At 41.4% G+C, this 144,179-nt stretch overlaps 1 protein-coding gene and 1 long non-coding RNA gene across 4 annotated transcripts; one reads left to right on the forward strand and one right to left on the reverse strand.

Moving 5' to 3' along the window:
• Window positions 1-35,418: 35,418 nt before the first annotated feature.
• ube2e3 (ubiquitin-conjugating enzyme E2E 3 (UBC4/5 homolog, yeast)) lies at window positions 35,419-109,643 on the reverse strand. Of its 3 annotated transcripts, none has more exons than XM_055637870.1 (6): window positions 109,516-109,643; window positions 108,598-108,787; window positions 108,088-108,138; window positions 43,624-43,756; window positions 41,376-41,523; window positions 35,419-36,052 (listed from the first exon to the last, which is right to left on the reverse strand). In XM_055637870.1, exons 2-6 carry the CDS (start codon window positions 108,780-108,782, stop codon window positions 35,955-35,957), a joined length of 615 nt encoding a protein of 204 aa, XP_055493845.1. In that variant the 5' UTR covers window positions 108,783-108,787; window positions 109,516-109,643; the 3' UTR covers window positions 35,419-35,954. The 3 variants fall into 3 exon arrangements, with proteins under 3 accessions (XP_055493845.1, XP_055493843.1, XP_055493844.1); XM_055637868.1 differs by lacking the exon at window positions 109,516-109,643 and adding an exon at window positions 109,254-109,356; XM_055637869.1 differs by lacking the exon at window positions 109,516-109,643 and adding an exon at window positions 109,015-109,185.
• A 42-nt stretch (window positions 109,644-109,685) lies between these two features.
• LOC129698693 (uncharacterized) lies at window positions 109,686-111,205 on the forward strand. Its single transcript, XR_008723702.1, has 2 exons — window positions 109,686-110,387; window positions 110,708-111,205. It is a non-coding gene; the product is annotated as an uncharacterized LOC129698693 (long non-coding RNA).
• The last annotated feature ends 32,974 nt before the right edge of the window (window positions 111,206-144,179 follow it).

Consider the following 144,179-nt stretch of genomic DNA (forward strand, 5'->3'; position numbering starts at 1 on the left):
GGGGGGGGGGGGGGAGGCGGCATGCAGCGTCACACATACTAAGTAATTCCCCCCCCCCCCCGCCGCACTCACACTAATTACCCCCCTTGATATTATTATTATTAATTTGCTCCTTTTACCCCATCACCACCCTATCTACTGACGCAAAGCCCCCAACTTGCAGTCACATATGGGGAGGGGGGGGAGGGGGGGGGTAGAGAGTGAGGGCAGAGGAGGGAAAGGGGGTAGGGGTGTGTGGAGCGGAGGGGGGTTTAGGGGAGGGACGGTGGGGGAGTGGATGGAGGGGAGGAGGGGGAGAAAAAGAGAGGGGAGAGAGAGAGGGGGGAGTGGAGAGGAGAGGAGGGGGTAGAGGAGGGGGGAGAGGAGAGGTGGGTAGAGGAGGGGAGAGGAAGAGGAGAGTGGGGGAGAGGAGAGGGGGGAGGAGAGGGGGGGGAGAGGAGAGGGCGGGAGAGGAGAGGGGGGGGAGAGGAGGGGGGGGGGAGGGGAGAGGGGGGAGGTGGAGGGGAAGAGGCGAGTGGGGTAATTGTGTGGAGGGTGGGGGGAGGGAGGGGGGGGTTGGCGAGGGTGGGGGAGGGGGGAGAGCAGTTCTGGTCACTCCATGACAGGAACCACATGGCTGGGTAGCACGCAGTTGTGAAAGTGTGGTGGTGGGGGGGAGCATAGTTGTTGGTCACCCTGCTGTGTAGTAGAGGGGAGAGGGGGAGAGGAGGAGGGGGGGGGGAGGAGAGGGGGGGAGGAGAGGGGGGGGGGAGAGGAGAAGGGAGGGAGAGGAGAAGGGGGGGGGGGGGGGAGAGGAGAGGGGGGGGAGAGGAGAAGGGGGGGAGAGCAAGTGCCTTTTTATTTCAACCTAAACCCCCCAAACAACCATTTGCAGGCAGTGCTTTTTTACTTTATCCATATTTTCATTTTCAAACCACATTAAGGGTATTTTCTCACAGTTGTGTGGACATGTGTTCAGTGTTATTCACAGCTCAGAGAAACGTGACCATCTGCTTTCCTCCAGCTTGCAGACTAATTGAGGCACACCACTTCCTGGTTTTACATTCCATCCCCCCTGCCGCCAATGGGGAATTTTGTAAAATCATTAATATCTCTGTCATTTTTCATCGACTGGAAAAATCCTCGGCACACATGCGGCGGAGGGGGGCTCTGAGCGAGGTGGCCAAAATGACGGCCGTAGGTGGCGGCATTCTCTCGGAAATCGCAGCACAGATTGCCAAAACCAGTCAAGAACAGACTTTTAGTAATATAGATGTCTACCAGTGGCGCAGCTGATAGAGCTACTGCCCCACAGCACCAGAGACACAAGCTCAATCCTGACCTTGGATGCTGTCCGTGTGTGTGGAATTTACATGGTCTCTCTGTGACTGTATGGATTTCCTTTGGGTGCTCCAGTTTCCTCGCACATCCCGAAGATGTGCGGAGTTGCAGAATGTGTAGGAAAGAACTGCAGATGCTGGTTTAAATCGAAGACAAATTGCTGGAGTAACTCAGTGAGACAGGCAGCATCCCTGGAGAGAAGGAATGGGTGATGTTTTGGATCGAGACCCTTCTTCAGGCTGATTGAGAAGGGTCTCGATCCTAAACGTCACCTGTGAGATATAGATGTGTGCACACAATCGCGACACTTTCAGAGACAAAGTCAGACAAAGAAGTTATTTTATTAAATTCAAATTCTGCAGAAATTGTGTGTCTCTCTCTATCGCCCCCTAGAGACACACCGAGGATGGGGATGCTCTCTACTTTTATTCATTTCAGTTTACAATTGTCACACCCTCATCCCTCCCCTTTGGGCTCCTTCCAATCAGAGCACTAAGGTTTACATTCCCACGAGAACATCTCGGAACGCCTCCCGACGTCAAAGTTCCCTCCCACAACATGCATCGCATGTGCATTTAAATGAAGCATCTTGTCATAGTGGGTGTGTTGTAATATTCATGTTATCTCATCAAGCTTGTGTATTTGAGCGTAACCTCGTGTCCTTCTCCCCTCTGTCCTAGTTTTTTTTAAAGCTTCTGCTGAAGTCTTTCTATCTGTTACTTTTTATCTAGAATTTCTCTCTGTTCTGTATATTGTTACTTTCTATTCTAGCAGCAGTCTGGTTTCATGCTGACAGCTTATTATTTCTTTCTAAGTTATATTTTCTATCCCTAGTCTAAATCAACTGTCTCTATTAACCCTTTCCTCACATCACCCATTCCTTCTCTCCAGAGATGCTGCCTGTCCTGCTGAGTTACTGCAGCATTTTGTGCCTATCTTCGAAGTAGTAGGATAATTGACCTCTGTAAATTGCCCTGATTGTGTGGGGAGTGGATGCGAAAGTGGGATAACGCAGAACTGATGTGAACGGGTGATCGACAGTTGGCGTGAACCGGATGGGCCGAAGGGCCTGTTTCCACGCTGTATCTTTGAAGTCGTCGAAAATCATTGCAGATGTTATCAAAAAGGATAAAAAATTTAACTACTTACTTTTTTCCCCCCTCAATCTCCAAACAAGAGATCAACTTTGATGATCTCCAAACAAAGGGGTCGATGGGCTTTCCAATCCAATATGGGTGTGATGAGCACAGAGACGGATAAACACCAGTAGTCCCAGCAGGACTCAGGTCTGGTGTTGTGCCTCACATGCAATGTCGTAATGGACATCAGTAACAGATATGGTGGCACAGACACAGTCAGCAGGATATGGGCCTCAGTGTACACAATACCCAGTAGGAAAGAACTGCAGACGCTGATTTAAATCGAAGATAGACACAAAATGCTGGAGTAACTCAGCAGGACAGGCAGCATCACTGGAGAGAAGGAATGGATGACGTTTCGGGTCAAGACCCTCCTTCAGACCATATTTCTTATTCAATTTTCATATTGTGAGTATATATCAATGGGAAACACATCGTACTCTCCAACTGTGATGCATCCATCTGTGATAAAGACACAACAAAATGTGCCATTGAATATCATTGATAATTGTTGCACAAGAACCATACGATCCCTTGGCCCAGGATAGGATATTTCCCCTGGCATGGGCTTGAAATCTGTTTTTTTTTAAATAAACAAAATCAGAAAAAGATCACTGCTTTAAAATTAAACGCATCCCTTTCAGAGCAGAGTCAATTTGACTGGCAATGCATGGCAAATCTGTATTATCTCAGTTGGTATTAAAATAAAAAGACAATGCTCTGCATGGTTTGTTCAGTGGGTACTTGCCCTCAGGTGGTATAACAGCTTGCACTACATCCCTGAAATGCTGTTTTCTACCACATGTACAGGGGGAGGCAGTGAATAGGATCTAATGTAAGCAAGCAGTTTCTACCTTTCCAGCTTACCATCTGGGATCTGTCTCTCTTTCATCATTAAGTTTGACTTGACTGCAAAGGGCAGTACATTCAAGATAGTGATTACAGTCACCTCCTTGATAACAATTCCAAACCAGGGAAGAACATTAAGAAATGATAATAAAAGGTGAAAAATAAAATCCTAAAATGCTGTAAATGCTCAGTAGGTCAGTACAAAGATGCATAATTATTGGTCCACGTTAATTATTTTTCTGAAATGACCTGAAATTTGACTTCTCTTTCCACAGTAGTTGCATTTCCAATACTGTGAACTTTTTGATACTTTATATTGCCAACATCTGGAGTATTTATTTGTAATCCAGTCAAGATATGTCCTATTTTATAAACGGCAAAACTCTGATATTCTGCTCTCTGATAATAATAATAATAATACAATACAATACCATTTATTTGTCATTTGAACCTCACATGAAGATCAAACAAAATTTGGTTTCTGCAGTCATACAACAAGAAAAGAACCAAGACACACACCAACATAATTTACACAAACATCCATCACAATGAATCTCCTCCTCACTGTGATGGAAGGCAAAGTCTTGTCTCTCCCCTGCTCTCCATTCTTCTCCCGATGTTAAAGTCAAAGTCAAAGCCCCCGGCGGGCGCTAGCAAGTCCGCGGCCATTTAAAGCCGCGCCGGGCGATGTAAGGCCCTGCTCCGGGTCTTGATGTTGGAGCCCCCGGCGAGCGCTAGCAAGTCCCGCGGCTGTTTAAGCCGTGCCGAGCGATGTAAGGCCCCGCTCCAGGTCACTTTCAACCCCACAATTCGGGCGGGAGAAGTTGTCGTTGCTCCGTAAAGCAGTCTCCCACCGGGGACCCGCGTGCCCCTGGTGTCACCATCCACCGAAGTTGGGTCGCAGCAGCGCGTTCAGCAGTTCATGAATCTGCCACACATGGCATTGGCTCATGTACCCCTTTAACACACCAAGTCAGGGGAAAGGGAGACGAGAGATATAGACGGCGAGAGAGAGAGAGATATAGAACAAATGAATGAAAGATATGCAAAAAAATAATGATGATAAAGGAAGCAGGCCATTGTTAGCTGTGGGCTCGGTGAGAACAAGTTACAGGCAATGAGACTCAACAAGACATCTTTGAAGTTAGCCAGTTAGATCTGGAGCTGCATAGTCCTGGCAAATTTCAAACTAAGCATTGGTGAGCAAGTTATTAGTCAGTAAGTGCTGATTGATAGCATTTGTGATGACCCTAACTATGAATTTGTTGATAATTGATACGTAGACTGTTTGAGCGTACCCGAGCCAGATTAGATTCATCCTGGTTTTTTTGTAAATAGGAGAAATCTGGGCAATTGTCCACATTGAGAAATTGACGTCTGTGTTGTAACAGTACTGGAACAACTTGGCTAGAGGTGTAGCTAGATCTGGACAGTAGGTCTCCAGTATTACAGCTGGGACGTTGCCTGGCCCCATAGACTCGGCTGTAGCCAGCCATTTACCCCTACCTTGAATGAATTGAATTGGCTAAGGTCCAGCATCTGAGAACGTTAATCAGTCTACCACCTGTGAGCAACTCAAATTTAAATGAATTTGGACAGACCTATTAACTAGTATTCTTGCCTAATTTCTTTGTAAACTAAGTAATAATTAATTTTCTTTAAACTTTTAAAATAATAGGTATAGGAATAGGAATACTTTATTGACTAAGCACAGTGAGATTCTTTGCTTGCATACACAATGTATACAAATAGCAGCCACCTACGGCGCTGACAAAATTACAAAGCACGCCGGCTCCCCCTTTTGTTCCTCACGGTTCCCCCATGCCGGGTCCCCCCACGCCAGGTCTCCATTGACCCCCCCACATTGTCCATTGTTCGCACCCCTCCCTCCTCAAGGTTGTCCCCCCACGCCGGGGCCATTGTTCTTCCCCTCCCCCCTCATGGTGGTCCTCCACGCTCATCGACCGCGGGCCGACCCACGAGGCATCGCCGCCGCGAGGCTTCAGCACCGCCGAGGCCCAATTGTCGCGCAGCTTCACCGCTGCCGCGCCCCATTTCACGCCTCCGTGGAGTCGACCCGGGCCCCACCCTGGCCTACCCGCGAGACCCCGACCCGAGCTTCTATGCGGCGATCTGTGAGGCATCTTGACCGCGGCGCCTCGATAAAGGCTTCCGGCCGCGTTCCCAGTCCACAGCCACCGCCCGTCGGGAAGCTCGGTGGTACATGGTCGGAGGGATATTTATGCTTAAATATATGTTTATTTGAAGAATTCCTTCCATGGGTATAATGAATAAGGACTTACTCTGGGGAAGAGAGGCTTAACCAGTGATGTAGGATGGATCAGGTTACAACTGCAAGACCAGCATAACTTGTGCAAACTATTCCCCTGCCTTTATGCCTTTTTTGAGATGGAAAAAATATTAATTTTCTACACATTACATTAAAAAAAATACACAAATATTTAACATTCCACTGCCACTTTTAAGCAAACACGGTTCCCAATTGTGAAATATAAACCACAAAATATATCCACATTTGCATGTTGGCATTGCTCAATCTGAACTAGAAAGGCTGAGTCCAGTTTACAAATTTGCATCTCAGCAATAGATGTAAAATTCAGAAACCAGTATTTACAATTAGCTCTGGGTTTTTTTTTTAAAGGAAAATAAAGTCTTTCTGCATTACATTAAGCTTTACTTGTACATTGATGTTTCATTTTAAATAACCAAGTACAAATTTCACACTCAAGTAACATGGACATTAAATTACAAGGTTACTATTATGAGGATCTGTCACTTTGGAATATATAGTCTAATTACCTGCAGCCTGTGAATGAAAGGATTAGAAATAAATTGCTCTTCAAAGGATAATTGATTTAGTATGATAGTCAATGCACTTGAACAGAATTTTTCAGTAACAAGCTTTCATACAATTCTGATTAGGCCATGGTGGCAGGAGCCCCTGGTGGAATTGTTAGATGAATAGCCCTGAAGTGTAGCATGATTGGTCACATTGCTCTGGTCTTGTTGCTTATACAACTAGTACTATTGCCGCTGCTTTGCCCTCAAAAAAATGCAATTGGCATATTCTAAAAATCTGACATTATGTGTGTCAAAAATATTTGACAATTAATTTATTGGATGACATTATTAAAAGAGTTTTCATGAAGATGAGTCCAGTTTGCATCCCGCTACAGATAGATGCTCGGCTAGCACTGAAGGAGCTATTTCCCCATGGTCAACAAACATCAGACAGTGTACCCCATTGTAGTCAGAGATTTCAATGAGGGTAGTCTGAGGAAATCACTTCCAAACTACCACCAGCATATTTGTTGCAGCATCAGAGGGTCAAATACTCTTGACTACCACTACTCCACCATCAAAGATACCTATCGCTCTATTCTTCATCCTCACTTTGGAAAATCGGATGTGCTCCTTCCTTTGCCCGATTATGATCTGGTTACCTAGTATTAGTTAAGTTTAGTTTAGAGATACAGCGTGGAAACAGGCTCTTTAACCCACAAGTCCGCACCGACCAAACTATCCTACACACACCAGGGACAATTTACACATACACCAAGTCAATTAACCTGCAAACCTATACCTCTTTGGGTGGGAGAAAGCCGAAGATCTTGGAGAAAAGTCAAGAGGTCACAGGAAGAACGTACAAACTCCGTACAAGCAGCACCCGTAGTCGGGATCGAACCTGGGTCTCCGATGCTGCAAGCGCTGTGAGGCAGCAACTCTACCACTGCGCCATTCATCTATTGTATTTGTTACATTTAATTGTGCGTTATTGTGTTAATGGGCCTGTGAAGCTGCAGCAAGTAAGAATTTCACTGTGGTGTTGCTGATGCATATGACAATTAAACACTCTTGTCTCTACCTTTCTGATAAAAGCAGGAAAAATATTAACTGCAAATAAAACAAAGACTTATGGAAGAAATTTAAAAATCATAGGATTTTTAAATCTCTTAAATCAATAGATTACTCCTTAATTTTTTTTTAAGTTTGCAGAAAACTGTTTTAATCATTTAGTGTTAAAGGTTGTGATAGTACCAGCTTCGATTACCTCCTCCAGCAGCTAATTCCATACACCCACCGCACTTTGTGTGGAAAAAGTTACCCCTCAGGTTCCTATTAAATCCCCCCTCCCCCCACCTTAAACCAATGTCCTCTGGTTCTCAAGGGACTTTTAACCATTAAGGTAATATCAATGTTCCAAGCATCGTGAAATAGTGAATAAAAATACAATCTTCTAACACTTTCTCTCATACGTCAATTCAAATAAATCTGATAATATCTTTAGAAAAATATATTTTTTAATCTTTTGATATCTCTACAGTAACCTGAGTGTAACAAGCCTTGACCACTGTGTTAATGATTAAAATTGAAGTGTTGAGACTTGATCTGCAGGTTAGAGGTGGGAAAGTACAAAACCCTCATTTTACACCACGTCATCTCATGCTGTATTGTACTGTCAGCAGTATGCACTAATCTTACTGATAAAGATGCACCATGAGAGGGCAGTAGAATGCACTGAGACACTGAGCAAGATTTCACACAACCACTGTGTAGCAATGAAATACAGTAAAATCATAGTTTATCACTATTTCAATACATGCCATTGATTTTTTATTCCGTCATCTGTGCTGCTTAGTATTGTTGGCTTCTTCCTTCTACACCGCAACTGAGACCTCAAATGGGTTTGTCATAAGATCCATATTTGATATTTTCAGTGATATTTGTATGTATATAAATTCATGCCATCATCTTAGATTGTCCAGCTCGCCACAAAAATAAACTGAACACATACAGGAAAATTAAATACCATCAATAACTGCTAATATTTCTTTACAGTAAGTGTCTCTCTTCTTCCATTGTCCAGAACTGCAAAAGTGCAGTCAGAGCATCAATTGAATAGATTCTGCCCTTTGTTGTGCACCCACATGTATCTATGCTTGGACCCCTTACATGGCTTTTATTAAAATGCTTATCTGAAAACTGAATACACTATCACAAAAAATGGTAAACATGGTAAACATCAGGATGTACTACAATTCCCGAGCATAACCTTTGAAGTAACATGACACGCAACAAAATCTTGCACTTCAAAATATCATTCACTTCTTATCTTATATGTAACTTTTAGGTTGTGCAATTTTTTCAGCTGTCAGGTTACTGTGTAATTGCCACCATGTCTATGACCTTGCTTAACATCTTCATTGTATATTCAGCATCAATCTCCCGCCAAGGAAAATGTCTCTTGTTCTCCATGGCTGTCAGTTCGTGCATGGCTGTATTATTAAAGCAAATTTTCATTTTCATTGCTGAGTTGTATTTTACAGCAGTGAATCCACAGATGCATTGGAGTAATGTGATGCTTTAAGATGCTTGCAAATCATGAGATTAATTATTACCAACGTATCATGATCACCTAATGAAATAACAACAGGACATCTGAAATATACCACTGGCTGAATAGAGGCAATTGTACAATTTTTATCAGACCAGGTACTTGGATGACAAATAAGCTCCTTGCAAAGCAGAACAGAAACAAAGTGACAGGAGCCAGAGGAAAAATGGAGATAGATGTCAAGTATCGGCTATTTCACAGACATGTTTGTTCTTCACATCAATGGAAGCAGCTAACTGGAGTTACTATTGATTAACTTGCCAACAAAAGTTCAATAAAATCCTGGGAATTGTTGGAAACTAAAATATTGATAGTATCAATTGTAGTTCAATTCATAGCTCTCTTGATACACCCAGAAGCCAGGTTCAGTATAAGAGTTGTGGTTTGGAACTGCTAACTTTATTTGTTGATAAATGCTGGCCTACTTCTTGTTTTCAGTATGTTCCTGCTGTGGTTGCACCTTTAGAAGTTAATCGATCATGGATTTCTCATGAGCATTATGCTTTTATCAGTGCTCCTAGCTTAGAAATAAACTGTCAACAAATATGGGAAAACTAACTTAAACAAATTCAGTTGATAGGGCAATGTAATTTTTACATCATAAACTTAATGGTTGATGTATTTGTTGATGTTGATGCAAAAATTTGTTGATGTAGATCAAAAATACATTGTAGTCCAAGGGGCGGGCGGTTGTATTTTGTTAAAGAAATATTGTAAGGTTGTGAAGGCTGGTTCAAGAACCTAGTTGTAGGAAAGTAGCTGTTCCTGAAACTAGTGGTATGGGACTTCAGGCTTCTGTACCTCCAGCAATGGCCTGGATTGTAGGGTCCTTGACACCAGATATCGCCATCTTGAGACAGCCTTTCATGTAGATGCTTTCGATGGAGAGGAAGGCTTTGACCATGATGGACTGGGCTGAGTCGACCACTCTCTGCAGACTCTTGCATTCCTGTGCATTGGAATTGCCATTGTCAGGCCATGGTACGCCTGTCAAGCGTCTGTCTGTGACTACAGCTCAGCTTGAAATCATCTTTTTGTGCTCTCCTTCAAGAATTGTTACCTGGACTTCTTGTATGATATTGAATTGTCACTCTTAAAAGCTACAGATCTAGCCCTCAGCAGATTATTAGCGTCCAGGGCTTCTGTTGGAGGAAAGCTCTGGATATTTTTGTAGTTTCACGCTTGCCCACGCATTCCTTTATGAAGTCAGCGACAGCATTAACTTATTCATTCAGGCCCACTTACATAACCTTGAACATGGCCCAGTCCGCCGATCTGAAGTGGCCCCTAACCGCTCGCCGCTTCCTGTTATTTTCCCAAATGCAGGCAAGGGATGAAGAAATAGGCGATCCTGATGTTGGTATAAAAATGGTCTGTGTGCTGGGTGCTCTGGTGTTGATAGCGATGTGTTGATGGGAGTTTGGCAGATACTTCTTCAAGCTAGCCTGGTTAATTCCTCAGTGCTGATGTGGAAGGCACCAGGATATCCTGTTTCTTGCTGGTACTACATACAGGAAACATACCTTTCATTCATTCTGCTTTCTTTCATCCAGGCTACTGCTCAGTATTGCAAGATAAAGCTCTGCTTCAAAAAAAGCTCGTTTTCTCAGCTAGATCAATGGTGTCTATATCCTGGCCCATAATCCTCAACAGCCTCTGTTTATACTAGTACAGATATAAATATAACTGGAGCTCTTCAAGATTATAATCGCAGGACAATCCAAGCTTTATTTCCCAGTAACTTAATATGGTGTATAAAATGAAGCATGTAAAAAAATATACATCTGAACATTAAGATGGATGTAAAACATTTCAAAGTAGTATTCAATAAGCAGCATGCCAATTCTTACCAGTTTACTAGTCAATATCTGTACCGCGAACACCATTAAAAATGCCATTATTATCGTCTATGCAAACTAATTACACATTTCCCTACATTACAACTAGCTTTTTTTCTAATCATGCCTTTTTTTGTGGTGAAATTGTGAGGTTACATAATAATTGGATGTCCCCAAAATCAAAGATGGGGTTTAAATAGGAATCATTCCTGTAAACAGGAGCGTATGATGTATTTATGTACAGATGTTCTCAGTTAAAACACCTATCAGTATTTTAAATGTTATGGGTACATCCAATCATTGAAACAGCCAAACACATTGTTTCTGTTTCTTGCCACTTGGCAGGACTAAGAGGAAAGTCATTGGACCAAATCTTGCTGACTGTTGGCGGCTTCGAATGGAACAGTTGACTGTCTGCTATTTGAGTTTCAACACATCCTGACCTTGTGTGTGTACACAGTAAAAGGTAGGAGTCCAATACAAGCTGGTGGTCAAACGCCAGAACGTCAAACTGTACTGTTTTGTTGCAGTATAACTGTGGAGCACTCACCTTGAGGAATGGTCCATGCACATGTGATCATGTGGAAAAATGTAGGTACATCACCCTGGTGTGCAACCATTTGCCTCACCCACCCCTCAGTCACCCTACTCCTTATCTCCCCTTCATACACTCAACTCCCATCATCGTATTCTCCCTTTTATGCCCCCTTTTCCCCTCCATCATTTCTTCCCAATCATATCGCTCCCTCCAGCATTACATTTCACTCCTCCGTCTGTCTCGTCTGACGGCCTTTTGTTCCCTTTTCATATCTAGCCTTTGTCACTTACAACACCCATTTGCCATTCAAAACCAAACTACCCATCTCTTACTACACTTTGCTCCATCCCCACCTCGCTTTTCCAGCTTTCTCTCTCTCCTCCCTCCTCACTCCCCCTCCCTCCTTCCTGTCCCGGCCCTAAACACCATCTGTCCATTCCCTCCACAAATGCTGCCTGACCCACTGAGTTCTGGTCGCACTTTGTATTTGATTTAATTATTTTCCTTTATTTTAATATTTTTAAAATCTGCGCTTTAATGTGCTTTTAATTTACATTTAAATATATTTGATATTTTTATCATTTAAAACTACTTAGAAAATGTTTTAAATTTCTCTAACAGTCCCTGTGACTAGTCGTTGTTCATAGCCTGCTTCGCTCGTAAAGTGTTTGCCAGATGCAGGAGGTCAACTTATTTAACCCTCTGCATCTGTGGATAGAGACTGTGAGTAGTGGGGCAGATTCAGCAGAATCGAGAACACTCTTTTTTCATCCTTTTTATCAGTATAAAACAGACAGAAATGAACTAAAAAGTGATATTGTTATAAAAATAAAGCCTAACCTAGAGTGCAAGTAACAAATTCAATCCAATTCCTGTAAATTAAATGTTAACAAACTGGAGTAATGTAATTTACAAATGTAATGTAAAATATATTTGAACTTAAATACTTGATATATATATACATATACATATACATCTCACTGGTGTCTTGTTTGCTGCACAGTTACACATATTCACAACTTCACCTTCTTTCAAAAATACACCAATTACCCTTCAACATCTTGGAACTGTAGCTTCATAATTCCATCTTCTGATCAGGCAACCATACAGATTGTCACATAAATGTGTTAGTAAGGATGTTTTTTCTTTGCAGTCCTCTCTTGGTAATGCCACCCAGTTTTCCCTGCCATGCTGAAACTGGCAAAAATGAACTGAAAATTAAGAAAATTAACTCTTCGTCCGCATCACTAAATGTGCCACCCAATACAAAAATGAAGGGTTTGTATTTATATGATGTTTTGCATTTAATAGCCAGTTATGTAATTTGATGAAAAGCCATTGGTGTGATGCAGGAAACATGGCAGCTAATGCTAAGAGAAGTATTTCCTATTGGTCGGGCCAATGGGGATAACCCTCTTGTGCGACTTTAAAATGGTCTTATACAACCAGCCATGAGTGGCAGAGAAGCCTTCGCTGAAGCACCAACGTTTTACATTGGAGTTTCAGCTTAGATTTTAGTGCTGGAGCCTCAGATCAAGGACTGTCACTATGAATAAATCATCATTTATTTTAATCCAGATTTTTTTTTTAAGTTCCTTTGTTTCATCTACATTGGTAATAATATCATACATCCCATCATGATATCAGCCACAGCCTTTATATCGTTATCAACTTGAAAGACAATTTGTTGCAGATTGAAAACAAGTTGATTCAATCCATCTTGAAAGAAATCCAATAAGCAAGGCTAATCTTCTAAGTATTTAAGCTTTATAACCGATTTCCATACACGGAGAGTTTTCAACAGAATGACAAAAGAAAACCTATTTCAACAATTTATTCATCTTAAGGAAACCTAATCTCTCCCTTGCTGATCACTCAGAGGTCTGAATAACTGCCAATTTAATATGGGTTTTTAATCCTTTATCTCAGTAATTGCGAAAAGAACCAGAGGAGAAATCGTTTTTTTTTTTGTTTCACACTGCAAGCTGCTATGATCTGGGATTCATTACATAAAAGTGTGTTTGAAGCAGAATTTAATAGTAAGTTTCGAAGGGAGTTAGATAATTATTTGAAGAGAGGTTAGCAGGGTCATTAGAATAGAGAGCTAATTTTCAGAGATAGTCATGTTCATGATACAATGGAACAAGTGGTCTGCTTCTATATTGTACTTTTCATCATTTCACTCCACCATCGATGATTTTTGCTTCCTTTACAACCTTTGGTCCCTTTGATGATATCCTGACAATTTGATTATAACCTTAAATACGTCTTGGTTAATATCATCCCATTTTTCCTGCTGAACTGAGGTTAGCCACATTAGATTATTTCTTTAATCAAAAGCATTTGGGATAGGTACATGGATATGAGATGTTTATAGACCGATAAGTCGAATGCAGGCAAATTCATTGGGCATAGATAGGCATCTTAGTCAGCATGGATGAATTGAGATAAACAGTCCATGTCCGTGAATTTAATTCCTCACAATGAACAGAATGTATATAGAAATAGTGTACAAATCTATCCTTTATAGATCATTATACTTCAAAGTCTCATTAATGTATAGGTTTGATGAGTCAAGGGCATCTTCAAAGATTATACGTAAAATATCCATTTGAGGTAACACGTGCATATCGAAAGATATGCAGTCTGTATAATTAAATGCTGAAGGCATTGGGCATAAATGAAAGGGAAAAAAAAAAATCAGGACAGAATCAAACTAGAATTTCAATAGATAAACCTAAGCCCAGAAAGGAAAGGAGTAAAACGACAGAAATATTTGAATGTGTGCTTGAAAAAGGGGGTAAGTTTGGAGATGCTTATGTTTGAGTTAGTCTTACGAAACAGGCCCAATCTTATGGACGTAAAATAGTTCACTATCCAGCATGCAACAAATGATCAATGAAGTCCAATACATGGTAGACACAAAATGCTGGAGTAACTCAGCGGGTCAGGCAGCATCTCTGGAGGAAAGGAATGGATGACGTTTCGGGTCGAGACTCTTCTTCAGACTGATGTCAGGAGAGGGGGGAGGGACATGACAATACATGACTGTTTTTTTAAGTGTTCAGAGGATACTTTACTGTATGCAAATTGAAACACTTTTCTATCCTTACAGATTCCTCGGTTGGTGGAAAAAGTACTTGGAATGGTTTGTGCAGATCAGGGAATCCACATTTTTAAAAGTGTGCCAAAAGATCTGGAAAAGGAAACAAGAATGACTAAAGCACTTATCCACCTAAGTTATGAAACCAAGCTCTGTTTCCATAATTGGATCTGCTGTTATAGCTTGAATAGTTGGCCACGAGGTGGCAGTATGATTTAAATATGACAAGGGGAAACTGGATTTTTAAGAGAAGGGGGTTTGCTTTGCTGGAAAAATAATGATGGGCTGCATTTTGAGATTTACATCAATGACTCAGTGTCAGTCGGAAATGTTGGGATGTTCATTATATGGCGCAAAGTGTGAATTCACGTAATTAAGACAAAGGTTCACAGAAAGGGGGTGGGTATATGGGATGACCTGCCAAGACAAGTACTACAGGTACTACAACTCCCAGTCAGGAGGACCTGTTGGGTCCCAGTCAGGAGGCCTGGTCCCCCAACGCAACCCTTTCCCCAACGCAATATTGCACCACTCACCCGTTCCCCCGACGCAATATTCCACCACTCACCCATAGCCACTAACTGCGCAGGCGCGGCTCATTTTCCCTCATCCCCGAGCACTACCTCCCCCTTCTCTTCATGTGTGGGAGGGGAGGAGGGGAGGGAGGGAAGTGGGGTGTGTGGCGGGGGTGTGTGACGTGGGAGGGGAGGGTGTGTGTGTGGACGGGGGGGGGGGGGGGGTGTGAGGGGGGGGGTGTGGCATGAGTGGGAGGGTGTATCTGAGTGGGAGGGGGGAGGAGGGATGTGGGGAGGGGGGTGCATGGGCGGGGTGTGTGTGTGTGTGTGTGTGGGGGGGGGGTGTTGTGGGGAGAGGGGTGTGCAGGCTGAGGGGTTGTGGGGGGAGGGGTGTGTGAGCAGGGGGGATGTTGTGAGGTAGTGGGGGTTGTGGGAGAGGGGGTGTGTGGGGGATGTGTGTGTGGGGGGGGGAGGGTGGGTGTGTGGAGGGAGGGGGGGGGTTTGTGTGGGTGGGCGCGGGGTGTGTGGGGGGTGAGCTCGGAGAAAAGACAGGGGAAGAGAGGGGGGCATCGCGGGGGAGGGGGGAGGTGCCAGCCAGGGGGATCAGAGAGGTAGTGGCTGAAATTGGCGGTGCGATAGGGACTCACAGCGGGCGCTGGTCGCTGGTCGTTCTCCTCCGTCGGGAGCAGAGTCTCCGCTTTCCGTTTGACGATATCTCCGACTCTGGGTTGGGTCTCCGGCGCTGGGCTGCTGCTTGGGGTGGGGCTGCTTCGGGTCCCTCCAAAAATCCGGTTGGAAACCTCCGCCGGCCATCCTCAGCTCCACTAAAGACGCGATGGTGCAGGAAGGGGTGGACCGACCCGATGAGTGACAGGGGAAGAGACTAATCCACACGGCGCTGACTGGCAGGAGAAGAGATTGATCTGCGCACGCAATTTTTAAGATTTTTAAACCTCACTATCTGTTATGACATTCAACCGAACAGAACAAAACTTGGTGCAATCGCAACATAGGAGAACGGTGAGTGAACTGGTAAAAGGTTGTAGTGCTATCATGAACCGTTTTTGTGCATAGAATCACCGCCAAACCGGAAGATAACGAGATCAGAGTTTTAGTTATGTATAGAAGATAGATCGATAGATAGAACATAGAATAGAATAAATAGAAGATAGATTTGGACAGGTACATGGATAGGAAAGATTTAGAGCGATATGGCACAAACGGGACCAACGGGACTAGGTGCAGCACCTTGGTCGGCATGGGAAAATTGGGCTGAAGGGCTTGTTTCTGCGCTGTATGATTAACTTTGAGACTTGAGAACCTCCAGAAGGGGGCACGATTTACCTGGTTCTGCCAGTGACTGCACAATTTCCTTTGAACTCACCAATATTTCTAAATAAATTGCTGATTTTGCACATTAACATACATTAAACACACTACGGAAAGTTAAGGCTAGCCATAAATAAAGTACCTGTTGACCAGCAAGTACTGCCAATCAACCTAACTATCTTCAAAATCTTGCAACCAATTTGAGGTATCTCATTTCATCAGATGGTAAAGTGTTTTGAAGAGATTTTTTTAAATAACAAATTTTGAAGCTTATCTTTAAAAAAACATTTCACTTTTAATTGTAATTGTAATTAATTTATTAGCCAAGTATGTCAAAACATACAAGGAATTTGATTTGCTTTACAGTCATACCAAAAATCAACAGAGCTACATAAAAATTAACATAAACTGTGGTAGAAGGCAATAACGTATTGTATTCTTCCTTCATTTTCTTCCGCAACCAGGGCGATCGAAGCTTCCGCAGCCAGCGATTGAAGCTCCCGCGATCGGGACAGTCAAAACTCCTGCGGTTGGAGCTCTCAAAGGCGATCCCTAACCAAGGGACCGCGAGCTCCACGATGTTAAGTCCGCAGGTTCTGTTGCAGCTTCGGAAGTTGATCCCTAGCAAAGGGACCGCCAGCTACACGATGTTAGGCTGCAGTGCGGACGGAGATACGTTATGGAAAAAGTCGCATCTCCGTCGAGGAAAGAGATTTTTTAAAGTTTCCCCCACCCCCCACATAATACCAAACCAAAGATACACTAGATACATTTAACAACTGACTAAAAACAACAAAAGAAGAAAAGGACGAGACAGACTGTTGGCGAGGCTGCCATCGCACGGCGCCGCACATCATGTTCCCAAAAATCAGACTTGGTAAATCACCCCTAGTATGCAGAGTGTGGATGCGCAATTGTGATAACATAGATCTAGCGTGATTGATGGTTGGCATGCACTCGGTGGGCCAAAGGGCCTGTTTCCATGTTGCATCTTTCAATTCAATTTTCCTGTAGTCCAGTGATCAAATTATCTACGTTCATCTACCTGAAGCTTTTTAAAATTTAGAACATACTTGTTCTTTTATCCAAGTCTTGATTAAGCTGTGATTAATTGATCAATCTAAATATTTCATATACATGTACCCATCCAAATGTCTTCCAAACGGTGTTATAGTTTCTGCCTCACCTACTTCCTCCAGCAGCTCATACCATATACTCACCACCTTCTGTGGGAAGAAGTTGCCCCTCAGGTTCCAATTAAATCTTTACCCTCTCACCTTAAACCTATGTCCTCTATTTTTTGATTCCCCTACTCTGGATAAAAGACTGTGCATCTACCCTATTTATCCCAGACTCTGTGCATCCACCTTATGTGTTCCTTGTTATTTACTCAAAAAAATGGAAATATCGAATTAATTAACTCAGAGTTAATTAAGTGGATTCTGCTGAGTTTAATGAGGTATTTATGAAGATTTTGACCTGCAAAATTAATTCTCACATATAGCCTAACTGGCAGCACATTTATAGTATTTTCCCTTTTTTGTTTTTGATTTCCAGTATTTGCAGTTTTGTTTCATTATTGCTTACATGGTAGAAACGTGAGATGTGATCCAACAATAATTTTTATTTAATATCATTGCAATCATAATATTTTGGCAGTGAGCCTATTCAATAAATTAAATAACTGTATCTCAGAAATTCATGACTATTTTCAAAGAAAGGGATTTTAAGCCATATTTTATCGAATAACATATTTACATATTGATTATTATATGTAATTGTAGAAAATCTGGTTCACAAATAGCCCTTGCACACATTTTTTAAAGAGGTGGGTGATAGGTAAATTATGCTTAAATACAATATTTGCATAGTGCATTAAAACTGATTAAAGCCATCACTGAAAATCTTTTCATGTTCAGGGGATTTTTTATGCAATAAATATAGATGGAGCTTGATATTAAATCACTTTTATACTATCCTTGCAATTAGAAGCCTGCCAAGAAGCCATACTAACATAAAATTCACAAGGCTAAATTGTTTATCCGGTTCCAAGCCATTTAAAAAAGATTTTTTACAAACACAAGAAACAGCCAAGAGAACTATTTTAAATAGATCATTCAGAAAGCTACACATTCCTTGCATGCACAGATTTATTGTTATTACATTACCGCATAAAAGTGCTGTAAAGTTGATGACATCTTTATGAGCAAAAACATAGAGAGTAAGCTCCATTAAAAGTAGATTCTGTTTTTTTTTTCAATTAACCGGGAAATCAACGTGATGAATATCATTGCAAATTGCATAATATAAATGTAAGAGAAAACAAGATCAATTTAATTAAATTTAGAATTTAAAATCCAAATAAACTTTTTGCCCCCAGGGTGGAAATGTCAAAGATGAGTGGCATAGCTTAAGTAAGAGGGCAAAGTTTTAATGAGATGTGCAGAACAAGTTTATTTTTACGCAGTGGTGGGTGCCTGAAACACACTGTCAGCAGCAATGATAGAGGCAGATACAATAGTAGTATTTAAGGATTTTAGATAGGCACATGGGGTATGCAGAGAATAGAGGGATACGGATTACGTACAAGCCGAAGAAGTTAGTTTCACTTGATATCATGTTCCATGTGAACTGTGGGCCGATGGGCCTGTTCCTATGCTGTATTGTTCTATGTTCGACAAAACAATTATCAAAGAAGGAAGTGTATTGTCAAGTTCGAATATCTCAGAGAAGAATATTGAAACACTGAACATAAGGTTTAATTTCAGCAGTGTGTATAAAGCAAGTCAATGGTCATATAATTTACAGTTAAAATTAGGCACTGAAGATCTGTTTATCAATCACTGCTTTGTAAGGAATTCACATTCAACTGTTGCCGAACTGGTTCTTTTCAGGTGGGAGTGCTGATTATTTTGGCATATCATATGTATCCAAACATTCACAAATATTACAAGGAAGCCTGGTTTATATCCTTGGCCCACAAATATTGACTGCAGATAATAGTTTTGTAGCATCTTTCCTTTTGGATATTTTATTGCTTTTCCTGAAAATCAAAAGAGAGTGTAAGGAATAACCACAAAATGAAGAACAATGGCTGTGCCAAGTGGAATAGTGGCTGCATCCCTAAGAACATAATTAGAAACAATGACAGCTGAAATACTGTAGACATATTACACAAACCTGCACCTTTGAAGCACATGCTGTCAAGGCCTTGGGGAATTTACATTACTGCCGCAACTGTGCCATCCACACCAAAGTGCTTATAAATGATTCATTGGAGGTCATGAAGAATGAAACACCTGTCACACATTTCAGTCCAGCCCATCAACATCCCATGTCGGGCTGTTCCCGAGCAAACATAACCCTCTATTATTTGGCCAAAAATAATGAAAATGTTGGACTACTGAAAAATTGAATGATTTACTGAAAACCACTCCAACAATGCAAATGTATATGGAAATCGCATTTGAATCTGTTGTGCATTCCTGAGGGTGTAACTGAGTTAACAGATGAGTGAATAAAGACATAATAGATTTCAAAATGAAGTTGTCAATGGTATTGTTCAAAACACACGTTAATATTTATTGTAAGGATAGACAACTCATTAAATATGACAAACAGATTACATAGAAATAAGACAATATGACCAACTGTCACCACACAAGACTCCAATCACCCCTTTTTGTCGAATCTCATCGTTGCACCTATTTTATTTAATTTCCTTCTATATTTATGCAGCTTCCCCTTAAAAGCATCCACAATGGGCAGGGACCATTCTTTTGATCTGTACTTTACATAAATTGGTGGACATTTTCAAGGCTAAGGTCTAAATGCCTTAAGTTTGTTTGCAAATACAAGGACAATACAGTAATAATACAACATATTATTCACAAAGGGCGGGGGGTTATTGGATAAAGGCCATAGATACAAATACAAAAAGTGTGAGATCAGGAGATAATAATCGAAGTGGCAACTAAATGTGAAACCAGAATATATGTGGAAGGGGAGGAGGTCGGGTGTAAGGGAGAAATGGGGCCCCCCTTCCACATTTTACCCCCTCTTCTCTGCACCCCACATTGATGCATACCCGTTTCTCTTTCCCCCTCTTCTCATCCAATTCCCCCAACCACAACCCCCCCCCCCCCCCCCAACCACTTTGTCTGCAGAATGGTTCTGACCCAAAACGTACCTATCCATGTTCTGCAGAGATGCTGCCTGCCCCACCGAGTCATCTTTTTCCCCAGTGCAGAGGATTCAGTGCATCATGCAAACCAACGTCCTTTTCATCTACACTTCACGCTGCCTCAACAAAGCCACCAGCATAATCAATGACCAGTCTCACCGTGTGCGGATGTAACGTCGAAGGATGAGAAGCCGAAGCAAAGAAGTGGAAGCCAAATAACCGAATGGAAGCGAAGCCGAAACGGCAACTAACCGAAAGAGTGGGACGCCTAAAAGCCCACTAACCTAAAGGCTGCGTCGCCTTAAAGCAAATTCACTGAAAGGCCACTCTGCCGAGACGCCAACTAATCGAAAGGCTACAAGCCAACTCACCGAATGGCCGTTCAGCCGAAAAGTCAAATAACGGACATGGCGTTGCCGGGGGGGGGCGGGACCTGTCAGCGATTGGTCCAGACCCCCGCGTCCATCACATCACTGGCCGGTGGAGACGGGAGGGTCTGGGTCATTTTCCCACACAAGCCATAGGTGACTGGGCACTCTGAACCCGAGCACCAAGTTGTAAGCGGCCGAAGGAGCACATCCTCAGGACTGCCAACCGCATCGCCATCAGACCCCACTGTGACCCCCACACCAGGGTGATTCACCCCACCCTGGCAGCAGGGACAGACGGCTCGGGGCATTGGCAGCCACAGTTAATCTCTTTTAAAACACGTGGTGGGGACAAAAAAACACAAGATGTTAAAGTCGCGCAGCAGACTTGTCATCAGCCCGCCAGGGAATTTGTGTCCCCCCATGTTTTAAAAGAGATTTACTGTGGCTGCCAATGCCCCGAGCCGTCTGTCCCCGCTGCCAGGGTGGGGTGAATCACCCTGGTGTGGGGGTTGGGGTCCGATGGCGGTGCATCGCGGTCAGTGACTGGGTGGGCGAAGGAACCAGCCGGTTCTGTGCTGACACACAGCCCGTCACAGTGCGGCTGCAAGGAGGAGACGAGGCGGAGGGCGGCCGTGGCCTTGGGAGAGTGGGGGCTGTCCCGAGGGATGCTCTCCTTCGGCCGCTTACAACTTGGTGCTCGGGTTCAGAGTGCCCAGTCACCTATGGCTTGTGTGGGAAAATGACCCCGACCCTCCCCTCTCCACTGGCCAGTGATGTGATGGACGCGGGGGTCTGGACCAATCGCTGACAAGGTCCCGCCCCCCGGCGACGTCATGTCTGTTATTTGGCTTTTCGGCAGAGAGGCCATTTGGTTAGTTGGTTTGTAGGCGACGCAACCTTTCGGTTAGTTGGCGTTTCGGCAGAGCAGCCTTTCGGTGAGTTTGCTTTTAGGCATCCCACCCTTTTGGTTAGTTGGCTTTTAGGCGTTGCGCCCTTTCCGTTAGTTTGGATTTAGGCGTCCTACCTTTTCGGCTAGTTGGCGTTTCGGCTTCGTACGCTTTCGGTTATTTGGCATTTCGGCTTCGTTTCCGTTCGATTATTTGGCTTCCACTTCTTTGCTTCGGCTTCTCGTCCTTTGACGCCACGTTGGGGCACCCCCCGGTCACCCTCTTCTTCCCTCTCCCATCTTGCCAGAGGTACAGAAGTTTGAAAACACACACCTCCAGATTCAGAGACAATTTCTTTTCAATTATTATCAGGCAACTGAACAGTCCTCGCACCAGCTAGAGTGCTGATCTCCCATCTACCTCAATGGAGATCTTTGAACTATCTTTAATTGGACTTTATCTTGCACTAAATGGCACACCCTTTTTATCCTTTATCTGTATAATGTGGGCAGCTTGATTGTATTCATGTATAGTCTTTTTTTTTAACTGGAGAGCATGCAACAAAAGTTTTTCACTTTACCCCTGCACATGTGACAATAATAAACTAAAATAAATTTAAAACTGGAGGGCATTGGCTGAACTTGAGAGGGGTGAGATTTAAGATGAATCTCAGGGGCAACATTTTTACTCAAAGGGTAGTTCATAACTGGAATGAGCAGTCAGAGAAAGTGACAGAGGAATGCAATTACAACTTTTAAAAGCCATTTGGACAGAAATATGGAAAGGAGGGGATCAGAGAGATATGGGCCAACTGCAGGTAAAAGGGACAAGCCTAATTTGGTCAACACTGACAAGGTGGACTGAAGGGCCTGTATTCATGCTGTACAGCTCTATGACTAACATTTATTGAAGATTGTGCAAAAAAACAAAACATTAGTGGAAAACATAATTAGAAAAAAAATATCCAGAGGTGGACCGTAGTGTTCTATTGCCAATTTAGGATTAGGTTTGCGTAGCTTGTTTCAAGAACCTGATAGCTGCATGTCAAAGGTGCTCGTCAAACCTAGTGGGACTTCCTTCCCGATGGTGGCAGTTATACGAGGGCTTGAAGGATGGTGGGGATCCTTAACAATAGATGGAACGTTCTTGCCACAGTGCCTCAATAGATGCTTTCCATGGAGGAAGAGAGCTGTGCCCGTTACGGGCTGGGCAGAGTCCTCCATTCTCTGCAGCCTCCTGTGCACTGTAAATGCCATATCAGATCATGATGCAACCAGTCAGGATATTTTCTAAAGGGCATTTGTAGAAGTTTGTTAGAATATTCAGAAACATACAGAAACTTGTTAAAAAGTTTTAAGAAAGTAGCTGGAGCGTATTCTTCACAATTAGAACAATGTGCGGGCCCAGAACAGGTCATCCGAAATGTTAATTTCCAGGAGTTTGAAGCTATTAACTCTCTCCACTACCAACCCACCAATGAAAACTGGCGCATGGCTTCCTGGATTCTCCTTTCTGAAGTCAACAATTGCTTTATTGGTCAATTTGGTAATTGAGTGAGAAGTTGCTGTTGTGGCACCACTCAACTAGGTGTCCAGTCTCTCCTCTGCATGCCAACTTGTCACCATTAATTCATGCAACCACAGTGGCATTGTCAGTAAATTTGTATATGGCTTTGGATACGTTCTTAGCCACACAATCATGAGTGTGAAGAGAGAAGAGCAGCTTTACACATGATGCCCTGGGGTCCACGCGTGTTAATGGTCCGTGCGGAGATGCCGTGACTGGTCCACATTTATTTCCACTTTGAAACATCACCCATGTGTTACCACTGCCAGTGAAAGCTTCTCATCAATTCCTTTGATAACCACAGGCTTGACTTTTTCAGCTGATTTTTTCAGATTCTACCTTGCCCAAAAGTAGGGGTGAAATATTAAATTGAAACCATGAATCTCTGAACCACCCCATTGATATGATCGCACCTCGTCCTTGTCAACCTTCCCATCCCATTCACACCAAATCAATGCATATACTTCAACTGTCCTGCCTTTTGATATCTATGAAACTTTATTTTTTTTAGAGGGAGATAAAACTGTTCTTTTAAAACTTAATGTTTTATTGACCTACGTGTAGAGAAACACATTTACAAGGAATTTGTATTCTGTCACACAAAATAAAAGCTTCAGAATGAGGTGCTGGGTATCACAATTCTTTAAAATTAAAGGCCCCCCAATTCAAACTGCAAGAAAAATAATTTATGTTTGACTTATGGTGATGTAAATGTAATGCTCTCACTCCTTTCATTCTCTTCAGAATATTTTGTCTTGTACACTCAGCAGGTGCTTGCTGGCCTCTTGTACCTCACTTGAATGTTTTTTCTGCATCTGAATAGTGTGAACAGGTTGCTTGAACAGTGACATGGGGATATTTAATTTTAAGATCAATCTTGACCTTTTAACAGTGACATTGCACCGTTACTGGATGATGATCAGAATCACATATTTTTGTACCACTCAACAATTGTGGAGTGAAGTGACTATTTTAGTCTCTGCTTAGAATAGTTAACACACAAGATATTGGAATTAGAACTTTGGACCTACCGATAGTTCACAGTATATTGAATAGTGCAGTAAGTTGACAGTACATTGAATAGTGCAGTAAGTAATGAAGTTACCTGAAAAGGTGACTCAACTCCAATGTAAAAATGCTTACTTATAGTAAAAGACCAACTTTAATAGGATGATAACAGGCTTATGTAAAATGGAATCAAAACTCCACAGGCAAACAAAATAGCGTAATAAAAAGACCCAAAGTGCTGAAGTAACTTAGCTGGTCAGGTGGCATCTCTGGAGAACATGGACAGGCGAAAGAGATGCTGCCTGACCTGCTGAGCGACTTCAACCAATTGTGTCTTTATTTTGTAAACCATTATCTGCAATTCCTTGTCTAAACATCATAAATAATTTAAGGTAGAACCACAGGTCTTGAAACATTCCAACGAGGGAGATAGATAAGAAAATTAAAGCCAGAACTTCATATATGACCAAAAAAGAGATTAATATAGAACTGAAGACAAAGAGACAGACAAGTAACACGGTTGATTCGTAAATTCAGAGGAAAAGGGAAAAAAGAGAAACACTGGCAGCATCTGGGAATCCGAAGTCTGAAGAACGGTCTCAACCCGAAACATCACCCATTCCTTCTCTCCAGAGATGCTGCCTGTCCCGCTGAGTTACTAGTTTTTGTGTCTATCTTCGGTTTAAAACAGTATATGCAGTTCCTTCTTACACAATACAAAGTACACTGTAAACATGTGAACACGAAGCAGATTGTAAAAGGAGAAATGGGCCAAATAAAGACCAAAGAAATTGTAAATGGAAAGGCTATTGTAGAGTTACTTAATCAGTACTTTGCATTGGTCTTCAGCAAGGATGAAATCGCTGCAAGAGCTTCAGTTACCGCATTCGATTCTGATGGACTAAAAATTGATAAAGGTAGGGTGCTTAGAAAAATTAGCTGCACTTAAGGTGAATAAATCATCTCGTTCACATCAAATATATCTTAGGTTGCTGTGGGATGGACGGGGGAGGAAATTACAGTCCTAGGCCATAATCTTTCAAATAGTTACAGATTTAGGAATAGAATACCCTAACCCAAGCACCTGAACATGGGAAAACAAAAGGTTGCAGGGATAAATCCTGTAACCAAATTTTAAACCTTGATATTGAGGAAAGTTGAAAGTATAATCAAAGGCTGAAATAGTGGTCACATATTAAAGTTGGACAAACTTCTTAAAGAACCAGGATGATCAACCCCTTTCTACTATTTATTTCCCAGTAACCTAATCTCACACATGCCTATTAACACTTCAGATTCTTCCAGCCACCCGCACCAGCTGCAACATAGTCACAGATTAACATATAACCTTTAGGATGTGCAAGGAAAACTGATGAACCAAGGGGAGTGGGGAGAAGGGCAAGTAGTCACAGGGTGAACAAGCAAACTCTGCAATGACACAGACTGGAGGTCAGAAATGAACCAGTCATTACAACTGTCTCACAGTTGCATGCCACTAGAAATCATTACTCAGTGTTGCAGAGTGCACCTCTCCACAGATAATACATGGTTGAAATACAAACCATTCAAAAAAAGCACTTTGATCATTTCAGAAATGAAAAAGTAGACCTATATGGAATAAGCAAAAAGCTGTTTGTTCAATACTAGCTCAAAATCAAAATTTAGTCTTTAAAACATTCAATGCGTCAAAAAGTTAATAAACATCAACCTACTTTGGCATGGATAGAGTAGGCAGTCTAAAGCTTTGTCCCAGGGCATGCTGGTAGATTGATTGGTCACTTTCAATTGTCACTTAGAGTAGGTGAATTGTAAAAGAGGAATTGATGGATATGTAATAGACAATATATTGTGGAGTTACAGGGAATTGGAGACTGGGGCTGATAACATAGATGGGAGCTGGCATCACCAGGATAGAAGGATGTAGTAGAACCAAGGAACTGCAGATGCTGGTTGACAAAACAGACATCTAGAGTAACTCAGCAGACCAGGCAGGATCTCTGGAGAACATGGTAGGTGATCTTTCTGTTGAGGGTCGAGGGAGAAAGTTGGAAGAGAGGAGAGACAGTTCAAAGCCTGGCAGGTAACAAGTTGATAGGCAGATGGTTGGACAAAGGCTAGAGATGAAAAGATGTGAAACAAAAGTATTCAAGGTCAAGGTCAGTTTATTGTCACATGCACCAATTAAGGTCCAGTGGAATTTGAGTTACCAACAGCCATACTAAGTGAAAAGCAACAACACACAACCACAAAGTTAACAAAAACATCCATCACAGTGGATTCCACATTCCTCACTGTGATGGAAGGCAATAAAGTTCTCCCAGTCGGGGCAGCCAAACCATCCGTAGTCGGGGCGATCAAAGCCCCCGCAGCCGACAATCGAAGCCCCTGTCGGGGTGATCGAAACTCCCGTGTCGGGGCGGTTGAAACTCTCTGTGGGATGGAGCTCCCAAGTCGGCCACTTCTTACCAGAGACCGCGGGCTTCACTATGTTAAAGTCCACAGGTCCCGTGGTTGGAGCTTCGATCCCCGGCAATGGGATCGCAAGCTCCACAATGTTAATGTCCTGCAGACTCCCGCGGCTTGGAGCGCTGGGTCGATCTCCAGGAAAGGCTGGCAATTCCACGATGTTAGGCCGCCGTGGGGACGGAGATACGATATGGGGAAAAAAAAAAAAAAAAAATCGCATCTCTATCAAGGTAAGAGATTGAAAAGAAGTTTTCCCCCAAACTCCCCCCCCCCCCCCCCCCCCCCCACATTCATAAAATAATCTACCTCTTTATTCCTACTACCAAAACACACTTTGCCACACTCTATTTCATCTGCCACTTCTCTGCTCACTCTCCCACTTGGGATCACACCGTCTGATTGGGAACCACTCTGTCTGATATCATCTGTTGCTGGCTTTGATTTGCTCTGGTCCTTTCCAGCTTCCAGTTCCTTTCCCCGTACAATCACTGAAGAAGAGTCCCAACCCTAAATATCATTTATTCATTTTCTCCAGAGATGCTGCCCGATCCGTTCCAGCATTTTGTGTTATCATTACAGCCAGATCTAGCAGGTTTTTGTGGGACGCAGCGTAAAACATTCGGCAAAATGGTCGCCTAGTCTATGTCTGTTCTTGCAGATGTAAAGGCCACATCAGGTAGGTATGTTACAAAACCTACCTGAATCGTGGCTGAGAATCTGCCCCAGCCCCGTGTGCGCGATTTTGGCGCTGTTTAGAGGGGGCGGGTTTAAAACGCGATTTTTACTAGGCTGTTGCAATCGAAAATGTTCAGCCTAGTAAATCATTAGCGGAAAATCGCTGAAAGACCCCGTCGCAAAAGGTATTATTAGTTTTTATGGCCTTGTATAATAGTTATAGTAGTTTAAAAACCACTCTCTAAACCCGCGACCTCTCGCAGCCCCAGGGTTTTATAAAGCAAACAATTAAAGGTATGTACCTTATTTTTACATTAAAAGGGGCTTCTTAAGAACCCTGTATATAAAGTTTTCTATAGCGAATAGTTCATTTTGGGCTCTTTATATCCCGCAATATTTTTCTGGGCATTTGAGGGCACAAATCCACTGCAATGTGAACGTTCTAAACCAGCGCGTTCACAGGATCCCACTAGAAAGCCGATTTAAATTGACTTTAATTTACAGCAATTGAACACTAAATTCCTTCCATTTGGCCTATAAATTGATGTAAATGAGATTTAAAAATCATGTTTTATTATGAATTATTTGTGAATATTATTTGGACACTTAGGCTATTTAAAAATGTTAATCATTTATTAAGAAATGGATAGGTTTAGATCTAGTAATTGAAGTATGAAATTAGCTACAATTGGGTAACTAACTAATTATATGCTTTAATTTCAGGTCCTCCAAGTAAGATTATTTTATATTTGTTTCGGAATGCTTCAATCTATGATAACTGAAAATTTCAATCAGTTCTCTTAATTTTTAAGAAGGTTATGGGCTTTTGACTGTCCTCGATCACAGCTTTTTGTTATGTCCATAGAAAATCAATAGGGAACAAGATGCTAATTTCCGAGTATGAAAATGGCCATAACTTTTTTATTACTTGAGATATGAAAGTGAATTAGGTGTCAAATTAAACTTATTGTTATGCTTTATCTGATGGGATAAATTGCAGACTTGATTTTTTAAATCTCAAAATTTTGTAACATTGCTACATCAGGAGCACCAAATGCAGTAGATGAGTTTATGAGTGCATGCAAACCTCTACCTCACCTGCAAGGGCTGCTTTGGTTCGTAGATGGATGTGAGGGAGGAGATACAGGGAAAGGTATTACATCTCAACAGGGCAAAGTACCTGGGGAGGGGCTGGTTAGGGTGGGAAGATATAAGTGAACCAAGAAACTGCAGAGGGAGCAGCCTTTGCAGAAAAGGGTGCAGATGGAAACACATGACTGGTGGTGGAATCACGTTGAAAGTGACAGCAACAGCTATCCATCTCCTCTAACCTCATCTACTGCATTTGGAGCTCCCGATGTGACCTCCTTCATTCCAGCAAGACCAAGCATAGACAGACTAGGCAACCGTTTCATCAAATGTTTCACACTAAGTCAGTCAAGGCTTGCTGGATCTCCCAGTTGTTAATCATTTTAAATCCCCATCCCATCACTCACTTTCCTGGATTTTTCTCTATAGCCAGAGTGAGGCCACGTGCAAACTAGAGGAACAGCACTTCATATTCACTTAGTTAGCTTATAACCCAATGAACACTGAATTCTCCAATTTTTTGATAATGTACCAATATCCCCTCCCCTTTCCCCCCACCTGAACGCATCCCCATTTCTCCCACCATCACACCTTTTCCCCCTCATCCCTTCCTCATTTTCTCCTTATCTCACAGCTTTTTGTCTTCTTCCCATCTCTGGCCTTTGTCAATCTGCTAATCAAAATCTCCCTCACCTGTATCCACCCATCACCTTGCCTGGTTTTGTCACACCCTCATCTCGCTTCGTTTTCTTCATCCCATCCCCACCCCCTACTGCAACAAGTCTGACCACGAAACATCGCCGATCTAAATTCTCTAGAGATGCTGCCTAACCCGGTGAGTTACTCAAGTACTTTGTGTCTTATATTGTAAATAGTATCTGCATTTCCTTGTCTGCATGAATCATTTGGTTTGTTTCAATGGTTATCAATAATTATTTTGATCATACAATGGACATTTGTCAAGTAGGATTCAATATTCCATTACAAGAGCAGAGATCTATAGTAGTGAGCCAATAGGAATATATGTGATTAGACTTTTATAACAGGAATATTTTGACTCATTCCTAAATTGGTTTCACCAATGGTGAATGTATTAACTATTTCAACTCTAATTTGGTTTACCCTTCAAAGCAATGGATCATTTTGAAGAGATCAAGATTAAAGCACTTATTTTTTAAATGTGGACCCAAATATTCTGTAACATTCTGATTAATTTCAGCGAACTTGAGCAATATTAGCAAAAATGCAAGATATATTTATACTGAGGAGTCAGGAGGTAGCCCCAGCATTCTCACTCTGCATCCCTCCCCCACCTGAGTCGTACTAGCTTCTGGTTTTCACCCTACAAACAGCTAACAATGGCCTGTTTTCTTTATCATTGTTACTTTTTTTGCATATCTTTTATTCATTGTTCTTTATCTCTCCACATCTTACAAAATTCTTAAGGGGTTGGACAGGCTAGATGCAGGAAGATTGTTCCCGATGTTAGGGAAGTCCAGGACAAGGGGTCACAGCTTAAGGATAAGGGGGAAATCCTTTAAAAGCGAGATGAGAAGAACTTTTTTCACACAGAGAGTGGTGAATCTCTGGAACTCTCTGCCACAGAGGGTAGTTGAGGCCAGTTCATTGGCTATATTTAAGAGGGAGTTAGATGTGGCCCTTGTGGCTAAGGGGATCTGGGGGTATGGAGAGAAGGCAGGTACGGGATACTGAGTTGGATGATCAGCCATGATCATATTGGATGGCGGTGCAGGCTCGAAGGGCCGAATGGCCTACTCCTGCACCTAATTTCTATGTTTCTATCATAGTCTATATCCCTCATTTCCTTTACCCCTAACCAGTCTCAAGGGTCTCGACCCGAAACGTCACCCATTCCTTCTCTCCGGATATGCTGCCTGTCCCGCTGAGTTACTCCTGCTTTTTGTGTCTAACTTCAGAGGATGTAATGGCTATAGAAAATGAACAGAAGAGATTCATTTGTACAAGGAATTAACAATTTCAGTTGTGGTATGAAACTGGAGAAGATGGGGATGTTCTTTGTATCCATAGCATGTGGAGTGATTTGGGAAGGGTATTTGATGTGTCAGAGATGATTTTCATTGCCACAAGGGTCAGTAACAGAGGGCACATATTCTAATCAGCAAAAGAGCTAGTAGTATCCCATGAGAAATAGAAATGGGGAACATTTATCATTCACTCCACGAGCATTTACAAAATAACACTTCAAAAAGAGAATTGGATAATACATCAAAGGGAAACATTTGTAGATCTACAAATGAACAGGACGTTGCAGTTTTAGACAGGCAGTATGGTGGTGATTCAAAACATATCTGCAGCATGAAAAAATCTCATTAGTTATACTGTACACATGCAAAAAGATACAATAAACATTGCAAACTTCATCTATTACCTGTGAAAAGTAAAAAGTACAAGAACCATGGAGAGATGGCCGATTAATCCCTCAACCCCGCATTGCCATTAATAGGATCGTGGCCGATTCAATCTTGGCATGAATACAATTTTCCTTTGTTCCCATACGCTCAACTCAGTTTCATTTGAAATATCTGCAGATCTATCTTGAATATTTTCAATCACTCCTCCCACAACTATCCCCACTCCACTTTCTTCCCAGGTCTCTGGGGTCTAGACGTTCTGCTGCTGTTTGTGATGTATATATATATATGATTTGGACATAAATGTATATCAATGGATATATTAATAAATTTGTAGATTACACAAAGGTTGCTGGGGTCCTGGATTGTGAGGAAGGCTTTCAAAGTATACAATAGATCAACTACAGAGGGCGGCACAGTGATGCAGTTGGTAGGGCGGTCACAGTGGCACAGCGGTAGAGTTGCTGCCTAACAGCGAATGCAGCGCTGGAGACCTGGGTTCGATCCGGACTACGGGTGCTGCCTGTATGGAGTTTGTACGTTCTCCCCGTGACCTGCATGGGTTTTCTCCGAGATCTTTGGTTTCCTCCCACACTTGAAAGACGTACAGGTTTGTAGGTTAATTGTCTTGGTAATCGTAAAAATTGTCCCGAATGGGTGTAGGATAGTGTTAATGTGTGCTGGGATCGCTGGTCGGCACGGACCTGGTGGGCTGAAGGGCCTGATTCCGCGCTGTATCTCTAAACTAAGAGCTAGGGTGAACGGGTGCTCTGTGGTCAGTGTGGACTACAACCTAAACTACATTTGGCAGGGAAACGGCACATAGGATTTTGGTTAAGCCGGATATGGAGTGTACAGTTCTGGTTACTCCATTGCAGGAAAGTTGTGGAGGCTTTGGAAAGGGTGCAGAGGATGTTTATTAGAACGATGCCTGGCTGAGAAAGCATTTGTTACAGGGGGAGTTTGGACAGATTTGTATTGACTTATATTGTTTTCTCTGGAATGCCAGAGGTTGCAGAGAAACCTGATAGAAGTGTATAAAGTTATGAGAGGCATAGATCGGGTAACAGCTTGAGATGTGTATAAATGACTTGACAGAATCTTTTCCCAAGATGGAAAAATCAAATGTTAAACGGCATGGCTTTTGGACGAGAGGGCCAAACTTTATAGATGTATAGGGCAAGTTTCCTTTTAGAGGTGATGAGTGCATGGAATGTGCTACTAGGGTTGATGATTGAAGCAAATACTTTAGTGCATTTAAGAAACATTGGACAGGCACAATATGCAGCTGCCAGCTCCACTCCAGAACTAAGGTCCATTAGCTTATCTCTGCTATTCTCTCCTCACAAATGTTGGGTATTTCCAGTGTACTCTCTTATTTTAGATATTCAGATATTGCAGTGCATTATAACTTTCATTTCCAGCATCTTTTCATTTCATATTTGTATTCTTCCAGATTAACTAGAACTAACAACATTTTACCACATTCTCCCAAACTGTACCAACACCAGCTACGTTGGTCAGTCTTTCTTCGTGGTCACTCCATCACTTCAATCTCTCTCCTACTGACTTACAAAGGGTTCCTTTATTTGGTTTCAACTTTATTATTGCAACCATTGGTTTTCCTTCCAACACAGTCCTTTTCATAATATTAAAAGATTCTATACATAGTTAACTATAAAGTTCATTTAAAATATCTGCCAACAATTATTTGTTTTTTGTTTCCATTGAAGTAATTTTAAGGTGTTGTATTAATCAGCATACGATGGTAAATTTTGCTTAAATCAAATGGAAAAAAATAGCACTTGAGATAAAAGTGAAGTAGCCGCTATGCCAGCATACGTAAAACATAGCTTCAGGTTTAATAAATACAGGTGCACAACCTTTTATCCGGTGTTCCGGAAACCGAAAAACTCCGAAAACCGGCCATTTTTTCCAGATGTCATCTGCGCACCAAAGCTCGCGTTTTGCGCCAAACTTGACCCGAAACGACCCACGGTCAACCCAGGTCTGTACTACTGTAGCGGCTGCCTCCTTCCCGGAGACCGGGAGACGCTTAAACATCTGTAAATCATTGCTTAAATGTTAGTCAGTTAGTTTGGAGGGCGTTTATGTGAAGGGGGGGGGGGGGGGGGGGGGGTGAAGGGGTAAACTTTAATTCTTAGTCCCCTACCTGGTCGGAGAGGCGGGGAGCGGTCAATGCCTTACCGGGTCGCCGTGCAGTAAGCTCCGCAGCGCTGTGGCCGGTGGGGCAGCGGGCGGCGCCGGTTGTAGCTCCGACCCCGGCAACTCTACCCCTGGCTGCGAGGCGCTCCAAATCCAGCGCGGCCCGCGGCCGGACGCCCCAGCTCCGCGAATGTCGGGAGTCGGCCGGCGTCGCAGCGCTGGGACACCAGCGGGGAGCGGTCAATGCCTTACCGGGTCGCCGTGCGGCAAGCTCCGGAGCGCTGTGGCCGCCGACCCAACATTCGCGGAGCGTCGCTGGATTTGGAGCCGCGCAGCCAGGGGTAGAGTTGCCGGGGTCGGAGCTCCAACCGGCGCCGCCCGCGGCCGGACGGAGCCCCCAGCTCCGCGAGGTTGGGAGTCGCCGACCAGGTAGGGGACTAAGAATTAAAGTTTCCCCCTTCACCCCTACTCCACCACCACATAAAATCCCTCCAAACTAACTGACTAACATTTATGCAATGATTCTCCCGGTCTCCGGATGGAGGCAGCTGCTCCAGACTTTTCAAGCCGCCCGCGCTACCTACCTAATCTACGCTAAAAATCTTCCATTCGGAAATCCGAAAATGTCCGAAATCCGACAAGTGGCTGGTCCCAAGGCTTTCGGATAAAAGGTTGCGCACCTGTATAAATATCTATTGGAGCAATGTCGCATACATTCTTATGTGATCTAAATCTGATCTTCTCTCCAACTTGGCTGTTTTACATAGCAAATTCATTGGTCCATCATTTTTGTAGTAGTGATTTGATGCTAAATTGTCAAACAACACCAAACCCTTGTTGGATGAACATGACTAAAGTTAGTGCCCAAAATACTTTAAGATGATCATTCAGCTTGATCGTTTGATTCAGGTTGCCTCTTGAGTGCTCCTCATCTAGACAATGCCCACACCTGCACAGCTCCCAACGTTGAGGTTTGGCTGTCGTGGCCATCCCATGTAAAGGAATGGATCCAAAGTGCTATCTCAGGTGGTAGGTCCCGGGGGTGATGGGATGGTCAGCCCTGGTGACCTTCAGATAGTGCGGCACTCAGAGAATCTTTAAACTGTTTCAAAACGTCTATGATCAGAGAAGTTTAAAAGCAGTGCAAATAGTTTTTAAATGAATTCTAAAAAGTTATTAACTAAAAACATCATATAATTTATAAAGTGAAATACAGAAAAATTGACTATTTCTACCAAAATACTTGCAAGGCTGTTATAAATTGGAGGTCCAAATCATGAAATGTATCCAGTTGTTCAGTAACCACCCTTGGTGCTGGTCCTGAGTGCAAGGGTGAAGCAAGAATTCAGGTATCGCAAAATCCAATCTCTAGCTCATTCACACATGCCACATGCAAACCAGCCTCCCCCTTCCCCACTGATTCTATCTATACGTCACACTGCCTAAGGACATATATTAGGCTTTTCTTCAAAGGACCTCTCATGTTAAGAGATTAGTCCCGATCTCCCAACATGTCTCATTGTGGCATGTAATTTCTCCATAGCTGTAATACTTTATTCCACTTGGTTATATTTCATACTATACTACCATACTACCTATTGTACCTGCATGTGGTTTGATTGCACTTATGTAATATATACCTTTGGACGGGTTAGTACACAAAACTTGACATTGTAGCTCAGTACATGTGATAATAATAAACCAATATTAATATGTCCATTGAAGTACAGAGCACGCTGACTCACAAAACCACTCCAGCAGTTCTCTTCTAAACCACTGCTAAAAAACAAGCACATTTAAGTCCCTTAAAAAATAATTTATATACAGGTAATTACATAAACTGAAATTATTTGTGACATTCTCCATTCCCATCTCGTCTTTATACATTCATATCCTTTAATATAAATGGGAGGTGCAAGGCATTTTTGACACTACTGTTGTACTGTTCTGAGAACCAGCAGCTGGCTTTTAAACACTTGAAAGGTATCTTAAACATTCCAAAAACCTGAATAAAACTAATCAAAAACATGTTCTATTCAAGTATTAAAATACAGAAAAATAACACCATTGAAATCAAACCAGTTGCAAGGTTGTCATAAACCGGAGGAATCAAGCACAAAATGTGTCTGCTTGCTCAGCTCAGGTTGATCAGTATCGTAGGTAGAAACATCTACTTCGTAATATTAAAATACCAACTCACAACAGCAATAGATTGGGAGATATTAAGCAAATTATACTGTCATTGTAAATCAATGTTTACCAAATTCTGCTCTTCTTCAGTAAGAAAGTGCCAAAGATAATTACACACTTATACAACTGCACCACAATTTGCATTGTCAACTTCATACAATGTGGAGTGTTGTTACTTAATATCCATATCCATCAATATATGCTTTGCTCTCCTCTACTCCAATACATGGTTATTTTCAAAGCATTCATTTCTACAGCATCCATACAAGTTATCCACCTATACGGAAATAGCAATCAATAGCAATTACATCCAAGCATCTACTTTAAGATATATTACAATGCCCACCAAATAATACACCAAATATAAAATAAATAAATAACCTCGGAAACAAGTTTATTGTGTTTTGAGATGATACATCAGATGCTCATTATTTAGAGCTACAAAGTTTTAAATGAAATCTCTTCATTACAAATTGACAAAAGGTAAAACGGATTCACAACAGCATGTACCACATGATCAGAAATGGAACTGAGTCTAATACGAATGCCAAAATTCTAATAATCTACAGCTATAATAGATTTCATACAGATAATGGATTAGGCTAAAATGCACCATAATATTTGGTTGACTTGAGGAACAGTTTCCTTATTACATCACAAAATACATTTTCATATCCCAAAGAAGCAGACTTGCAAGTAGGCATTTAAACATAACTAATCTACTGCTACAAAGATCTACTTCAATAGCATTTACCTTTTATAGGGTCTTGTCCCATTCTTCAAAAGATAAAAGCAGAGATTAGAATCAGTATAACATATACACAGAAGTCTGTATTGTAAAGGCTATAAAGAATTGTTGCACATTGTAAATAATGCCTCCTGCTCCTTTTCACAGCACAGGACGCGATGTAATTTATGTAGCATATCTCTTGGTCCACTGTCTGGCTATCCTGTCATGTTCTGCTCTGTTGGTCAAATATTGGGTTGCTATGCTCCCAACTAGAGGATCCGCTGTCAATGAAAAAAATGATTGAATAAGTCAAAGATTTAAACATTGAGAATGCTCAGAGCACTTTATCCCCTTTATTGTATTTACCACTTTCTTCTCTCCAAACACATGCATAAAATGGAATTCAATCAATGTCGTATTATATTATTATCTGCATTATTTTTTAAAGCAAAACAATAAGAATTTAATGTTATTAGAATCAATAGAAGTCCCAAAGTCAAATGTTCTAAATTAATAATGTATAAAAGTACATTCTTGTATGGTGGTATTTCTAAAGGCCGTTTTTGCTGGTCTTCACTGTTTCCATTGTATACAGCACCTGTCAACTTTATATGGAGGATATACTAATGTAAAATCATAAAACCTTTTTGTGTTTAGGCAAACCCCACGTTATGGCAGCTTGCCAATAGATATTCAGCCTTCTGAAATCCATAAATCAAAAATTTGTGACAAGGAATAAAATAAATTTACAGAATCGGTGGAAAATAACTAAATGCAAAAGAAAATACAAACGTTGCCAATTTTTATTTTTAATCGGTCAATACTTTGCATGAATTAAATTTGAATGTGACATCATTTGGTCGGCAGTCTCTAACAAGTCCCTCCTATGCCATGCACTCTCCTGCCAGAATACATGTGAACAGATGTTGCAGTGTGCAGTGCCGCCATGCTCATAATCGGAGAGGAATTTCCTCTGACGGGCTGCAGTGTGGAAAGCCGCAGTCGCCTTGGCCAGCTGCTTAAAGTAATCCCTCAGCCAAAAGCTCCACTTCCATTAGGTCACTATGCGTTAACTCATTACCAAGTTCTTCTACACCACCTTTATCTCAAGAACGCCAAAGCTCGAATTCCATCCCTTTCCCAGATATCCTCATCTACTAAACCCTTAAAGGGCCTGTCCCACTTTCACGACTTTTTTTACCGGTGGACATTTTTCATCATGCTAGAAAAACGCCCCGACCTACTTGATGCCACGAGTACCTACGACTAGCACCACGACCTCCTACGACCTCGTGACGAATATGCTGCGAGTACGAGTCAAAGGCAAACTCGGCAGAGGTCGTGAAAGTGGGACAGGCCCTTAACTAATCTACAAGCCTTGTCCAGTTCCCACCAAACCCTGCACCCTATAATCTAATGTTAGCCACAGCTGTTATATTAGGCAGTGAATCACTTTGCCTCGCCGATATAATGGATTAATAGGAGAAAAACATCTGCTTCCTTATTCTCCTCATGAGATTCAATATAACTCCTCTGCACATCAGAAATCGCTTGTACTTGCATAAGATAAGCAATCATAAAACTTAATTTTCCATAAAATGGCTCCCTTTTCACTGCCTCAAAGTTATGATGACCAGACATGGACTGTGTCAATTTAGTTCCTAAAGTTTGATTTAGCCTTTTCTCATCCTCAATGGTTAATTTAAAGAGCTCTGGTCTTTATTTCTACGGTACTGCAGTAAAAGACAATAGCACAGTTAAAGTAATCAATGGCCGTCTGGTTGTGGAACAACTCACCCTTCCAGTATGCCATTACATTTACTAATGTAAAATGACAATGAATGTAAAAGTTTACATTGAGCATGTGAATATAGAACTCGAATTTTTACTGCAGTGTATGGGATCTTGATGCACCTATAATCCTGTGCACAGCTTTGCTCCCCTTCACACATGATCAGGTGTTTGATTTGGAGGAACTGCAGCAAACGTTCACTGTAATGTTTCCAGTGATGACAGATTTGCCAAATATGGATGGGCTATATTTTCTAGAGCTAAGAATAAAAGATCTAATTGAAATTTACAAAATGCTTTCAGACTTTGACAGACTGAATGGTGAGATTACGTTTCCATATCTAAATAATCTAGAAACAAGGATCACAGAATAAGGGGTAAACAGTTTAGAAATGAGATGAGAAATTTATTTACTTTAAGTATCATGAATCTTTAGAATTCTATATTCCAGAGAGCTATGGAGGCTCAATTATTGAATTAATTGCAAAGAAATGGATAGATTTCTGAACATTAAGAGAATAAAACTTGTGGGGACAGTGTAGGATGATTAGGCTGAAGTAGAAAATCAGCCACAATCTTAACAAATGACAGAACTGCCACAAAGGGCCAGCTAATTTATACCTGCTCCTATTTCTTATAATTAGAACACTGAAGACGTATGTGAATGCATTGTCAGAACACTGGACTTGATGAAAAAGGAAAACAGGAACAATTAACAAGCCATCTAGAAGATGAGATTTTTGAGTCTGAAGAAGGGTCTCGACCCGAAACGTCACCCATTTCTTCTCTCCAGAGATGCTGCCTGTTACTTCAGCTTTTTGTTTCTATCTTGGGATATTTGAACTATATTTCCTAATGCATCATCACCAGGAATCTAGGACACAGTTCTCAGTCCTAATCATAGTGAATGGCAGCACAGTCTCAATGAGAAATGTTGCCGACCTGTTTTCACCCTTCCCTCCTAAAGTTGATACTACACAGATCATGTTGGAAAAGTATCATAGAACAGTGTAAATCAATGAGCATAAAGGGTGCAACACAAATGGAAATTGGATTTTAAAAAAAACAAGGATGCAAACAGCATGCATTCGATCCTATAAGGAGGGGAGAAATGTCTGGCCAATAGAATGTAACAACATGGGGAGGATTTTTAAGGAAGAAATACGTTGAACCAGAAACCGAATTGTACACTATTCGAGAGGAGGTTTTTTAATTAATTAATTCTTTTTCAGGGTTAGGGCATAACTGGCAAGGCCAACATTATTGCCAAGTTAAAATTGGCCTTGGGAAGATGAGGGCAAACAACCTTTCCTGTCAAGTAACTCCCAAATGCCATATGGAGGGGAGCTCGAGGATTCAGAACAAAGGAGACAAAGAGGGAATACCAATACAAATCAAAGTTAGTTTGGTGGAAGGCACAGCCAGGTTACGAACACGTTCCACTTTTATTGACACATGCAAATCAATTTTGTGTACATTCCAAAATAATTTCATACAGTAGTTATACCACTACCATATTGCTATGAGTGGTGCTGATGAGGTCAAAGAACATTTATTGTCTTCCCATATAGTTACAATGGTATGGAAACAGACCGTTCATGCCGTATAGTTGGTTTCAAAGGGCCTTAATATCAAAGGTTGTTACATAGTCTAATAGAGTTTCGTTCCACAAGTATCAATGGAAGTGGTTCCTTAATAATATCCAAAGCAACTTTCTCATGCAAAGGCTGGAATCATGGTTAGCCAACATTACCTTGAGCTCATTACTAATGAGGAAGAGGCCAAGCACTTTGTAAGTAGAAAAGCCATTGCCTAAGTACTGAATCTAAATCATGCTGAACAAGTCAAGGATTATTCATAGCTTCTAGGTAAGGGTTACAAACGACGCTAACTTGAAAAATCAGTTAAAAGTCAAACTAAAAAGTAGGAAAGAAGGTAGAAAATTAAAATGGCCGGTGAAACCAAGCTGATTGAAAAAAGACCTGAACAATGGCAGCCTGACAAGAAATTGCTAGAAGATCAAAAATTTAACTTCAAATATCATGTCAAAAATCCTGATTAGAAGGGTGTCCCTAGAAATCTTCTGTTAAGTTACCAATGACTTTTTCTCATTTTGTCATGCAAAATGTGATTCTAATTTACAATTGTACATTAAGAATGAAACATTCCACTGGTCAACATAGATTCTCTCAAACATACTTCAAATATTCTTCCTGAAAAAGTTGATCAATGCTCGTTATTAATTTACTGATTTATTGTCACCTTTTCAGCATGACTATCAAAATGACCTAATTGTGCTCTATGTAACATTATATGGTGACATAGTAATCAGATTTCCATTGTTTTCTTGTTAACTAATTTTACTTCCTTGTGACTTTAAAATATTTTGCTGCAATGGCAATCTTCTACACCTTAAAGGTAGCATACAATAATTACTCATCAAGTCCATTGAGTCATCCAACACAGAAATAGGCCTTTCAGCCCAGCTTGTCCATACTGACCAAGATGCCCCATTTAAGCTTATCCAATTCCACGATGGCAGAGACGAAAACTCAAGGAAATTCTTTAATTCCGTAGATTCAAATGTATGGATCAAGTCTGATCCCAACTCGCAATAAAATGCAAAAACTGCAACACTAGTATCTAGATATCAATCATATAAGATAAACCATATGCAACTAGTAAGTAAGTAAGTTTTATTTATATAGCACGTTTTAAGTCAACTTGCATTGACACCAAAGTGCTTTACATAAAATTAATAAGTTTCCATACAAACCATAGAAAGAGGTTAAGACTGCAACCTTGGCAGTGTCCCATGCTCCTCTTGGCATTTCTGCAAACAAATAACCAGCCTCCACCCTAAATGTTACTTGTAACTCTAGTTATGTTGTACATATTTGAGGTTTCCTGTTTGTTAGGAAGGGACTATTTTAGAAGCAAGTGTTTAAGCTGCAAAACCTCTTCTTTTGAAGCACAAATGGTACTGCAATTATATCTAGGAATATTCATTAACACCAGTAACTTAAACTAAAACTTCATGTTTTTTTTATTTTTTATTAATTTGGTCCTATGAAGCAAACAGAAACAGTCAATGGACTGTGCAAGATGATAACTGGACTATCAAGTAAAAAGGGAAAATTATTAGGCAACTAAAGAATGAGGTTAAGCAAATGAAAGAAGGGAAAACAGACAAAATAACTTATTGTGCAGCCGAATTTTAAACAGTGGGTTAATTTCACGGCATATTTTCATGCTTATGTGATGTGCAAATTTGGAGGAACTAACTTAAAATTAAATGCAAGTTGACAAAATAGCTGATAATATTTTACCAATGATCACATATGAACACCACTGCAACTATGTGACTTTTATATTGATGCCCACCTTTGTCAATGCAAGGCTATTTCCAGCTAATAGACTTAAAGCACATTCAGTAGTTACTGGATGTAACTTAGATAACCGAGAACTGCGAGTTGCTTAAAGCATTCGTAAAAGACATTCTGAAAGATAACATTTACATAACCTATACTTAAAATGACTTCCATTGTGTCAGTAGATAATATTGCATGACACTGTACACCAAAGACTACAAATGCTGAAAATATGCTTTCTGAAAGATATACACAACAGAGATTATCAAGTACCAGTTCATTTGAAGGCAAATGAACAAGGCTTTCAGGTCTAACAATCTAGAGAACAAACAGCAAGGCTTAATTTTGAAATAAATAACATACCCTGAACGCTAAATAATCTTGAAATAGATATGGTTTGAAGTTTCTTCTCTAAAGATTCTTTAGGTCATTATTTGCTTACCTGGGTTACAGTCTGTCAGAAGTGAGCAAATAGAAAGTAAAACTTTTGAAATGGTCAGAGCTGGACTCCAGTTGTCTTTCAGAATATCCAGACAGATTACTCCCTGACTATTGATATTGCAGTGATAGATTCTGGTCCGGAATGTTACCTAAAGATAACACGCAAAAACACTTTTTTATTAATTGGCCACAGTTGTCAATAGTGGTAAAAATCACATGTACATTATGCCAGAAACTCAAACTCATCGTAAGGGATGAAAAAGAATCAACAGGATAGGTAAAGGAAAGAAAAATAGGTTGAAGCAAAAGGAAAAGTTAAAAAAGCTAAGCAGAAAAATACAGTGACAGTAGTCTTAGATTCTAGAATATTTCAACCTGAAATTAGACGAATTAAGCCAACTATGGAACAAATTCTATACTTGCTTGGTTAAAAAAGCAATTTCAATATGTAAAATAGACTGCAGCATAAACACCATCCAATGAAAATAAAGAGAAACTAATAGCAACATGGAATATTTGTGAAGAAACTAGGCATGTTATGATGCTTTAAGTATCAGAATAAATGTGCAAGGAATTCTAGTGAGCAGAATATTTCTTGGATCAGGATCCGAGTCTCAACAAATTTCCATGATCGAAAGGCTGAATCCCTTCTGTTATCCTGGTATTTGGTGAATCATAAGAAAATACAGCAGTGTAAGAGAATATTTGACACAATAAATGCACACTGAATCCATGAAAGTGGCCTCATATCCACACAGGCCTACAATTGTGTCCTTTTGAGAAGGCAATCTAATCCAATCCCATTTGAATGCTACAAGTGCTGCTGGTTCCGCTATTACCCCTGGCAGAGACTTCCAGATCCCAAAGGCTGCGAAAAAGTTTTTCCTCATGGTACATTTAATTCTTGTGTCAATTATTCCCTTTCTAGGACCCCTGGAATGACTCTTCCGGCAATAGGAATGTCTCCCAATCAATTCATTCCCGACCTGTCATTATTCTAAATGTCTTATCACATCATTCAAGTATCACTGCATCTTCTCTCCAATCCAAAAACTCCCATTTCCTATTACTTGAAAAATATTTAATCCAGCTGTGACAGCCCTTTAATTCATTGACTGCAGCCCTGATGACATTACACAGCAATTCCTGGAAGTACACATAGATCACATCAACCACATTTCAATAAGAAACGGTCTCCTATTTGAATAAAACAAAAATTAAGTTAGTTAGCTATGTCTGGCTATGAACAAATTCATGTTGGTTTTATTTAATCAATTCATACTTATCCAAGTAATCACAGATTATGTCCTCATTTCTAGAATCTACCTATTTATCTTTAATAACTGATGAAACATTGATCTCTACTCATATCCACGTTCTTGCATTGATGCTTCTAGCTTTCTGTTTTTTTTTTTTGCCATAGCATCATAAATGGATACGAGGGTGAAGGGAGAAAGAAAAATGAAGTGAATCTGGCGAAGTGTATCAAGACGAGTATGGAAGCAACTTGCCTTTTGGAGGATCCTTTAACTTCAACAACATGGTGTGAATCTCAAAATAATTCTAAAGACTCAAGAAATTTATCTCATTTACAAAATAATAAAAATGAATATAGTATTTTTCTAATTGTTTTCTGACGGTTAAGAGCAGAGCTGTATAAATCACAGAAACACAAATAGTGAATAAACCAGAGTGTTTTAATAGCAAAATTGGTTCACACATTTAACAAAAATGCAGCTTTTAATTCCCTTAATTGTCTGCTTATTTTTTGGATAGTGGTTTAGTTCCAAATTGACTGTTTAATCTGTTGAGTTGTCATTATTAGTTTCAAAGATTAAATAGACTTCATTAAATCCAATTCTAAAATATGAAAAAGAGCATCCAGTTAAGCAGCAAATTTCAAGCATTATATAAATTAGAGAAACGATGTTTTGGAAGGCACCAATCCTTCAAAAATGTATACTTAAAAAAAAAAGAATAGGTTTATAACAAATGGAATAACCTCCTCGCATGCTCTATTTGATTGCATAGCAGAATGCACACCAAAGTCTTTTATAAATAAAAAAATAGAAATACCATCAATTGCAAAATATCAACAATGCTTAACTTTTCAAATTACTCCCTAAAAGATCAAGCTTGATAACATCATTTGAAAATTCAGACACCATTCAGAAAATCATCAGATCAGTGTATGGAAACCTGCTCAGCTATTTCAAAATGGGTACAGTTCATAAGACATCGCGCCTTACCTTTGGTGGTTTGAATGGATAATCAGATGAGAAAGTGATGTCCAGAAAAAAAACTCCTCCTTCATAAACTGAACCAGGAGGACCTAATATGGTAGATCGCCACTCATATATATTGTCGCCTTTCGGACCAGCACTGAAATAAATCCATTAAAATATGTTAAAACATATTATTTGCAATGTTTCATTAGCTAATTTGACAAAATATTTTTCAGGTCCCTTGCACATTTAACATTTGTATACATGTAACGCGATTTTTAATGCTTTTTTAGATATACACTGGTCACAGCTAAATAGATGCGACTGTAATTTTTATGCCAAGCAGAAATCGGAATGGGGATTTTACACGTACAAACAGGAGGACATTTATAAATACTCAATTGTCTGATGCTATGATCAACTGATATGTTGCATTACTCAAATTTCAAACACAATTTAGTCCCCTAATACAAAAACTATTTATTCTATTTCCACAATACCCCACCATACGTGTGCATTTCACGATAAATTTAATTTGACGTGACATTTTCCATTAGCTCGAATCACTTTGGAAAAAATTATTTTTCATCACTTGGTCCTCTTCAGATTCGAGCCACCTTCGGTTTCATGTTCATAGGTGATAGAAGCAGAATGATGCCATTTGTCCCATAAAGTCTACACTGCCATTCAATCATGGCAGATCTATTTTTTCCTCTCAACCCCATTCTTCAGCCTTCCCCCACAGCCCCTGACACTAGTACTAATCAAAAATCTATCAATTACTGCCGTAAAAATACCCATTGAATTGACCTCCTCAGCGACTGTGGTAATGAATTCCACAGATTTAACACTCTGACTAAAGAAATTCCTCCTCGTCTCCTTCCTAAAGGTATGTCTTTTTATTCTGAGGCTATGGACTCTGGTCCTGGACTCTTCAACTAGTTGAAACATCCTTTCCACATCTATTCTATCCAGGCCTTTCACTATTTGGTAAGTTTCAATGAGGTCCCCTCATCCTTCTAAACTCCAGCGAGTACAGGCCCAGCACCATCAAACGCTCATCATATCTTAACCCAATCATTCTCGGGATCATTCTCATAAACCTCCTCTGGACCCTCTCCAGCGACAGCACATCCTTCCTCAAATATAGTGCTCAGAATTGCACACAATACTTCAAATGCGGTCTGACCAATGACTTATAAAGCCTCAAGCCTCCTTGCTTTCCTTCCACCAACCAATCTTTGAGAAATTCAAAATTTTGCAAAATTTTATTGAAACCTGTTCAACTGCACCAATTCCCTTAGATTGTACCATCACTGATCAAATGTACCAGTCCGTAACCCTCTGGTTCTGCAGTACACTGATGTTGTAACAGTTTCCAACCTTTTAGATTGCAATTCAAAATATCACATCCCTTCATTTTCATTTGTGCAAAAAGATTGTCAATGGTTAAACAAGTGTTTAGCCCTTTTCCTATTTGCATGGAGAAACATGATATGACCAGCCTTCTTGAAGTGCTACAGTCCTTCTGGTGAAAATATGGTCATAGTTATGTCAGGTACAAAATTCATGGATTTTGATAAATGATGATGCAGAGCTTTTGCAGAGAGGGCCAGAAAAAGCTGCCTGCAGGGCACGTGTGAAATATTCACATTTTACAAAACCAGTGTATACATTTAAAAAAAAATTCAAGCTATTAATATTCACGGAGAGTCAAGAAATAGTCTGAGTTTGTTTATGAACATCACATTATTTATTTTAATATTGTTCCTATTTCACAAATAAAGCAAACTTAAGCTGGCATCTGTTCGCCGTCATTTAAAAAAAATCTTAATTATCTCTCCCTAACCCTGTTCAAACTGTTTTCACGTGAAGTCTGTGTTTATCCTTTAAGAAATAATTGCCTAACTCAACTTTAATTCTTAATCTTTTTTTTCACTGGAAAAACTTCCATGTCTGTAAAACTTTAGAGAAATATTCTTCTGCATGCTAACACTTACTTTCAGATCCAGTATGTTAGTTGTTTAAAGTTCAACAATTTCTAATTAAAAATGTATTCCTATTAATGTCCAACCTTGGTCGTTGCAAATGACAATTGATATTTGCATGGCTGACTTGCTATCTCAACCGCTTCTCAAAACCCATCGATTGTGCCAAGTTTTTGCCAATTTTTACAAAATCTCTCTACAAAATATGTTACAACCACATAGTTGTAACATAGGATTTTGTCATAATACTGGAGATTGATATTGATTGTTATAATAAACCAGTTCTGAAAAGTGCCTACGCTTTTAAATTTATTCATGGCGCATTATAACTAAATGATCATAAATTGCACAGGATGATAGCACAATGGGCTAAGAGTTCGGCTGGCAACCGGAAGGTAGCCGGTTCAAATCCCGCTTGGAGTGCATACTGTCGTTGTGTCCTTGGGCAAGACACTTCACCCACCTTTGCCTGTAATGGAATGTAATTACGGCGGCAGGCGCGGGCACACCGCGACGCCCTGTGTCTCCCTTTCAAGGGAGATGATAAAAATGCATTTCGTTGTCTCTGTACTGTACACTGACAATGACAATAAATTGAATCATTTCATTTCATTTCATGTTAAAAAGACGACTTTGAGCAATAAATATTTGGAGACGATTCCACATGCTTGTTTGTGGGCGTGAGTAATTTATATGCTTGTAATCAATTGTGGAAAAATAATGATGCACCAAATACATCTACGTTTCAGTACACATGTCACACAATTTATTCATTCCCAACCCTAGTACCTGAAGTCTGACATTTTGTAAACAATGTGACAATTCAGTTGAAAAATAGCAGCCGTTTATTAGATTTGTAGATTTTCCCAGGAATGGTATTCCAAGTCCATTGCAAACACCAACAAGAGTCAGAATTGATATGCTTTTGAATTATAGGATTCCAATGTAGGAATGCCAGGTAGTTCAGTATTCCCCAACCCCAAATGTTTGAAAGGGTGAAATCAATTTTCAGAGATTGTGTATTTGATTGTTTAGCTCTGTTTTTACCATAGAGAAAACCATGTAAAAGAGGAAGATAGACACAAAAGGCTGGAGTAGCTCAGAGGATACAATGTGTTGGGGATAGTCACATTTTAGTAAACGAGGTGTCTAAGTATTGAGTATAGAACTTGGGAGGTCATGTTGCAGTTGTACAAGACGTGGGTGAGACTGCATTTAAAATATTGTTATTAAAACATGGTTGGTATATCCTTTTTTGCGGAGTTTTGTGTTATAATAGAGCGATTGTTTTTCCTTTTTTTTCTTTTCTTTCTAGGATCTTTCTTTACTTCCTTCTCTAACTTCTTCCCTAAGGGGCTTTCTTTTCCCAACACTTTCCTGCACCTTCACGATTCTTGATCACTTTCCTTACTTCTTTTATTTCTACCTTTTTTAAAGCTCAAAAAACGAAGTGGTACAACAAACGTAATAAGATACATGTGATGTGTATTACTGTAATTCTAATAAAAATAAAATTAAAAAAAGAAATAAAAAATATTGTGTTCAGGCTGGGCACGTTATAGGAAAGATATTGTCAAGCTTGAAAGGGTTCAGAAAAGATTTACGAGGATGTTGCCAGGACTAGAGGCTGTGTGCTATAGGGAGAGGTTGAGTAGGCTGGGTCTCTATTCCACGGAGCGCAGGAGGATGAGGGGAGATATTATAGAGGTATACAAAATAATGATATTAATAGATTGGGAAGATGCAAAGAGTTCTTTGCCCAGAGTAAGGGAATTGAGGACCAGAGGACATAGGTTCAAGGTGAAGGGGAAAAGATTTAATAGGAAGCCGAGGGGTAGCTTTTTCAAACAAAGGGTGGTGGGTGCATGGAACATGCTGCCAGAGGAGGTAGTTGAGGCTGGAACTCTCCCATCGTTTAAGAAACAGTTAGACAGGTACATGGATAGGACAGGTTTGGAGGGATTTGGACCAAGTGCAGGCAAGTGGACTAGTGTAGCTGGGACATTGTTGGCCGGTGTGGGCCGGTTTCCACAATGTATCACTCTATGACTCCATAACCTTTGACACCTGCACGAATCAAGAATCTATCCCTGCCTTAAATATATCCACTGACTTGGCATCTACAGCCTTCTGTGGCAAAGAATTCCACAGTTTCACCACCCTCTGCCTAATAAAATTCCTCCTCATCTCCTTCCTAAAAGAACATCCTTTAATTCTGAAGCTATGACCTCTTGTCCTAAAGTCTCCCACTGGTGGAAACATCCTCTCCACATCCACTCTATCCAAGTCTTAAACTACTTTGTACGTTTCAATGAGGGCCCCCCCCCTCATTCTTCTAAACTCCAGCGAGTACAGGCCCAGGGCCGTCAAACGCTCAACATATGTTAACCCACTCATTCCTGGGATCATTCTTGTAAACCTCCTCTGGACCCTCTCCATAACCAGTATCCTTCCTCAGATATGGTGCTCACAATATTCCAAATGCAGCCTGAGCAGCACCTTAGAGCCTCAGCATTACATCCTTGTTTTTTTGTATACAACCCCTCTCGAAATAAATGCAAAGGTGGGTTGGGCAGTGAATGCGGCTTTTGGCATGCCTGCCATCATCCGTAAGGGCATTGAGTGTAGAAATTGTGACTTTATGTTGTAGTTGTACATGACAATAATGAGGCCACACTGAATAATATGTTCACTTTTGTCACCCTGCTGTCGGAAGGATGTCCTTAAGCTGGAAAGAATGTAGAGAAGATTGGAGAATGTTGCTAAAACTAAATACCATTTCATCTCAAAACTAGCGAAATTAGTAAACTGCTTGCGTCAAGGAAACATCATAAGCATCTCAGATCTCAGTGCATAATTGGAAACATCCCTTTCACAATCATGTCAACCTTACTTTCACAGACATGCAGCATTCCACATAAATCTTAGGAGTCTTTAGGAAAAACTAAGACATCAAGGAAAGATAATAAGTTTGACAGATACAACCTTTACTGCTGTCATGCAATTTTGTTCTGCAAATCATTAACATCCATGATCTGCAGCTTCTCAGATCACATCACTCTGCATTAACCTCCTTTATTTGTTTACGTTTATCAAATATCTATTTCACGCTAACTACCCATAAATTAATGGAACATGCATTGTATCCAATTCTTAATGAATGCAACAAACGTTTTATTATTAGTCAAGTCAGATATTCCATCCTGGGACACTTGTAATGGCTTCCACTTTCACCACAGGCAGCCTCTGCTTCACAGCCACTTGAACTACAGATATTCACCTGTACACAATTCAAAAATCACTAACCAAAACTATGAGACGATACTCTAAAATTTGCTGTGAAATTCCTGTATAATTTAATCATCAAAATATTTATCTGCGTGCGTTCTTCTTTCGGTTTTGAGCTGTGCTTGTCCTGGATGATCTTCCTGCATCTACTGTCCAACCCCTTACAGAATTTTTAAGTTTCTATAAGATCCCCTCTCAATCTCCTAAATTCTAGGTATAAACCAAATCCATATAAGACAGTCCTGACACAATATGGTGAACCGTCTCTGCACTCCCTCTATGGCAATAATGTCCTTCCTCAGATTTGGAGACCAAAACTGTACGCAATACTCCAGGTGTGGTCTCACCAAGACCTTGTACAACTGCAGTAGAACCTCTCTGCTCCTATACTCAAATCCTTTTGCAATGAAAGCTAACATACCATTCGCTTTCTTTACTGCCTGCTGCACCTGCATGCCTACCTTCAATGACTGGTGTACCATGACACCCATGCTTGCAGATGCTTGCAGATGATGCAACTTTACATTACTGGGAAAAATAAATCACAATATGGCACGCTTTCTTGAAACACAGCCCTTCTATAATTCAGTCAGTTGTTGCACTGACCCGAACTGTAACTTTAAGCACCAGCCATTAGATGGTGTTTTTACTCCTACTTGACAAAAATTATGACTAGAATGCATCAGGTTTTATCTAATTAGATAGTTCTGCCCGTGGTAGCGAATATTACCAGCTAATTATATAAAAGCATATCCTGGTCATTATTGGGAAATGCAAAGAAAACAAAGAAATTTTCTACATATACCACCAATAACATGTCCTTTAAACGCACAAGCCTACAATTTTCGCATGGTAATAGTAATCCATCAAAAATTGGACACTGAATTTTGCTTCCAGCAGTGTCATGGGCACATAAGACACATACAGCACACAAAAACACTAATTACACATATACTCTACAATGGAGTGAAAAGAAATACACTGCAAACATACGAGGCATTAAAAAACAAGTTCATGATAGTGCAAGCGATGATTTGATATGGTCCTTTGCTAAGGTAGTAGTCGAGTGGTGCAAGTTGGTTTAAGAATCTAATGGCTGTTGGGAAGTAGCTCTTCCTGAACTCAGTGGTGTGGGTTGGGCTTCTACACCTCCTGCCTGACAGTAGCAGCAAGAAAAGTTCAATAATTTCTTTATCACCATGTGTACCAAGGTAGTGAAACACTTTCTTTGCATACAAATCAGTAAGACTATCACCATACATGAGCACAATTCCTCAGTTAGCACAGAACTTACAGACTAGCCCATTAAGTCTATATGCAAGAGGCGATTACATTTTGGCATCATTTTACAGTCCAGGATGCAGCTGGCCATGAAGGCCAGTCACAGCAGTCGCCTCCGTTCTAGTCGTCCCACGAACAGTTGTCCATCTCGCACAGCCCTCTTCAGCTCTCGTTCCCCGGGGGCACCTCCCACAACCAACCTTGAAGGTAGGATACCACACTAACGCCCAGCGTCATCAAATGCTCATCATCCGTTAACCCAATCATCCCTGGATCATTCTCTGGACCCTCCATGCCACCCCATCCCTCCTCAGATATGGGGCCCAAAACGGCTTACAATACGCCAAATGTGATCTGACCAATGCCTTAGAAAGCCTCAGCATTACATCCCTGTTTTTACCACCAAAGTGCATGACAGCATACTTTGCTACGCTGCCATTTCTTTGCCCACTCTCCCAACCTATCCAAGGCCGCCTGCTGACTCCCTGCTTCATCTACACTACCTGCCCCTCTACCTATCTTTGTATCATCCGCATACTTGGCCAAAAAGCCAATTCTCTCATTCAAATCATTGATGTACAATGTGAAGTGTAGCGCCCCAACATTGACCCCTGCGTTACACCACAAACCACTGGCAGCCAACCCAAAAAAAGCCCCTTTCATTCCCAATCTTTGCCTTCTGCTATTCAGCCAATCTTCTATCCATGCTAGTAGCTTCCCTCTAATACCATGGTCGGACAGTCGGCGACTAAACCGTCTCCCCCACCTACTTTGCCAGGTGACGAGGGGGCTGTGGACCCCCAGCAGGACCAAAAACAAGACTGTCAAAGGGCAGATGAGCTCCTAGCGAGCCAACGGCCATCCACACCAGTAGAAGTTGCGATCACTGTCGTACATAACCCCATGCCCGATGTTTTCAACGATGATGATGATGTTGATAAATCTCCACTAATGAATCTACGCCGATGTTCCAGCTTCGCAGCAAGAGGGCCTGAAAACACCGGGTTGGCTGAGGAGGCCACATATAGACCCCGACCTCGGGTGGACTATGAGGAGGAGAACTGGATATTTTCAGTGCCTTCCCTCAGTTTCTTGTTGTTTCTATAGTGTACTGTTCTGTGTCTTTTTCCTTTTTTCTTTTTCTTTTTTTATTTTGTATGAATTTATTGACATTTAATCTATTCAATTAATTTGATCAATCTCTGTAAAGCACTTTGGTTCAAAGTGATTTTGTTTAAAAGTGCTATATAAATAAATATTATTATTATTATTAGACAATTTTCAAAATAGTAAAACAGCCCAAAATATTTCAGTAGACTGTTATCAAACACTGGTCGATATCAAGACAAAAGAGGAACAAGTTTAGTCAAGGTGGTGGGTTCAACATGTGCCGTAAAAGGCAGAGAAAGGAAAATGCCACAACAACGTTGACAGAAAATTCTAGTTCAGAGTTGCAGAATGGTCGATAAATGCAGAACGATCATCAATGACGCAACAAAAAGTGAGTTTTAGCACTGTAGAATGTTACTGAGGTAGACAGGGCCATGTCCATGTGGAATATGGAAAAAGGGTGAGAATATTAAAAAAAACTTTATGAAACAAGTACTATTGCAGATCAGGGTAAAATGTAAACAGGACATGGTGAGTATTCTGGAAATACTCCAAATTATTTGAAGATTGGAAGCCTCAGCAGCAGAGAACTGAATAGTAAAGTGTAGATATAGTAAATGCTTGATTAATAATTTTAGCAGCAAACCTATTGTACATTATCTGGCCAGCAGCACACCAGCCGGTTCTCAAAGGTCTCAATTCCAATGGTCATTCTAGCAAGACAATATGATAATGCACAACTGGATTACCAGTGAAAAAGTTTGAAATGCTTCTGCAAAGCAGTGTGGCAAGAACAAATATGGACAAATGCAGTCTTTCACAAATAGTGACTATCAAAATCAATCTTTATTTACCTCATTGACATTCTAAGATTTTGGTGGCATATTTAAAAATCAACACAGTTCTAAAATGGGGTATGACCAAATATAACGTTTGAAACAAATGAATCATGCAATAAATTGGTTTGCAACTAAATTACTTATGGTTCATTTTTATAAATATGTTCCTGAAGTTAGCAAGGAAGGATTAAATCTTAAAAGCTGTTGGAGGTATGTGACAAATAACATAACTAATACTGTGAGTATCTGGAAGAAATCAGTGAGGATCAATTTGAAACCGTCCAACATCAAATGGTTTTACCAGAGAAATATAAAAGAACCTGCATCTATAATTGGGTAACCACCCAACCAGACCCAACATTTGTAAATTGCAAACTGCTAGCTGAACCAATAAACAGAGACAAATTGTAAGTCAAATGGTTCAATTCTTGCACATAATGAAAATAATCTTATCAATGCTTTTCGACACGATTAAATGTTAAGTTGGATCTTCAGCCGGGTTTGTGAAATTGTAACAAACATACTTTCCAATAAATTGCATTGAGCTCATGCTATATTTAGACTCGGGACCAGACTTAAAAATGTTGGACAACATCAAAGGAAGGATAGCGAAATGTATCTGAGAAGAGTCTATTGAAATCTACCAGGATCACTGATTGAAAATTTGATCAAATTTGCTGATTTTAAAGAGCATCTTAAAATCAAAGAGGGAGGTGGAAAGGCAAAATATAAGAAATAAAATTAAATCAATTCCACACCATTTGGTTTTGACAGAAGAATCAATGAAATCATAATTAATTTTGAGGACAAGCAAAATTGAATGCTGATCGCAAAGCCTTCATGATATTGCAAAATAGGACGTGGCAATGCTATGGTGACATGCTTCACAGGATGAATACATGCCCACTTGCATAGTTTATGGGTAAAAATCAGCAACTCCTCAAAAAAGTTGGTGATAGGAATCACAGAATAGTCTTCACAATATTTAAATAGAAAACAATTCTGTCGTCCACAATAGAAGAAAATCTTAGAAAGACGCAGTGGGTCAGGCAACATCAATGGAGGGAGTATCCATTGAGAGAATTAATGTTTCAAGTCAATGATTTTTCATCACAATAAGAAAATGTTAAAAATTAAACAAATTTTGTTGAAAGAAAAATGAAGATAATACAGGGTATTGATGTGATAGAGCACAGAATGCCCGAGTGACTGTACACTGAATAAACAATGATGGTGTGGGGGGCTGAAAGAAAGAGAATGGCTGAAAGAAAGAGAATCAATATTTTTAATGTAGAATACAAAATCTTCCAAAATAAGGCAACACATTAGAAGCACTGACATATAAAGTTTTGCCACCAAAACAGATATGAAGGGGGCCAAAAACCTGGGAAAAATTGAAAGAAGCTCTTTCAGGTATCAGGGTGGGGGAAGTTGATAGCTGTGGGAGGCTTTGTGCTTCTGCTGGATATTGGTCGTCATCCTATCCTCCGAGTTGCAAAAATAGAAATCAAGATAAAAGAATTGGAAGGTCCATATTGAAGAGTAAGCCAAGTGAAAATGCAGCAAAGATGATAAATACTGTATGAGAGCACAAAGCAGTCATGATGCAGTAGAAAGAGGCTGTTCAGCCAAATTCTGCTTTGACAACATCTACAAGTTTGCAGGTGACGCCACTGTCCTGGGCTGGATCTCAAACAACTATGACAGAGAGTATAGGAAGGAGATAGACAGCTTCGTAACATGGTGTGAAAATTACTAACAATTTGTCATAGACCAATCAATTTAAAGCTACAGCCAAGAAAGCACACCTACACCCCCACGTCCTTCGAAGACGTGTTATTTTACAACCAGATTTCCAGCATGTGCAATATTCTCTTTTTGGTTAACTAGTTTATGCTAACTTGGCTGGTAACCTTGTCCAGTACCATAGAATTTCTCCATGATCAGTTCTCCTCTACTATCTTATCTCTGATTTAATTTTCTGCATGACACATTGCTCATACTTTTATCCCATTTCCTAGCACAGAACAATTTCCCCATGTCAAATGAAAACACAATTCATTGTATCTCCCCAAATTTATCTTTTCCAACCAATTGTATTCTATATTCTAATTTGTTTCCCTTTCAATTTGTTTTGGTCATCTATTGTTGGGTCTTGTAACTTCCCCATCCTCAGTTTTACAATTAGTCAGCAGCATTAACAGCCTATTTGTCAATTTACATGGCATAACAGGTCGGCCAGTTACTGGCTCACATATCCAGTGACCCGGATTAAATCCTGACATCCAGTGCTGTTTTTTGTGGTGTTTGTATATTCATCCTGTTCATGAGTGATCCCTCCCACATCTCAAAGGATTGGTATGTTAATTAGATATTGTGAATTGCTCCAGTGTGGAGCTAAGTAGTAAAGCCCCTGGAACAAGTTGATGAGAACGTGGGGAAAATAAAATGGGATTAGTGTAGGAGTAATTTAGTGGGAGCTTGATGGCCAGTACAGTTCCAAAGAGCCCATTTCAATGCTGTACAAATGTGACCGATTACTATCCTTAGCTTATGTCGAGTTTTTATTTCTCATTGCAATCAGATATATCTTTCAACATTTGTCATTGTTAATTTACTGAAAACTATTAAACTTATTTCTCCAATTACTCGAGTCAATTTTCTATACATATATGTTATTGACAAATATGTATGACGAGTTCAAGTCACTAGTTTCCAACTGAATTGTGTCAGTCTCAAACTGATGGTATAATTCTACCATACCACAATCATTTGGCACAAATGCACTGCAACCAGGATGGAAGTGAAAATCGCAGGGAAGGTATGGTGGCTATATTGTTTCCATCATGGTACCATGACGCAGCATCAAGTGGTCAATGTCGCTGCTTCTTTGCAACACAAAGAAACTTGCATTATATGGCTAAATCTGATGCAAGAAACTCAAAACTTATAACAATGTGTTCTCAATACCACTTGTTCAAAAGGACTTCCAGCAGATCACAACAGTTCACGAACAAGTCTCCTAAAGGTCAAAAGGATTTCTGTGATATTACTCCTGGATACAAATTTACCATCCCCTCAAAATAGTAATATTCCCACCGCTACCCTTGCCACTCTATCAGAGACCTCCCAGCTGTCCACCAGTCTTCTCAGACTCTTACAAGCTAGATCAAGATTTCAAGCCAGGCTCTCTTACCCTGGAAGTTTAAGAACGTTTTCCAAATAAATGATTTCTTCTCATATCAAAATCAGCAGTCATACTATAAACCAATGGTGAAGACTGTTGAAATTTCTTCCTTGGACTTGCACACACACACCATGGTTCCACAAATTGCCTCTGCAGATTACTGCAAAGCTCCTCCACAGTTGTCAAGCAACGGAAGCACTGCTTTCAGGTGTTAAGCATGTGCTCCATTATATTTCTATCAAAGATATCTCACACTATCAACCAATTGTATGCAAACATTTAAAACGTGAATCATGAGCCAGGCTCTAAGGGGATAATCTTCATTATCCATTAACTACTCTCTGGTTTGTCATGATCAAATGGCAAAAAGGAGATAACAGCTGCCTGGATAATCGGCATTTCCCTGCATGGTTGCACCAGTTTCTCATTGTGAAAATTAATGTTTTCTTAATTCATGAAAGACGATACAAAAAACAAAACATGTTTCTGATCACGGAATCCTCATTGGGAAAGTCTGAAGGTTATTCATTCCAATGCTCATTCCACCGGTTGTACCTGGTAAAAAGAGAATGAAATTAACTGCTCCGTATATGGAGCAACAGTAACACATGAAAGTGCACTGAAAAATACATTTTCTTAGATGTTCATCAGCAGCCTGTTAGAAAACACATGTCAAACCTTGAGAGATTAAGGCATGGGTTTCCTACTTCAAAGCTTCTTCTTCACAGCAGTAGCTGGCAGAATTCAGTCAACATCTCTGTGAATGAAAGATGTCCATGGTCTGGGCCTGGCTGAAGAAAGAATTGTTCTCCCAAATTCTGCAACTGACATGGCTACTTGCCAAGTAGCTTCTCCCCACTGCCCGGTTATCTTTCAAGAATCTAAACAGATTATTTTTCCTTATATGCATCAGACATGAACCTGAACAATCAATTTCTTACTTGCTGCAGCTTTATCGGCACATTAAGACAAATGGTGGGAAGGTGATGAACCAGGCAATGTCCACTATTTTCTGCACCTTTCTTCGCTCTTAAGGGCCTGTCCCACTGTACGAGGTAATTCAAGAGTTGTCCCGAGTTTTCCCCGATTCGAACTCGGAGAATGTCCGTAGCAGGACCGTAGGAGTTTGTGGATGTCTCGTAGCGGCTCGTACGAGTAAAAAGAAACCATTTTTTTCATCACGAGTATTTTTTTTACTCTTGGACATTTTTCAGTGTTGAAAAAATGTCACGAGTTTACCGGATTTCCCGAGTACCTACCGTTACTCGTATGAGCCGCTACAAGACATCCACGAACTCCCATCGACCTGCTACGGATATTCTCCAAGTTCGAATCCGGGGAAAACTCGGGAGAACTCTTGAATTACTTTGTACAGTGGGACAGGCCCTTTAAGCATTCAAATGACTGAACTAAGCTGTCATACAACTAGTCAGTATGTTCCCTCCTACACACCTGTGATGTTTGGTAGTGTATTTGTTGACATGCTGAATATCCTCAAACTACTGTGGAAGTGGAAGCATTGGTGAGATTTCTGTGATTGCATCAGTGTGCTAGATCCTAGATAGATCATTAGAGACGTTTACGGCTAAGAACTTAAAGCTGTTGATTCTCTCCACTGACATTGCGCCGATGAAGACAGGCGCACAATTCTTCAGCTTACAGTTCCTGAATTATCAGATCCTTGGTCTTGCTAACAGAGCACAATTTTGTTGTCATGGCACCACTCAACCAGATTATGATTTCCCTCCTGTACTCTAACTTGTCGTTACCCATTATGCTTCCAACGACTGCAGTATCGTCAGTCAATACTGAGCTATCGACAAACAATAGCCTGATGTATGTGTTCCTGTTGTTCAAGTAGCCCAGTGCAAAATGGAGAGCCAGTGAGATCGCAACAGATGTCGTGACGGTAAGCGAATTAAAGCGGGTCCATGTGAGTACCATTGAAGGGGTTGATGCATCATAACCAACCTCTCAACACACCTCATCACAATGGGTTTAAGTGCCGTCAGCCGATGAGCCTTGCTACCTTGTTTTTCTCGTGCTTGTATTATTCTTCTATTCTTGTATTATGGAAGTTCTTATAAAACCGTATTCGCAAGAGGTTGGAGATGTTCGTGAAAACTCCAGTTGGTCCACACCCAAATATTTCATCACGGACAAGGGCTTTACTGGGGTCCACTATAATTAAAGCTGTAGTAAACTCTAAATAGTCATTGGAATAAAAACTATAGATGGTAGAAACCTGTCAACAGAAATGAAATTCATGGAAAATATCAGGCAGGGCAAGCAGCATCCTTGGAGGGAAACAACCTTTCATCAAAAAAGGAAAGATGAGCAGGGGTGTTAACAGATGAGAGAACATAGGGAATGTCTTTGCATTTCAGTGCCAAAGAGAAATTTTCAGATAACTACTTTTTTGGCTCCTCCTGTACCTTGATTTAATTTTTTTGCTCTTTGAGTTCCAATTTCCACTTTAAAGTTTGCACTGTCTTGACAACTTTAATCTGCACCCTATCATAAACACCCTTTTGAAACATCAACCTGGTTTCTGGCCCCACTGATGTTGCTTGGCTGATAAGTGCCTCCAGCACATTGACTTTTTGTACATTGTTCATGATCGCCATCGGGTGGCACCGCCACAGTGGCTGCCTCGCCAGCAGCTCATAGCCCTTTCACCCTTTTTGTTATTTTTAGTGTGTCTAAATGTATGTTTTAATGTTTCTCAGTATGTCTTGTGTGGGGGGTGGTTCGAGTGTACGAGCTCCGGAGTGTTGGGCCTGCTGACTTTAACATCGGGGAGCTGTGGTTTGCGGAGCTTCTAGCTGCAGGCGCGATGCTGACTTTAACATCGCGGAGGCCTGGGATCTTTTGCCGAGGATCGCCAGCTCGGCCTGTGGACTTCAGAAGGTACGGTGTCTAGTAAGAAGCGGCCGATTCAGAAACTCCAAGCCGCAGAGTGTGTTCCTCCGTAACTACGCCAGAGTTTTGATCATATTGGCAAGAGAGCCTGTACATCGGGCTGTCCTTAGCGGAGACTACGGAGGGTTCAAAGGCCCCAACCACGGGTGAACAAAGAGGTAGATGATTGAACTTTATTACCTTCCATCAGTGTGAAACGTTGATTCCGCTGTGGTGGATGTTTATGTTAAACTCTATTATGTATTGTGTTCTTTTTATTCGTATAACTCAAATTTCACTGTACCAATTGGTGCATGTGATAATAAATGTAATCTTGAACTTAAATAACATGATACGTGAGCATTGGCATGATGAAGGAGATCCTAGAAGGGGTCTTTGAAGGCATCATGTAGTTTGAAAACAACAACATTAATGTCAGATAAGCAACAACAACAACTTTGTGATACAAGCTTCCTGTTGAACAATGCAGCAGTCCTTATTACTTATGAAACACTCAAGAACCTTAAAAAAATATCACAGCCTGAAGTTATGCAATAGGATTGCAAGAGACAAATGCTTAATGATATCCAGCAAAGTTCATTTTCCTGTTTATTGAAGCTGATTGAATCATCCTATCAGTAAAGTACATGCTTGGATTATTGTAATTTTGTGCAGGATTGTTATATATAAGAGTCGGTATCATATGGTCATCATTCAGGCCACCATATTCACACCGACCAGAGAGTAACCATCCACATTAATCCATAGCCTACTGCATCTCAATAATTAAAATGCTCCTTTCAACAGTCGAGAAAAAATGTCAGAGCTACGATCATTACTTGAGATCATGCAGTTCTATGCACAATTCCTTCCAGATTTAGCAACTGTGCTAAAGCAACTACATCATCTGCTACAAAAAGTTGTGAAATGGACGTGGGGAATGGAACAGCAACGTGCATATGACATCTGCAAGGTAAACTTGACAAGTGACAAACTCCTTGTTCACTACGATACGACACGCGAGGTGCAACTTGCTTGTGATGCTTCAAGTTATTGTGTAGGCGCAGTGATCTCCCACGTAATGAATGATGGACAGGAAAAGCCTATTGCTTTTGCATCCCGCACCCTATCACCAAGTGAACGCAAATATGCACAGATAGAAAAGGAAGCACTCAGCATCGTGTTCGGAAGCAAGAAATTCCATCAGCTTATTCTCGGCAGACCATTCACCCTAGTGACTGATCACAAGCCACTACTAGTGATACTTGGTCCCAGGTCAGCTATACCTTCCATGGCAGCATCAAGGATGCAGCGCTGGGCTTCAGCGTTGAGTACTGAAGCTCCGAGTGCAACACAGTTGCAGATGTATTGTCCCGGTTACCCCATGAGAACCCTGACGTGGGAAGTGAGAACTCAATCTACACACTGAAAGTTGTAGATGAAGACTTGCCAGTGACTGCAACAGAAATTGCAGCAGAAACAGAGAAAGACACTGTGCTGAAGAGGGTCTATGAACAGGCACTGAATGGTTGGACTGAAATCATAGTGGATTGAACAGAGTTGAAGCCTTTCCATAATCAACGCCATGAATTATCATGTGAGCAGGGATGCATTAAGCGGGGTTACAGAGTGGTTGCACCAGAGACTTTGAGAAACAAAATTATGAATTAACTTCATGCCGAACATCCTGCATAGTAAGCATGAAGTCAATTGCCAGAAGTTGGTGTATTGGCCTGGTATTGACAGTGACATTGAGTCACTGGTGTGCAAATGTAGTGTCTGCCAAAATTGCCAGAGCAAACCACCAAAAACACCTCTGCAACCCTGGTCAAGTAGACCTTTTCAGAAAGTTCATGTAGATTTTTGTGAAAAGGGTAATGATCACTTTCTGGTACTAGTAGATAGTCATTCCCAATTGTAGATTGGTTATTGTATGTGAACCAATCAGAGTAGTGTAGCATCATTAACTCCACCTTACTGTTATATTAACACTCATTTCCTACATTAGGTAGTCACGTTAGCAGTAGCAACGAACTAACAACCTACTGTACCGCTCTACTATACGTTATGATTAAAGATGATTTGAACTCCAGACCAGCGTCTGTTAAGTCATTTACACAAATGGATTGAGGTTAAGCATATGGGGTCAAGCACTACTACCGAGTGTACCATAGATGAGTTGAGATCAATTTTTGCATGCCATGGTTTACCGGGCATGATAACGGGCCTCAGTTTCGTTCAGAATGGTTCAAAGAGTTCATTCAGCATAATGGTGTAAAACACGCACTTGTTCCCCCTTACCATCCAGCCTCCAACAGGGCAGCGGAAAGGCCTGTTGGAGTTGTCAAAGATCCTCTCAAGAAACAGGTTTTGCAGGGTAGTTCAAAGCTCAGCATGAAACATCGTTTGCCTAGTTTCTTGCTGAAGTACAGAACCATACAACACACAACAGGTTACTCACTTGCAGATGAAGAGAAGGCTAAGCATACGCCCGAGTCTAGTTCAACTCAATTTGCCCTTGAGAGTTGAGCAAAATCAGTTAAGTCAAAAGTGCCATTTTGACTCCCACAAAAAGGAGAGGTACTTCAAGCCAGTTGAGCAGGTTTGTGTTCTCAGTCCTCCCAACAAGTCCAGTCGAGACAAATGGGAAAATAGTGGAAGTGTGTGGAACAAAAAGATACTGAGTTGAAGTTGGAGATAGGATCAAAAGTGTTCATGTGGATCAAATGATTCCAGCCAAAGATGAACCAATAACTGAGCATGAAGTCCTAATCCCCGAATTTGTATCTGAAAGCGAGTTGGAAGAGACCACTGTGATTGAAGCATAAAGTTCAGTTAGTACAGACAAAGAAACAGATTCCTCTGGTCAAAGTCAGGGTACTAAAACAGAGCCAAACAAGCAAACAGTTGAGTCAACACCAAAACCTGTCACTGGTAGACAATCAGGCAGGATCCGTAAACCAGTAGTCTCAGTTTGTAAGTAACTCACTGTATAAGTAAAACAAAAATGTTTAGGCATGTAAAATAAATATATTATGTTTATCATTTACGATTTCATAAATACTGGTTTAAAATCAAGTATCACATCAACAAAATTGTACCTGAGTACTTAGATTTAATACTTTAAAAAAAGGAAGAGTGTAATGTATTCATACATATTCATGTATATGTTAATGAGTTGGTGTTCAATATAAGCAGGGAACGTTGGGTAATAAAACTCTCTCTTGTGATCCAGGCAACCTGCGTGTAAGTTGTTATTCATTCTGCCGTCCGGAATATAACAAGTATCTTTTACGATCTTAACACGTCTAAAAGTAATTGTTTTTAGTGTGTGCAGTCATTCTTATGGTGTAGCAAACGGAGCAGCCTATTTGTGTACAACAAATCTCAAAACAAGAATATAACATTCATCAGGTCATCTATCAGGAATCCAGATTCAAAGATAAATAGTTACCAGGTTGCCAGGAAAGAAATCGCTTGCTGTTCAAACCAACACCATGGGATTTTAATTACCATACCAGGTGTCTGACAAAGTCTTGGTTTTGACATTTTATTTAAGTCAGTATCTAACAATACAGGATGCTTACTGTTCTGCGCTGATACATCACGCTGGATATCCAAGTTTAAGTCTTAAGTGGAATTAAGAACTTCAACCAGAATGACTCAAGCACCAATGTAGCGGATAAGCCACAATAGTTAAATGAATAACATTGTAGAAAGATCAACTAATTCTAGTTGATCCAAGTTACAAAATAAATGCCAAACAAATATGTATCAACATGTGGAATATCAAATACCTTTTTCAATAAAATGTAAATCAATCGTAGTTTCATTGTAAATCATAATTATACTTAAATGATGCTTAATGCAATATAATGTGTTTTAATTTCATACAATAAGTCAATACCTATTGTGTTAAATGGTTCAGATGAATGAGATGGTATGTTAGAAATTGAACATGCCTCAAATCAAATCGGCCCATAGCAATAGCCAAGTTAAACTCCTTTAGAAACTGTTAGTCTTGCTTCATTGTCAGAGGATTAATTTTAGTGCCATGTGTTTTTTCATAACATACAGAAGACTTTCATTGCATTGAATGTTTGGAACTGCAACTTCTCTTTTGTTTTAACATATAAAGCTATTCCACATGTAAAATGTCTCTAGATTAACATGAAATATTTTCTTACAAGTTTAGAAGCTTACATTTACCCCTGCTGCAGTTAAAGATGAACAAATGGCAGCCAGAACAAATTTAAAAAATCTGATTCAAGGAATAGCACACCCAAAAAATCAAAATGCTAAATTATAAATTATATTTAACCAGCACTAAGTAAATGAATGATTAATTTATCATTCTAGGGAGACACAAAATACTGGAGTAACTCAGCAGGACAGGCAGCATCTCTGGAGAGAAGGAATGGGTGACGTTTTGGGTCGAGAGCCTTCTTCAGTACTGTAATCGTACAGTGTCCTCCATAATGTTTGGGACAAAGACCCATCATTTATTTATTTGTTTCAGAAGGAACTGCAGATGCTTGAAAATCGAAGGTAGACAAAAATGCTGGAGCCTCTGTACTCCATAATTTGAGATTTGTAATAGAAAAAATCCCATGTGGTTAAAGTGCACAATCGGATTTATTAAATGATATTTTTATACATTTTGGTTTAAGAAGAAAGAGAGCACTGATAAACTTACTAATCGCAAAGAGACTGGCAGGCCAAGGAGGACCTCCACAGCTGATGACAGAAGAATTATCTCCATAATAAAGAAAAATCCCCAAACACCTGTCCGACAGATCAGAAACACTCTTCAGGAGTCAGGAGTGGATTAATCAATGACCACTGTCCTCAGCAGACTTCATGAACAGAAGCAAACCACTGATTAGCCAGAAATATAGGATGGCCAGGTTACAGTTTGCCAAGAAGTACTTAAAAGAGCAGCCACAGTTCAGGAAACGGGTCTTGTGGACAGATGAGACAAAGATTAACATATCAGAGTGACTGAAAAGCAAAGTATAGAGGAGCAAAGGAACTGCCCAAGATCCAAAACATAGCACCTCATCTGTGAAACACAGTGGTGGGGGTGTTATGGCCTGGGCATGTATGGCTGCTGAAGGTACTGGCTCACTTATCTTCATTGATGATACAACTGCTGATGGCAGTAGCATAATGAATTCTGAAGAGGAAAGACACATCCTACATGCACAAGTTCAAACAAATGCCTCAAAGCTCATCGGCCGGCAGTTCATTCTACAGCATGCCAACTATCCCAAATACACTGCTTAAGTAACAAATGAGTTTGTCAAAGCTAATAAATAGTAAATTCTGGAGTGGCCTAGTCAATCACCTGATCTGAACCCGATTGAGCATGCCTTTTATGTGCTGGAGAGAAAACTGAAGGGGACAAGTCCCCCATAACAAGCATAAGCTAAAGATGGCTGCAATACAGGCCTGGCAGAACATCACCAGAGAACACCCAGCAACTAGTGATGTCCATGAATCGTAGACTTCATGGACATTGCATGCAACGGATATGCAACAAAATACTTAACATGACTACTTTCATATACATGACATTGCTGTGTCCCAAACATTATGGTGCCCTGAAATGGGGGGGGCTATGTATACACACTGCTGTAATTTCTGCATGATGAAACCAAAATGTATAAAAATGGTCTTTATTAAAATCTGACAATGTGCACTTTAACCACATGTGATTTTTTTTCCTATTACAAATCTCAAATTGTGGAGTACAGAGGCAAATAAATAAATGACGGGTTTTTGTCCCAAACATTATGGAGGGCACTGTATTTGTAAAACATTTGAAATGACTGTTATTTATTGAAGCAGAAAATCACCAAACTATGTAACCATTTAATTTAAATAAACATTGAAAATGGTCATCAGATCTCAAAGGTGGGCCAACAGTTAAGATTAGTATAGGTGACCATTCGCTACAATTCAGATTTCCGGGAGGTAAAATTCAAAAATACTTTAATTAAAGACAACAGTAAATAATCAATTTGCTAACTAGTAGCACAAGTCCAATTCCACCATGTTGCAACTTGATAACCACATAAAAACAGTAGCTCGATTCCCAGAGCAAAACGAGCACCCCTTACAAGCACTTTTAAATCACTTTTTCTCTTTCAAGTTAACTAATGACCACTTCAAAATGGAAAATAGGGAATAAAACTAACATAAATGTCGAATTTAAATGCTCTAGTCTTGTGAGATTCAGTACACGTGTTAAATTAATGACATCAATATTATATTACCCAACTGCTTTCCATTAGCTCAGTGTTAAGAGTCCCAGGATCGATCCCGATGTTGGGCGCCTTCAATGTGGAGTTCGCACGTTCTCCTTGTGACCACATGGGTTTCATCTGGGTGTTCCACTTATTTCCCACATCCCAAAGACATGCAGATTTGTAGGCCTTATTGGCCTTTAAAATTGCACCAAATGTGTTGGGAGGGGATGAGAAAGTGGGGCAACTCGTATGAACAGGTGATCGATGGTCGGCATGGACTAGGTGCGCCAAAAGGCCTGTTTTAATGCCATAACTCTAAACTATAAAGCAAGTTATTTTGCTCGTGATTCCATTGCCAGTGTAATCAGTAAAATATCCTATTCGCACAAGCATTATAACAAAGAAATAAGCTTGTCATTAAAAATAGCTTTTCTTAATTGCAGTTCAGAAATATGCAAACAAAGCTTAGAATTAAGGCAAAATGTTGAACCCGGAACTTGAATCGGCTTTCTCAAAAGGATTCACTGCCGCAATGAGATGAAGCTCTTTGTTTTGACAAGAACTGCATTTAAACAAATGTTGGTTTTCAGGTTTTGCCACAAATTCTATACTAAATCTGATATGTTCTCTTACTTCTTCCAACCTCTTAGGCTTAATTGATGCTCACTGAAAATGTTGTATGTTTTTGTGCCTTGCAAAATATTTTGTCAATAAAGTGTTCATTGGTTTGAAAGTTTAAAATAATTAATCAATAATTGAATTAACCTTATCATAGTCACAAACTATTGTTACGTTAAGTAAATGAAGTAGACTTGCCGTTCATAAATAATTTGCAATATCAGTCTGTATTTTCCCAATAAAATTAAGTTACAGTCAAGCAGCTACTTTAGCTTGGCTTGCAGCCTTGAACCATTCTCAACAGCATCTGCAATCCCAAAGCCCTGAGCAACAGTAGAATGTGCTTATCTTTCTCGCTGTACTTCAAGAGAAGTGCCGTTTGAATAATGACATCAAAAATTGGCATCTGCAATCTTCAATCACAGAGCTAAAGCAACTTTAAACAAACTGCAGAAACATTTGCACAGACCAAATTAATTCACAGGCCAGTATTAGGAATTCCGTTTCAAAGAGATGAACATTGTTCTCTTGAAGCTGACAACAAAGCTGAAACCAAATTTTACGGTGCAAGAAAAAGCAGTTCTGCCCTCACTCACCCCCAGACATAACAGGGATATTCCCATGGTCCTTATCTTTCACCCCCACCAGCCTCCACACACAACACATCATTCTGCAATATTTCCACTAGCTTCAACATGACACCACCACCTGTTACACATTCCCCTCCTAACCCACTCCTACTCAATGCACAGTCTACTCTCTCCTTGGTTCCCTCATCCCTCCCCCACTCAGGAAAATAAAATAGCAAGATCCGATTAGGGATAGGCAAGGGCCGAGTAAAGATAGACAGCAAGAGTTTGAATGTGGGACATCATGTTTCTCCAATTTGATGAGTGTTTTTGGAAAAAGTGACAAAGAGGATTGGCGAGAGCTGGGTGATGGGCCATGATTATCTGGACTTCAGCACAGCTTTTGACAAGGTCCCACCTGGTAGGCTGGTCCGGAAGATTACATCACATAGGATCCAGGGTGAGTTAGTCAATATAATTTAAAATTGGCTCAGTGGAAGGAGTCAGAGGATGGCAGTGGGAAGTTGTTTATCTGACTGGTGGCCTGTGACCAGAGGTGTGCCACATGGATCCATGCTGGGTCCATGGTTGTTTGTCATCTTTATTAACAATTTGGATGACAATGCAATTAATGTAACTTGTAAATTTGCAGAGGACACCAGAATTGGTTCTATTCGTGGAAAGCTATCAATTTATACAAAAGAATCTGGCTCAATTTTGGAAGTGGGCCAAGTAATGGTACATAAAATAAAATTTTCAATAAAAGTGTGAAGTGATGCATATTGTTAAGTCAAATCACAAAGGACGCAGTGAGGTTGGTTGGATGATCGGGACTACAGCCGTACTTTATGAAAAATGTGTTCAGTATGCTGATAACGGGGATTTTGTTCCATGAAGCTAAAGAGACCAAGAGGTATTCGAGGTATACAAAGTCATGGGAGGAATATGGATAAGGTGAATAATCACAGTCTTTGCCACAGTTTAGAGTGCAGAACTAGAGAGCATTGGTTTAAGCTGAGAAAGGAAAGATTTAAAGGAGATCTGAGAGGCAATTTCTTCACAGAGTAGTTCTGTAATGGAATGAGCCGCTAGAGGAAGCTGTAGCGATTGGTATAATGAAGATGTTTAAAAGACATTTAGACATTCCATAGCCAGGAAAGATTCAGCGAGACATGGGCCAAACACAAACAAAATAGAACTATTTCAGCTACAAAACCTGTATGGCATGGACAGGTTGGGTAGAGAGCCTGTTTCCTGGCCATATTGATGCTATAATTGTATTATCTGTCTGCTGAGATGTACACAAGATATAGTTTGTACAGAAATTGGTTACAATTATCTACAGTAGTGCTATGTAATGTGCTGGATATGATATTTTGTTGTCCCTAGTTTATAAAAGGCACTATGTATTTAAGAAATTACACGGAATTTCCCAAAATCAACATAAAACTGAATTCTGCATGTATGTTTGCTTCATGAAACCCGGCTTTATAATAATGCGAGACCAAGTGGGTCCCTGTCATACGGGAGGCCTGGTCCCCCAATGCAACCCGTTCCCCCAACACAATATTCGACCACTCACCCATGGCCCCCACGGGAGGCCTTGCCCCAACACAACCCATTCCCCAATGCAATATTCCACCGCTCACCCGTTCCCCCAATGCAACCCGTTCCCCCAACGCAATATTCTAAAAACATCCAATTGCACTTGCTGCCAGGATTCAGTGTCTTGGGATATGCAACATTGTGGCAGGTAGGGCTACAATCCCATTGTGACGTCATAGCTGTAACTACCACTGCTAATTCAGGTCATTTTTCAGAAAGTGAGGTGTTGTAAGTTAAAAATATGAATAACTTGTAAAATATAACATCAATCTGAACAAAACTTGATAAAAAAAACACACGACAATTGTGAGTGAGGTGGTCCAAAAATTGTAGCGCTATCGTACACTGTTTTTGCGTAGTTCCTGGATCACACATGCACACAAAATAACAAACAAGATGAGAGTTTTAGTAATATACTAGATAGACCAAGTGGGACCCGTTCCCCCAATGCAATAATCCATCACTCACCCGTTCCCCCAACTCAACCCGTTTCCACCACTCAATCATTCTCCCAACACAATATTCCACCACTCACCCATAGCCCCCAACTGCGCAGGTGCGGCTCATTTCCCCTCATCCCACAGCACTCCCACCCTCCCTCTTCTTTCACGTCCTCCTCCCTTCCCCCACCCTCCATCACCTCTCCCTCACTCTCCTTTCCCCTACCCCCAGTCACTGCCTCCATAACCCTTCTCCTCTCCCTTTATCTGTTTAAATAACATTAAACAACAATCCTCTCCTCGTCATCTCCCCCACACCCTCACTCTCCTAACACTTTACTGCCCTCCATTAATCATAGTCATTATACAATCCTGTCACACTATACCAGTGGTGAAATGGTAGAAGTGGCTAAATTGAGCACTATTATAGATTACACAAGGCATAATCCCAAGGAAAAGCATGTCAACATGGTAACATTATTTTATACAATCTGCAATGTGACATTAAACAATTCTTGATCAGATCTCCATCGAAATGGCAAACTGAAACATGAATTAAATCATATCAAACGCAAAGCATCCAATAACAATTTGAATACATCTTTGTTTCATCACAGTAGAATTGTGATGCAAAATGTGGTCTATTTTGAACTTTTCAAACATTTCCAATGTACAAATATATTTCTAGAGAATAAGAGTATACGGAAACAATTTCCAACAGGCACACTTCCTAATGCCAAGTATCTTTGCCACAATCACTCATCCAGGGCATTTCACATGCAGAAAAAGGAAATTACATTGCAAGTGAAAAAAAAAGCAGTTTCTGTATATGTTGTGCTTGAAAAGTTAACAGATGGCAAAGATAACCAGGTACTGCACACAGTAACTGCACTTCATGTGTGCATCTCAGAAAAGCCACAATCATTTCTCTGTGCAGTTGTAAATTATTCAATGTCATAAATTGTCCTCAAATGCTGTACAATATTTGAAATACAATTTGGAAAATCCTGGGCAGACACAGAAAAATCTCTACATTTCTTAACTACATAACCAGGGATTGAAATTAACAGTCAGTGTGCAGTTTTTATAATTAAAAACTAGCTATTAACACCGCCAGCCTACCACATCACACAAAGCTCATGCTTTAGCCATTCTTCAAGTAACCCAACATTTAAAAAAAGATAATTCTTTAGTCAGTAGAAGTGGTTTCAATTTAATAACCCATCCAACAATGCATTGTTTCTTCACTCCAGTCCAGTGTTTACTTAAGTTTTATCATAAAAACCTTCCATCTCGGATACAACTGATCCAAGACGACAAGACTCAAAAATAGAGCATTATTTTTTGAAGTTACATACAATAAGTTACATACAATTGAAGTTACATACAATAAATACCAGTGGAGAACAATACCGCCAGTTACGATTTCAGGTGGTCCTGAAATCAGTTCTAATAGCATCAGACTATAATTAAATGGTCCACTATTCAGGAATTGAAAGAAACACGTAAAGCTATGCATTATTAACCTAGACTGGTAACCTAGGGAGTTTAAAGGAAAGCTTTGGTAACAGAACAAGTGCATGAATGTGGAACAAATACACATTCAAATCCACTCACTTCATTCAGGAAAGTATAGGAGCAAAGTAAACAATCCAATTTGACTTGAATACTATCAACCAAAAGGAGAGCCAAGTACAAGATGGTTTGCGTGATGTACTGGGCATGTCCACAACTTTCCGCAACTTCTTGTGATCTTGGGCAGAACATTTAACATAGCAAGCTGTGATGAATCCCGATAGGATTCTTTCTATGGTGCATTTACAGAAATTGGTAAAAGTCATTCAAGACACACCAATTTCTTTAGCCTTCTGAGGAAGAAGGATGCATCAGTGTGCTTTTTTGCCCATCAATGCAATTGAACCAGGACAAATTGTTGCTAATATTTATACTTAGATCCTTGAAGCACGACCATCTCCACTTCAGCACCATTCTTGTCAACTGGGGTATGTATATATACCACCTCATTTCCTGAAGTCAATAGCTAGCTACTTCATTTTGCTGACATTAAGGGAGAGGTTGCTGCCTAAACACCATGTTACTAAGCTCTCTATATCCTTGTCTCATCATTACTTGATATCTGGCCCACAACAGTGGCATCATCTGCAAACTTGTAAAATGAGTTAGAGCAGAATTCAGCAGTAAGAGTATCAGGAGTATAGTAAGGGGCTGAGAATGTAGCCTTGCAGGGCACTGGCGTCGAGAATTATCGTACAGAATCGCCCATCCTTACTAACTGCAGAATATGAGTCAGGAAATCAAGGATCCAGTTGCAGAGGACTGCGGAGATTTAGGTCAAGGAGTTTGGCTGGATTACGGATACTGAAGATGGAACTGCAGTCAATAAATAAAGTCTTGTTATCTAGATGTCTACAGATGAGTGCACGGCCAGGACGTGTCATGGACCTGCAGCGGCGATAGGCAAATTGCGTTGGATCAACATTGTCTGGGAGGCTGGAGGCATGACCAGTCTCTCATAGTTGGCGGATGTTATATCCATCGCAATGTAATCATTAAGGCATGCCACCCTCCTTTCTTTAGCACCTGGATGAAAGTGGCCTTCTTGAAGAAGGTGGGAACCTCACTGGCGTGAGGAAAGATTAAAGATGTTTGTGATAACTGCTGCCAGCTTTTCTGCAAGTGTTGCAAGTTCACATCCAGGAACTTCATCCAGACTAGTTACTTTTCATGGATTCACTGTCAGGAAGGATCGATCTGACCTCAACGACCATGACTACTGAGCTCGAAATTAACGGTTGCCCGGGTACCAATGGCCTGCAAAAGTCCCGCCGGACAACCTAAATGCCGTGTCATTTTGCCCAGCTTGGCCCCCCTCTCTACCTCTCTCTCTGCCACTCTCCGTCTCCGCCTGCCATCCGTGTCCGGGCCACCGAGTTTTCCCTCTCCGGCAGCTCCTCACCCGCCGGCATGGCCAGCCGCCTTGCACATGCGCACTGCCCCGGCCTGCACATCCTCCCCCTACAAATGCGCACAACCATGGCCAGCACATCATCCAGAGCCCCGACCGCAGGGGGGGGCAAATTCCACCTGCCAATCGGCTGCGGAAGTCTCGATGAGGTCGAGACCCGGCCTAGGTGCCACATTTTTTGGGGGGGGATTTACAGGTGGGATGTTAAGGGCACTCTCATAATTTTGGCCGGTTTACAGAAGGTGCCGGAAAATTTGTGGTGGCTCGGTATGATCAGCGACCGCCAAGCGCAACTCATGTGGATCATACATTGTAAGGTTTATATGTTGAATCAGTTGCATTGTTGATTGTACGAGATCAGCAATACGGATCCTGCATTCAGATGGAGCTGGCTCTGTTTGACATTCATTTATATCAATGATCTGCAGCTTTATTTATTTTATAAATGAGCACATGCTCAAGATTATCTATTAGTGTCTTGGTTCTAACATTTAAGCAATTTGTTGCAGCAGCCCATTTATTCAAATTGTCCAGTGTATGAAACTTGCTTCACTAAAATCAGTGGTGAAAATACTGCCATGGTGGGCTTTTGCAGTGTGATCTTTTTCATTTGTGGTCGTATCGTGGGTTTAATATTGGTCAGAATTAACTAGTTTTGTCTTTGGCTAAATTCAACGCTTTATAAAAATCACTGGCTATTAACTTGTAGGGAGGAACTGCAGATGCTGGTTTAAACCGAAGATAGACCCAAAAAGCTGGAGTAATTCAGCGCGAGCATCTCGGGAGAGAAGGAATGGGTAACTTTTTAGGTCAGGACCGCTTCTCAGACCAGTCTCGACCCAAAACTTCACCCATTCCTTCTCTTTCGAGATGCTGCCTGTCCTGCTGAATTACTCCAGCTTTTTGTGTCCAGCTTCTGGATATTAACCTGTTATTCTGGTATTATCCCAACATTCTGTGATAAGAATAAATCTTTAGCTTGGAGCCCAGCTCTCTACCGTTCATGAATCAGGGTAGATTTTAATTGATGGGTGTAACCGCAATTGGACTCTGTAGTCCAGTATCAGCTGTTGTGGAATTTAAAAATTAAATATTTAAACTGAGAAAATAATGGAAGAATAAGGATTTTGTGCATGGCAACAGTGGATTTTAATTACCACAGGATTTTGTGCATTATTTACTTATCCAATCCCTGACTTTCATCCTTGTCTACATGACTCGACCCGAAACGTCACATATTCCTTCGCTCCATAGATGCTGCCTCACCTGCTGAGTTTCTCCAGCATTTTTGTCTACCACAACAGATAATCCTCTGACATTTTCGCCACCTCCAATGGGATCCCACCACTGGCCACATCTTCCCATCTCCTCCCATTTCGGCTTTCCACAGAGACAGCTCCCTCCGTAACTCCCTGGTCAATTCATCCCTTCCCACCCAAACCACCCTGTCCCAGCATCACACGGGAGGGCTGGTCCCCCAACGCAATATTCCACCTCTCCACCATTTCCAATGTTGGTGGCCAGTGGAGGGGGGGGGGGGGCTTTCTGGAGCGCTAGTATGGGTGTTGTGGGCTGAAGGGACTGGACAGGACTCTTGGGCTGGCGGCTCAGTCACTCAAGCCTGTTGTGCTGGCAGCTCACTCACTCAAGCCTGTTGTGCTGGCAGCTCACTCACTCACAGCTGGTGGGCTGGCAGTTGACTCACGGCTATTCCTTGAAATTCCGTTTCAAGCAGGGTGCAAGGCTACCAAATTCAAGCGCAGTTTCATACCATTTCAAGCAGGGTGCAAGGCCACCAAAGACAGTGAATCATGACCTCTCCCTCCTCCATCTTGCAGAGACTGACCCACACCCACACTTCTGGGTTTTATAGACCCTACCCCCCTCCCACCAGAAGGGGCATGGCCTTCATGGCGTGTTTGAAACAGAGAGAATCTCAACATTTTTTAAACACTAATAACTCTTTATTTTTCATCGATGGGAAAAATCCTCGGCACCTGACGAGCGGAGGGAGACTCTGAGTAAGATGGCCAAAAATCACAGCAGTACGTGGTAGTGTTTTTTCTAAAATCAATATAAAGCGCAAACAGGAAGTGGTCAAAGTCAACTTTCATTTATATAGAAGGCAAGGCAACTTTAATTAAGCAAGGCAACTTTAATTAGGCAAGGCAACTTTAATTAGGCAACACAGCTTTAGCATTTCCAAACCAAAGGCAACACAGCTTTAGCATTCCCAAACCAAAGGCAACACAGCTTTAGCATTTCCAAACAATATTTTCAAACCACATTAAGGGCACTGACAGGTCAGTAAAACCACTCACAGTTTAGTAGACATGTGTTCAGTGTTATTCACAGCTCAGACTGAGAGACCTTACCCTCTCGCTCCCCCATCTTGCAGAGACCTATTTCCTTCACTCCATAGATGCTGCTGCACCCGCTGAGTTTCTCCAGCATTTTAGTGTACCTTATATATTTCTGTATATCTGTTGCAGGCAAGATAGTAGAATCATTATGATTAGATGAGTGTCTGCAGACAGGAAATATTGTAGTCAGTGGATTTTGGATAAGGCTGTGGTGACACGTGGAACAACCATGCACATTTTTGAAGTCTACAAAAGCATTGAGGTATGAGGAAAGCAAGATCTGAAGGAGTTAAATGATTGGAAAAGATGAAATTGATTTTGTCATAGAGTGATAAAGTGTGGAAACAGGCCTTTCAGCCCAACTTGCCCACACTGGCCCACATGTCCCAGCTACACTAGTCCCACCTGCCTACATTTGGTTCATATCCTTTCAAACCTGTCCTATCCATGTACCTGTCCAACTGCTTCTTAAACATTGGGATAGTCCCAGTCTCAACTACCTCTTCTGGCAGCTTGTTCAATACACCCACCACCTTTTGTGTGAAAAAGTTACCCATCCGATTCCTATTAAACCTTTTCCCCTTCACTTTAAGCCTATGTCCTATGGTCCTCGATTCACTTACTCCACGCAAGAGACTTCATTGGTATCCCATCCATCAAAGCAATCACTGTCTACCCCAATGGTGCACCAAAGCTGCAGAATGTACTATCAACAGAATGCATTGTAGTTACTTGGCTACTTTGACATGCAACCCAAACTCACCACCCATAAAGACAAGGGCACGAAACCCATGCCAACACACCCATGTGCAATTCCCCTTTAAGTCACGCACAGTTCTGTTAGATGCACTTCCATCCCTACTTGGTCTAAATCCTGGACATTACTCCCAAATAGAATTACGGGAGTACCTTCACCAGAAGGACTGGAGCAGTTCACCACCATTTTAAGAAGGGCAATTAGAGATGGGCAATATATTCTGGCCTTGCCAGTGATGCTCAGATCCTGATAAATGAACCAATTACAAAAAGCTTACAGTGATTGCTTTTTTATCACCTCCAACACAAACTTCTCAATCCACAATATTTTCTTGTGGCAATTTATTATCTCATTCTACCACTTACAACCTCAAACAGGAGCAATGTATTTGCATATCTTTCAGTTTAGCACACTTCATTCACAGGTCTCTAAACTAGAGAAAATACACTTTGTTGAATAATTCCATTATGTCTGCAAGTCCTATTCAGATCTATAGCATTTTCTATTTTGTCCGTTCTGTCCTTGGCTTCTTGCACTGCTTCAATGCAACACAATTGAAGCTTGAGGATGAACAGCTCATCTTTCAGTTACGTCCTATAACACCTCCTATACTTATCGCAGACTGCACCAATTTCAGATCCAAACCATTGGCCTAATTTCTTCATTGTTGGCTGCTGGTTATGATTCTGCTCCTCCCCTATTACAAAAGGTGCCATCTATACAAGGACTCCACGACATACCCACCCGTGCCTTAGCACCTGTAGTAGGTCATACCTGCTACATCTGTAAATCTTGTGATTCAGATAAAATACCAGACTATTAATTGCTTCTCTTTCCACAGAAAGTGCTTGGATTGCTGAGTGGATAATCTTTCCATTTCCATTGCAATCATTTCTGACATGGAGCAGCTGTGATGGACAATCTTAAATCTGAAGTGAATGTTTCCATTTGTTGTAAGGTACAAAATTGTGGCCACAAGTGTAACTATTGAATCTAATAGGACAATCATAAACAACTATATTCAGCGACAGGTTAAAAATAGGAACTTCCAACTACAGGAAGTGGTTGAGATAGGTAGCCAGACATTTCAGAAGGAAGCCAGACATTTGCATGAGAGAAGAGGAAATACAATGATATACTGCAAGTCTGTACTGAGGTAGATGCTCTGGGACATGGCTTGTGTGGAGCATAAACACAGTTAAGATTTGTGGGGCCAGTTGACCTGTCTGCGTTATGCATTCAATGTAAATGCTTGTGATCAAAGTCATAGAGCGCAGAAACAAGGTCCTTTGGCCCATTGAGTCTGCACTAAGAATCAACCATCTATTTATACTGATCTTGCATGAATCCTTTTTTAAATTCTCCCCATATTCATGTTCTTTTATTACAAAAACAACACATTTCCACTTTGAATGATTGACACATACTTTTACAGTTGAATCCAATAATGCTAAGCTATGTAAATTTTTAAGAACTGTAAAATTATACCCATTACATTGTTGTCATATAAATAAATGGAGTGGGTGGGGGGGAGGGGGGAGCAGAGGAGAGAAGAGAGCTAAATACTGCAGGATTTCCTTGTCTTCAAAGTATGCATATTTTTCACACCTGCAATGAAATGACATGCATCAAATAAGCTAAAATGAGCAGAAATCTGAACACATAGTGGTAAATATTCAAATTAATGAAGATGCATCAATAAGACCAGAGATGAGGTTAAAACCTCTCAGCAAATTTCATAAAATAATCAGCTGAATTGTTGCCTGCTATATTTATGAGTAAATATTAATAAAATCTGGTCTTATGTAATTATTACAAGACACACATGAAGCATCTGCTATGAAACCACCTTGTTTTATGATGCAACCTTGAAATGCAACCATTAAGAAGTGAGTTTTATAAAACTTTGAACGTGACCCAGGCTTGATTTACATTCCGAAATCTGCTGCCTGACTGCAAGTTTAAATCAAAAGTATATTTTGTACTAGACGAAGTGGGTCCCGTTGGGTCCCAGCATCACACAGGAGGGCTGGTCCCCCAACGCAATATTCCACCTCTCCACCAATTCCAATTTTGGTGGCCGGGGGGGGACGGGGGACGTTGCCCATTTCCTTCACTCCAGAGAGAGAAGGGGCAGAGACAGAGAGAGACACAGAGAGAGGGGCAAGAGGGAGAGGGGGGTGGAGAGGAGGGGCAAGAGGGAGGGTGGGGGAGGGGAGGAGAGAGGGTGAGAGTGAGGGGGTGCTGAGAGGGGGTGCTGAATACACACACCCACACACACAAACACACAAACACACTCCAAAGCCTGTGAGAAGATTTAATAACTGAAAGGTTTAAGAACCAAGTTCCTGCCAAGTAAATGGCATCAAGAGGAAAATTCAAGATGTGAAAGAACGAAACAAAATATTCTAGTTACGAAGCTATAGACATCTTTCCCCTAGCAAATTTGGCACCATGCTCATTTCAAGCATTTGCAACGAATCACTTTCCAGTCGAGTCGAGTTTATTGTCATTTGCACAACCACGATGGGGTGCTGGTACAATTAAAAATCTTGTTTCCTCACCTCCATTGCCAAATGTTTATCATGCAGAGCTTGCAGACCCAGGGGCACTGCATGCTCCTTACGAGCAAAAGCTACGTGTAGTATTGAAACCAGTATCCACATTGCCTTTTCAGGCAAATTTGATTTCAAAGGGAAACATGAATAAAAAAAACCTAATACTGCAGGACCACATGAGATAAATATAACAAATTGGTATCTGATAAAGATAAAATCTGAGTAAATGGAGTGCTCAGGTAACATATTTTGGAACAGATTATAAAGATAATACATTGTATATTTATAATTGCATGATCATAGTGTGGTCACAAATGCACATCAGAAATCAGCAAATATGGATTTTCTGCAAAGGTTCCTTTTGAAAGTAGTAAATAAATAGATTGATAAAGAAAAACAGGCTTTATCATCAGTTACAAGTCAGTCAGTAGGCATTCCAAAATTCTATTGTAGCCTCGTTCCGGCTTCAACTGTAAATGCCCAGGGCCAAGTTGTTGTGTTGTGGCACCTCAGCTCCATGGGTCGTCTGAGGGCAACTCGTTAACAATACAACACAATACCGTTTATTGTCATTTGAACCTCAAATGAAGTTCAAACGAAATTTGGTTTCTGCAGTCACACAAGAAAAGAACCAAGACGCACACCAACACAATTTACACAAACATCCATCACAGTGAATCTTCTCGTCATTGTGATGGAAGGCAAAGTCTTGTCTCTCCCCTGCACTACATTCTTCTCCCGATGTCAAAGCCCCCAGCGGGCGATGGTAAGTCGTGCGGCCATTAAAGCCGCGCTCCGGGTCTTGATGTTGGAACCCCCAGCGGGTGCTAGCAAGTCCCACGACCGTTTATGCCGCTCCGGGCGATGCAAGGCCCCGCTCCGGGTCGCCTTCAACCCCGCAATTCGGGCGGGAGAAGTTGCCATTGCGGGAGCTCCAAAAAGCGGTCTCCCACCAGGGACCCGCGAGCTCCCAATGTCACCGTCCACCGGCTGGAGCCTCCGAAGCTGGGCCGCAGCTCTCCATGCTCTGAAGCCTGCCAACTCCACGATGGTAGGCCCGCAAGCTCCGCAACCTGAGCCCCCAGGTCGTTCCGGTTGGAGGCCGCTCCATGATGCTAGGCCCCAACGACAACGGAGACCCCACAGGGAAAAGGTCGGGTCCCCCGTACAGGAAAGAGATTTACAAGTTGCCCCCTCCCCTCCCCCCTCCCCCCACACATACAGTTAAAAACAATTTTTAAAAAACACTACAAACTATACACTCAACGGGACAAAAAAAAAGACGGACTGCAGAGGCCGCTGCAACGTCGGTCGCGGCGCCCACTTAACTGGCGCCCAGACTGCCTATGCAATAAATGCATGTTTCACTATAAATTTAATTTATATTTAACATTTGATTTTTTTAAAGTTTCTAGCAGTCCATGGTGCTTTAGAGACACAGGAGGTGTATAATTAGTGGGTCAGAGGTGTATTGTATCATTATTACATGACCTCTGCTGGTCCAGCAAAAGGAATAATAAAGCAAGGGTCTTGAACCAAGGGCACCACAAAAATTGGTGGTCATGTATTCAATTTAAGACTAGTGAACAGCAGGAAGAACCAATCTTGGCTGACCAAGACCAGCTGTCATGTTCAGAGCAAATCAATTCACTTGTCATGAACCCAGGATTAAACATGGTATGGTGAAATCACTGGATATGACATATAACACAGAATACTGCCATTTAACCCATATGTGCCAACTCTTTAAAATTGCTCTCTAGCTAACCAGATTCTCACACAATACTCCATATTATGGAAAAATATCCCCTTCAAGTATTCATCCAATTCCTTTCTGCAAATCATTTCGGACTCCGTTACATATTTGAGGCAGTACATTACAAATCACAACAAACTGCTGTGCAGTTTTCTCCACTTAGTTTTACTTCTGTTATCAATTACCAACATCTGATCTTATTACAAATCTGCAGTAGAACATTCTGTCAATGAAAATATTTTTCTTCGTTTATCAAAGCTTCCAATGATTGTTGACACCAAGATCATTTATCTAAGACTCCATCCACTTCTCTAATCCCACTATGTAATTTATAATCTCTCAAAATAGAAACAGAAAATGCTGGAAAATACACAACAGATTAGGCGGCATCTTTGATGTAAGAGGTAGAGTAAATGGTTCAGATTGATGATGAACTCAGCAGAACTAGAAACATTTGTCCACATTTTAAAACATAGAACAGTACAGGCTCTTGGGCCACAATGTCTGTGCCTAACAATGCCAAAACCATCTCTTAGCTACCTGCACGTAATCCATATTCCTCCTGTAGGAGCCATTTATGTTTAGGCTTGCTACTGTTGGCATATTATATTATTTTGTCTCGATATTTCTAGCAGTATTCTTTTGAACACTTGGTGGTAGGCATTTGATGCATTGAAGGGCGTTACATATAGCATAGAGAGGAGGGAGTGACCAGACCAGATCAGGTACAGGAGGTGGAGAGTTAACAGTTCTCACCAGACTGAGAGAACAGTATTTACAACTTGTATTGTATGAGAATAAGGAAAACCTGATATGATCAAAAAAATCATAAAACAGCCTATACAAATGGAGTGAAAATGACTTTGATTTTGTTCACGTTATGTAAAAACAGATTTTAATGTTTCAAAACAGAGTCCTTTCTTAAAAGGAAGGCTTTCTTTTTTGCTACAATTCCTAAAAACATGTCTGCTTTTTGAAGTTATCTTTTTTCAATCTTCAGAATCATGAAACTAAATCCATCTGTTTGGTGGCTGGTTAAATTAGGTTTGTTTAATGTAGGCCAATCTATATATCAAAGCAGCATCAACTTGCTTCAGATTTCCTGTCACATTGAAACTTCGATAGTTGACAAATGATCAAATGCAAATTTAGTTTGGCATCTGGCTCGCTGGATGATGTTTCTTGTACTCCCTTGAAACTTATCAGGATCCTGTTTCTTGTGCTATCTTGAAACTCACCCGGTTCATTGGAAAAGCTTATTAATCTAGTATGCAATCTAGTATGCAATACCTTTAAAAAACGAATTAAAGTGTGTCAGGATATTAATAGGAACGATGTCCAACAGTGCAAAATATCTGCAAGTCCGGCACCAATTTCTTAAGCATGTCAGGTTAATATAGTTATGAACTTGTGAACATAGTTTTTCATGTATTATAGAAGTGTTTTTAAATTTAATTTTTTAAGGATAGCATTCTACACTATTTTGTTATTTGATTTGACCATGCTAGTTCCCTGCTTTTTTCCCCAATGTAACATTACATTGGAATAATGCAATACGGTGATACAGACCACTTTACAGAAGATTAGCCATATCAATATCAAGATTTTTTATGGATACCGAGAATTTTATATTGCATCTGGTTCAGAATAAACAATTACTTCTTTTGGTTCAATGGATCAGAAATGAAAATTCTACACGCAGTTGTGATGGTATTTACTGCTTGCACTTACAACCCATCCCGACCAACCCTTTCCACAATAGTGGTCTCAGCTGTTTCAGAAACTGTTTAAGGATCAGTCACTTTGCTTTAAGGCTGGTATCAGAGAAAGGTCATCTGGGTAAGTTTCTTTCCCGAAAGGTAGAATGATGAATCAGATATGGTTTTATACCAATGTAAAAAATATCATGGCCATCACAAATGGGAATACCTTTTATTTATTTTTATTCAATTAATATTTAGTTTAGTTTATTATTGTCACGTGTACTGAGGTAGTAAAAAGCTTTTTTGTTGCATGTTATCCAGTTAACGAGAAGATTAGAAATTTCTACAACCAGCCGTCCACAGTGTACAAATACAGGATACAGTGTATATTATTTAGTGCAAGTTAGTGATAGTCTGATTAAAGATAGTTCAAAGATTCTCAAATGAGGCAGATGATCAGAACCGCACTCTAGCTGGCGAGAGGACAGTTCAGTGCCTCATAACAGCTGGGAAGAAACCAACACTGAATCTGGAGGTGTGTGTTTTCAAACTTCTGTACCTCTTGCCTGATGAGAACGGGGAGTTGTACAATGTCCTGTGCCATGGTGGATTAATATTTCCACCCATCAGTCCAGGCTTTTAAATTTCTAGCCCTGTAGTATAGCCACTGACAAATCATAACAGTGTCACTTTTTAGATCACAGCAATAAAATCAGTAAGAACAAATTAGGCCCTGCACTGAACGATTTAATTTGCAAATTCTCAATTTCAGACATATCCTGAACAACAGAAAACAGTCACGTTTTCTCTCCACATCAATCTTTCCAATCTCCTGCAACAAACTAAAGAGTCATTGTTTTTACCATAAAGACTGAGAAATCATCCAACTGTGTGCAGCATTAAAATCTTTTCCTTCCCCAAGCCTGACCACTATGCTAGGTTCACACTCTACCAAAGACCCTTTTTTTTCTTGTCCCTTTACAAAAACACCCCATTTTGGCTCATCTAATTCTCATCTAATACCCACATCCTGGTCCTCTGATCCCATTCCAACTGAACTCACTACCCTACTTCCCTTCATCCCCATGGTGTTAGTTGTGCTTTTTCTTTGAGCTTTTAAAATATCTTTTTCTCACTATTTAAATAGCTATCATCATTCTTTTTCTAAAAATCCAACTTGGATTGCACCCCTCCTGTTAATAAAGCCTAACATCAAAATTTCCACTTCCTTTCAAAAACCTTGTACACATCGATGACTCCCAATAATGCCCATGTTTTCCTACATTCCCCTGATTTTCCCCCTTCCTTTTGTATTTCTATTCCTCCATTATCCAATTCCACAGGATTCCAGATTGATGCATGGAGCTCATAATCATTCATGGAGTATCTTAAGCAATTACTTATTTTCAAAACAAAACTCTGGAGTACCTCACTGTCATTGACTCAAGACAGTTTAGATGCTGCCCAGTAGTAAATAATACAAAAGGCATGGGATCAGCATTCTTTGCTTTCAGAACTCAAATGTCTGATTTTTAAACTCGATGATAATGCTCATCAGCTTTCCCCATACTTCCCCTCTTATTTCTCCACAATCTTAATTTTCTACTGCTACAAGGGGTGAACAGTGCTGATGTATCTTCATAAAACAGATGGATTGCACAAGTTGAAGCTTCAAACTCAAAATCAACTTGGACACATGGTGCTGCAGACATCATGCCAGCTACTCATCATTGGGAGGTCGAGATCACAGAAACCCATAAACAACAAATTTATCAATACTACCCTCTTCTTGTTCACCCCCCAAGAATTTTCTCAACCAGGAGGTACATTAGATTCACTAGCTAACTTGCTTCCTACTATTCTCTTCATCAGAAAATATACTTGGAGATAGCCAAGCTAAATAAGGAACTCACCATATCAGGGATATATAAATGCACGGAATACCAGGTTACCCCTGAAGAACTTTTACAATTCGGCATTAATGGAATGTTTCCAAACCTGTGACGATGAGAAATGCACAGAATGCCTTCACATTGTCAATGCATTCCAAGGCATAGAAAATCTGAAATGCCACGTGCAAAAACCGTGTAACAAAATGTCACATGCTAAAATTGATTTCTGTGCAACCAAGTTATGTTAAAAAGCCTTAAGATTAAACACCAATTACATGGTACTCACTTTTCAGTTGGTTTGCCAAATCTTCAAACTCCAACTTCAAACTGATAACAGGAAGATTTTATACGGCTTTCTTTTTGAAATGTTGACAATAATGGAATTATTTACATTAGAACACTATTGATTACACCACATGCAACCCGAAATACTAATTTCTTCATCCAATTTTTGCCTTTAACATATCTCAACACATCCAACAATGTTACGATCAATTGTCAGAGGAACATGACTGAAAAGAAGCAATGGAAACCAATCTATCATTTAATGAGAATGTGGGTTTTCTGTGAGCTTTCTGCACATAGCCAAACTTTCAAACTTCTCCCATCCTTTGCATGTTTCCAAACACTGACTTTTACATTGAGCCTCTAAGTCATTGACTCATAACCCATTGAGAACATTTCTACACGAGCCATTGTTAAAAGTGTTATTTTTAAAATCCCTGATGACATTTCACGTGAAGACGCTAAATTGATTGCAGTTTTAGTTTTCATGCCTGTGGAATGGGAATGATTAGACAATCAAAGCATTTGCAGTAGGTACTCAAAATGGCAGAATCCACAATATGGAAATTTAGGAAGAACCTAACTAATCTAATTTTCAGTTTAGACAACATTTAGTATTAAAATCAAAGGAAATAATCTATAGATTAGGCAACATTGGTGAAGAGAAAGAATTAATATTTCAAGTCTTCTACCCTTGATCAGAACTGGTAAAGAACAGCAAGCATACTATAAGTTACCACAAGGCAGAGAGGTGGAGAGAAGTTTGTGTTAGAATGGTGATCCAAGATCACCCCATTCATAATGGGTTTTTTATGCCAACTCCAAAAGGGACGAATAAGGGTGAATAATGTACACAGAAGAAAACAAAATAACATGTTGGAACTGTGAGATGCAGATCACTAAAAAAAAAAAAAAAAGTGTCAAAATCATGGAGCACAAAATAAAATCCTTCGACTCAACTCGTCCATGGTGATCAAGCAGCCTAGCTGAGCCGGTCCCATGTGTGCATCTGACCCATATTCCTCCAAACCTTTCTGCTTCATGTACCTGTCCAAGTGTCTTTTAAATGTTATAAATGCACTGCCTCCAACACCTCCTCGGCAGCTTGTTCCAGGTAGGCATTGCCCTTGGCGTGAAAATATGTCCTCTGGTCCCTTTTAAATCTTTTCCCTCTCATCATAAACTAATGACATTTTCAGATTCCCTGGACATGGGGTAAATATTCCAGCTATTCGCTTTATCCATGCGCCTCATGATTTGATAAAGCTCTATAAAACATCTTCTCTCTGCCTCCAATGCTCTAGAGAACAAAGACCCAGCCAATTCAGCCTGTTAATAATTCAAACCCATGTAACATGCTTGTAAATCTTTTTTACGCCCTTTCCAATTTAATTACATACTTCCTAGAATGGTACAGAGTACTCGAAATGTGGCCTTACTAACGTCTTGAATAGCTGTAACATGACATCCTACTCCTGCACTCAATACACTGACCGAACGTCATTTTCACCAGTCTACTTGCATTGCCACTTTCAGGAATTATGTACTTGTTCTCTCTCCCCAGGTCAAATTTGGCCCTGATTTGTCTTACCAAAATGCATCACCTTGCATGAATCAGAATTAAACTGTAACTACCATTCATCATACCATTGATAAAAACCATCCCAGCAACAGCTCGAGAGCAACCCCGAGCTAATACATACCTCATTGGAGACCGTACTTTACGGGGCTTTGTCTTGCATTAAATGCTATTCACATTATTCCCTTTATCATGTATCTGTACATGGTCGATGGCTTAATTGTAATCATGCATTGTCTTTCTGCTGCCTGGTTTGCACACAAAAGCTTTTACCTGTACCTCGGTATATGTGACAATAAACTAAACCTCACACCATAATCACAAATTCTTGTGCCACCTACAAACTTACTAACCATATTACCCACAATCATATCTAAACTATCAATATAAATAACATACAACACCCTTTGGCTCAGAATAAAGGCTCCAATAACTTAACAACCACTGATGTTGCTGGAAATCTGAAAAGAGAATGCTGGAAATACTCAATAGATCAAACTGGGAAACAGATGGATGACCTTACACCAGAATTAGCCCGTTATACATATCCTATCATGTGACAGGCACAGCTTGACCCACACAAATTCCAAAACTAACAATGATTTAAAAAGCTGAGAGCAGTTAAAAAATGTGCTCAATTTAAGAATTCAGACAAACGTGTGCTGGTGATGAGGCACTCGTTCAATCTGTTCTTTAAACAGTTAATGTGGCCCTCTGACCATCCTTCTGGCTATTTTCCGCTCTTTGTATTTTGGATTTTCAGCACCTGCAATTTGTTTTACTTTCAACATTTTTCCATGGACAGATGCTTCTTGAACCTTTAACGGCATTATCACATAGTGAATGGACATTTTTGTTAATCACATAATCATCCAAGATAAATCCTAATTTTGCTAAAATATAATAAAAGGTGTTATAAAGACTGAGAAACTTAATTGCATTTAATAACAGCCACCAAGGTGAAAACTGCATGCCTTAATTACACCAGAAGAGCCCAGAAATTAGGATTCTCTGCAGTGCTTTACAATGACAGTGCATCAAACCAGTCTTCCACAGTACATCTCACCAAATTTTTACATCAAGTGAAATAAATGTCTTTAGTTCATAAGGGGCAAGTCAGAGCCCATTGCAATAAAGCATGAAATTCACCACAAAGTCAACCAACCTTTATGCTAAAGATGCAAGGATAATTGTGAATATTTTCAAACATCTTTTATTGCTGCTATTGTACATTTGAGCAATATTAACTTATCAGCCCCAAGTGCAAAAACATTTCCTTTATAAAAACTTTGGAATGATATTAAAATTGCTTGATCATTTATGCATCCTGAGTAGATAACCTCAGTGTTCTGAAAATTATTCTGTAAAAGGATCTATTTAACTGAGCCTTTTATTAAACACACACACACCACAAAAGGCTGTCATTTCATAATGTAAAATAGCAAGCATTTCAAATGACAAGGACCATAACTTTTTCACAGCCTTGGAGCCAAATGTTTTTATTGCATGTTATTTTTTGTCAAGCAAGTCACAGCATTCCATTCCAAAATGCATTCCAAAGTAGTACGTCAAGTTATTTTAGTGTCAACATTTTGTATCAACAATATGCCCAACACCTCTCAGTACTTATGTGATAAGATATTTCATATCCCAAGTAACACTTCATACACTCCCAACTAAATAATCATTTTCTTCACAGTCACATAAAAAAAATCTTCATTTTCAACATAAATAATGTCACCAACTACTTGATTAGAAAGTTCCACTCAACAGCATCTGGCAGACCAGACAAGCCACAAGGCTACACATTCAGTAAAGATTATAATTTTAAACTCTTCATTAAACACATTTAATTTCATCTGGTACAGTCATCCACCTGTTTGCCTTCCCACAAAGCAAACAAAGATCCATTTAGTCATCATACAAAGGAGCTGTTTGGCCCCATTTTCAATCCCACTTACTGATTTTTCCATATATAATGGCATTCCCACCTTCACCCTTACATCTTTGAGCAGATGGCAACACCAATTCTTCTCATTCAAAAGGACACCATCAACTAACTGTATTTACTGAACATCTAGTGTAGAAATGCATCCAAGATGACTTTGAGTTGTAGAATCAGGAGTGAACCAAAACTTGGCCCAAGATGGTAGTTTCAAATAGAGCTCCAAATAAACATATGCTGAGAGGTTTAGATAGAAAACCTTACAGCTTAGTACCTAGATACTTCTGGTTAGCTGAAGGAAGGGAGGGAGAAATGTACAAGTTTCCATAATTCAAGGAACACCATTTAAAAAAAAATATTGTTTATAAAGAGTGAGGGCTTGCACCAGTTTACAAAGATAGTGAATACATGGTAATGAAAGAATTCACATGAGAATACAAGTGGTTAATTAGATTGTCCGTTGCAAGACACTGAAAGTAAGGTGAGAGTCATGCAAGTTAGCTTAGATATACAGTCTAAATTCTTTGATAAATATATATATATATGGAAGTTGTGTTTAATAGTCTGATGGCTGCGGGGAATAAGCTGTTCCTGAACCTGGATTACCAGATTTCAAGCTCCTGTACGTTCTACCCGATGGCAGCGGAGAGTTGAGTGTGTGGCCAGGTTTCATTTGTGATAACTATCCGTAAGCAGATTTCTCCCTGGTCAGAATCGTGCTTTCTCTACTGCCACTGTACTGTCCCTGTCATACCACTCTCCCTACACTTGGTATACGGGTGCACAACCTTTTATCCGAAAGCCTTGGGACCAGACACTTTTCGTAATTCAGAATTTTTCGGTTTTCGGAATGGAAGATTTTTAGCGTAGATTGTAACTCCAACTCCAGAGGAATCCGCTCCCCGATGGGCCGCTACGGCGACAAGTGGCAGTTCGCCCACAGCCCGAGCTGCGCCCCCTCATCTGCAACCCGGGTTCCTCTGGAGTTGGAACGGGGCTGGGCTAGAGTTGTTGCTGGCTGCGAGTCTCTGGGATCTCCATGCTTGCAGTGGGCCTGGGGGTCGGTGTCCCAATGAGGGGGCGCAGCTCGGGCTGTGGGCGAACTGCCACTTGTCGCTGTAGCGGCCCATCGGGGAGTGGCTTCTGGTGGTCCTGATGTCTCTCAGCTCCTGTCCAGGGGGATGGCCGGAGACGTCAGGACCAACAAGAACCCGCTCCCCGATGCGCCGCTACAGCGACAAGTGGCAGTTCGCCCACAGCCCGAGCTGCGCCCCCTCATCCGCAACCCGGGTTCCTCTGGAGTTGGAGCGGGGCTGGGCCAGAGTTGCTGCTGGCTGTGAGTCTCTGGGATCTCCGTGCTTGCAGTCGGTGTCCCGTTGGTCCTGACGTCTCCGGCCACCCCCCTGGAATGGAGCCGAGACTGGGAGCTGTACCGCCCTTGCCCTCTCCCTCTGGAACTGCAAACCCCACAGTTCCCAGTCTCAGCTCCTGTACAGGGGGGCGGCCGGAGACGTCACAGCCCGAGCTGCTCCCCCTCATCCGCAACCCCAAGACCAAGACGTACCTTGCACGCCATCAGCTTCTGTCTCTACGGGGAGCGTGTTCCTCTGGAGTTGGAACGGGGCTGGGCTGCTGCTGGCTGTGGGTCTCTGGGATCTCCGTGCTTGCAGTGGGCCTGGGGGCCGGTGTCCCGTTGGTCCTGACGTCTCCGGTGACTGGCACTGACCTGCTGGCAACTCCGACATGAAGACAGTGCAAAGCCCCCGCGCCGGTGCAATGGGCGGGGAGCTGGAGAGGGGAGGGAAGGGGGGGTCACACACATGGCCGGGAAGCAGAGGGGTGTAGGTGGGGTGAAACTGAAGGGAGCGACAATCTGCTGCTGCCTGCCCGCTGAGTTAAAAAGTTCCCACGCAAGACTCACGATACACTGTGTATCGTGAGACTACCGTGGGAACTTTTTAACTCAGTGGGCAGGCCGCAGCAGATTGTCAATTATTAACCCTCCCGCGCAATATACCCACACCTTCTCTTTTATGAATGGGGATTTAGTTCCTCTTTCTTCGAGGACCGACCGGAGGTTCCACTGTCACCTCTGCGGGCCGCCCTCGGTGAACGTCTTCAAGGACCTTTCTTCAAGGACCGAAAAAATGTCCGCTATTCGGAGCTTTTCGTTATTTGGAACTTCGGATAAAAGGTTGTGCACCTGTAATACTTTCATTTCATTGAAATTGGATTACTACTTCTAGTCTTAGTGGTATTCCAATGAATACCATGAAATATTTTATTATTCTTATTACTAGCTTGAAAAATACATAGGAATATTTGAGTAAAGTCAGTTTCCTATAAATTAAGTCATTAGTAATCAAAGGAGCCCCTGCAAGAGCAATGTCAATAGTCTTCATGATAAAACAATTGCAGGTTAAATGACAGAAATAATTGTAAATTCAATACAGCAAACAGCTTTAACCCTGAAGTATCAGATGTTAAGAACATGAAATCAGTGTCAAGACTAAGGACTTTGTGATGATCCCAAGATGCCTACATTAACTACAGGAAATTGAAGTTCAAGCAAGTTTCAACATTAGAACAAATATCCAATAAGTATGGACAGTGAGGCAGAGAATATATACTATGCTTTGAAAAATAAGCACAAACTTAAAATAACTGCAGCTGCAATGTAATATTGTATTAATACTTGAACATAAAATTAAATTGGAATAATTTAGAATAAGTATTAAATAGCAGAATTACATAAGAGGAGGCCACTCTGGCCGTCATGAAGCCAATAAATCCCATATCCCCATTCTTTCCCCATAATCCTGTAAATTATCTCTCCATCCACATTAATTCAATTATATTCCCAAATTAACCTGCATCAGGCAGTGAATTCCAGTCAGCGCACAACAACTGAGCTTGGAAGCCTTTCATTCAACAATCAACAAATCAGTTTTCTTTACTTGCTGCCCAGTGTAAAAGCGTGCCCTATTCATGAAATATAATTTTGAACCCCTCCCGGTAATTTTAACATAGTTAAGTTTAGAGATGCAGCATGAAAACTGGCCTTTCGGCCCACCCTGACCAAGGATTGATTACCCGTCCCCTAGCTCTATCCTACACAATAGGGACTATTTAAATAAGCCAATTAACCTTCAAACCCACATGTCTGGGATGTGGGAGGAAACTGGAACACCCAGAGGAAACCCATGCGTCACAGGGAGAATGTACAAACTCCATACTGACAGCACCCACAATCAGAAATGAACCCAGGTCCCTGACGCTGCAAAGTAGCAACTGTACCGCTGCACCACTGTGCGGTCATCTTAATTCGCAAAGCACCTTCAAGGATTTCAGCACGTATACTCTTTTCCTTCATCTACATTAAAATTGCAATGTACATACATCTACTGAGTTACTCCAGCACTTTGTGCCTTATTTCATTTGTTTCCTCCATTCAATATTGCAACACTTGCAATTCTGTTGAAACTTAACCTGCAATGTCTCTGTACTTTTGAAATCTATTGATATTATCCTCTCCGTTTACCATTTTTAAGTTTCATGTCATCAGGCCCAAGTCATTACAAATATTAAAAAAAGTCCCCAGCAATCCTGGATACCTCCCTCTAAGCACAAACTAAAAACAATGAGTAAAGTGATAGGAAAGAAAGTTCAGGCCAAATACATTGCAATCCAACTCTCCTTTCCATTAACTGCACTCTATCGTACTGCAACAGGACTAGACTTTGAACTTCTATGTTCATGTCGAAAAAACTGACCAATATTAAAGAATTGAAGACTGACCATAATTGTCATTACAAAGGCTATAATAATTTCACATATCATTCAATTCCCTCTCTCTTTAAAGGAGTGTGGTTGCAAAGTCTGGCAGCAGCTGTGGTTTGAAACATTATCCCTGCCAGAGATCGCCACAAATTGTTTATGCTTATCTTCATATTTTTTTAAACTTATGGTAAAGGAACTAGTATTGATTACAAGAAGTTGGTAAGGAACAAGCACAGCTCATCACCAAAACAATTTTGCCTGTAAAATCTTTCCTCAAAATTTAAATTCAACAGGACTAGCAAATTAGTCGAGGAGACGACAAAACACTTTTTCTCACAGAGAGTGTTGAGTCTGTGGAATTCTCTGCCTCAGAGGGCGGTGGAGGCAGGTTCTCTGGATGCTTTCAAGAGAGAGCTAGATAGGGCTCTTCAAAATAGCGGAGTCAGGGGATATTGACAAGCGAAAGGCAGCCAGACCGGATAACATACCGGGGCGTCTGCTTAGGGGATGTGCCGAACAGCTGGCCCTGGTTCTGACAGACATTTTTAACACCTCCCTGAACCAGGCGATTGTTCCATCATGTTTCAAGACAGCCACCATCATACCAGTTCCCAAAAAGTCCACAATAACCTGCCTGAATGATAACCGCCCCGTAGCACTCACACCAATAATAATGAAGTGCTTTGAGAGGCTTATTAAGCAGCACATGGTCTCTAAACTCCCCTCCAGTTTTGACCCGTTCCAGTTTGCTTATCGCCCGAACCGCTCCACAGAGGATGCTATCTCCTCTGCAGTCCACCCGAGCCTACAACACCTGGAGGAGAAGAACACCCACGTGCGGATGCTGTTTGTTGACTTCAGCTCAGCATTCAATACGATAATCCCCCAGCATCTGGTGAGCAAACTGGCACCCCTAGGATTCAATACCACACTATGCAACTGGATCCTGGATTTCCTTTCTGAAAGACCCCAGTCTGTGCGGGTGGGGAAGAACACCTCCTCGGTCATCACACTGAGCACCGGCTCCCCTCAGGGCTGTGTCCTGAGTCCGCTGCTCTTCACATTGATGACACATGACTGTGTCGCCAGGTCCATATCACTACTAACCATATCATCAAATATGCGGATGACACAACAGTAGTGGGCCTCATCCGCAATAATGACGACCAGGCATACAGAGGAGGTGGAGCAGCTGGTGAGCTGGTGCAGCAGGAACAACCTTCTCCTAAATGTGGACAAAACCAAGGAGATTGTCGTCAACTTCAGAAAGAAAAATCAGCCCAGTCACACTCCGCTGTGCATCAACAACTTAGCAGTGGAGCAGGTGAAAAGCATCAAGTTCCTGGGAGTGCATATAACGGACACCTTAACTTGGACTACAAACATCACATCTCTGGTAAAACGGGCACAGCAGCGGTTGTACTTCCTCCGTAGGATGAGAAGATCACACCTCCACCCTCCCATCCTCACCACATTCTACAGAAGCACCATTGAATCAGTCATGACCAGCTGCATCTCTATGTGGTGCGGCGGCTGTACAGCTGCGGACTGGAAGTGCCTTCAGAGAGTGGTGAGGACAGCGGAAAAAATCATTGGGACTTCTCTTCCTTCCATCATGAACATTGGTTACAAACGCTGTCTGACAAGAGCTAAGGGCATTACCAGAGCCCCCACACACCCACAATATGGACTGTTTACACTGCTGAACTCTGGGAGGAAGTACCGCAGCATGAAGAGCGGGACAACCAGGTTCTGCAACAGCTTTATCCCCCAGGCCACAAGACTATTGAACTCACAATCAACCCGATGCTAGAACTTTCTTATACATTGCCACTTTTAAAAACTTTCCTATATATCTATTTTACAGAACTATGCACATGAAGCACTTTTTATGGGCACACTAAGCACTTTTACTGATCGCCTGATATAAATGCTATATTCTGCTGCTACTTTGAAGAGTCAATGCAACGAAATTTCGTTCAATGTGCACTGTGTCTATGTGTATACCTGAATGACAATTAAAGTTATATTCAAAAAAGAAGAAGAAAAAAAGGGGCGAAGCCAGGGTCGGGGTAATGATTGGGGATGATCAGCCATGAACACATTGAATGGCAGTGCTGGCTCGAAGGGCCGAATGGCCTACTGCGCCCATTGTCTATTACTATAAATAGCACATAGATCAAAATTAGCATTTATGATTATAGCAAAACCAATATCACATTATTAAACCAGCAACTGATTCCACCTACACATGCAAAGTACACTGCAGAAATCATGAAAACTGCACACTTATGGTCAAACTACAGAAAAGCAAACTTATAGAGACTTAAAGTAGTTTATAATGATGCCATGATAATATTACTTAAGAGACCCAGATGGTGTTGTGAAAGTGAAATGTTTGTGGCTGCAGGAGTCAATGCTTTAGAAACTGTCTTAAGAAATCTTATGCAGACATTTATTTGCCGGATTAATGACTGAAAATGAAATCATCTTGGCCTTATCAAACATAAGGTTTAGCACTACACGCTACCAATCCAGCTGTGGAGACCAAGTTGTCTCAGACTGTGGAAATGAAAAAAAACATTGGTATATTGTCATTGTCAGTGTCTCGTTGTCCCTTGAAAGGAGGGCTGGTGTGCCCGCGCCTTTTTAAATGGGTTCAGTGTCTTACAACGACAGTATGCACTCCAAGCGGGATTTGAACCGGCTACCTTCCGGTCGCCAGCCAAACTCTTAGCCCATTGTGCTATCTGTCGTCTTAAACCATGTATTGTGCTTTTGTATGTAATTTATTGTGTTTTTGTAAGTAATTTACTGTGCTTTTGTAAATAATTTACTGTGCTTTTGTAAATAATTTACTGTGCTTTTGTATGCAATTTATTCTATGTAATGTCTTGTCTTTTACCTGGACTTGAATCTATAATAAAATGTATGCAAGTTATACATAGCTCTTCTACAGAGTCCCTCATTGTAGTTTTCATCAACAAATATAAAATTGCATAACTTCAATTTTAATAACTATTCGTGTTGTAAGAATAGTCAATCAGGATTTGCAATACATGCGGAATGATACTCCATTAAATGGATTACTAATTGTTTAACAACTTCTCTGGCCTTGAAAACAAATTTAATGAAATCAAGCATCCTTTGCTGCATTTTATGACAAATACAGGAATTTTAAATTTGCATTTGAGCAAATGCTATTTCAGCTTCTTGTATTCCACGTGTTAAGTCCCAGCCTCAATTTTGACCTCTAAAAATCCTTAAATATTTCAGATATTTTCTAAATCCTGACCTGCTGGGTTTAAAAAAAAAACTGAAATAACTAATGAAATTAAAATATGAACTTCCACATTCAAAATTATTGACTCCTCACAGCGTATGAGAATTAAATGCAACAAGACATATCAATAGGGTATTTGCAAATAATTCCTCATATGCACCTTCCATAAAAAATGAGTAGTATCTTGGAACCAATAATAGTCGTTAAGTCAATTGCACCAAATTCTGCATTATCTGTCTATTATTTGTCTGTTAAGTAAAGGGAATGGTCACTTGTGACCTTCAAATGAACCGCTAGATCAGCTACTCTTTTGTTCTAGCAATACAGCAGGTTTTACAAACACCTTTGAATTCCTTGCTAATGCATTTGTCAGTAAATTGTGCTGCGATAATGTAATACATTCAGCCTGCTTTCTAATACACACTGTGTCCCAAATTTTGCACTCCTTCTGGTGAAACTACCACACACTGGATATTTTCTGAAAGCTAAAACATAAACCCATTATAAGTGGCAAACTGAAATCTACCTTTAAAAAAGTTACAAATATTAATGCAAGTGCAGCATAAACTCCTTCTCCTCTACTCGGTTACTAGAGTACAAATTACACAGCTTAAAAGATAGTAATTTGTTTTGCGAACAGAAGGTACACAGATAGCTATAACGTCTCAAAGATTTAACAAAGAAACAGAAAATCGGAGCACAAGTAGGCCATTCGGCCCTTTTGAGCTAGCACTGCCATTCAATATGATCATGGCAGATCATCCAAAATCAGTACCCCGTTCCTGCTTTCTCCCCATATCCCTTGATTCCGTTAGGCATAAGAGCTAAATCTCTCTCTTAACGTTGATCAAAATGCTCAAACTAATCTCAGACAACAAGACTAACAGTCTTGCAATAAATTGCATTAAATGCAATCAGTATAGTCCAATTGTTCAGCTTCTTTCTCATCATGATAACATGATTTGAGAGAAGAGGCTCTTTTAATATTTCATAGCAATTTCTTATAACATAAGCTATTTTAGTTCTAGAAGCAAAATTCAAAAACAGCTTTTTCCTCAGGCCATCAGACTACTCAACACACTCAAGAAAATTCCATGAACATTTAACTTTAACTCAATGTCTGCAGTATGCTATTTGCACTTTTCTATATTGCACCTTTATTATTGCACCTCAATAACATACCTCAAAATTTTACTACAGTCTGGCACACTGTGAATATTTTAAATAATGTATATTGTCTATCTTATTGGTATATTGTCTGTCTGTGTTATAAATATTACTTGCACATTTGGAGTATGGGGAAAACACAATTTCAATCCAATTTATTTGAATTGACAATAAAGTTTACTTTGAACTTTGAAAATTAGGTCATTTGGTCCATCACGGCCACTCAACTATTCAAACATGGTGGACCTATCTTTCCCTCTCAACTCCATTCTCCTTACTTCTCCCCATAACCCCTGACACCCATAACATCTACCCTCATTGAAAAATGCTCAGGATCTTTTCTTTTATATTATCTTAAAAAGTAACCTATTTTGGTTAAATGTGCCAGTCCAAGTGTTTGGCCACGTCCAAATTAAAAACATGATTCAACTGAATGCAGTGAAACAGATCTGGTATTTCTTTAGACACAAAAAGCTGGAGTTACTCAGCGGGACAGGCAGCATCTCTGGAGAGAAGGAATGGGTGACTTTTCGGGTCGAGACCCTTCTTCAGACTGGTTAGGGATAAGGGAAACGAGAGATATAGGCGGTGATGTGGAGAGATAACGAACAATGAATGAAAGATATGCAAAAAAAGTAACGATGATAAAGGAAACAGGTTGTTGTTAGCTGTTTGTAGGGTGAAAATGAGAAGCTGGTGCGACTTGGGTGGAGGAGGGATAGAGAGAGAGAGAGAATGCCGGGGCTACCTGAAGTGAGAGAAATCAATATTCATACCACTGGACTGTAAGCTGTCCAAACGAAATATAAGATGCTGTTCCTCCAATTTGCGTTTAGCCTCATTCTGACAGTGGAGGAGACCAAGGACAGAAAGATCTATGTAGGAATGGTAAGGAGAATTAAAGTGTCCAGTAACCGGGAGATCAGGTAGCTTCACGCAGGCTGAGCAAAGGTGTTCCTCGAAACTATCACCCAGTCTGCTTTAGATCTCGCCGATGTGTACGAATCCACATCTTGAACAATGGATACAGTACATCCTCAGTTATCACCCATTTTATACTGATTCAATGTTGCCAGAATGTACCATTATCACCAAATTAATGTTATTATCTGATTAATATCGAGAGCAAGAGATCAGGCAATGAATAAGTGACTGTGTGCCTTTTCATTTTCAGCTGCCAGTTTTATCTGGCCAATTTAAATATTAATTTATTTTAAGTTCAATTGGCAAACACATCATCCATTGTGTGGATATATTAGAACAAATTGCCAACATACCAAGGAAGGCCATTTTCCCCAGATGGCTAGATATAAATTGAACCTTACTTCCATAGAGAAAAACAGATTAAACCCAACTGGTATAACTCCCTCCTGGGTCATAATTTGTAAATATTTGATTCCATCACCACAATAATCTTCAAGTTCAAATTCCCTCTCCCCTCCCTACCCCCAAGTTGGGCCTCGTTCCCCCAACGCAATATGGTGCGGCGTGAGGGGGAGGGATGAGTGCGGCTCCGGGCCTAGTCAGTGTCTGTGTCTTTGTCCAAGCACGCTCAGGGCCCTGGATTGTGGTTCGAGCCCTGGAGAGGCGGGATGGAGAGGGCAGCATGCTTTTATCGGGGACAGTTTTTTAAAATTGTAAAAGAGATCCCATTGTGATGTCACAGCTGTAACTCCCAGTGCAGATTGGAAGAAATCTTTCTCAAAATTTTAAGTGGCAGGACATATCATGGGATAATGGTCAAGATTATGTGGAGGTAAAGTTCATCTCCGGATTAATCAATCTGTCAAGAGGCAGAAATCATCAGCCTAAAGGATGGTCTCAACCCAAAACGTCACCTATCCATGCCTGAAACGTCCCCTATTCCTTTTCTCCAGGGATGCTGCCTGACCTGCTGAGTTATTCCAGCACTTTGTGTAATTTCGTACAAATAATCAGTGACTGCTTTCCAATATATTCAATGGAGCTAAAGAGGCTTTGGAAGAAGGTGGTGCAGCAACAATGTTCTGATCAGTAGCAGCATCGCACTTGACGCTAACCTTGTAAACTGCCCAGTAAAATAAAAGAAGGGTCTGAAGAAGGGTCTCGAACCGAAACATTGCCTACGAGTCTGAAGAAGGGCCTCAACCCGAAACATTGCCTATTTCCTTCGCTCCATAGATGCTGCCTCACCCGCTGAGTTTCTCCAGCATTTGTCTACCAGTAAAATAAAGAGATCACTTTGGCATAGATTTATCAATTAGGGGTATCATTTGATACCAAATCAGCAATAGGTCAGTCAGTCAAGTATTTATTATCATACACTAGTATGGTGAGGTACAAGCACAATGAAAATCGTGCCTGAAGCAGCATCGCAGGCAGGTAGACTTAGACAAGCACACAAAATCAAATTATACACAAATTATTCAAGAAAGCAAAAAGAAAAAGATTGTGCAAAAAAAAGACATTAGTACAAAAAAACACAAATAGAAAACAAGCTAGGGCAAAAGGTGGTCCGTAGTTGCTCAGGTAGGGTTAGGATTGTGAGGGTCAGTTCAAGAACCCGATGGTCATAAGAAAGTACTGTAACTATTCCCACACCTGGTGAGGAAGGAGTGCACACTTCCATATTTCCTGCACAATGGCAGCAGCAAGAAGAGAGCATGACAAAGATGGTGAGGATCCTTGATTCGTGAGGCAGCACTTCATGAAGGTGCTTTTGATGGTAGGGAGAGCTGGCCTCAGTCCACCAGTCTATGCAGCCTCTAGGGTTCCTGTGCATTGGAATTGCGATATCGGACCATGTGCAATGACTCAGGATGCTTTCCGCAGTGCATCTGTAGAAGTTTGAGTATTCGGTGACATACCGAGTCGATTCAAATTTCTACGAAAGTCGAGGCATTGGTGCACCTTCTTCGTGATTACATTTATATGTTGTGCTTAGGTCAGGTCATCGGAGATGTTAAGGCGCATAAAGTTGAAGCTGCTAACTCTCTTCACTGTCGACCTATCACTGAAAACTGGAAAGTAGTCTCCAGACTTGCCCTTTCTGAAGTCAATGACAATTTCTTCAATTTTGCCGACACTAAGCGACACCACTCAACCAGGTGTTGTCTCTCTCTCCCATATGTTGACTCATCATCACCCATGATTCGGCTAACAGTTGTGTTATATCAGATTTGTGGACAGAATCGGAGCTGTGCTGAGCATTACAGTCCTGAGTGCGAAGAGAGTAAAGCTGTGGAGGTTAAGCACATGTATTGATTGTCATAAAGGAGGAAAAGTTCCAGATCCTTGACTGAGGTCTGCCAATGAAGTCAAGGAGCCAGTGACATTGATTCTTTGAATTATAGAGGCCCAGGGCTTGCAACTTGACAAATGTGGAGAGTTTTATTGCACTGTATGCAAAGCTGCAGTCAGTGAACAGCAGCCGAATATACACGTTCATGTTATCCAGATGGTCCAGACCAAAGTGGAGAGCTAGTAAAATAGCACCTGCTTTTGACTTTTTGTGGCAATAGGCAAATTGAAGCGGGTGGGTGAGTTGATTCCTGCCATAATCAATGAAAGGCAGATCAACTATGATGATATATAGAATGGCAGATTTAATCAAACACAAGATTTAAAACATGAAACCAAACACGCCAAAAGACAAAAAGTAATTTGAATAGGAAATTTTAATTCCGAACGAATTCAATACCGAACACAAAAATTAATTTTACGTCAGCCAATGAGAATGTGAAGTAGTTGTGGCTTCGCATGCCAATAAAAACTCAATTGCATTTCATTCGAAGTGTAAAATCCTCAGGGCTTGTTTTTATCTAGATAGAACAGTTTATAAGTACTTCAGCAATTCTTCCAATTATATCCAAGCAAGCTGTGCCCTGTAGAAGATCGGAGAAACAAGAAATTGCGATTTTGAATGTATTTCTGTATATTCCAAAGGATGCTCTCAGATTTCCTCCACCATATCTATGAGAACTGTTAGCCTCATCGCCATCCACTTAGCAAATTCCATAAGAGCACAAGTAAAATTGCAAATTGTGTGTGCAATTCAACCAAACTATTGCAACCGGGGCATTGCTCTACAACATGTTCTCCAAAACACGGCTGCCCTTTGTATGTAAAATTTCCCCAGGAGGTGCTGATGACAACTGTTAAAGATTAAGTAAGCTGGTGTACATCAGTCACTACACAGGACCCAGTTCAGGTAAAAATACCATTCATCCTTCCTAAAAGACATCAATTAACATGATGAACTTTGACAACATCCCAGGTAATTATAACTGCATTGCTACATTTATTCCACATAGCATTTCATTTGCAGAATTTTTGACCCTCTAATGTAGTGTGCTCAACTGCCTTTCACGTTGCTGTGCTGAGAAATTCTGTGAAAACCCACTTTCCATCAGTGCTCCCCGCAACCCAGACCATGATTTGGTAGAATTCTTTATATTCCCGATCCATCCAGACTCACGACCTGACAAATGACATGCTTGCAGCGATTGTGGTGTTTGTGGGGGAGGCCGTAGGAGGTCCTCTGGCAATCTGGTGAGGGAGTGAATCGAGTGCAACCTGTGGCAGCTGTAAGGAGTGGTAGTGGAAGCAGCCAACATCATCGAGCTAGTGCAGGCTGACTGCTTCTTCAATAATCCAGTGCTGCCAGGATACCAGAACACTGCAAAAATGAGAAATTGCACATCTCCTTCAGCCAAGATAAGATTTTTCAGAGACTTGAAAGTGGCAAGATAACGCCAGAACATAGTGACGGTTTCTATTCCAGAGGAGGTTCACGCATATAGTAGGATTTGACAGGCTAGCATGCAGAACAAGCAATTCCCTGAAAACGCAATACTCCAGGTGTGGTCTCACCAAGACCCTACAACTGCAGTACTCCAACTACTTTTGCAATGAAAGCTAACATACCATTTGCTTCTTTTACTTGCCTGCACCTGCATGCCTACCTCACCAAGCTCTCCCCTTTCCCAATCGCCAACCCCCCCTTTTCCTGTGTACACAAGATAATAACTAAACTGATGTCCTGACAAATGAGACACCTTTGCACCTGCTGCTGCCTTAACTTTCAGGGTACCATTCATACCACTCCACAAGCCCATCATTCTAGACCGCATGGCTTTCAGAGGTACTCAAACATCTCCCTAAAAATTGTTTGCAGGGAGGGAGAGGAAAAGAAGAACAAAATAGCAAGAAAATGCAGCACAGTGGCAGAGTTGCTGCCTTACGGTGCTGGAGATCCTGCTTCAATCCTGACTACAGGTGCTGTCTGTACAGAGTTTGTATGTTCTCGCTGTGATAGCATGGGTTTTCTCTGGGTGCTCCGGTTTCTTCCCACACTCCAAAGACGTACATGTTTGTAGGTTTATTGGAGTTTGTAAGTTCTAAAATTGTCCCTAGTGTGTAGGAAAGTACTAGTATGCGGGGTGATCGCTGGTTGCCGCAGACCCGCCGGGCCGAAGTGCCCGTTTCCACGCTGTATCTGTAAAGTCTAAAGTAAAAGTCTAAAAACGGGGAAAGAAAAAGAGAACAGTGAATGTCACCATACTCTTTCCTTTTTCCACCTACCTCAGTTTAGGTGAAGAGAGGAGTGTCGACTCCCTACTTAACCATTTTGATTTGACACTGGGTCTCAGTTTGTTTGTTGCTTCAGTTAACCCTTTCCCCTTTTGAACATCCCAACCACTGCACCACCACCTCCACCTAAGCTTAATGTTTTTCCTTATATATTGTGAAAAAGTATTGGTTTTCCATTTTTGTTGAACAGTGTAATTAAAATAATACTGCCATAATTAATTACAAATACATAATTTAAGGCTTTACACTGCATAAAGTTTTCAACTTTTGTTGTAAATCAAGGTAAAATTGCTGCACCTTACACACAGCTACATTGCTTTACAAAGTGACCATTTTGGTGAAAGCACCCCATCTGCTGTAACCATAAATGTGCACTGCAGTACGTGTTTTGATTGTTACATGATTTATCATAAACTATTTTATAGGAACTTAATTGCATTGGATTGCCTAGATTCTAACAAATTACACCAAATACTTTTATAAATCCTCAGTAAATTGTCCAGTTACAAGATTCATAATATCCAACATGTGCTTAAATATAGGGGAAAAGCCTTGTAATAATAACCAAAGTTATACCAACAATCATATTATGATTTTATTTTAGCTTAACATGACATAACAGCTCTAATTCTCATGACCCTTCCCCAAGATCTGGGCAACTGAAGGAGTCTATCCAACATCTAATTGTCACCAATCTTCCAAAATGTCAGTCCCAATCAGATCAATGGAAACCTATATTTAATTAAATCAATAACTAAGGTTTCTATTTCTATCCTCTTTTATATAAAAGTGGTAGTAATTGCCTTCATCCGTGCATTAATATGCCTGCTGCTGAAATATTTTTGGTACAGATCTTAAGATTTGACAACTCCAGTGTTCTGTAATGCTGAAGATCGAACAAGATCTTTTGAATGAAGCAGGAAGAGGATTGAATAGCCCAAATCTTGTTTCTGTTTCTCATCACACTGCCTTTTAAAAATATATAATGTTCATCACCAATGTTTCTTCGACTCACTCTCCAATTTTACCCCATTAAACTAATTTTGCTATGCACAGCTCACAACAGCTGTTAACCATTCATATCAAATCACTTATACCATGACCAATTGTCATGCTATTTTCAAAAAGAAAAGTTTGACAACTTCTGATTTTTTTTTTTGGTGAAAACAGAACCAGTCAGAATCCACCCAGATTTCAGGTTCGAAAAAGTGAATTATGATGAAAAATAAATATAAAATAGAATGGTTGGGCAACAAATTTGAGGAAAAAATTACAAAAACAAAGATATACAAAGTTGTGTTTTGCAACCACAACTGAGTTCATGAAAGCAATGCCTATCTATGGAAAACAAAGAAATGAAGAATGAAGAATAAAAATTAAAATTATATCCACAATGCTACCTCCACCATCAACAAAACCACTGCTCCAAACAATCATGAGAAGAGTTATGGATGAAATATGCAAATAATCGAGCAGTTGTTTCACAAGTCTTAAGCGACATGGTAAAGATGAAGCATGGATGCAGAATGGAAGAAACAATACAATGTATCCGAGTGAACACAAACAACTAGAAGTGAATGGAAATGCTCACTGAAACAACATTTTAACAAAACAAATTCAATATAATCTGACAGTTCTTTTTGTCTTCCACCTTTCACCCAAATAATACACAGAAAGTAAACCACAAGAGAAATCTCACCATTGATCAAGAGGAAAGGAATTGAAATGAAGGAAATGTTAAAAGTGAGTGTATGAGAAGGCCTAGGATAAGGAACAAGATTATCAGCAAAGCAGCAAAAGAAGTGGAGATATAATTGCTAGAAATGCCAAGCACCCTATACCCAAAGTATTCAACTGCCAAAAACTGCATTGCAGATTTTGGGATTCAACAATATGCCACTGTTATTTTCTCCAAGGTTGCTTTCTTCAGGTCTGTGAGATCAGTGAAGGGAGAGGTATCAGCAATAGGATTGTTGATCAGACTGAGGACCAGTTTTTGGTTCATGGAGATAAGTTTCATAATCAGCAGCATGACTTACAGAGAAACAGGGATGTGGGCAGAGACCGCCACCAACTTTGGTTGGCGGGGGGGAGAGGGGGGGGGAAGAGAGGCAAAACTTAAGAGGCAACATTACTTGATGGTGGGAGAAGGGCTTAAATCTACAGCAGGTTCAGCAACAGGGTGGGGAGAAGTGGTGAGGTTTGGGAGGTTTCATTGTGCTCACCACGCTGAATTTAGCTACATGATTTACTTACTAGCATACCACTATATTCCCGTCTGCACAGCATAGAAACATAGAAAATAAATAGGTGCAGGAGTAGGCCATTCGGCCTTTCGAGCCTGCACCGCCATTCAATATGATCATGGCTGATCATCCAACTCAGTATCCTGTTCCTGCCTTCTCTCCACACCCCCCTGATCCCTTTAGCCACAAGGGCCACATCTAACTCCCTCTTAAATATAGCCAATGAACTGGCCTCAACTACCTTCTGTGGCAGAGAACTCCCGAGATTCACCACTCTCTGTGTGAAAAAAGTTTTCCTCATCTCGGTCCTAAAAGATTTCCCCCTTATCCTTAAACTGTGACCCCTTGTTCTGGACTTCCCCAACATCAGGAACAATCTTCCTGCATCTAGCCTGTCCAACCCCTTAAGAATTTTGTGAGTTTCTATAAGATACAAGTTCCCCTGCCCAAGAAATGATGCAAATCCCTGATGCCAAATGTGTACTATGGTCACATATGTAATTTGCATCCAGCAAAACAGGATCAAATTTCCATGTCGGCACAGTTTAATCCCAGGCATGTCCACAAACGTGATTTACTAAAGTTCCAATCTGTGCACCTAGAATTGGAGAATTTAAATGTGATGCAAACCAATTCAGATGCACATTTTCAGTACCAAACTGCAATTTCTGCAAACTCATCCTGATTTCCTGAGCATTGGTCCAGCCATCCACAAGTTTAAACTAAGCTTATTTAAATAAGAATGATTATATACAACTTATCAGGAGGAACCATTGTTTTTATTCAAACCAAAAGACATCTCCTCCATGTCCCAAGTTCTACCCTTTCCAGTTTGGTCAATGACATCATTGAAGGTAATTGACATCAAATGTTAACTTCATTCTCTCTTCCTACACCCTCCCCTATCAAATAGTACCTGAACTGTTGAGCATTATAACTGCAGTTATGTTGTTAATGCAGGAAATACCCTTTATTAGGAGCTATTATCCCCAATTACAATGGGAAAAAGCATACCAAACTTTGAAATTTTAAATCAAAATTAAATGTACACATGCTCATCGACACAGTAAGAGTCAATACAGGGGTAAATTTGGACTTCAGGATAAATCAATGCCAACAAGTAAAACCTGTAGAGTACCATCTCGCAGAGAATGATCCCAGCCTAACCCTCCCTATTCTCCCTATTCTGCAAGAAAAAACTACATTGAAGACTCAAACTGGCGATCGACGTAACTGCCGGCGATCGAGGCGACCGGAAATCGTAGGCGCAAGAACATTTAATGGTTAAATCTGTTCAAGCTTTGAGCAATAATTACAGTAGCTTGAAGAGAAACGATGTGAAAAATGTTTGTCCAAAAGGAACTTGCACAATTACTAAGGTTTCTATGGCCAGGTTGCAGTGGGTGAAGGTGGTGAAGCTCAAACATTGGCATAAGCACTTCATGGAATATGATTGCCCTTTCAAAAACATGTTAACTAGCAGCCAATTTGTACAACCAAGAGGCACAAGAACAATCTTAAACTTTTAGCTTAATGTGTTCAGCTGTGTTCTTCATTTATGATATCTTTTGATTCCTTGCAGGAAAGGTAGCAAGGGAACACAAGAAATTTAGGAGCCAAAATATTCTATTTTGCCATATTAGCTAGTTAGTGTAGGTACTACTTGCACTAGTTTTCATTTACGATTTTTGTACAATCTCACCAGGATCCTGAAGCTGTGGTGCAGTTCCTGGTAATTTTGCTGCTTGAGAAAAACAACATATGAAACTAGATAAATTGTCACACTAAAACGATGCGGGTGATAAGCCATGTTTACACCTGTGCATTTGGACAAGGAACACTTGAACAAGAGAAAAGGATTTATCATCCATTCATGCAAAAATCTCCTCTTTAGTGATGGCATTAGCGTAATTAGTAGAATTTGCACCTTTAATGGAATGACATATGTGAAGCCTAAATTACACAGGTTTGTTATGTGTTAAAGCTGATAAAATACAGATACAGGGGGAACTTTGAGACTTTGGTTCCAAATTCTACAGAGCATGAAGAGCTTGTTGGGCAATTACAGACAGATTAGTAAGTGTTAACATCTGACACACACGTCCAGGAAGAATGAATAACACTCCGTACAAAATTTCTGATGCTCAAGGAAAAGTACTTGGATCTGACGAGAACTACAAAATCTAATGGCTTTGTTTGATTATCTGGAAACTTGAATGACCAATTTTTTTTTTGTAAGGGTAACATCACACAGTTCACTCAAATTCCAATTGCATGCATTACAATTTTAAAAAATTAGAATCTGCAACTGGTTTAATTTACAAAATAATTTAATTTATTGGTAAGCTTTAAGAAACCAAATCACACCGATTCCAAAATACAACATTAAAAAAAAAAAAAATCAAGATTACTTTAATTTAATCCTGTATTTCACCATCATAACTTTTATTCCAAAGATAAAAGTATTTCAACTATTTTTGCAAAATTGGAAGTTGTAATATTTCTACTGTTCAGAAAATGCCTGTCCTTAAAAACATACATGCAGAATCTTAAAACCAAAATTCGCATCAATTTATTAATATTGGCCTATTGCATTACCAAGACTAACCAGATTCTAGTGATATCAAGGATTTATTAATATTACCAATTCCATTCAAATATTTGTACAGCAATTTTTTAGAAATAAAATCTCCATAACACCTATAACATATCAGCACTGACTTTTCAAATAGTTGAGGGAAAGATACGTAACTGTCACATACAAAATGTTCCTGCAGCACAAGAAATCCTTTTTGCATCTGCATGTTGTAATATTAAATATCTGTATGTAAAGTGTTTTAAGTGTGAGCCAAGTTTAAAAATATTTTACTCTATCATTTCATTTCACAAAACAAGACACACCTAAATTCAAGATATTTACAAGTTGTTCTTAAAGGTTCCAAGACAAGTTAAGCTTTACAAGTTTACTATAAGAGTGGTGCTTAATAGGGGAATAGTGTTCAAATTGTTGGTGTGGCTAAAATACAAGAGCTGGAGGAACGTAGTGCATTAGGCAGCATTTATGGAAAGAATGGACAACGATTCAAGTCCGGACCCTTCCTCAGACAGAACTTCAATTGGAGAAAAGCAGATCAATTCTGCCTTCTTTGAACTATACTTATGACTTAAAATAGAGCTGCATTTCACAATTAACATTCTAATAACAGCCACAAAATAGTGACAGACTTTGTCCAAGAATCTCTATGATGACAAGATATACAAAAATGTTTTTTTTTTTTTTTAAACAAACTTGTTATTATTCCATGGAGCAAAACTGTGTACCCAAAGCAAAATATAATAGTCATAAGAGTTATAGAGTTTTTTTACAAGATGGATGGGCCTTTCAGTCCAACTCACATTATGTTGCTGACTGTTTGGTAGACAATTCCCCTGGACCCATTTGCCTGCGTTTGGTCTATATCCCTCAAAACTACTCTTATCCACATACATGTCTAAATTCTTCTAAACATTTTTTTATTGTACCTGCCTTTATGACTTTCACCAGCTGTTTGTTTGACATAACCATCATCCTCAGGCTGATAAATTTGTCCCTCTGGACCGCTTCAAATCTTTGCCCTCTCACCTCAAGCCTACAACCTGCAATTTGAGAACTGGCCATTTACCTTATCTATGCCTCTCGTGATTTTATATTTCTGAAGTCACCTCTCTGCCTTCTAGTCCCCAAAGAAAAAGAGCCCCATGCCTACATAGCCTCTCCTTATAGTTCAAGCCTAGCAGTACTGCTAACATTAATCTGAATATTTTCTGCACCCTTTCCAGCAGAATGACATCCTTCCCACAAACCATAACTGTACACAACATTAACTGTACACAATACTCTACATGACATCCCGATGTTTTCACTCAATGCCCCGACCAAAGGAAACACCATCATCATCCGGTCTACTTGTGCCACCACTTTCAGGGAAGTATTCTATGAATCCATTGCTCGCTCATTTCTCCTCACACACCCCTCTGCCTCCTCCAGCATTTCCCCTGTAACCAGAGGTAAAACACTTGCTTTCTGTCAGTCTAGGGCGAGCTGGAGCTCCTGTTTACCAGTTTCCGTTTCAATTCCACTTCCCCAACCGACTTGTCTATCCTTGGTCTCTGCCACTGCCAGAGTGAGACCATTCGTAAAATAGATCACATATTCTGCTTGGATGTCCTACAACCCACAGCTTGAACACTCAATTCTTCAATGTCAGGTAAATCACTCACCCCGCCCCCAAACTCCACCCCCTCTCATCTGCCCAGCTAGCTCTACCACCCACTCCACTCAATCACACCTTTCATTCCACTCCACCCTCCCACCACCCAGTTCCTTTCCTCTTTACTGACTTATTACCCACCTGTCCTTACACCTGGTCCCCCATTTTTCTTCCCCAACACTCCCCTCTTCATACTACCCCATGCCCCCTACAGTTCAACATTTCACTCCCCACCTTTCTTCTTAGATTCTCCATTTGTACTATTTTGACTTCTCCACATCACTTCCAACCTTGGTTACTATTTCCACCCTTCTCTCCCACATCTGCCAGTCAATCCCTCTTTACCTGGATCCACATGTCACGGGCCTGCTCTTATCCACCTGCTCTTATCCCCTCGCTTTTCGCCAGCCATCTCTCCTCTGCTCCAATCTAAGTAACAATCCCACCTGAAACACTATCAGCATTTCCCTCCACAAATGCTGGCTGACCTGTTGAGTTGCTCCAGCAAAATATATTTTTCTCATGTACCTGTACCTTTAGGTCTGCCTGTTCTACACTCTGCAGGGCGTTGTCAGTTACTGGACAAGTCCTGTCCTGGTTTAACAAAATGTAAAAATACAGCATTTACAAATTTGAAAGACTAAACTAAACACCCCAATAAAGTTCTTCTTTCTCTCTGCAAAAGGAATACTTGAAACAAATGTTTTGCCTCCATAGATATTCCTTCCTCATTAGATATTTCTCTTCTGTGGATCTACAGGGAACCCACTTTAAAAATATATAAAGAATGCCTCAATAATATATTTTTATTTTTTAAAAACATAACCCAGTATGTTGTTTCTGCCTTTAGCCTATCTGTCCAACTCCACTCCCGAGAAGTGTCTTAGAACATTTTATAACATTAAAGTGATATACAAAAGTTATAAAAACTGCAAATTAGATTGAGGCACAATGGAAGAAATTAGTCCAATTTTCCCTTCAAAACCTCCTGCTAATTTTCAAAGAAACCGAGGATTTATTTTCCAAGATAAATGTAGGAAAGAATTGATACATCACATGTCAGAAAAATGTTTAAAATCTTCAAAAAATTAATTCACAATTAAATAATGACCTAATTTGTCATGCAAATGATATGGAATTTCAATTCGATTTTAAGATTTCACACTGAACTAAATTATAATTGTAGTCATTGAGCAGAAAAATGCATTTCTCACACGTCATTTATTATCTCAACTCAAGAAACAAACAGGACAATATTTTCATGAGTATGGGATGCTTTGATTTTGTTAAAGTCATATATAAACCAAATCCAATAAAATGCAGCTAAGGCGTACTTTCAATTACAAAACTCCACCAAACATCAAGATATCTAAACTATATTTGACACAAAAATGTGTTACTTTGTGTGATCTGATAAAATTACAGTCTTCGTGTGGTCTGATTAAATAAAACAATTTGAATAGACAGCCAACTAATAAGCACCAACACCTTTGAAAAAGTACTAATTGTATTGTGTAGTTCTAGCATACCAATATCACCAAATTTCAAATACTAACATACACAAGCAGCACAGAAACATGATTTTTGACACACCATTGATAAAAAAAACCCTTAAAGTTTACAATGCCTCCAAACTGTCCAAGACCAATAAACTAATAGCGATCCTACCCAGATTATGACTAATTTCTTCTGCAGAGTTCTGCAAGGTGAGCTTATTTCACTTTCACCCCAAAAATGTTTCAGGTAGAACTGAAACACCACTAATTTGACTACTGAGAGCAATTATTGTAACTAAAATAAGTTAATCAAACCAAGAGTAAAATTTGAAGTTGTGATGGTTCAATTCATAAGAATTTTAAATATTAACCAAGCAATGTTTCATATGAAAACAAAAATAACTATACTTCATCGTCACAAATCACACCAGCTAATTCTTTGCTGTCAACTTTCCCACCTCAAATGCAACTTATTTCAACAAAGTTATCAATGTCATTCACAACTGCTTAAAACGTACAGAATCACTCAAAAAAAAGTATTTATAAAATTTCATTGAGATATTGGCATGCTTTCAAGTTTACAAGCAAGTCCATTATTTACTGTCACAAACGCCAATAACCATTGCTCAATTTACGTTTTATCTCGTGCCCTTAAGATGCTAATTACATACAAATGCCTGCGTTTATCCGAGAAACATGTATCCACTCATATGACTGACATTCATTTAAATTACATCTCTGTAATGCAACCAAAATCACATATTGCAACCTGCTAATTGATCAACCTCACTTACCTGCAGTTCGGGGGCGGATCCAGTGTGATTTCAGCCAGTTCCTTTTGAATTCTGAAAATTGATGGAGATACTCAGTACAAAATACTGTGCTGCAGTTAGATGTAAAAGAACGATTACAGTGCCCTCTATCACCATCCTTTTCTCAGCAGCTCACCCAACCAAAGTGGAAAACATGGCTGCTTCCTCTTTGTTCTCAGCAGCGTTATACTCAAATCCCATAACAGGACAAGTTTTCATAAATTTCCACTATCTGTCGCTTGACAATGTATAAAATTTTGACTACAAATGGTAGAAGAGTACAGTAAATATTCAAATAAAGCAGATTAATCCCGGTAGACATCGGCTTTCCCCAAATTATTCTCTTTTCAAGTTTATATGCAAATGAGGAGAGGAGTGTTTATATTGACATATTCGATAAGGACTTTAAAGGAGTGCAACCAGAATTGGCAAAATGCCGGTACTCAAATGCTAAAACAGATTTTAAATAAAGGAAGAAATGGCCGGACTTACCTTTTAGCGCTGGTGGAGAGTTTTGCTGTTGTTTTGCTGGATACCTTGGGGTCTTTCTTTTTCGGCTGTTGCTGTGAGGATGGCTCTTTCCTCTCCTCCTGCGGGTTGTCACGCTGGTCGGCATCCGAGCTCCCACTGCTCGTACTCGGACTCTCGTCGTCAGACCTCTGTCTGTCGCTGGACATTTTACCTTAAGCGTCAAAAGAAGCCACTGCTATCAGCACACTTGCCAAAGGAGAAGGGATAAGTCGGCCGAATACTATTTAAAACTAACTCGCCGCATGGACATCAACAAGCAATGCTTGTGGCCACAGATCGGACGACCAGACAACAACGTTGCCTTTTTCCTCTTTCCCTCCCCGCCCCCCTTCCCTCCAAAGGATATAAAAACACACACTTTGCATTGGATTTACATACCATCGACGGAAATTAGAAGCATTATTTAAGAAATATAAAGTATATCCTTAGCACAAAAAAAACCAAGTTGTATTTGTATGGGGGAGGGAAGTGGAGAGAGAAATCTCTCTCCTGCACAACGAGGTTTTGTTGTGTAAGGTGGCACTGCTGGGGATTTTAACATTACAGGATCTTGACGGTCATTTAAACGAAAGGGGGGGGGGGGGGGGGGGTTGGCAGTGAAAAGTCAGGACTTATACTGAAGCAGTTAAGGGCATAAAGCCGAAAGCAGGTCAGGTTGGGAGATATGTGTCCGGCTTGGGTGACTATTTTTCTTTCAGGGTACATTTTAAAATAACGAGGGGCGCTCCAATCAGCGTGGTCTCAGCCACTGATGCGTGAACTCTGCTCACTCCACAACCGCTGGAACAATGAGGAGGAATTTATCAAGTTTCCCGACCGAATGCTCTACCTTTTGAGAGGAGGGGGAAACAAAAAACTGACGGCCAACTTCCTCCGTACCTTTTATGAGAGTGATCCGAGCCCGAGGCCTGTGGCCGAAATGACGGGTGGCCAGCCGATGTCCAAGGGAGGGCTTTTAAAACAAACAACTGCTTCTTTTAACAGAAAAATAAATGTGGGGGGGGGGGGGGGGGGGGGGGGGGGGGGGGGGTGGGGGGGAAGGAGGAGGAGGAGGGGGGGGGGGGGGGAGACGATCCAAGGAAGGGGGAGGCAGGGAGAAAGGAAATTAAGGGGGAAAAAAGTGTCAGGAGCCCGCGATGTGAATCATTTGATTCCGAAAACGAGCTCAAGTTCTCCTCGGCCACACACACACGCTCGGCTGTTTAATTCGCCTCCCGCCGCCGGCGCACCGATCGCGCCGAGTCAGCAGCACTGAGTGCGCGCCGCCGCCGCTCTGCACATGCACGAGGACGCGCGGCGAGGGCAGCAGCAGCGGGAGGTATGTGTGTGTGTGTGTGTGTCGCGCGCCCCCGCCCACCCGCCTGCCTCGTGCACGGGCGGAGGCGCGCGGGCGACCGTTAACGGCCGAACGGACACGTGAGGGACGGAGGTGGCGCCCGCCCGCCCGACGGCTGGTTCTTGCCGGCTCCTGCTGCTGCCGCATCCATCGTGGGATTACAACATTGATCTATTTATTGTTTCAATGCCTTTGACAAAGGACAGGACTTGTCCCCCAAACCCAAGTCCGAAAGGAAGTTATCAACTCATCTCAGAGGCTTTTGCACGTTCGGGACATTCGCACAGATCAGGAGTAGGTTTGCTGCCAGATCTAACAGTACACGGATTGTTACTATTGAACTATTTATCTCTTTGGAGTTGTCCGCTGACCAAACATACCTTGCTCTGTAGAGGATTCGAGACATAAAACAGAGGTGAGCCTTTTCTTAACCTTTCATCGTGTGTAATTAAATTAAAGTGTATTCTTTGCATTAAAATAATTATTTGAACCTATGGTCACTGGATGATCTACATATTTGAAGCGGGTGTGTGAAAAGAAAAATCGTGGTACTAAAGTTCGTGATCTTACTTACGGAGTGGATAACATTACCTCGTCTGCAGCCGATGACAAGGTGAGCTCGGAATGTGTGTTTCACCTTAACCTCGGGCAGGCGAGTAAACGCTCTTGTCCTAGGATCTTTGCTCTTGTCTACTGCAGACCTTCAGAAAATCTTGTTCCTTTTTTTCTTCTCAGCTTTTAGTGTACGGGATGAAATGCACAAATTTCAAATGGTCAGTCAATTGTCCTGCTGAAGAAGAACAGAACGTGTTGGAGATATTCATCTGGTCAGATAGCATCTGTGGAGAGAGTAATTGATGAGAAGGCCTTCCCTGTCACATCAATTACACACTGAGTTTCATCACTACACCAGCTGCTCTGGAGGCGTCTACGTCGCCGATGAGGCAGTCATCCATTTCTTTCGGGAACATGCATTTACTAAGAAGCTCTGGGGAAAAAAAGGCATTTGTATTTGTGGAGGTTCGTGCTGAACGGCCAAAGGTTACAGACTGGTACATTCCAACCTCTACAGATGGATCTACTGCAAGGATGTCATGATTAAGGGCCACAGTTTAAGGTCCTCTGACCATTGCACACTGAGAGGCTGGAGCCTTGGACTTTCACTTGTGAATGATAAAATTATGTTATCCTTTCGATTGTTATTGCACAAATAAAATGTCTTACTAACTTCAATCAAGTTGTCTTACTAACTTCATTAAGTTTTTTGGGCAGGTTATCAATGAAGGTGGGGCAGTAGATGTTGCCTATATGGATTTTAGTAAAGCATTTGATAAATTCACCCATAATTGGTTAATCCAGAAGTTTAAAATGCACAGGATTTACAGTGATTTGATTGTATGGATCCATAACTGGTTTACTGATAGAAGACACCGTTGTGATGGAAGGATAATATTCAGGCTGGAGATCTGTGACAAGTGGAGTTCTGCAGGGATCTGTCCTGGGACCTCTGCTGTTTGGGATATATATGCATGACTTGGATGTAAATATACATAGGGTTAGTAAATTTGCAGATGACACCAAGATTGCTAGATCGCAGACTGCGAGGAAGGCTGTTAAAGTACACAGTGGAATCCTGATCAGCTACAGAAATACGCGGACAAATGGCAATAGTGTTTAATCTGAGCAAATGTGAGGTGTTGCACTTAAGGTGGTCAAATATGAAGAGAAAAAATTCAATTAATCGCATTACTTTTAACATCATTGATGGACAAAGGATACTTGGGGTCCATGTCCATAACTCCCTGAAAGTGGCAACACAAGTGGAAAGGGTAATGTGGTAAAGAAGGTATATAGTACCATTGCTTTCATAAGTCTGGGCATTGAGTATAAGAGTCACAGTCAGCAGCTTTATCAGGCTTTGGATCGGCCACATTTGGAGTATTGCATGCAGTTTTGGTCGCCCCATTACAGGAATGATGGCTTGGAAAATATGCAGAGGTTTTCCAGAATAATGACTGGATTAGGGTGTATTAGCTGTAGGGAACAGTTGGACAGACTTAGATTGTTTTCTCTGGAATGCCAGAGGTTATGGGGGACACCTTTTTTAAAAAACTGTGTAAAATTATTAGAGGCATAGATGGGGGGAACCGTCAGAGAGTCAGAACCATTTTTCCTGGATGGAAAAATCAAATGTGTGAGGGTGTAGGTTTTAGGTGAGAGGGGAAAACTTTAAAGGAGATGTACAGCACAAGTATTTTTACACAGAGGCTGGTGAGTGCCTGGAGCGTGCCGGTGGTGGTTGAGGCAGATACAATAGTGGCATTTTAAATACTTTTGGGTAGGCATATGGATATACAGGAAATGGAGGGATATGGATTATATGCAGGTAGATAAGAGTTGGTCTTGGCATCATGTTCGGCACCATACTATTGTATTCTAAATCTAATGGCAATTTGTTTTTCTTTCTAATAATGTGAAAAGTGGAGTTCTATCTATTATAATTCCCAAATTTAAGGAATAAAATATTTTCTAAAAATCTGCTGAGTGATAAAAATGTTAACATATCTGCTCATTGTTGACCTCATTAGAAATTTGGAGATGAAATAAATTTTAAATTGCTGAAAGACAGGACTGGGGAAGAACGAATGAATGTAGCAGTCTATGAAAGGCAGAAAAGATTAAATTGCAAAAGCTGTTAGAAATGAAAGAGATATCGAAACGTGGGTCCAGTGGAGACATAACTGAGATTGTTACTTTTACACATATAGTCAAGCTTCATTGGAGCAAATAAGTGTAATGAAAAGTAGGAGTTGTATGTGGACTGAAAGCAGATGTTCCACCTAAACACTGCCAATCAATGTTTGCTCTCCTTATTGTAGAGGAAATAAAACACAGTGAAGGGGAATAAATATAGAATTCTCTCCTGGAAAGCGTGTTTCTGGACCCTCGATGCTGATAATGTGTAACAGAAGAGCAGGAATTGGGTCTTCTGTGATTGTGTGGAAGCTGTGTGGGATGCAAAGGGTGTTGCTAATGATTAACAATGTCATGACAGGAATAGTAGGTATGTTACAAAACTTACCTTCAGCGGCGCTGCAGTTCTGTCACTGCCTGTGTGCGCGACTTTGGCGCCTTTGAGAGGGGGGGCGGGATAAAAATGCCGTTTTTTGCCAGCCTGTTGAAATCGATTTTCGTCAGGCTGTTTATCTGTTGAAGAATAATCGCTCCGACGTCGGTTTTATTAAGTTTTCTTTTAAACTGCACTGGATATTTTAATAGCAGCAGTAATTTAAAAATCAACATCTAAAGCCGTCAACACCGACAACGGGGCCGGATTTCACGTACGGGACAGGTAAAGGAAAGCCGTTTATTTTACATATAAACGTGCTTCTTTGGATGCCTTTAATCAAAATTTTACGTTGTGAAAAGGTGGCTTAGGACCCATACGAACTGGCAGTATTTTTCCTGCCGATATGGGGTTTAAATTCACCGCAACCGCAACGTTCCAAATGATCGCGTTCCACAAAAACCCACTTGCAAGATGATTAAAATGGCCATTAATTTACGGGAATTAAACACTAAATTCCTTCCATTTGGCCTATAAATTCATGACAATGAGATTTAAAAATTATGTTATATTGTGAATTCTTGTGTGAATGTCGTTTGGACACAGGCTATTTAAAAATGTTAACCTTTTCTTAAGAAATTGATAGATGTTTAGATCTAGTAATTGAATTTTGTAATCAGCTACAATTAGGCAACTAACTAATTATGTGCTTTAATTTCAGGTCATCCAAGTAAGATTGTTTCATATTTGTTTCAGAATGCTTCAATCTATAATAACTGAAAATTTCATTCAGTTCTTTTAATTTTTAAGAAAGTTATGGGCTTTTGACTGTCCTTGATCACAGCTTTTGAGTTAAGTCAATGGAAAAGCAATGGGGAACAAGATGCTAATTTCCGAGTATGAAAATGGCCGTAACTTTTTTAATACTGAAGATATGAAAGTGAAATAGGTTTCAAATTAAACTTCTTTATATGCTTTATCTGATGGGATAAATTGTGGACTTGATTTTAAAAATCTCAAAATTTTGTAACATTGCTAGGAATAGTGTTCAGAATGCAGAAAAAAGAGAATAGGGTTAGAAAAATAGAAACATAGAAAATAGGTGCAGGAGTAGGCCATTCGAGCCATTCAATATGATTGTGGCTGATCAAGGGTTAGGTATGTGGATTCAGTGCTGGATCTGCAGGAAAAAGTGGAAGGTGATTAATTAAATATGGAAGTCGGCTGGGTAGAGATAATTACATTGGACACCCTATTGTGATTCTGGTTGCGCTTGGCATGAAAGTGGAAGTGTGACTATCGCAGCACTGGTGGAATCATAATTGAGTTGCACCATTGAGCTGCTGACTTTCAACTCTTGCAACCAATGTTCAGTTCTGGCCTTCAGTGGTGTCCGTCTGAAGTTTACACACTTCCCCGTGATTATGTGGGGTTTACTCCAGGGTACTGTTGATTCCTTCTGCATCTCAAAGATAAATGGGTTGACCACTATTTACCCCCTAGTGTGAGGGAGAATTAATAGGAATATGGGAAAAATAGATTGAATAGAAAATTATCAAAGAATGGGATTGCTGTACGAGCTGGTATAGATTCTGGGTCAAAATAGTCTATTTCTGTTTTGTGACGTCTTGAAATAGCAGATATGACAGCTTGGGGAAATGGAATAATACCCGTAATGGAAGCAAGGCAGAAGAAAATATAATATAAGGTATTGCGTGAGATGCTGGGCATATTATAGAAATTAGTTGTTGGCCTATCATCAAAAATAGAGGCCATGGTCAGCAAAAGCAAGAATTAGAAACAATTGTGTGATAGTGATTCCCACTTACTTGTTTGAACATTGCTTCCTAATGTCATGTGTGTAAATGCCAAGGCCAGTTACCCACAGCACCTTTGGAATTAATTTATTTAGCTCATGTTTGGACCAAACCTCTGAAGTTAAGGGGTCTTGACAAAACCCAAAGTGAGCATTGGTGTGAGGAAGGTAATGATAATTTCTACTTGATGAAAATGGCACCCTTCCTCACGTTAAGATTTGAAAATGGACTCATAGAAACATAGCAAATAAGTGCAGGAGGAGGTCATTCGGCCCTTCGAGCCAACACCGCCATTCATTGTGATCATGGCTGATCGTCCCCAATCAATAACCCGTGCCTGCCTTCTTCCCATATCCCTTGACTCGTGGGGCTATAAAAGACTCAAAGTGCTGGAATAACTCGGCGGGCCAGGCTGCATTTCTGGAGAACATAGATGAGTGATGTTTGAAGTCAGGACACTTGTCAAGGGGCAATAGGTAGCCAAACAAAATGTGTCCTGTTTGCTTGTGACAAGGCAGACAACTGTCCACATTGTCAGACAGATGGCACTGTGGTGTACTGAAACAGTGTAGCTATTTCTGCTGTACGTGTCTTCAAAATTGCAACTTACACAGCCACTAGTGTTTCTGGTCACATTATCTTTATTGCATGCAGTGATCAGTTTTCTTAATTTCACATGGAATTCAGCAAATTAGCTGAGATTGGCTTCAGTGCTGGCAGGGACTAGAAGGAAGATAAGATGTTTTGCTCTGCACTTCTGGTTGAAGATGGATGCAAATACTTAAACGATCCCTTTGGTTAATCACAGTTGAATGTCTTCATGCCCCAAAATGTTCTTGAATCCTTAACGCCGCAATAAATCACCACAATTCAGGCAAGGCTACTTAACAACTGTATACAGTCCTTTGTAGCCTTACCAGGTTGATAGCTCACATTTAGGTACACACTAGACCAAGTGGGACCCATTGGGTCCCTGTCATACGGGATGTCTGGTCCCCCAACACAACCCGTTCCCCCACCACAATATTCCACCACTCACCCGTTCCCCCAACGCAATATTCCACCACTCACCCATAGCCCCCAACTGTGCAGGGGCGGCTCATTTCTCCTTATCCCCCAGCACTACTCCTATTCATCTTCCCTCTTTTTAAACTTTTAAAAAAAATGCAAGCACTTGCTGTCAGGACTTAAAAAAAAATCCAATTCCACTTCCCCTGCCTCCCCAGCACCCTCCCCCTCCTGTTTAGCCTCCCTCTGCCAGGAATCAGTGTTCTGTGATTACAACATTGTTGCAAATGAGATCCCATTGTGACGTCGTCATAGCTGTAACTGCCACTGCTGTGTTCAAGTCATTCAAGTCAAAATATAACATCAATTTGAACGAAACTTGATGAAAACACACCACAAGACAATTGTGAGTAAGGTAGTGCAAAGATTATTGCGCCATCATGTACCGTTTTGGCAACATAATTTCAGGAACACACACACACACACACAGAAACAAACAAGATGAGAGTTTTAGTAATATATACGAGACCAAGTGGGACGTATTGGGCCCCGATCCCCCAATGCAATAACCCACCAATCGCCCATTCCTCCAACACAACACGTCTCCACCACTCATCCGTCCCCCCAACGTGACCTGTTCCCCCAACGCAATATTCCACCACTCACCCATAGCCCCTACGGGAGGCATGGTCCACCAACCCAACCCTCCCTCATTTTCAACTTTTAACAAAATGCAATTGCACTAAGATTTAATGTGATGTAGGTGCCACCGACAAGGCCATGTTTTGTTATCCAAATCTAATCATTAAACTTTGCTGTGCTGGGTTAGGCTGGCAGATTCTTTCCCTGAAGGACATTTGCTGTGAAAGACTCAGTGTTCTGGGATAACAACACTGTAGCCAGTAGGGCATTGTGACATTATAGCCAGTAACTGCCAAACTGCCAATGCAGATTTGAAGAAATCCTTCTCTAGACCAAGTGGGACCCATTGGGTCCCTGTCACACAGGAGGCCCGGTCCCCCAACGCAACCCATTCCCCCAACGCAATATTCGACCAGTCACCCATAGCCCCCACTGGAGGCCTGGTCCCCCAATGCAACCCGTTCCCCAATACAATATTCTACCACTTACCCGTTTTCCCAATGCAATATTCCACCACTCACCCGTAGCCCCCAACCGCACATGGGGCTACTCATTTTCCCTTATTCACCCTCCCTGTTTAAAAAAAAAAATTCAGTGCACTGTGACTTTAAGAAAAATGCAATTGCACCTGCTCGAGTTGTTGCGAGCAGGGCTACAATCCCATTGTGACATCATAGCTGTAAGAACAGGGAAGACATTTTTCTCAAATTGAGGTTTTGTAAATGTAAAAATGTCAATGTTGCGAAATATAACATCAATCTGAACAAAACTTGACACAAAACAACCACAGGACAATTGTGATTATGGTGGTGCTAATTTTTTTTAGCTATCATGTGCCATTTTGCACAGACAGACAGACAGACAGAGAAATTCTTTGTATTGGTTTATTACTGTCACATGTACTGAGATACAATGAAAATTTAGCTTCAGTACTCTTCATTGTTACCCTGGCTTGATAATAGTGATAGAGTGAGGTTATAAATTGCAGTGAAATACGATATTGTTGATTGCTCACTATTCTTCAAAGGTGTCTCGTTTGGAGGTGCTCCATCATCAATATTACTAAAAGTCTGACCTTGACCACTTCCTGTTGTTCTGTATATTGATTTTAGAAAAAACGCTGCCACTTACGGCTGTGATTTTTTGGCCATCTTACTCAGAGTCCCCCTCTGTTGCACAGGACAAGAGGATTTTTACAATCGATTAAAAATAAAAGAGTTATTAGTGTTTTAAAAATGTTGTGATTCGCTCTCCAGAAGGCAACTCCCCTTCCGGAGGGACTATAAAACCCAGAAGTGTTGAGTGCCTCAGTCAGTCTCTGCAAGATGGGGGGAGCGAGAGGGTCACGCCTCTCAGTCTGAGCTGTGAATAACACTGAACGCATGTCTATTAAACTGTGAGTAGTTTTACCGACCTGTCAGTGCCCTTAATGTGGTTTGAAAATATAGTTTGGAAATGCTAAAGCTGTGTTGCCTTTGGTTTGGAAATGCTAAAGCTGTGTTGCCTAATTAAAGTTGCCTTGCCTAATTAAAGTTGCCTTGATTAATTAAAGTTGCCTTGCCTAATTAAAGTTGCCTTGCCTTCTATATAATTAAAAGTCTAATCTTGACCACTTCCTGTTTGTGCTTTATATTGATTTTAGAAAAAAATGCTACCATGTACGGCTGTGATTTTTGGCCATCTCATTCAGTCCCCGTCCGCTCATCAGGTGCCGAAGATTTTTCCCATCGATGAAAAATTAAAGAGTTATTAGTGTTTAAAAAATGTTGAGATTCTCTCTCCTGTCAATCACACCATGAAGGCCATGCCCCTTCTGGTGGGAGGGGGGGAGGGACTATAAAACCCAGAAGTGTGGGCGTGGCTCAGTCTCTGCAAGATGGAGGAGGGAGAGGTCACGACTCGCTGGCTTTAATGGCCTTGCACCCTGCTTGAAATGGTATGAAACTGCACTTGAATTTGGTGGCCTTGCACCCTGCTTGAAGTGGTAAGAAACTGCACTTGAATTTGGTGGCCTTGCACCCTGCTTGAAATGGAATTTCAAGGAATAGCCGTGAGTCAACTGCCAGCCCACCAACCGTGAGTGAGTGACCTGCCAGCACAACAGGCTTGAGTGACTGAGCCGCTTAGCCCAATAATCCATTTGGCCCACAATGTCCATACTAGTCCTCTGGAAACAACGGGTCCCACTTAGTCTAGTAATTTCTATGTTTATCCCCATTTTGCATATTTCAGGGGGCAGCCAAGTACAGTGAAAACACTGAATAAGGGGAACAGATTTCCTTTCATGAAGTGTGTAAGTAAACCATTTTAGAAAAATAATTTGATAGTTTTGAAGTGCACCATTATGGAGGGTGTCTCAGGTGAGAATTTGTTGAAGGACAATGCAGTTTATTAAAGCCCAAAAAAAGATGATCATATCCAGCAGTTTGTTAAAGAATTGCTGTCATTGACAGATGCATGTACAATATGCTCATTGACAGTTAAGTTCCAGAATCTGTATCTCTTTTATTGATTTATTAACTACCCGATACAAACCTAGCCTGGCAGTCGCTTCCTTCTGGAGTCTGTAACTGCATTAGTCAGTGGTGGTGCTACCAAGTCATACTTTGTGATTAACTATGAAATATTCCATCTGTGGTATATTTTAACCCCATGCAACTCTGATTTATTTAAAGTTAAAAGCACTCTTTTATCATCTGAAGGTGATGATAGATTATAATCTGCAAATGTTCTTTCGACTTGACTTAATGCTGTGAGATCCGGTGGGCTGCAGGAATTTAGTTGATGACTGCACCGTATTGCCACCTTGGGTAGATCTGCCCTGTCAATTGAATAGCATATACCTGCAGATTCTGATAAAGAATAGTATGTATCCATAGATTTTGTTGGAGGAGACTAGAAATTAGCTGTAAATGATTTTTGTATGACTTGCATTGGGCTGTTGCTTGGGTCGTCTCTGGGGCAGCCCTTTCAACTTGGACACCAGGCCCTGTGCCTTTGTGAAGTGGTGACTTTTGTTGCCATATCTGAATGTCCATTTCTATTCTTGTTCTTCAATGGTATTTAATTCATTACATTTTGTAATGTTTAATTAATTCACTGAATTTCAAAAGAAAGTTGAGAGTTGCATGTTTGGAAAAGTCTGATTAAGGATGATATATTTCTTTTTTTTAGAAGAATAATTGTGAACCAATTTGAATATTTAAAAAAAAAAGCAGTTTAATTTCCTGAATTTCCCGTTGTTTCCAGTGAGCATAATGGAATTTGAACTCAAGCCCTCAAAATTGTAATTCAAGTAATTTAAGTGCAATATAAAATGTTCATTCTCCTTCATTTTCACAAAATCAACAAACCTTCACACATCCTCATTATGGAACAGCGACAGCGTTAAATTACTGTTGCTTTTGATTTTGTCATTTATTTGAGAACATAAAGTAGCTTAAAATCTTTTCTTATACCTATCCTGTAACAATGTATATATAAGCATGATATGTGATGAATTCATCAAATAGATGAAAATTTTAAGAAATTGGAATTTTGTTTTGGGATTTAACTTCTTGAATGAGACTGTAATGTTTCCCTTGCCTTTATCTCTCCATTAATTCAGGATTGATAACTTTTCAATTTTTATGTCAGTATGCCGTGTTGTACTCAAGATTCTGGAGTGAGGTTAGAATTCACAATCCAATGCCTCGCATATGAGTTCACGGAGCCACAATCTATTGTGAGACAGCAAGAGAAATGGATGTTCACCGAAAAAGTGTTTGGGACGGGAATATATTTGAGATGGTGGTGGATATGAGTGCTGTTTGATTAGCTGCCAGCTATACATAAAACCGGACACTAAATTGCATTAGTCAATGGAGGTAAATTTCAAATTCTATGCACTGCTCAATGTGTGCCAACAGGCAAGACACCGTTTTTTTTTAAATATTTAAGCTCAAAAGTGTTTAATTGTCATATGCACTAGGACTGCAACAATGAAATACTTACTTGTTGCAGCACTACGGGCATATAAAATGCAACAATACAATAAATGATCATTTATACAATAATGTTGTTCAGGGACTTGATGGATAATTGGAAGAAGCTGTTCTTGAACCTGGAGATATTAAGCACCCATCCCACCTTCCTGATGGTAGCAGCAAGATGAGAGTGTGGTCAGAATGATGTGGGATTGTGATATTAGCTACATCCTATCAATCCCTGTGGTAGGGAGGTTAATACCTGCAATAAACCAAACAATATCCACCACATTCTGTAGCCTCCTTCATTCTTGGATGTTTGGGTTATCAAACCAGACAGTAATGCAATCGGAGAAGATGTTCTGCAACATACAGCTGTAGAAATGTGATTGAATATTTGGCCAGGTGCAGATTCACCTCAAACTTATGAGAAAATAGAGGCATTGGTGAGCCACCTTCATAATTATGGCCACGTAGAGATTCAGAAGTTCTATGTGCTTTGGCCCATCAAGTCTACTCTGCCATTCAATCATTGCTGATCTATCTTTCCCTCTCAACCCCATTCTGCCTTCACTCCATAACCTCTGACATTCACTAATCAAGAATCTGTCAACCTTCGCCTTAAAAATATCTATTCACTTGGCCTCCACAGCCGTCTGTGGCAATGAATTTCACAGATTCACCACCCTCTGACTAAACCAATTCCTTTTCACTTTCTTTCTAAAGAGCTACAATACAAAAACGAATGTAATGCTGAGGCTTTATAAGGCACTGGTCAGACCGCATTGGAGTATTGTGAGCAGTTTTGGGCCCCATATCTCAGGAAGGATGCACTGGCATGACACTTTGCTACACTGTATTCCATTTGCCACTTCTCAGACCACTCTACACTACCTGCCCCATCCCCCTTTCTTTGTATAATCTGCAAAATTGGCCACAAAGCCTTCAATTCCATCATTCAAATCAGTTATATACACCGTGAAGAGTAGCGGCCCCAGCTCCAACCTCTTTAGTACACTGGCAGCCAACCAGAAAAAGCCCCCAGTATTGCCACTCTTCTGCCATCCAACCTGCTATCCATGCTAGTATCTTTTCTCTGAGCTCTCATCTTCTTTCACAGCCTCATGTGCAGCACTTTATCAAAGGCTTTCTGAAAATCCAAGTAAACCACATCCACGAACTATCCTTTGTCTATCCTGCTAGAATAGAATAGAATAGAATAGTTTCTTTATTGTCATTGTAACATGGGCCATGTACAACCAAATTTAAAATGTCAGCCAGTCAGTGCAGCATTCAAACATTTCTAAAGCTAACGAAACATCCACGGTAAAATAATAAAGATAAGCAAATAAATAAAAATCTATTTTTATTTACTTTCTCAAAGAATTCTAACGTTTGTCAGGCAAGTTCTTCCTTTCACAAAACCATGTTGACCTCGGACCTATTTTATCATATGCTGTTATGTACTCAGAAACCTTGTCTTTTATAATGGACACTAAAATCTTACCAACCACTGAAGTCAGGCTAACTGGCCTATAGTTTCCACTCTTCTTCCTTGCTCCCTTCCCTGCTCCGGCACATTGCTGGGGTTTTTCGCTGTGAAGACTGATGCAAAAATCGTATTCAATTCCTATGCCATTTCGTTATTCCCCATTATGACTTTTCCAGCCTCATTTTTCAGTGGTCCAACGTCCACTCTTGCTTCTTTCTTATTCTATATATCTGAAGAAACTTTTGTTATCCTCTTTTATATTATTAGCTGGCTTACTTACGGATTTCAACTTCGCTCCCGGTATTGCCTTTTTAGTTACTAATGTTTTTTAAATGCTTCCCAATCCTCCAGCTTCTCACTAATCTTTGCAATGATAAAGGCCTTCTCTTTTTGTTTTATGCTATCTTAGACTTCCCTTGTCAGCCACGGTTGCCTCGTTCTCCAGTTAGAATCTTTCTTCCTCTGAATGAAAAGATCCTGGATCTTCCAAATTGATCCCAGAAATTCCTGCCATTGCGATCCCACCATCATTCCCACCAGGGTCCCTTTCCAATGAACTTTGGCCAGCCCCTCCCTCATGCCTCTGTGGTAAAGTAACCCTTGATCAACAGAAATACAGATGTATCCAATTTCATCTTCTCCCTCTCAAATTGCAGGTTGAATTTTATCATATTATGGTCACTGCCTGCTGGTGGTTCCTTTCCCTTGAGTTCCCTTATCAAATCTGGTTCATTGCACAACACTAAATCCAGAATTGCCTTTTCCCCTGATAGGCTCAACTATAAGCTGTTCTAAGAAGCCATCTTGGAGGCACTCTACTAATTCCATCTCTTGGGGTCCAGTACCAATCTGATTTTCCCAGTCCACATGCATATTGAAATCCCTCATTACCATGTAACATTGCCTTTCTTAGATGCCGATTGCATCTCCTGCTGTAACCTGCACTCTACTTCCTCGCTACTGTTTGGAGGCCTGAAAATAACTCATCAGGGTCTTTTTAACCCTTGTAGTTTCTGAGCTCTGTCCACAAGGATTCTGCATCTTCTGATCCTCTGTCACCCCTTGCTAAGGACTGAATTTAATTCCTTAACAGAAGAGCTACCCCACCCCCTCCGCCCACCTCTGTCTTTTCGATAGGACGTGTAACCTTGGATATTCAACACCCAGTTTAGATCCGCCCTCAGCCATATCTCCGTAACGTCCACAACGTTGTACCTACCAATTTCTAACTGCCATAAGCTCATCAGGTTTGTGGGGTGAGGGTGAAGCAAAGGATAGTTTTGAGCAATGTTACATTATTATATGCAGGCAAATATGTTACCATAGAATATTTTTCATCTTCATTATTTTTAAAGGTAAATCTTCTAATGCAAGTTGTGAAAGTACATAATTAGATGGTCATGATATTTACAGATTGGGAGGAAATGAGGGCATCTGCAAGCCAAAAAATGAAAAAATTCTGTGACCAGGCTTGTTGTGCCAAATTTAACAGCAGGAAGTGATTATGATTTTTTTTTCCTGTGTAGCAGTCAGGCATGTGAAGAGACTGGCTGGCTGCCAGATGGGAAAGTCTAAATACGAAGGCAGCAGTTTAGATTGAGCCTCTGGAAATCAAAAATTTAGCCAGGACAGGGGATTCAGTCGGAGAGGAAAGTGGTGCATTCTATAGCCCTGCAGAATTATTCAGCAGAGAAAATGTGTAGGGAGGAACTGCAGATACTGACGGACACAAAAGGCCAGAGTAACTCAGTGCGTCAGGCAGCATCTCTGGAGAAAAGAAATGGGTGACATTTCGGGTCGAGACCCTTCTTCAGACTGCTTCAAGAAGGGTCTCGACCCGAAACGTCATCAATTCCTTTTCTCCAGAAATGCTGCCTGAGCAAATGAGTTACTCCAGCCTTTTGTGTCTGTATACAGCAGAGAAACAGGCCCTTCAACCTAATTCACCATGCTGATAAAGATGACTATCTAAGGTAATCCCATTTGCTTGTGTTTGCCCTGTAACCTTCTAAATCATTCTTGTCCATGTACCCATCATGAGAGCATGGGAAGCATCCTTAATGGGCCAGGACCATCATTTTCTGCTTCTGGCCAGTAAGATGAGCTTGTAAAGCATTTCCTGCTGATGTTGATAGTTCCAGAGTTCAACTGCCAGGTTGTTCACTGTGTGAATCCCATAGAAAAGTGATACTTATGTCCCCGTCACCAATTTTCCCTTCTTTCTCACACCTCACTCTTTTCTATCTGCATTGTATCACTAGCCTTCTACAGTTCACCAGTAAGATTGAAATCCAAGTTCTATTTTACAGATTACAGATGGTGTTTGACTTTTCAGAATGTAATCAATCTTCCTTCGCAGCGACATCTCTAAGAAACATACTCCATTGTAAACTGAGTACATGGAAAAATACGTTGCAAAAAGGTGCATCACAAAGAAGTGGTTGTCTTGCACAATTGTGAAATGTAAAATAATACAAAGCTGTCTTCATACATCTTGTGGTAGTATATACTAGGCAGTTGCACAAAAGCTTAAAGCTCAGTTGAAAATAAATGTTCAGGGTTCTTATTTAAGTAGGATTTGTATTAAATCTAGCAATCTGGATGATGTGAAAAAAAAAATGTAATTGAATGGAAGTTTGACATCCACCAGTTTTGAAACCCGAGTACAATCAGTGAAACAAAAGTTGGAACATTTGGATCATTGAGCTCTTCCGTGGATATCAGATGCCTTTGCCAAGACTCTGAAGGTCAGGTTGTGCTTACATTGTCAATTATTTGGAAATAGTAGTTTATCAAATCCACTTAGTCTTTAACTAATTATGTATCTCAAAGAAAAGATTGAGCTTTAGTCAACTGTTGAATGTCTTTATTTAATTAACAAGCTTAATCAAAAATCTGGAGGTCAAGTTGTTTTCTACAACCTGACAGCTTATTTCTACAACCTGACAGGCATAGAATATTTTCAACCCCAAGCAGTTTATTATGGGTTTATTTAGTTGAAATAAATAATTGACTGTGATTGACCAGTATCTTGTTTACCAGTCTCATGCTGCACTTTGGAATTTTAAATTCTTAAGGCTGCAAAGGTCCTTGTAGCTGTTCCTAGTTGAATATATTGTCGTTTTGTCATAACTCATTTCTGCCAGGTTTCCCATGATTTTTGGTGAAGGGATCAAGTTTTTACAAGGGAATTCCAGGTCCAAAGAAAGGTGCTGATCTGAAATGTCACATATCCATGTCCTCCAGAGATGCCGCCTGACCTGCGGAGTTTGTCCAGCATTTTATGTTTTGCTCGGGATTCCGGCACCTGCACTTCCTTGTTTCTCAAGGACAAGTCACAGCTTTGTGTTTCCTTCTATGATGTTGCATGATAAATATCACAGGTGTCCACTTGTGTGCAAGACAGCACATGCTGTGCTTACTGACCTTTAGTGAATTCCTCTCTCATGGCATGTCAATGTAAAATGTTTCATTTTTTCCCCCATTATATCTGATATCCCCCCCAATTAGCTCTACAATGTCCCTGATCGTGCATCTGTATTTTCTTCTGTGGCTTAATTTCAAATAATTTTGGAGAAAACCTCTTGGAACAGTGAAGTGCAACATGATTGTAAGTTGTTCTCCAAGCTTCTTTAATTGGGTTGGGAAACTGAGAGGAGAGGGCTGATTACTCAGATTACCTACTCAAGAGGTAAAAATTGTAGCAGGTGTTTCTTGCAGGATAATTTTCAGGCTCTGAACCACCTACCAGGAGGCCGCGGTGACAGATCACCTTCCAGGAGGTCATGGAGAAGCCGGGCGATGAAGCCTGCCTGAGTCGATGGAGCTTCACGGTGGTGGGGCCTCGCGGAAATGGGTGGTGGTGAGACCTTGCGGCAGCGGTGAAGCCTTGACGGTGGTGAGGCCTCATGGAAGTGGGGCTTTGCAGGCTAGGGCAGGGCCTCGGTGGGGGTAGGGCTTTGCAGGCAGCCGTGGTACCTCGAAGGTAGCTGTGGGGCCTCGGCGGTGGTGAAGCTTCGGCTTCTCGGCGGCAGCGGTGGGGTATCGACAGCGATGGAGCCTCGCGGCAATGGGGCCTCAGCGGCGGTGAAGCCACAGCGGTGGGGGTCCTTGGCGGCGGAGGAGCCTCGCGGCAGCAGTGGGGCTATGCAGGCAGTAAAGGGGCCTCGCCGGCTGGGGTTTGCAGGTGGCGATGATGCCTCGCGGCAACGGTGGGCCTCGGCAGTGGAGCCTAAACGGCGGCTGTAGGGCCTCAATGGCAGTGGAACCTTGCAGCGATGGGGCCTTGGTGGCGGTGGGCTTCTGTGGTAGCCTCGACGGCGGTGGGTCCTCGGTGGCGTCGTTTGGGCCTTGCGGTTGTGGGAGAGCGACGGTGGGGCCTCATGGTAAGGCTTTGCAGACGGCAGAGGGGCCTCACCGGCTGGGCTTAGGAGGCAGCGGTGGTGCGTCACGTCAAGGGTTGGGCCTTGGCGGTGATGGGGCCTAGACAGTGGCAATGGAGCCTCGACGGCGGCTGTGGGGCCTCAGCGGCGGTGGCGGGAGAACGGCGTTGGGGCCTCGCGGTGGTGGTGGAGCCTCGGCGTCAGGGCTTTGCAGGCACCGGTGGGGCCTCAGCGAGGCTTTGGCATCGGGGCCATGGTGGGGCTGCGGTGGTGGTGAGGCCTGGACGGCAGCAATGGAGCCTCAACGGCGGCGATGGAACCTAGCGGCAATGGGGCTTGGCGGCAGTGAAGCCTTGGCGGTGGTCTGGCCTTGCGGCAGCGGGAGAGCGATGGTGGGGCCTCACGGTGCGACTTTGCAGGCGGCGGTGGGGACTAGAAGCGGTAGAACCTCGTGGCAATTGGGGGCTCACCGGTGGTGGTGCCTCGGCAGTGAGGGGGGCGTCGACTGCCCTGGTGGAGCCTCTGAGTCAGTGGGGGGGCATCGACGGCAGCAGTGGGGCAGTGGTGGTGATGGAGCCTCGGCGGCGGCGGTGTTGACTCAGTTGCGACGGTAGATACTTGGCAGCGGCAGCGGAGCTTCCTGAGGCAGTTAGGCCTCGCTGCGGTGGTGGGGGCCTCGGGTGCCATGGCCGGCAGTCAAAGAGGGGGTGGGGGAACCACCGTGAGGGGGGGAGGGAGGGTGAAGAACTGGAGGATCTGCCGTGGTGGGGGGGGGACCGCAGTGAGGGAGGTCGGGGGAAGAACACCGGAGGAGCTGGCGGGGATGCAGCGGTTTATGTGGCGACATTTTGCATACCTTGCGGATGCAAGCAAAGAATTATACTGTGCCTGGTCACATGTGACAATAAAGTATTCCATGAAATAAAAATGTTCTGATGGTGTTGCCTCCATCAGTATTACAAACCTCTTTATAATAGATTTCAGTTATAGCGGACGGACCTTTTGTCATTCACCGCAAGGCCGGGCTGTGACACCACTCCAAGCTAGCACCGCCTCGCCAGCCACATTCAGGCGGACCTACCAACCTTCACTGCTGGGCCAGACTGCCAACGCTGGTCCGCATTGCCACCCCGGTTGCTTCCAGGGAGGACCTACTGCAACCACCGCCAGCCCACACAGCTTCCAGGCCACGCCTGCCTACACCGCCACCGCGCCCCTTGCCTACACTTTGGCCGCCCATAAGGCACGACCGATGACTCTGGTGATCTACCAGCAGACCGGGCCCTTCAACTCACCTGGATTCCATACCGAGGGTCCCGACCCGAAAGGTCACTTATCCACGTTCTCCAGTGTTGCAGCCTGACAAGCTGAGTTATTCCAACACTGTGTTATTGTGTATTAACCAGAATCTGCAATTCCTTGTTTCTAGTACTGGTGTAATGATATTCTATTAATTAGTAATCCCTCCTTCAGTCAGAGAAGACAATTGGCAATAACAAACCACCATTCCCCTCCCCTAGATCCATTATAGTGAGGGTGCGTGGTATAGTTGCAAGGTTAAAGCACATGGAATTCAAGGTGAGCCAGCCAATTGGATTCAAAATTGACTTGGAGGAAGGAGCAAAATTGACTTGGAGGAAGGAGTAAAAGGAAGCCTGTAACCAGTGAAGTGTTGTGAGGGTCAGTGTTTGGTCCAATGCTGCTTATTGTGTACGTTAACAATTTGGATAAGTTAATTTGCAGAGGACACTCAAATGGGTGGTTTTGTGGACAGTGAGAAACGATATTTAAGTTTACAACGGAGACTGATGCCAGAGATGGGAAGTTGTAAAGCTGTAAGTTCAGAAATCATAGGAGCAGAATTAGTCCATTCAACCCATTGTTTCTACTCTGCCATTCAATCATGGCTGATCTATCTTTCCCTCTCAATCCCATTCTCCTGCCTTCTCCCCATAACCTTTGACATCCTTGAATCAAGAATTTGTCAATCTCTGCTTTAAAAATACCCAATGATGGCCTCCACCTGTCTGGGCAATGAATGTCTCAGAGTCATCACCCTACGACTAAAGAAATTCCTTGTCTTCTCCTTTCTAAAGGTACATCCTTTTATTCTCTGGTCCTAGACTCTCCCACTAGTGGAAACATCCTTTCCACATTCATTCTACCCAGGCCTTTCATTATTAAGTAAGTTTCAATGAGGTCCACCCTTCTAAACTCTAGTAAGTACAGGCCCAGTGCCATCAAACACTCATCATACTGTACGTTAACCCAGTCATCCCTGGGATTAATCTTGTAAACTTCCTCCAACACTAGCACCTCCCTCCAAACTTGCCCAAAATTGCTCTCAATTCTCCAAATGCGGCCTGACCAGTGCCTTATAAAGCCTCAGCATTTCAGCCCTGTTTTATATTCTAGTGCTCTCAAAATAAATGCTAACTTTGCATTTACCTTCCTTACTACTGATTCAATTTGCAAATTATCCTGTGTAGGAGGGAACTGCAAATGCTGGTTTGCACCAAAGACACAAAATGCTGGAGTAACTCAGCAGGACAGACAGCATCTCTGGAGAGAAGGAATGGATGGTTTTGGGTCACAACCCTTCTTCAGACCTTTTAGCAAATTATCCTTTTGGGAATCCTGCCCCAGCACTCCCAAGTCCCTTTGCACTTCAGAATTTTTATCTTCTCCCCATTTAGAAAATAGTCTATTCCTTTATTCGTACTGTCAAAGTGCATGACTAGAAAATGAATGACTAGAAAGATAAATTGAGCAATAATAACAGGAATTCAATAATTAGGCAAGAAGGTAAGCATTTATTTGTTTGCAGCCATAGTTCCAGCATGCTTTGTTGCTGCCTTAGTGCAATATTAAGAGCCAACATGAAAACGGATGTTAGCATCTTCAATTAAAATAAGAAGCTGGAAAAAAAAAGTCAATAACAATCATGAATTTTGATTGTGCAATGTAAAGAAATGTATGTTTCTGTAATTAATAAAATGGATTTCCATATCTCTAAAGGCGACACTTGAAATTCTTGAGTGAGTTGAGATTTTCTTTAGCCAGAGGGTGGTGAATCTGTGGAATTGATTGCCACAGACAGTTGTAGAGGCCGTCAATGGATATTTTTATGATGGCGATTGACAGATTCTTGATTAGTAAGGGTGTCGTGGGTTATGGGGAGAAGGCAAGAGAATGGGATTGAGAGGGAACGATAAATCTGCGTTGATTGAATGGCGGAGTAGACTTCATGGGCCGAATGGCCTAATTCTGCTCCTAACATTTATGACCTTGTGACTTTAGTTTGACTCCCAGCAAACATTTAATCATTCAGAGATGTGGAAAATTGTTCACCTTGTAAGACAGATAGCTTTTCTAAAAAATATAAAAATACTGCTTCAAATCAAAGCTGCAGCTCACTGAAAATTGAGTCGATATCAATGAGATTGATGGTAAATATGTATATTGATATAATGGATCATCCAAAATAGAACATTTCAAAATAGACATGAGGATATACCGTCTTCTAGATAGATGACATGGCTATTATCATCTCGACTGCATCTCAGAAGTTACAAGTTGATCAGTCATGATAGAATGTTCTGAAATTGAATTTAATAATTTGTAGACAGACACAGAAAATCTTTCTCAAACTAAGGTATGTATTTGTTCCATATTTGTCGACCAATCTCTTAGCCCGATCTTTAATGGCTGTTTCATCAATAAAAGTAATTCCCACACTAATTTATCAGCATCAATCTCCCAAGCAACCAGTCTTCATACCTTCAGGTTGAGTAGTGCCGATAACAGATTTAACATTGATATGCAGAAATGGAGGAATATGGATCACATGCTGGAAGAGAAGATTTGTTTAACATGGCATGATTTTCAGCACAGACATTGTGGGTCAATGGGACCTGTTCCTGTGTTGCACTGTACTATTCTACGTAAACTGGAGATGGTGTTGGAAAGATTCACCAGAATGTTTCTGGGGACTGGAGGGCTCCGTATAGAAGGAGAGGCTGTCACTTTTCTCCCTGGAGCAATTGAGGGGGTGACCTGGTGCAAATTACAAAAACATGAGGGGTGTACATATGGTAAATGATCACTGTTTTGTCCCCAGGACAAATGAATCCAAAATTGGAGGGAATAGGTTAATGGTGAGAGAGGAAAGATTTAAAGGAGATCCCATGGTAAGCTTTTCCACACAGAGTGTGGTGGGAAAGCTTCCACCCTCTGTGTGGGATGACTTATTAGAGAAAGCTCGAGGAAGCTTTAGAGGTGGGTACAATACATTTTGACAGGTGCATGGATAGAAAAGGTTCACAGGAAGATGGGCCAAACAGGCAAATGAGAGTAGCTTGTATAGACATGGATAAGTCGGGCTGATGGGCCTTTTTCCATGCTGGATAATTCTATCACTCCGATGTACAATAGCTTTAACAATCCATCTGCATATCTGTGTGAATTACTACTTTGTTATGCTCAGCCAAAGTGAGTCACTACTAAAAATGTCGACATACCACGCAATTACTTCTCCTATTTTCTCTATCAACAGTCTCTTTGCATTTCTTTATCCCATCAATAGACAATAGGTGCAGGAGTATGCAATTCGGCCCTACAAGTCAGCAACGCCATTCAATGTGAGCGTTGGTGATTATCCACCTATTCCTTTGCTCCATAGATTCTGCCTCACCCGTTGAGTTTCTCCAGCATTTTTGTCTATCTTCTAATTATCCCCCGTTCCTGCCTTCTCACCATATCCCCTGACTCCGGTATCTTTAAGAGCTCTATCTAACTCTCTCTTTAAAGCATCCAGAGAATTGAGGCAGAGAATTCCACAGATTCACAACCCTCTGTGTGAAAAAGTTTTTCCTCATATCCATTCTAAATGGCTTACCCCTTATTCTTCAACTGTGGCCACTGGTTCTGGACTCCCCCAACATTGGGAACATGTTTCCTGCCTCTAGCATGTCCAAACCCTTAATAATCTTATTTGTTCCAATATGATCCCCTCTCATCCTTCGAAATTCCAGAGTATACAAGCCCAACCGCTCCATGCTATCAACATATGACAGTCCTGTCATCCCAGGAATTAACCTTGTGAACCTACGCTGCGCTCCCTCAATAGCAAGAATGTCCTTCCTCAAATTTGGAGACCAAAACTGCACACAATACTCCAGGTCTGGTCTCACTAGGGCCCTATACAACTGCAGAAGGACCTCTTTGCTCCTATACTCAACTCCTCTTGTTATGAAGGCCAACATGCCATTCGCTTTCTTCACTGCCTGCTGTCCCTGCATGCTTACTTTCAGTGACTGATTTACAAGGACCCCCAAATCTCTTTGTACTTCTCCTTTTGTCAATTTGACACCATTCAGATAATTATCTGCCTTCTTGTTTTTGCTACCAAAGTGGATAACCTCACATTTATCCATTAAACTGCATCTGCCCACTCACCCAACCTGTCCAAGTCACCCTGCATCTTCATAGCATCCTCCTCACAGTTCACACTGCCACACAGCTTTGTGTAATCTGCAAATTTGCTAATGTTACTTTTAATCCTGTCATCTAAATCATTAATATATAGCTGCAGTCCCAGCACCGAGCCTTGCGGTAACCCACTAGTCACTGCCTGCCACTCTGAAAGGAACCCTTTTATCCCTACTCTTTGTTTCCTATCTGCAGTTCCCAACCAATTTTCTATCCATGTCAGTACCCTACCCCCAATACCATGTGCTCTAATTTTGCCCACTAATATCTCCTGTGTGGGACCTTTTCAAAGGCTTTCTGAAAGTCCAGGTACACTACATCCACCGGCTCTCCCTTGTCCATTTTCCTAGTTACATCCTCAAAAAATTCCAGAAGATTAGTTAAGCATGATTTTCCCTTCATAAATCCATGCTGACTTGGACCGATCCTGTTACTGCTATCCAAATGTGCTTCCATTTGATCTTTTATAATTGACTCCAGCATCTTCCCCACCACAGATGTCAGGCTATCTGGTCTATAAAGATGGCGGACTGCGGGGGTGATGCTCCGTTGTGTATGGCTGCTCCTCCTGCAGTCCGTCCTTTCACCCTTTTTTATTTTTATTTTTAGTCCTGTCCGTACAAAATGTTTCTTGGAGGTCTTCTTTTATGTGGTGGGTGGGGGGAGGGGAAGGGGGAAACTATTTTAACCCCAGTCCTACCTGGTCGGAGATGCGGTTTTTCTCCGAACCGCATCTTCGTCCTCTCTGTGCGGCCTACCATCGAGCTGGAGCAGCGCTGGAGCGGCGTTTCCTGCCGGGACTACAGCTTCGCCGGCAGTGTAGATGCTGGGACACCAACGTGGTGCGGGCGATGCCTTACTGGGTCGCCTTGCGGTAAGCTCCGGGGCACTGTGACCGCCGACTGCGACATCGTTGAGCTGCGGCTACAGAGCGTCCAGCCGTGGGCGGGCGGCACTGGATTTACAGCACCGCGGAGCCTGGGATCCGAGATCGCCAGAGTCGGAGGTCCGGCCGGCGCGGCCTGTGAACTTTGGTCATTGCAGTCTTCGGGGAGGAAGCGGCCGCTTCAGTCCAAGCCGCTGAAGGATGTTCACCAGACGCCGATGAACCAGCTTTGCGGCAAGAGGGCATGAAAACACCGGGTTGGCTGAGGAGGCCAGATATAGGCCCCGACCTCGGGTGGACTATGAGGGGGAGAACTGGGTATTTTTAGTGCCTTCCCTCACAGTGAATTCTGCTGTGGGGGGACGTTTCATGTTGATTTCTATAGTGTACCATTCTGTGTCTTTTTTTCTTTTTCTCTTTTTTGTTTTGTATGGATTTATTGACATTTGATCTGTTCAATTAATTTAATCAATCTCTGTAAAGCACTTTGGTTCAAATACTGGTTTTGTTGAAAAGTGCTATATAAATAAACATTATTATTATAATTCCCTGCTTTCTCTCTCCTGCCTTTCTTAAAAAATGGGATAACATTAGCTCCCTCCAATCCACAGGAACTGATCCTGAATCTATAGAATATTGAAAAATGATCACCAATGTGTCCATGATTTCTAGAACCACTTCCTTATGTACCCTGGGATGCAGCCCATCAGGCCCTGGGGATTTATCAGCCTTTAGTCCCATCAGTCTACTCAACACCATTTCCTGCCTAATGTGAATTTCCTTCAGTTCCTCTGTCACCCTAGATCCTCTAGCCACTAGTACATCAGGGAGATTATTTGTGTCTTCATTAGTGAAGACGGATCCAAAGTACTTATTCAACTCCTCTGCCATTTTCTTGTTCCCCATAATAAATTAACCTGTTTCAGTCATGAACACCTTAATCATTATGATTGAAATAATCTATTTAGCTTCCCACCACTCACTTGACGCGTCTGTTCTGTATTCTCTCCCAAATCCTTTAATCCCTTTAATACTAAGAAATGCATTCACCTGCTTGAATACATTTAAAAGCTTGGCCTCCAGTGCCTTTTGTGGTAGAGGATTGCTTTTTGGGTGAAGTAATTTCTGCTGATCTTGATCCTGAATGGCATAACTTACTTGAGGCTGTGATCCCACGTTCTGGCTTGCCAGCCACAAGGAATATCTTCCTTGACATCTGACAGTCTATAAAAAACTCTTATAGCCCTTGATTTCAACAAAAATACCCTCCCCTAATTCTATATCTCTGTATTAAGACCTAATTGACTCTATCATACCTGATCTGTCAATCCTGCCACCCAAAGAATCATACTAGTGCATCTTAGACAATGGACAATCATTGCATTCTCCCCATGGCAAGGGACATCCTTCCTCTGATAATATAAAACAGTATGAAACCCCCCAGATGAAGTCTCACTTCCACAACAAGACATCCTTGCTCCTTTTCCTTTCACCTCAGTTGTAATGCAGTGCATATAGGCGTTCAGGCCCCACGTTTGAAAATATATTCTCTCGGTCTATTTATGACCTTCACCATCTTTAAGAACCAATGTTTTAGTTACCTTTCCTCGTGGTTGCCTTTTCTACTCAGTTTGATTTTTATCTCAAAAGTTGGTGTTTGGCACTTACGTTGCACTGCAAATAATGACTCAAACAATTTTTTTTAAATGCTTAAAAAAAAATTAAAAAAAACACTATTCATAATGAACCCTCTCCTGGAAATGTAACTAAAATCTAAACAGTTAATCACTTCCAGGTGATATTATAGATCTTGACTTCCAAATATTGTCGATCAAACGGACATTAATAGCTCTATTCATTATTGACAAGATTTGATGCAGAGTCAAGATCTATAATATAGACTACATTGATTGAATGGCAAAAGTATTATGGGATGAGTTCATCAGGAAGGATATTAAAGATATTTCAGGTTAAAAAATATCCATAATTTAAATTAAGTAATTGAAATATACAACACAAGAGACTTATTAACACTAACAAATGTAATTAGTCAGTAATTCAAATGGAATTAACAAGAATGTTTTACCTTGGGTTTTAAAAGCCAGCAGATTGTAGGAAGAGGGAATTAAAAGGTTCCATACAGTGCATTCAGAAAGTATTCAGACCCCTTCAATTTTTCCACATTTTGCTATGTTACAGCCTTATTCTAAAATGGATTCAATTCTTTTTTTTTTATCATCAATCTACACACAATACCCCACAATAAAAAAACGAAAACAGGTCTTTAGACATTTTTTGCAAAGTAACTAAAAATAAATAACTGAAATATCACATTTACATAAGTATTTAGACCATTTTGTACTTTGTTGAGGCACCGTTGGCAGCAATTACAGCCTCAAGTCCTCTTGGGTATGATGCTACAAGCTTCGCACACCTGTATTTGGGCAATTTCTCCCATTCTGCTCTGCAAATCCTCTCAAGCTCTGTCAGGTTGGATGGGGAGCGTCGATGAACAGCTATTTTCAGGTCCCTCCAGAGATGTTATATCAGGTTCAAGTCCGGGCTCTGGCTGGGCCACTCACAGACTTGTCACGAAGCCACCCTGCTTTGTCTTGGTTGTGTGCTTAGGGTTGTTGTCCTGTTGGAAGGTGAGCCTCAGTCTGAAGTCCAGAACGCTCTGAAGCAGGTTTTCATCCAGGATCTCTCTGTACTTTGCTCCGTTCATCTTTCCATCGATCGTAACTGGTCTCCCAGTTCCTGCCGCTGAAAAACATCTCCCAGCATGATGCTGCCACCACCATGCTTCAGTATGGTATTGGCCAGGTGATTGTGGTATTATGGGAATAATAGTGTAAGGAATGCGGTGGCCGGATGTGACGTGGGAACCCGGGGGAGTTGCAGTTGAGTTATCCGGGCACGCACACGAGCCTGCGGCTGCTGTACAGATTCAAGATTCAAGATTCAAGATAGATTCAAGATAGATTTAATTGTCACATGTGCCAGATGGCACAGTGAAATGAATTCCCATACAGCCATACAATAAAAATAAACAGGACTCAACACACTATAGAATTTAACACAAAACATCCCCACACAGCAGAATCAAAGTAAAGGTTTCCCCCTAAAACAGACTTTGGACTAACTAAAAATAAAGAAAAGATAGAAATGACATACAGGCTGCAGGTAGAGGCTGCTGCCAGTGCAGCGCCCCTAGTGGAGACAGAGTTGCTAAATAAAGATATACTCCGTTTACGTCGTCGTACGAGCCTTATTATACAAATAACTCGACATGGTGTCGGAAGTGGGAGCCTTGTAAGCAAAAAAAAAACAAAAGAAGAGGAAGCGGTATCGTTTTGGCAGAAAATGGGAGACGAGCCGGCAGATATGGCGCAACCCACACCAACTGCTACGTTCACAATACAACCTCCAGAGCCATTCGATTTTACCAAGCCTCAAGAATGGGAGCGGTGGATCAGGAGATTCGACCGCTTTCGGCTTGCAAGCAATTTAAACGCGACGTCGGCAGAAAACCAGGTGAACACGTTAGTGTATTGCATGGGCGATGAAGCTGAAGATGTGCTAAAGGGGCTAACGCTAACTGCAGATGAGAATAGGATGTACACGGATGTCAAGGCGGACTTTGATGCATTTTTTGTACCTAAAAAGAATGTAATCTACGAAAGAGCCAAGTTCAATCAGCGTGTGCAACTGCCAGGAGAAACGATGGATTCCTTCATCACTGCTCTATACGGATTAGCTGAACACTGCAACTATGGACAGTTACAGAACGAGCTGATCCGCGACAGGTTAGTGGTCGGGCTGAGAAACGTCTCATTGTCAGAAAAGCTACAGCTAGACAGAGACCTAACCCTTGGAACTGCTATAACAAAAATAAGGCAGTCTGAAGAAGTTAGACGACAGTGGTCTGACTTAAGAGGTGAAAATAGCGGTGCTAGCAAGTGCTCTAATGTTGATGCTGTGCATGCTAAAAGCTACAGAAAACCCAAATTTCCCTCAAAGCCTCAGCCACAAGCACAAACACCAGGCAAAAATAAACTTAATACATGGCCTCAGCCAGGTTCAAAGGCCTGTTATAGATGTGGAAAAATGCCCTCGCATGGGAAATTGGAATGCCCTGCTAAAGATGCTGTGTGTCACAACTGTGGCAAAAAGGGACATTATGGCAAAGTGTGCATAAACAGTGCAAAATCTCTCAATGCTGTCACTACAGAGGAAGAAGAGAGCTTTTTCCTGGGAGCCGTGGATGCTGGAAAAGACCCGTGGATGGTGCAGCTACAAGTGAGACAAAAAAAAGTGTGCTTTAAAATAGACTCTGGTGCTGATGTCACCGCCATACCGGTGGAGGTGTACCATGACATTACAGGGGGGCATGATGTGAAGCGCCTGGCAGTGTCGACACGCCCATTGTTTGGGCCAGGAGGCAATGCACTCTCTGTCCTGGGTGTAGCCAGAGAAACACTGCGCAGAGGCAAGAAGACATCCATAGAGAACATTTATGTAGCAAAAGAACTGCACACTGCACTGGTGGGAAGGCCTGCCATAGAACGGCTTCAGCTTGTGTGCAGGGTTGACGGCATCACCGTGGAATCAGTGAAACATCAATATCCGAAGCTGTGTAGCGGCTTGGGTCTTGTTCGGAGGCCACACTCAATTAAATTGAAGCCAGAGGCTGTGCCCTTCTCTCTCCACACGCCACGCAGAGTCCCTCTGCCGCTTATGGGAAAAGTGAAGGAGGAGATAGACCGTATGGAGAAGATGGGCGTAATCAGCAAGATTGAGGAGCCGACTGATTGGTGTGCCGGGATGGTGGTGGTGCCGAAAAAAACAGGTGATGTTCGCATTTGTGTGGACTTCACAATGATGAATGGATCAGTATGCAGAGAAAAGTTTATCCTGCCTTCTGTCGAGCACACTCTGGGCATGCTAGTTGGCGCAACAGTATTCAGCAAATTAGATGCCAACATGGGCTTTTGGCAAGTACCATTGACAAAAGAGTCTGCCAAATACACCACCTTCATCACGCCTTTTGGGCGCTACTATTTTAACCGTCTACCCTTTGGCATAGCTCCAGTGGAAGTGGTGTCGGCAGGTTCATTGGTATCATTTAAAAATAAATTGGATAGGCATATGGATGCGAAGGGAATGGAGGGTTATGGTATGAGTGCAGGCAGGTGGGACTAAGGGAAAAACGTTGTTCGGCACGGACTTGTAGGGCCGAGATGGCCTGTTTCCGTGCTGTAATTGTTATATGGTTATATGGTTATAGCATCAGCTCCCGAGCACTTTCAAAGGATGATGATGACAGAAGTGACCGGTGGCCTGGAGGGGATACTGTGTCGCATGGATGACATCCTGGTCTGGGGACAGACGCAGGAGGAGCATGATGTGAGGCTACATGCGGTGCTAGAGAAGGCACATAAGGCCGGCATTACGCTCAACATGGACAAATGTGAGCTCACACGCCACACAGTCAGATTCCTAGGTCATGTGATTTCAGCAGATGGAGTGAAGCCAGATCCAGAGAAGACGAGAGCAGTACAAGAGATGGATGCACCAAAAAATGTCAGCGAACTCAGGAGTTTTCTGGGCATGGTCAATCAGCTGGGCCGCTTCTTGCCTAACCTGGCTGAAAAAGACAAGGTGCTACGAGACCTGCTGTCCAAGAAGAACCACTGGTACTGGGGGACAGAGCAGCAGGCCGCCTTTGATCAGTTAAAAACAGAGCTGTCATCCACACCAGTGCTCACATTATACAACCCAAACCGTGCTCTAAAGATCTCTGCTGATGCCTCTTCCTTTGGCCTGGGGGCAGTCCTGCTGCAGAAAAGCGATGCCATGTGGTCACCTGTGGCATATGCGTCCAGGTCAATGACACCAACAGAGCAGCGCTATGCTCAAGTAGAGAAGGAGGCATTGGCTGCGACGTGGGCATGTGAAAGGTTCAGCTGTTTCATCCTGGGAAGACCATTCGAGCTGGAAACTGACCATAAGCCGTTGGTGAGTCTGCTGGGAGGGAAAGCTTTGGATGACCTCCCACCAAGAGTCCAAAGATTTAGGATGAGACTCATGAGGTACAACTATACACTCGATCATGTCCCTGGCAAAAGCCTGGGGACAGCCGACACCTTATCGCATGCTCCTCTGAGAGCCGTAAGAACACACACAGACACAAGCCTACTAGAGGACACCAACATCTATGTAGACTCTGTCATCAGCAACATTCCTGTCAGTGGAGATTATCTGAGCAGCCTATGTGAGCACCTGCAGGCAGACAGCACATGCTCTGCACTGATGGAGTACTGCACAGACGGCTGGCCTGACAAAAGCCAACTGCAGGGAGTGCTGAGACATTACTGGACTGATAGAGCTGACTGTGCACGATGGGCTGCTGCTGTGGGGCACGAGGCTCGTCATCCCATCAGCCTTACAAGGTGATGTGCTGCAGAGACTACATGAGGGACACCTGGGGGTGACAAAGTGCAGGGGCCGGGCCAAACAGACGGTATGGTGGCCAGGACTCAGCAGCCAGCTGAATGACATGGTGCTGAAATGTAGAAACTGCATCCAAGAGAGAAGGAACGTCAAAGAGCCGCTGATGCCAACGGAGGTGCCAGACAGGCCTTGGCAAACCTTGGGAGCTGACCTATTCACGCTGAAAGACAAGACTTATCTACTAGTAGTAGATTATTTCTCAAGGTATGTGGAAGTTGCGCTGCTGTCACCCACAAGGTCCACAGATGTGGTGGTACATCTGAAATCCATGTTTTCTCGTCATGGAATTGGTGAAGTTCTTTAAAGTGACAATGGGCCCCAGTTCTCAGGTAGCCACTTTAAAGCCTTTGCAGCAGAGTATGGCTTTGTGCACATCACGAGCAGCCCCAGGTTTCCTCAGAGCAATGGGGAGGCGGAACGCGCTGTACAAACCGTGAAAAACCTGCTAACAAAGGCGTCAGACCCATATCTTGCATTGCTGGCCTACAGAGCAACCCCTCTACAGAACGGCTATAGCCCGGCCGAGCTGTTGATGGGGCGCCGCCTCCGCACTACAGTTCCTGCCCTTCCAACCCTGCTGAATCCAGTTTTGCCTGACTACAACGCGCTGGGGGCCAAAGAAAGGGAGAAGAGGAGGAACGACGCAAGATCCTTCGACAAGAGGCACGGAGCGAGAAATCTGGAGCCACTAGTACCTGGGGAGGATGTGTGGATCACTGATGCACGAGTCCAGGGCAAAGTGCTATCTACACATAATACCCCTCGCTCTTATATCGTCCAGGTGCCTCAGGGCACACTGAGGAGGAACCGGCAGCACTTGGTGCCGCTGCAGACCAACAGTGGGGTAGTCGATGCTGATGAGCCACCGGTGGGAGAAGATTCACCTACACCAGAGCCAGCTCCACCAGAGCCAGTTCCACCAGTGACAACATCACCCAACAGAGAGGGCCCCACCACAGAGACTGTGCGGATCAGGTGTGGGAGCGAGGTTAGAAAGCTGAAGAGACTTGATTTGTGATTTATTGATCTGTTTTCTACAGTAAAGAAAAAGAGAGTGAAATGTGATGTGAAATTGTTCTGTAAACCTGGTACATTTACCTGAAACCTGAGAGTTTAAGTTTTGAAGAACACAGCCTGCTAAAGTAATAGTTCACAGTACGGTAACGCGGAAGTTATTTTATTTCTATTTTGCATGCTTGAATCAGGGACAGGTCTTCCAGCAAAAGGGCAGAATAAACCCCTTAAGACCTGCAGAGACAAAGGTAGTCCACCCTTTGTTCTCAAAGAAAGGGAGATGTGGTATTATGGGAATAATAGTGTAAGGAATGCGGTGGCCGGATAGAAACATAGAAACATAGAAATTAGGTGCAGGAGTAGGCCATTCGGCCCTTCGAGCCTGCACCGCCATTCAATATGATCATGGCTGATCATCCAACTCAGTATCCCGTACCTGCCTTCTCTCCATACCCCCTGATCCGCTTAGCCACAAGGGCCACATCTAACTCCCTCTTAAATATAGCCAATGAACTGGCCTCAACTACCCTCTGTGGCAGAGAGTTCCAGAGATTCACCACTCTCTGCGTGAAAAAAGTTCTTCTCATCTCGGTTTTAAAGAATTTCCCCTTTATCCTTAAGCTGTGACCCCTTGTCCTGGACTTCCCTAACATCGGGAACAATCTTCCTGCATCTAGCCTGTCCAACCCCTTAAGAATTTTGTAAGTTTCTATAAGATCCCCTCTCAATCTTCTAAATTCTAGAGAGTATAAACCAAGTCTATCCAGCCTTTCTTCATAAGACAGTCCTGACATCCCAGGAATCAGTCTGGTGAACCGTCTCTGCACTCCCTCTATGGCAATAATGTCCTTCCTCAGATTTGGAGACCAAAACTGTACACAATACTCTAGGTGTGGTCTCACCAAGACCCTGTACAACTGCAGTAGAACCTCTCTGCTCCTATACTCAAATCCTTTTGCAATGAAAGCTAACATACCATTCGCGTTCTTTACTGCCTGCTGCACCTGCATGCCTACCTTCAATGACTGGTGTACCATGACACCCAGGCCTCGCTGCATCTCCCCCTTTCCCAATCGGCCACCATTTAGATAATAGTCTGCTTTCCTGTTTTTGCCACCAAAATGGATAACCTCACATTTATCCACATTATACTGCATCTGCCAAACATTTGCCCACTCACCCAGCCTATCCAAGTCACCCTGCAGTCTCCTAGCATCCTCCTCACAGCTAACACTGCCCCCCAGCTTAGTGTCATCCGCAAACTTGGAGATATTGCCTTCAATTCCCTCATCCAGATCATTAATATATATTGTAAATAGCTGGGGTCCCAGTACTGAGCCTTGGGGTACCCCACTAGTCACTGCCTGCCATTGTGAGGGTACCCCAAGGCTCAGTACTGGGACCCCAGCTATTTACAATGAGGATGTGATGTGGGAACCTGGGGTAGTGGCAGTTGAGGAGTTGCCCGGGCATGCACACGAGCCTGCGGCTGCTGTACAGAGTTACTAAATAAAGATATACTCCGTTTACGTCGTCGTACGAGCCTTATTATACAAATAACTCGATAGTGATGAGCAGTGCCTGGTTTCCTACAGACATGACACTTGGCATTCAGGCCAAATAATTCAATCTTGGTAAACCAGAGAATCTTGTTTAGATGCCTTTTGGCAAACTCCAAGTGGGCTGTCATGTGCCTTTTACTGAGGAGTGGCTTCTGTCTGGTGACATGACCATAAAGGCCTGATTGGTGGAGTGCTGCCGATATAGTTGTCCTTCTGGACAACTTCCATCTCCACAGAGAAACTCTGGAGCTCTGTCAGAGTGACCATCGGGTACTTGATCACCTGCCTGACCAAGGCCCTTCTCCCCGATTGCTCAGTTTGGCCGGGCGGCCAGTTCTATGAAGAGTCCTAGTGGTTCCAAAGTTTTTCAATTTAAGAATTACAGAGGCCACTGTGCTCTTCGGCACCTGCAATGCTGCAGAAACTGTTTTATACTCTTCCCCAGATCTGTATCTCGACACAATCCTGTCTCAGTCTACGGACAATTCCTTCGTCTTCATGGCTTGGTTTTTGCTCTAACATGCACTGTCAACTGTGGTACATTATATAGACAGGTGTGTGCCTTTCCAAATCATGTCCAATCAATTTAATTTATCACTGGTGGACTCCAATCAGGTTGTAGAAACATCTCAAGGATAATCAATGGAAACAGAATTAACATAAGCTCAATTTTGAGTGTCATAGCAAAGGGTCTGAATACTTATGTAAATGTGATATTTCAGTTATTTATTTTTAATTACTTTGCAAAAATTTCTAAACACCAGTTTTTGTTTTTTTAATATGGGGTATTGTGTGTAGATTGATGATAAAAAAAATAATTTAATCCATTTTAGAATAAAGCTGTAACGTGGATGAAAATGTGGAAAAAGTGAAGGGGTCTGAATGCTTTCTGAATGCACTGTACTTTCTAAATCCTGAGAAAGATTCAGAAAGAACAGGAGACGGTGAGGTAATTAATTATTTCAACTCGATGAGAATGCATGGAAATTGAACAAGGTGGAGAACATGTCACTCAAACAACACAAACATATACTTAATACCCGAGCATATATTCTCCTGACATTGGTTTTCATTGTAATTTTATTGCAAACATTGACAATCACACCAAGGTTAAAATAGAACAGAAAACCCTTCACTGTAGATACTAAATGTCAAGTGAAATAAATACAAACATGCAGTAAAATAATTTACATAATATTATATAATGGATAATTATTTATATTAATAGATAATACATAATTTATAAATTAACAGAATTTCTCAGTCTTCTGATTCACTGAACTCATAACTTGACATGTATAAAGTGTTTGCAATGGGCACGTGATTCTAGTGGATCACTACTTGACTTTTATTGGCTTTATATACTTGGACCCACATTTGCTTTGAAGACCTGCACCTTCATCTAATTGGCTGATCAGCTGATTTCATTGCTCTGGAGGATTGTTTCTTCAACTGCAGGATGCCATTTCAAATGTTTCATTCAATATCATTTGCCGTGGTGTTTAGCTACCTTTTTGACATCATATCTATTTTGCTGATATGCCCAGCCATAACTCAAATAGTGACCACTGCAAAATATTCATACCGCTGGGGTGTAAGCAGCTTCAATTTGTGCTTGGCCTCGCTGACAATGGAGGAGGCCCACGGCAGAAAGGTCACTGTGGGAATGGGAGGGGGAGTTATTGTTTGGCAACCGGGAGATCAGGTAGGTTAAGGCAGACTGAGCAGAGGTGTTCAGCTAAATGATCGCCGAGCCTGCGTTTGGTCTCGCCGATATATAGGAGTCCACACCTGGAACAGCGGGATACAGTAGGTGAGGTTGGAGGAGGTTCAAGATTCTACTTCCCATATCTATGTCTACCTTTCTGATCTTGGCCTCATTCATTCATGGTGTAGCCACAGGCAAACTGGAAGAACAGAATCTTATCTTCTGCTTGGGTAGCCTACATCCTAAAGGTATGAGCACTGAATTCTCCAATTTCAAGTAATGCCCCCACCATCCCAGTTTGCACAATTTCTCCCATCACCCTTGTAGGATTCCTTGCAAGTTTAAACTTAGAAATATAATTCTGGAAGATCAGGTAGAATGTCAAGTCAAGTCAAGTTTATTTGTCACATACACATATGAGATGTGCAGTGAAATGAAAGTGGCAATGCTCGCGGACTTTTGTGCAAAAGACAAACAACCAAACAACCAAACAAATTATAAACACAATCACAACACACATATACCTTTACATAATAAATAATGGAAGGAAAAACGTTCAGTAGAGTTAGTCCCTGGTGAGATAGGCGTTTACAGTCTGAATGGCCTCTGGGAAGAAACTCCTTCTCAACCTCTCTGTTCTCACCGCATGGCAACAGAGGCG

The sequence above is a fragment of the Leucoraja erinacea genome, chromosome 7 (assembly GCF_028641065.1).
Source record: "Leucoraja erinacea ecotype New England chromosome 7, Leri_hhj_1, whole genome shotgun sequence".
Taxonomy (NCBI): domain Eukaryota; kingdom Metazoa; phylum Chordata; class Chondrichthyes; order Rajiformes; family Rajidae; genus Leucoraja; species Leucoraja erinaceus.

Coding starts and splice junctions, on each gene's coding strand:
- ube2e3 (XM_055637868.1), bottom strand. CDS start 109,341: ATGTACCCTGAAAGAAAAATAGTCACCCAAGCCGGACACATATCTCCC. Junction 108,788..109,253: donor TTATGCCCTTAACTGCTTCA/GTATAAGTCCTG, acceptor TTGACGCTTAAG/GTAAAATGTCCAGCGACAGA. Junction 108,139..108,597: donor CTCTCCACCAGCGCTAAAAG/GTAAGTCCGGCC, acceptor ATCAATTTTCAG/AATTCAAAAGGAACTGGCTG.